This window comes from Hesperophylax consimilis, chromosome 26 (genome assembly GCF_061612785.1).
Source record: "Hesperophylax consimilis isolate HC1 chromosome 26, BYU_Hcon_1.0, whole genome shotgun sequence".
NCBI lineage: Eukaryota > Metazoa > Arthropoda > Insecta > Trichoptera > Limnephilidae > Hesperophylax > Hesperophylax consimilis.
Genome location: NC_142861.1, coordinates 4,451,938 through 4,596,116, shown reverse-complemented (window position 1 = coordinate 4,596,116; position 144,179 = coordinate 4,451,938). Strand labels below are relative to the sequence as shown.

The 144,179-nt window shown below is 34.9% G+C and overlaps 2 protein-coding genes and 1 non-coding gene across 7 annotated transcripts; 1 reads left to right on the top strand and 2 right to left on the bottom strand.

Annotated features, from left to right (window-relative positions):
• Positions 1–25,421: 25,421 nt before the first annotated feature.
• gzl (godzilla E3 ubiquitin protein ligase) lies at positions 25,422–90,980 on the bottom strand. 5 transcript variants are annotated; one of them, XM_089647061.1, is made up of 11 exons: positions 90,860–90,980; positions 87,759–88,118; positions 84,074–84,243; positions 82,501–82,592; positions 51,983–52,085; positions 50,037–50,145; positions 46,750–46,924; positions 44,426–44,616; positions 41,405–41,526; positions 37,728–37,820; positions 25,422–30,065 (listed from the first exon to the last, which is right to left on the bottom strand). In XM_089647061.1, exons 2-11 carry the CDS (start codon positions 87,864–87,866, stop codon positions 29,795–29,797), a joined length of 1,434 nt encoding a protein of 477 aa, XP_089503187.1. In that variant the 5' UTR covers positions 87,867–88,118; positions 90,860–90,980; the 3' UTR covers positions 25,422–29,794. The 5 variants fall into 5 exon arrangements, with proteins under 5 accessions (XP_089503187.1, XP_089503184.1, XP_089503185.1 ...); XM_089647058.1 differs by lacking the exons at positions 82,501–82,592; positions 84,074–84,243; positions 87,759–88,118; positions 90,860–90,980 and adding exons at positions 54,301–54,392; positions 55,910–56,082; positions 68,019–68,380; positions 72,694–72,782; XM_089647059.1 differs by lacking the exons at positions 82,501–82,592; positions 84,074–84,243; positions 87,759–88,118; positions 90,860–90,980 and adding exons at positions 54,301–54,392; positions 55,910–56,082; positions 68,019–68,380; positions 72,690–72,769.
• Positions 90,981–96,870: 5,890 nt separating this feature from the next.
• Positions 96,871–140,354, bottom strand: LOC149411013 (uncharacterized). Its single transcript, XM_089647616.1, has 8 exons — positions 140,024–140,354; positions 105,595–105,696; positions 105,089–105,433; positions 101,423–101,674; positions 100,469–100,573; positions 99,344–99,454; positions 99,118–99,201; positions 96,871–98,084 (listed from the first exon to the last, which is right to left on the bottom strand). Exons 2-8 carry the CDS (start codon positions 105,694–105,696, stop codon positions 97,851–97,853), a joined length of 1,233 nt encoding a protein of 410 aa, XP_089503742.1. The 5' UTR covers positions 140,024–140,354; the 3' UTR covers positions 96,871–97,850.
• Positions 104,555–104,626, top strand: TRNAT-CGU (transfer RNA threonine (anticodon CGU)). The gene has a single exon. It is a non-coding gene; the product is annotated as a tRNA-Thr (tRNA).
• Positions 140,355–144,179: the final 3,825 nt, after the last annotated feature.

The window sequence follows — 144,179 nt, the reverse complement described above, 5'->3', positions numbered from 1 at the left end:
CGACTTACACATCGATTCGGAGAAAACCTACAAAAGGGATTTTCTTCGTGATTTTTTCCACCCAGGCTAAAATGGCACCAAAATGTTAAAAACACTAAATGTAAAACTTTACCATTTAACATCGCCATGGTTGTGCGTCTGTCGGCTATAATATGGTAAAAGTAGTAACTCATTACTTCATAAACAGTCGTAACAATTATTATTATCAGAGTAAATTTTTAGATTTAAATGTGAGAATTTATAATTGAAAATAGTTGATTTATGGTACAGTCAGCTGAAATTATTGCGAATCATTAAATTGAGTTAACAAAAGCTGAAAGCTAACTTTTCTCTTATTCCATGCCTAATTTACACGCTTTTTTACACTAGTTCCACATAAGAGCCCCTGAGGAAAATAATTTCCATCAGGGCCTATTTCATCTTTGTGGATGCTGTGTGGAGGGTCTTTTCAGGGAAAGATGGGAGAAGTAGTTCAGGGAATGAAGAGGGTATGAGGGGTGGGTAGGAATCTAGGGGTCGTATGAATACATCCCTTACACTGCGGTGCAAGGCAATGGGTCTAGATGGTTCTGCTGGAGAGGCCAAATGGTCTCCCTAAGAGATGCATCGGTCGCCAAGACCTAGGAACACTTCAACCCGGGCACCCCTACTAAGTCACCAAACGAAGCTAACCGCTTGGGGCAACCTGAGGCAGAGGTGTTGGTTATCCAATAAATGGTTGCCGGGGCGGCGGTACCCATATCCGCCTCTCAAATTGAAACGAATTTAACCGTGTTTAGTGACTAAATCTGAATACCAGGTACTTCTCAATATCTCCTCCCCCACTTCCCACTCTCTTCAGCCTCATAACATACCTCAATTGGGGATGTCATGGTCTCAACTCCTTAAAATATTATTATATAGACACTCTTATTGTTGCAGTCGGCCAAAGAAACATTGATGTATTGTATCTAGATGAGCCATGAAACGAAAAAATAGGTTCCGCACGTAGGTACACGTCTACGCTTCCATCGCTCTAACGCCGAACGACCGAAAATTACAAAATCCTGTAAGTATTCCAATAGTGGAACACGTTTTGACGAGATATTAATATGCAACGGCGCCTCTAATTATACAGGCTCTGTGCTAAGAAAGAACTAACGAAGAACGAACTATTTTTAAAATCCTAATAACCTTTCTATTTCTCTTCTTTTCCTGACTCCCTTCTGCCTCAAAACATACTCGGGGTAATCATACAAAACGGACCATCAACACTGCTCGCATTGACCACTAAGGCCTCTGACCTTTTTCAACGTACCTCTCTTAGGAATACAGATTCCACAGAAAATCTTTTATTCGTATTCCAGATTAAATAAAAGCAGATGAAATACTATTTCAGTATTACAAATCAACATATATATGCAATTACAAATTTTTTACAAGTTTTTAAAATCGCTTACGGATGGTTTTTTATCGTGTAAACTATAATTATTACTATACACAAAACCAAAAAAAACATATTTAATTAGACAACGGTATTTAAACCTTGACAAAAAAATACTATAATGACAGAAAATCAGCTTTGAAATTTGATGAATTGTTCAAATTCTGTGAAACCCATCTTTAACGTTATTTCATAGAATTTTTCGGGATTGTTTATGGTATTTTTTAAATGCAAATTGAAAACGCGGTATTCTCTATTTCTAACACTGTTTAAATCATAACACTCACCGTAATACAAAATGAGATAGCGTTATAACCTTACCGAAAATGTTAACATTTAAAAATACTAAGATAAATAGATCATTAGATCGTTTGAACATTAGATTATTAGATCATAAGATCATTAGATTAAATCCTGTATCTAAATTTCGCTAATAAACAATTAGTTAATGTTAATTAAGTTTTAAGTGACCTACCAGGTAAGTATTGTACTGTATATTATCTCCATATATAGTTAGTAATAACATAGATCATTGTAGAAATGTATTATAATTTGTACAGTGCCCTAGAGGTGATTTTGCACAAAAACGGCGCTTTACAAATCATCCTAATATTATTATTATTATTATTTGTAGATCGTTAGATCGTTATACCGTTAGATCATTATATCATTAGATCATTAAATCATTAGATCATCAATCATTAGATCATTAGATCATTTCCAAATGTTCAAAAATTTACTGCTAGTAAGCCTATCAATCCACCATTCTAACTAACGAACATCTGCCATTTTCCCGCTAGGGGTAGACAGAGAGGATGCATCGCCACACTACTATTTTGTCTCGGTATACAAACTGTGTTTGGTTCACATTCATGCATCGTCTAATGCAGTGTTCCGCAAAGTGTGCTCCGCGGCACACTGGTGTGCCGTGGCCATTTGTAAGTGTGCCGCGAGTCCCGCGTCACTTCTCACAAAGTGCTCTGTAAATCGGTCTTTACTTTTCTGTGCGGCGCGGCGGCCGGAGGTGGCGTGGGTGGGACTCGATCGCTGCGAAGTGGCCGTGTGCTACGCTACATTATCACGTGTGCTACACTACATAAGTGGTGTGCTATTGCTAAATTATCACGTGATTGCGCACGAGCTATCGGGGTGCATGCGCGTGACAACATTACATTAAAAAAGATTTCAACATAAAATTTAAAAAAGAAGAATGGGTAGCAAAACTTGCATATCTGGCGGACATATTCGCTCAATTAAATGAGCTGAACAAAAAAATGCAAGGAAGAAATTGTAACATTTTAACGTCTTCGGACAAGATTGAAAGCTTTCGCGCTAAGTTGGTGCTATAGATCAGCCACGCTACCAATGGTAGTAACGAAATGTTTCCAAATGTCATGGCTGCCGATTCAGAAAAAAAAGTGCAGGCTTTGATAGTGAAACACTTGGAGCTGTTAGCAGAAAAAATGAACTCATATTTTCCTAAGTGTGACCTGCAACCTATGGACTGGGTAAGAAATCCATTTTCGGAAAGCATTTCCCTTGGACATTTACCAATAAACGAGCAGGAAGAATTCATGGAGCTTAAAACTGATCGGACACTAAAATTAAAATTTTCTGAAACAGAGTTAGCACATTTTTGGCTCCACGTAAAAAATGAGTATCCACTGCTGTCAAAGCGAGCTATTGCAATTCTATTACCATTTGCCACGACCTATTTATGCGAATTGGGGTTTTCAACTCTCACAACGATATAGTCAAAAAAAGAGAACGCCTGAGGACGATCGACGAAGAGATGCGAGTAGCGTTATCAACGATTGTTCCAAATTTTGATCGTCTGAGTTCAGTTAAACAGGCTCACATTTCGCATTAAACATCTTTTCATGTTATATTGATTTTAATAATAAATATTAATAAAATATTGTTTTTGGTAAATTTTGGTTCGGAGTGGCCACGCTTATTACGAATAATTTTTAGAAAAAAACTTTAGATATGCCGTAATTACTATAAAAGGAAACTTTTTGGCTTGGTGGCGTGTGATAAATATCAATCATAATTACACAAACCCAGCTAGACAAACCCTGCTTTGCCAAACAAAGCATTCAAAACCTGGGATGTTTTTTTAAAATTATGATGACATGCAGCTTTCGTAGTTTAACCTGAAAGTTCGCCGTTATTCGTAATAAGCCTAGCCAATCCTATCCAAAATTTACCTTGTTTTTTTTTCTTTGGTGTACCGTTGAAATTTCTTGATTAGTTAAGTGTACCGTGAACATAAAAAGTTTGCGGAACACTGGTCTAATGCATTCTCTTCTGTTGTTCTGGCTCTTCGATTCACTCGATCGTGCCATTATTCATATTTTCTTCTTGCACTCTTTTCTTCGTTCATCCATTCTACTTGGCCAAACCTCCTAAGCGTTTCTCTCATATTTGTTTATTTATTCTTGTTCTCTATAGAACGGTTATGCATCAATATATTACGGAGAAGATTACAAATTTGTAGTACACGTAAGTATAAAAGATCATGGAAGCAGTTTTACTATTTTGTGAAATTCGTCAAAAGATGTTTGCTTAACTACGTAAGTGACGTTAAAAATGTCGAAGGTCAATGCAGATCGAGAGTCACACTGTTGATGGTGGGTTCTGATGGGGAGAAGTCCTCGCTTTCGGAGTATTGAAAAGTGCATGGGATCTCCCACGGGTTTACTTGTTAGGGACATATAAGTTAACCTCTTTGAATGAAAGTGGAGGTAATTATTTATTAAAAGTATACAATACAGAATATAGTATATTATATAAAGCATCGTACTCCCAGGAGTTAATAAACTCATTGCGGGAGGAGTTAATAAGTTAATCTTAAACATAACGCTTACATCAGCCATTCATTCTTTCAGAATCTCCACGTGCACGGGTTTACGGGAGAGATCTTATTTCTACCGCATTCAGTCTACTTTCGTTTTCTACGTTTTTGGCTGTCAGGTAGGTTTTTGACCTGTCTCTGTTGGTGCTCAAACTTCAATGAATCAGACTGTACTGTCAATATTGTCTCTCATTCCATCCGTCATACTTAAAACTGTCCAACCATGATAATATTCCAGATTGTAATGGCTCCGATTTATTCGCATGGGAAATACATAACTTATATAATGAGTGGGCCATATATTATAAATTTTATTTTCGAAATGACCAGATCAATTTTAATGGTTTGCTTATGTTCCATGCTGTCTATTAGTAATTAGTTCATGCCTAGTAACATAAATAAATTTGCATTAAACCTTTTATATCCTATCAAGCCTTATCTAAAATTGCCTCCCCTCCATTCAACATCTCATCTCTCCTAAGTCTGAATTCGACTCCAATTTTCCATAAATTTTTTAAATTGACAATTTAAAAAAAAATAATATATAAATTAAAGACCTGGCAACAAGTGTAAATCTAAGACACAAAATTCACACATGGATAGTCAACAAAGGCATAACATCTACAATATTATAAATTATAACATGCTCCACGCCTGTATTTTTCTCTTTTGTTCTCATTCATTTTTTTGTATTTTTATTTCTTTCATATGTTTTTTTTTTTATTTATCTATATAATTATTCATCTTTTTTCATTTATGTTTTTTTATATATCCTTTTATTTACATATCTGATTCTATGTAAATTCTCACTAACTAAATTTAGATTAAACTCCCGCCACCTCGGAACAGGCTCAGGCTAGTGAGGTGGATTTTACAAAAAAAAAATGTATGTTATTTTATTGGTTAATAAATAATTTTAAAAATTTAAAAAATCACCTTCCCTTTCTCCTTAATTTGGAATGATGGCCTAAAACATTTAAAAAAAACTAGGTCTCATTAGCTCAATTGTTAATATCAAGTGACCCACCAGGTAAGTAAGCATGGTACAGTATATTATCTGCCTGCACAAAATTTATTTATTTATTTAAGTCTATTCTTGAATACACATTTTACAAATGATTACAGTGGTTTATATTGTAGTACAGAGAAAATAGTACAGAAAAAATGTATAAAAAATAAAGAACATAGGTTGATATAGGTAAAACTGTGTGTGGGTGATATTGTATGTTACGTGAACACCTCACTAGGAGAACCTGTGCTGAGGTGTTAACGTGTTTGTGATTAATTGTGACAGGTATTTATGTGTTGTAGTAGAAAGTTATTTATTTATTTTATTTTTTTCACAGACATATATTGAAACATGAAAACACACATTTATATATGCGTGTATATATTTTTGGATAATTCTTGAAGAACGTGTATAATATTTAATTTTACTTATCATATTTTGGTTATGTTTGGTTTGGAATTATAATCTTTTGAATAAAGTGAATATCTTGATTTTTTATCCAGGCTGCGATATGTTTTTGAGAAAGTTTGTAGATGTATTTGTAGTCATTAGTTGTTTCAAAGTAATGGTCATACTGTTAAAAAGTTTGGTTGCGTAGTATTGAAAGTGTCTTTGTCCGTGTGTGGTGTGTGTTATCGGAATGTTCAGTGTTTTATTTGTTGATGACCTGGTTTTTATTATGGCTTTTGGTTGATTTGTAATATGAAGATTATTATGAGATTAATATGAAGATTATTACTATAAAATATTAATAAATAAGAATAATAACGTATGTATATTTGTAGAAATGTATTTTATTATACAGCGCCTTTGAGGTGATTTTGCACAAAAACGGCGCTTTACAATTAGTGTTATACCGGTAAGACAAATGCCCAGTCTATCTAGACGAATATCGACCCTAACTGAAACAAATTAGGGAAAAGCTGAATTTTTGCAGGTTAATAGTACTTACACCAGGGGGTAAAATGTCCCCCCCCCCCCGCTGCTTCCTTCCCTGTGCCACCCAAAAATATTAAAATTGAAGGTTCTACTAAATTATTCTACTGATTATTGTATCCTCAATCGTCTCAAGATGAACACTTCTATGTCATGTAATTACCTTCACTAGAAATAAAAATAAATTTGACCATAATTATCATATAGCTGGCCAACTACTCAGAAAAGTTACACAAATTCGTGATCTAGGTGTTATACTTGACAGTAAACTTACATTTGAGGCTCATATTGATATGATTGTTTAGAAAGCCCTTAGAATGCTAGGATTCTTATTCCGTATTGGAAAAGAATTTAATAATATCATAAACACTTAAAATATTGTATTTTTCTTATGTTCGCGGTCATCTTGAATTCACTTCTCCCATATAGAATCCTCAATATAATATTTACATAAATCGCATAGAAGCCATCTAAAGAAAATTTGTCCATCATTTAAATTTCAAATTCAATTCAAACCTTATGGTATGGACGTAAACAGATCGATGGACCTTTATGGACTTAAGGCATTAAAAACTAGAAGAGACTCCGCAGATATAATATAGGTATCTCCATAAAATTATCAATGGCTTTATTGATTGTTCTCCCCTTCTGTCTGAAATTAATTTTAGAGTCCCGAGCGTTAGAACTAGAGAAAAATCACTTTTTCATCTCCATAATTGTTCTACTAATATCAGACAAAATGCGTTTATATTCAGAGCCTGTAGTATATTTAGTAAGAATTTTAATGATATGGACATATTCACATGTAATTTAAGAACCTTTAAAAGATATATAATAACGAACATTAAATAATTTTAAATATTCTACTGGAAGTTATCATGTTGTTGCTTTGAATCCTTTCCAGTTACTTACCTTCCAATTTATACTCATGTGTTCAATTTAGTTGTAGGTATACATTTATTATATTGTTATTATTGCTATTGTGTAGTGCTTTTATTGATTGCTGCTGTGTTGAAATTTTACAATACATTATGTTTTGAATTTTAGCTGGTTATTAGTATAACAGTTAGCTTTAAATTTTTGAAATTTAGCTGGTTATTAGTATATCAGTTAACTTTAAATTTGTATTTATTTTTATTCTTACATCTTCTATTATTTTTTATTTATTATTTACAATATTGTATTCTTTGTAAATCTCTCAGGCCACGGGTACAGAACCCTTAGTTTTTTTAAATATTTTTTATTATTATTTTAATTTAAAGTGAATATCTGTTGTTGGATTTTATCTTTATTATTTAGCTTATTCTTGTATATCTAAATAATCTGTTGATTTTCCCAAAAAAAAATAAAATTCTATTCTTTATGTACTCATATTATATCCTGTACCCACTTTATATATATATACATATATATTAAATTAAAAAAATAAAAAAATAAAGCCATCTCCTAAACGGAAACATATCTCAGAAAATTATTTACAGCTATTAACTTCTTATAAAATTTGCTTAAAGTAATGCGAAATAACACTTTTTTCTATCCGTAATAGTTTAGCAAATAATAATGAGTTTTTTGTTGAAAAAATATATTTTACCTGAAAATGCTTCCAATAAAATATTTGCCAAATTTGATTAGCTTTCAAGTGATGTATAACATTGATTAATTTTGATCTCCTTACTCATCCAAAATAGTGGGTAGGCTCTACGGTTCTGAACTCGACGCAACACCGCAGGGGTGAGCGACCCATTGCAATTTGTAGATCGAAAAAAAAAAAAAAATTTTTATATTAACTCCACACAGGAGGCCCTGAAATAAAATAATTTCCCTCAGGGCCTATGTCATCTTTGGGTAAGCTGTGTGGAGGGTCTTTTGTGGAGAGGAAGGAGTGAACATGGGTCTTGAAGAGTCCCATGTTGTAGGAGGGAGGAAACACAGAGGCCGGCAGTTCGTTCCACAGCCGAGCTGTTGAACTTAAGAACGAATTGTAGAAGCGACCCGTTCTTATGTGACAAATTTCAACCGTGTACAAATGTTGGGCGCGCGTTTGGCGTGTATCCCGACTACTCACCGGTGCCGAAGGGATCAATGACGCTAGTTCCTCAGAGCATCTTCCATTGTAATACCGATAGAACAAGGACAGCATACCTACCTGACGCCTGTGCTCTAAAGATTGCAGTCCGTTTGTTAAGATTGGGGAATCTATCAAACGGACCGCCCGTTTTTGCACAGAGTCAAGGGTTTTTTTCAGGTATTTAGGGGCTCCGGACCAGAGATGGCTGCCAAATTCGACAGTAGGGCGCACTTGCGATTTGTACAGGGTCAGCAGTTGTGTACTATTAAAGTATCTGCGGGCCCTGTACAGTACGCCCAGCTTCTGAGAGGCCAACTTTACTCTGGCTTCGATGCAGCCCCCGTACCTGAGCTGGTCACTTATAGTTACACCAAGCATATCAATGGAAGACCTATTCGGAAGATTGCTTCCGTTGAAGGAGACTAAATTATCATTTGGATCCCTTTTAGACGTAATCAGACAGGATTGGGTCTTTGAAACATTAAATTCGACGAGAATATTTTTATCCCAGGAGGAAATACTCTCGATATAACCGTCCATTCTCTGCTTCAAAGCCCTCCGAGCCGTTGGAGTTTGTGTGCCCTTTAGGGGCTTGTCAAACGAAAAGCTATCATGAACTGTACTGTCATCCGCGTAACAATGAATTCGTGCACATGTCAAAAGGTCATTGATGTGCAACAAAAACAAAGTCGGAGACAGAACCGATCCCTGTGGGACGCCAGCATTTATGGAGTGCAAGGAAGAGGTGAAACCGTCAGCAACCGCCTGAATCGACCTATCCCTTAAAAAGTCAGCAATCCACGTACACAGGGATGCGGGAAGTCCGTAAGAAGGCAATTTGTTGACAAGTCCTCGGTGCCAGACCCGGTCAAAGGCCTTGGATATGTCTAGTGCGACCGTTTGGGTCTCACCGTGACGTTCCAGGCACCGCCCCCAAACATGCGTCACATACGCGAGAAGATCACCGCACGAGCGGTTCCGCCGGAATCCGTATTGACGGTCGTTGATAATTTTGTTCTTCTCGAGGTATGTGAGCAGTTTGTCGTTGTTCACACGTTCCATCACTTTGGACAGAACTGATGTGATCGCTATGGGGCGGTAGTTGGCCGGGTTGGAGCGGTCACCTTTCTTGGGAATAGGGTGAATGACCGTTTTTTTCCAACCAGAGGGCACAGTGCCACACTTCAGGGACATTTTGAAGAGCTTTGTCAAAACTGGAACTATTTCCGCAGCACACCTCTGCAATACCAGGGCAGGTATTCCATCAGGTCCACTAGCTTTGTTAACATCGAGCCCCCGTATGACGTGGAGTACATCCAGATGCCGGATCCTCAGCTTTTTCATATAGAAGCCGCAGTGAGGAACCGACGGCGGAACAGCACCTCCGTCGTCGAGGGTCGAGTTTTCCGCAAACATTTTCCCTAATAGGTTAGCCTTTTCGGTGGCGGTGTTTGCTAGTGAGCCGTCAGGTCTGGTAAGAGGTGGCAAACTGGGTTTGCAAAAATTCCGACCTATTGAGCCCGCAAGCGACCAGAATGCTCTGCTGCCATGCGGGCAGGCAGCCAGCTTTTTGCTGATCTGCAGGTCGTGTTCGAATTTTGACCTATTAATGATTCTCTTGCATTCCTTTGCCGATTTGTTGTATGCTGATCTGCTTTCGGGCGTTCGAGATGTGTTGTAGGCTCGGTAAGCCGCGTTTTTTCGTCGAACTGCTTCGGAGCATTGTCGACTGAACCACGGCTTTGAGCCCACACCAGTTTATTTAGTAGTCGATTGTATGAAGCCATCTATCGCCGATTTGATGACTTCACCAATCTCCTGGGCACATCTTGAAGGGTCCGAAGTCCGAAAACAAACAGCTGACCACGGAAAAGCGTTGAAATGGGCCCGCATACCGAACCAATCTGCTGACCTATAGTGCCACACTTTTCTCCTCAGCCTCTCATTGGTTGGTCTGAGGTTAACGGGGATTGATGTCGTCACTAGGCAGTGGTCGGATGATCCCTGAGGCGGTGTGACGTCAATATTTTAACCGTGTGGCACAGTAGTTAAGAATAGGTCTAACAGATTGGAGCGGTGAGTCTAGACATCAGGAACCCTTGTAGGCTCCTGAACCAGTTGCTCTAATCCGTAGCAAATGGCAAAGGATTCCGCCTGTCGGCCAGCCGAGTCCGTTGGGCCTGAGAACTTCAACCATGGTTCGTTATGAACATTGAAGTCACTCAGAACAATAAACTCGGCCGAAGGGTAGCGGGGCAAGAGATCATCAATAGTATCGCTCAAATGTTTGAAGAGTTCGGAAGTGTCTGATTCGCTATGGTTCGGTGAGCGGTATAAACATGCGTAGAATCTTGCCGTACTGGCAAGATTGACGCGCACCCACATTACGTCGAATCTGGAGTTTTCCCGACTCAATAGTCGTACACAGTTGACGTCAGCTCGACTATAGAGGCAGACTCCTCCCTTGAGTCGGAACTTGCTTGCAAGGGTAAAGCCCGGGCAGTCCAGATAGGAGGAGTCTGGCGGCTCGGCTATCTGAGTTTCGGATCGGAAAAGAAGGTTGGGACGTTGGGACAAAAGATGGTGATGAACAGAGTTTAAATTTGTGTGCAGGCCGCGAATGTTGGCAAAATTTACCAACAGTTTTGGCCCGCACCGGGGACGCCTGCTACTCGCCGCTGTATTGATGTTAAATTTATTTTGTATGTTCATGATTTTAAGTTTGTTTGTTTTTTTTTTTTTGTACGTGTATGAGGTGAAAGGAAGGTCTGGAAAGGAAAGGTATGAGGGGTGGGTAGGAATCTGGGGTTCAGGCTGTCCAGGAGTGATGAGCGTTTGGTTCCAGCCCACCCACTGCGGTGCTAGGCGATAGGCTGGGAGAGTCCGGCTGGAGAGGGCATCTAATACGCCCCAAACGCTGCTGCTGGGTCCCCTCCGGTCACGAACCGGCACAACAGCAGTGGCGGGGTTTTTTCACTCGCTGATGGGGCAGCCCACCCTTAGTCGTGAGCCTGAGGGTCGGGCCCCTGTGCTATCGAGCGGCCCGGACAGCGGTAACCGGTTGTAAAGGGTCTCCCTCAACCAGCATCTCCCAACCGGCCCGCCACGCAGAAGGTTGGCCGACGCACCCGCCACCAAGACCCGGGCAAACCTTAACCCATGAACCCGGTCACCCCTGCTAAGTCACCAAACGTAGCGAACCACTTGGGGTGACCTGTGGCAGAGGTGTTGGTCATCCAATAAATGGTTCCCAGGGCGGCGGTGCCGATTCCCGCCTACCAAATAATAATAGTAATATAAATAGTCAGTATGTTTTCCTGTGACTAACGGTTTTTTGTGCGTAATGAGATATTTGAGTGTTTTGCACATTTAACCACCTTCAACAGATAACATCATTGGAAAACTATAATAAGATTGCATAACTATGAAAATTAATGTCTGAGGAAGACTTTTATGTAAAAAAAACTCAAAAAAATGTTGTTACAGTCGATAATCAATGCTAGTATTGAAAGACATGAAAATATGTTAAAATAACCAGTTCGGATAGCGTAATTCGCCAATATTATTATTATATACATATACAGGGTGTATCGGCACGTACCCGACAAACTTTAACCAGCTATTCCTTAGCACATTTGGAGTAAAAAATGTTATGGGCACTTTGCTGTCCGGTAACATTTTTTTTAAATAAAAAAATCATATTTCACCACATGCCAACAATGCTTTATCCTTTGTCAAAGTTTGAAAACCCATCTGGCAATATTTTGTTCGAGTTTCGTTGAATAATGTACGTACGTACCTACATTGGCGCGCTTTTTCAATCACAATGAAATGGCATGGCACCATTCGTCTCATTTTTAACTATTATTATTTAGTGTGTAAGAAAGAGCGAGGACGCTTTTTGACACACTTGCTAATAACAGCTGTTGAACACGAGAAACAATGACAGTGACGGAGTGTCGATTTTTTTGAAAAAATGTTACCATACAGCAAAGTACCCAAAACATTTTTACTCCAAATGTGCTGAGGAATAGCAGGTTAAAGTTTGTCGGGTACGTGCCGATACACCCGGTTTATTATTTCTACCTCGTCAACCAGCCATTTAGAGTTAGACAGTTAGAAAATAAATTAAATTTTATTGAAGACTGTTATTTGCTACAAAACAATGTTTTTTTTTGCATTGATTGACAAATTCTATTAAGTAATAAAAACTGTTTTTAAAAATAGGTGCTGTGCACACATCGGTCACCAAAAAACCCCTTTCGCTGGGCACGTCGTTTACGCGCCGCGCCGTGCCGCGTATGGATTAAGGCGACGCCATACGTAGTAATGCAAAATCATGTGTTTTTGGCTTCAAAATTTGGTCGCCTAGAAATGTTTCAGATGCTTTAATTAAATACTGCAGGTAGAATACATCTTGACCTTTGAAATAATCGAGTAATTTTTAGATAATTCTTTTTATAAGCCCAGAAAAAAATTATGTAAAGACCTGTGAAAACTGCTTTAAAGTTCAAAATCTCCCACTTACGAACCCATTTTCGGTTATGATTTTATTCTATAATGTGGAAAATTAAGTTATTTATAAAATGATCGAAAAAAAATTAAATATTTATGCCTGAACATCCACAAAATAAAATGAAATGCAATTTTTGGCCATGTTTTTTTCTTGCATAAATCAAAAGAGGCGGATGGTGTTAAGCGGGAATTTAAACCTTATCGCCATCTACGTAAGGGTTGTTATTGATAGCGGCTCAATTTAAAATACTACACGACGTAGTGGGATATATAATGGCTTTAGTAGAAGCCTATAATGTAAATGTTGTAGGGGGCAAGCAAGCGGGGGAGGAGTGGGGACTTTTGTAAAAATACTCTCTGGGGTAGGTACTATTTACCTGCAAAAATACGCTTTCCTCTATTTTTTCCCGTTCAATGCGTTCATTGACTGAACTAAAAGGATCTTGGTTCAATTTCCAGTTGCGACCGTTACCTTTTTATTCTTCTTTTTCGTATTTCAATGAGATTTACTTCTTCTTCGATGAACAATGAATTATATAATCAAACATTTTTCCAGCTAAGCATAAAAAAAATTAGGATTATGATCTGAATTTTTGAAAAGTTGATTACTTCTATCAAGGCCTAATGACTCCTAATTTATGGTAAAATAAATCCATAGTGTAATAAAATAAACTAATGTTTGCTAGTGATCATTATGATTGTAATATTTATGTACCAATTAGTTTAAAAAAAAATGAAATATTTACATATTAGCTGTAAAATATTGGCAACCTTTTGCTGAAAATGACGTCATTTTCAAGGAGACATTTATATGAGGAATCTACATACTATTAATTCCTGTAATCATCCTTGTTTTAACAGCAATCCGCTGTCCGAAATCCTCCGAAAAACATTTTTTTTACAGTTTATCTCTGGAAGTAAGAATACTTAGTATAACCCACTTATTCCATCTTGTAATTTAGTAAAAAAATATGAATTATTATTTTCTTGATAAATTAATGTTTTTAAGACAAGATTTTATTTATGCATAGCACAAAGGATAACAATTATTTTTATAAGCAATAATTGTTCGCCTGAAACACTCATCCACATTGAAAAAAAATCCTCTGATAAAAAATACATGACAAAAATACATGTCCCGTTGGCGTCATGTATTTTTTATCAGGAGATTTTTTCAATGTGGATGAGTGTTTCAGGCGAACAATTATTGCTTATAAAAATTAAAAAAAATATAATTGTCTAATTGGACAGAGTACAGATCCAAATGTATTAAATGTATTAAAATGTATAAATGTCCCAGTGGTCAAAGTATTATCAAAAACGTGCAAAACCTGCTGTCAAAATTTTGTATTTTTTAGTTTAACTGGAAAAGTTGTAATGGATAAATCCTGAAATGGAATAATTTCATATGGACAAATGTCCAAATAGACAAAATATAACCAAAAGCCAGCAAAAACTACTTTCAAAAATTTATATTTTTGAATAACTGGACAAAGTCTTAATGGATAAATACTGAAACGGACAAATCTCACATGGATAAACTTCGAAATGGACAAAATATTACCGTATAAAATTTATAAAAAACTGCCGTAAATTTAATCTTATTTGTCGAATAGGAAAAGTCCAAGTGGAGAAATATCGAAGTTTTTTTTCAATGTTTCTGGCTTTGATGTTCTGGCCATCGTTTCAAATTACGGAAAGAGGGAAGTAGAATTTATTAATTTTGTTTAAATGGGAAAATTTCAAAATTATATTGAAAATTTGAGTCAAATTCAGACTTAGATGAGATGTTAAATGGAGGGGAAACAATTTTAGATAAGGCTTGATAGAAGAGAGGATATTTGTTTAGAGAGGGACAGCCAAAAAATATATGATCTGAAGTTCCCACTTCTAGACCACAGAATGTACAATCTGAGGAGTCAAGCACGTGAATTTTAAAAAGTTGAGAAGGAACGGAACAATATCCAATCCTCGACTTTTTTGGGGAATTGTTGAAAGCACATTTTTGATGGGATAGTCCATTTAGGCATAGCAGGCTCCCTTGGATTGAAGCAATGTACCAATACTGTGACCAAACATTGCGGGATCGATCTTTGTGGATGAAAAAAATGTCAGATAGAGGAATGTGGTTGGATGCTCCTTGTTTTGCCAATTGATAAATATTCAAATGGATAAACATGTTTAAACTGTCAATAATATATGTTCAATATCATTATTTCATCTAAATGGCCCAACTCTTTTTTTTTAGTGATGGCTCCAAATCTTCAAACTTTTCTAACTGTGGTATAGTTATTAACGTTTACCACAATAATTAATGAAAGAATATTTTATTCAATTTCAAACCAAGTTTCAATTTTTCAGCCGAGTGCATTGCGATAATTGAATCTCTCCAATATATAATCAAAAATAATTTTGAAGATTCTCTTGTTCTCTCTGACTCTCTCAGTTCCCTCCAAAAACTTAAATCCAGTCCGCTTCTTTATCCTGATGATCACTGTGCATCCCTCGTGCAAAGCTTAGATCTGGAAAAACTGTAACTCTGATTTGGATTCCTGCACATGTTGACATCATGAGTAACGATATATAAGAAGCCTTCCATGCCTCAATACAAAGGACTATCCCATCAAAACTGTGCTTTCGAAAATTCGCCCATTTTTCCAAAAAAATAAATTTCGTTCCTTCTCACCCTTTTAAAATTCACGTGCTTGACCCCCTTTGGTTGTCCCTCTCTAAACATATATCGTCTCTTCTGTAAAGCCTTATCTAAAATTGCCTCCCCTCCATTCAACATCTCATCTCTTCTCTTTAATATAATTTTGAAATTTATCCATTTTAATAATATGATTATATAAATTCACCTTCTGTCTACCCATAATTTAAATTGATGGACTAGAACACCCTTGAAGGGTGAAAACCAGAAATTATATAATCCCTCAATTGAAATTTAAAAAAAAATAACATAAAATGTATGGGATGTAAGAAATTTTGGTTTTGATTTATTTAATAAAAGAAAATTTGAAAATTACTTTTCTGGATGCGATTTCTACTGTTCACAGAAATTCTAGTTTATTTACTATTTAAGACAAAAATAAACTGTGAGCAAGGTTGGCGACACTTTTCATTGCGAAATGATAACATTTTTGCCAAGGAATTATTGCCCCATTCAAATTGCCCCATTAGAGTTACAATTATACTAATAACTTTACTCATATGGATCGTGCTATTTTTTATGTTGATTTGCAAAAAGTTTCATTTCATTTCTGTATTGTTTTCATACGAGACCAAAATCACTCAATCCCACCACGTAGCGACAGAGATAACCATGTTTTTGTCAAAATGTTCAGTTTTAATGTTGTACGCTTCGTTCATAATATTACATGGAGTTATGTGCCTTGAGAAGATTGCAGAACAAAACCGAACCTATATTCACTTTAACCAATATTCTCCGAACAGATTCGTAAGAAAAAAAACTTGACAAAACAATGAACCAATTTCAAATTGGGAGGCGGGTATGGTTTCCGCCGCCCTTGGAACCATTTATTGGATAGCCAAAACCTTTGCCATAGGTCACCCCAATTAGTGCCCGGGTTCACGGGGCGAGGTTTATCCAGGTCTTGGCGGCAGATGCATCTGTCCACCAATTGCGTGGCATGCCAGATCGAGAGAGACTGGTTGAGGAAGACCTTTCGACCTCTCCAAGAGGAATCTCTCGGAACAACGCGTTACACGGCAGTGGGGGGGATGGATTCATACGTCTGTCACTCCTTGACTCACTGACTCCCAGATTCCATACCTTTTTTCTTCCCATCCCTTCTTTCCCAAATAGACCCTCCACACAGTATCCTCAATGAATGATGGGAATTATTTTCCTAAGGGCCTCCTGTGTGGAGTTAATGTAAAAAAGACACTAAATTAATAATGTATTAAATTATATAACTGAAAAAAAGTATCGTCAAGCTAGCGGCTTATTCATAATTTTCTTAACATTTCCAGGCTCCTTACTACACATCGAGCAAGAGTTTGGAGCAATGCCAGCCTACAGGAGTGGTGGATAAGGAACACTATTGCACGTCAAACATCTTCGTGAACAAAGTGAACAGGGAAGAGGAAGAATACAGAGGATACATGTACATTCCGCTGGAGTTTAAATTTCAAAGCGTAAGCATTACTTTTGAATGTATTTAAGAGGAACAGCTACGGCCCCTTTCATACAAAACTTAAATTTGGATTTTATGCCAAAATACCCAACCAAACTGAATAACTATTTATTAACTTAAAAGATCTAGCGAATATCTAGTACGAATACGTGCTACAATAATTATAAAATATAGTCCATTAAAAATTAAATTCGCCTAATCGTGATTTGGAGATAAATGAGCATGTTTAAAAGTTTAAAATAATTGAAAAAGATTCTATATACCATTATTACATACTATGTTAATATAATAGCAGTAAGTGGTCTAATAGTGCAAGTGAGTAAGAATACTTGTTATCTCAGTCACATCCATGAACTAGAATGTAGTATTCAACGTAAATACGAAAACGCCACCCGCTATCTTTTATTTCGTTCATACGCATATATTCTTTGTCTTCTATCTTTGTCATACATGAACAACATTTGAATTAAGAATTTACTGGGAATACAAAGTGTTTCTTACTTGCCACATTTTATCTTGAGTTTGTGAGACAGTAACGAGATCAGGGCTTATTAGTTTGCCCTTATTACAATTCTCTCTTTTTAAATGATAAATTATACATAATATTATTATGATGTTATCTATGAATGTTTTATATCTATAGATTTCTTTGGAGGCTTATTTTCTGCGGGGCAGCTCCATCATGCCGATATATCAAAGAGAAACTCGCAACGTGTGCCAAGACCTGGTGTACTCAACGTTTTTGAAAGAGTTTGTCAACCCGGACAAAAATTGCAATGTGAAAGCGGTAAATATGTTTTGCGCTTAATTTGAGTGTCTATTTCCAGTGAATAATATCATGAATTCAAAAATATATACAGTTTGTAAAAAAATAATAGAATAATAGAGGGCGAAAAAATAATAGAGGGCGCTGTGATCGTTTAACCCCTAAAGCCTCTAAAATTGTGCAGTGTACTGCTCTTAGGAGAACTGTCAGAAACCATTGAGGTATATAGATGGAGCTAACATTGGCGTTCTAAGTATGAGTCATAAACATTGGTTAATTGTCCTCTGTGAGATACCACGGGTTTCAGTCGGGTACAAGCGCTCACAGAGCACAGGTCTCCGAAGATAACTTCAAAATGCCGACATGCACCCTGCGACATTTTACAAGCTGTACTAGAAAATATAGGGAAAGTAATGCTATAACCTTTCATCAGTAAATAGGGTTTTACCATAATCAGTGTAAATTGGCTTTTTAATATTAAAAAACTCAAGGAGCGCTTGAAGTTGGTGCGTGGCCGCCGGTCACTGGCGACTCCGTTCGTTGAGTTCGTTCGCGGCGAGAAAGGATTCGGGCAACATCAACAGCCGCCACACCCCCTTTCTACTTCCCGCACGGGAACAAAATTTTACACTGAATTTGCAAGGAATATAGGAATATATATTTTTTTAACGTATTCAAAATTAAATACTTTTCTTAAAAGCAGATGAAAGACTATTTCAGTATTACAAATCAACACATAAGCAATTAAAAATTTTAAAATTTAATCACAAAAAAAAAATTTAAGTTGCTTACCGATGGTTTTTATCTTGTTAACTGTAATGACTACTTTACACAAAACTAAACAACATATTTAATTAGACAAAGGTATTGTAAAAGTTATTATCATCTCGCTTTTTTTTCGCTTAGTATAAAAATATTTATTTTTAAAATTTTCAAATGTATGTTGTTTCATTGAATTATTTAATTTTTTCGGGAGCTTATGTGGTAATTTTTTTAATGCAAACTGAAAGCGCAGTATTCTCTCTTTGTAAAACTGTTTAAATCATATTTCTTACCGTAATACAAAATGAGATAGCATAACTTTTATGAGACCGTGTCAGGCTGGATTATATATCTCCTTAAAAGACTACAGTTGTTTCTTGTCTGTGAAGAATATCTTCCAAGATGGCTGAAAGAAAAAAAATGTAACTTTTACTCAAGTGAATATTATCAAATACGCTGTATATGAATAACACCTCCATCTTCTGACATTTCCATATACTAGCACCTCCTAGTGCTAGGCTTGAGTTGTGCGCCTTGGTTTTTTTTCATACAATTTGAATGGATTATATGTGAAATTATATTCTTTATTTTACGTTAATAAATTATGGAAATCGAAAAAAATATAGGAAACCTATATACAACCTTACTGCTGTTTTTGCTCAAAATAATTAATATTACAGGGTATTTATTATTAATTCAATTAAATTCCTACAATTATAACCAATCTGTCTTATGTTTTTTGGCATCGTGAAAAATGACTTTGAGTGTTTTGTTGTTGGTAATTATTACATCCGTAAACTGCACTCACAGAACCTACTATTTGGGACATTTTTTATGTATATATATTTTTTGTATCAATATTGATCATAATATAAAGTAGGAAGTACAAAACCTCGCCATCAAGTACTAAATAAATTCAGTTTGCCGCCATTGGAAGGAACGTCAACGTCAATATGCTACACTACAGCCTCCACTTGTATTGTAATTGGACATATTATTAATATTACAGGGTATTTGATATTATTCACATCATTATCGAACGGTGTTCAGAAATTAGATGATTCTGTATCATATTCTAAGGAAATATAATATTCAAACTCGTCATTGAAGTGAAACTTCTTTACGCGCGTCATGCAATTTCGAGGACCGGAGTAAAACTATAGGAGCCTAGCTAATATTATATACCTAGTTTAGGTCACTCTCCAAACTCAGCTTCGCGGTCTAGAGGCAGAGCGCCCGACTGTCGTCGTGAAGAACCGAGGTTCGATCCCCGCTTTAACTAATTTTTTTTTTTCTTTTTGTGATTTTTTTAATACGAGGAAAAGTGATAAAATGCTCTCGTGCTGCGACTTTTTCAGGCATACATATAAGAAGATATCTACATGATTGTTGTCAAAAATGCACATTTATATTTTTTTATTAAGTAATTTATTTTTAGAATTTTTGCGATCGAACCTTCTAATTCTGTTTGAAACGATCGATTGAAGGAAGCGAATTTTGTATCGTAATATAATATCATATACAAACTCCGTTATAAAAATAAGCGCGAGACAAGTCAATTGAGGAGTACACGTTGTATACGCGGTTCTCGTCGCGCGAGATACCTCTCCTCGCGGTCTAGAGGCAGAGCGTTCGACACTCGTTATGCAGGACCCGGGTTCGAATCCCATATTTTTATAACTTTTAATTTTTTTTTATCACATGCTACTTATAAATGTCAATATTAGGAATCTAGTTAAACGTTCATTTGTTAACAACACACCTATAAATAAATTTATGCTTTTTAAAACTATAATGTACAGCATTCTGAATAATAATAATATGAAATGAAAAGAGAGAGAGAAGAATACTAAAAGTTTCACTTCCGTCGTGCGTAGGCTTGCCACACACTGTATTTTTTTATTTTACGACGTGTGAATATTTTTGCAGGGAAACTATACTATCAGAGCGATACACTTGAACGAGCTGACCCACCTGTTAACTGGGAAGTATTTCATACACGAGCAATTCATCATCACCCTCAAATGCGACAGTACGAAGGGAGCCATCTTCTGCCTCAAAATGATTCTGGAGACTAAACCTATAAGTCAAAAAAAAAAGACACAAATCAAAAATAGAAATATGTACTCCGTCCTATAAAAAAAAGTTCCATAACCAAACAGAACATTAATATTATATTTAATGATTAACTAATGTTTAAGGGACCATGTTTTTTTTTATGCATAGCACAAAGGATAACGTATTATTTTTAGGCTAGTATTCTTAGCTTGAAACACCTATTCAAATTGAAAAAAAAATATTATTTAGTATTTTTTCTCGGAAGATTTTTTCAATTTATGTATGTGTTTTTGGCTAATAATTATTGCTTAAAAATAATAAGAACCTTAATAATTTATAAAACAGTTAAGTGTATTCATTTCTCCAGAGCAGTGATGAGCAACCTTTTTAACCAGAGGGCCAATAAATCCATTTTCAATTTATTTGCCTGAAGTGGTTAACTTTGCAGTCAGTGGTGTCGCAAACCTTTTCATAAAACAATCATAGAAAGTAAAAACAAAGCATTACAGGTAAAATTTTTGTCCCCAAAAAAAAATATGTTTTCTCTTTTTGTATGTGAAACTTATAATTCTGTATCTCAGAAGTCAAAAGTCGGTTGTCACATTTTTTAAATTGTTTAGGAGAGAGGAAATAGTAAAAATGTTCCTTTGAACATTGTGGGAATGCCAGACCTTCAATGTTGACCTAACTTAGTTTCACATTGTCGTGGGAAAACTGTCTTTATACCTCTGTGTAGATACTGAAAAAATTAAAAAAGGTCTCATAAATAACTAATTTTCATAAAAAACTGGACAACCGACCTTTGACTCCTGAGGTACAGAATTTTGATATCAAAATACTAATGTTAAATTGTACCTATTAATTCCCACCTATGTATTGTAAGTTCCTCCCGTCCTACAATTAGTTTTGTAACTCATCAGAATAGCTCTAGCAAGAAATAAAAATAATTAAAAAATACAGTTTCGATCACAGCACCTGGAAATTTGAACAATTGTTATTAAATGATAAATAGTGTACCTATCCTAATAAAATGCAACCAATGCAAAATATCAAAATATAAAGTTTTCCGCTAAACCCTTTTACAAAACAAAAGCCGTTCAAGCAGAGGCGGCTCTAGGGATTCAGTCGTGGTAGGTCATTTGAAAAAAATGTGTGACTAATCTTTATTTGATATTGTGAAAAATGCCCATATATTATTAACTATATCAATTTGTTATAGAGTTTTAGAGTCGCGGACTCTAAATAAATATTATGTTAATATAATAAATTGGAAATAAATACACAATCCATGTACTTACGGCAAATTATTTTTAAGATATTAAGTTTTAATGTAGTTGTCCACAACATTAAAATAAATAAAATCAGTGTTTTATTCTATTTGACAATGATTTTTTACGTTTTTTGTTTTGTTTCATTCTAAATCGATAACAACATAAATAATTATTCTAATCCTTTCCCGAACTATGCAATTGAAAAACAACCATTGTTCCACACACTACAAGCGTGTAAAATGAAAAAACGACATTTGTTTATGTCACCATCTCTGTAAAACATATAATATTCACCGTGTTGTCTCCCCCACGGTCATGACCTAAGCGTCCCTAAACTTTCTTCGGAAGCTAATTTTTACTTCGACGAAAAATATAGTGCCATCTCGTTTATTCTATGGCGCGCGTAGGGACAGAAGATGCCAAATTGGACATTCTTTAAATTGACCCAGCGAATCGTGTGGACTTGTGAATGAAAGCTTCTATTAGAGACAACAGATGTCACTGCTAGTCACTCGCCGCCGCCGCTGTTTCGCGTTACATTTTAAATGTTTTGATGCACATAATTGATTATTATATTTATTATTGTTGTCTTATAATTTTGGGGGGTCAAACACCAATTGACCTAAGGGAAGAACCGCCACTGCGTTCAAGGTTAAAAGCGACGTTCGTCGTCATCTACGCATTCATAGATGGCGTTAATTTATTTATTTTATTAAAATAGGCTAATAATAAGTTATATTTTACAATATTAAGACAAATTATTAGTTTGCCCCTGTACATATGCAAAATTAATATGAATAAATAGTTTTTTCATTATAAAAACTATTAATTTATAATATTGCGCATGTACGGGCGCAAACAAATAATTTTTCTTAATTTTTTAAAGCATAACTTGCAAAAAGGGTGCTTTAAATATTTTTTGATATTTTTTTTAGCCAAGACCTCCGACGTTTGAAAAATCTCATGGGCCACAAGAACTGGGCTCGTGGGCCGCTTGTTTCTCATCGCCGCTTTAGACTCACCCATTCTTACTTTGGCAAAAAGAGCACATTCCACATATTTTATGGAGTGTTGCAAATCTATTTATATGTTGAAGTGTTTGTGTCAGGCGAGTAGCGTTGATTTGAATTTAATACAAATCTACAGTTTTACTCCGAGACTGAAGTTTTGCACACTTGATCATCAAAACAAGAGGAAGGTCTAAAAACTAAGCCCGGGCAACGCCGGGGACTTCAGGTAATTCCGAATAAAGTAATTTCTCAATTGATTGAAATTGGGATTGAAATTAAAATAACAGCATATAGTCATTTGAAACAAAGTAACAAAGTGCTTAATTGTAGTTTAACAGAATAATACTTTAAAAAATAATAAAAAAAAATCTGACATCAATAAAATTAATATTTGGTATAATCGAGAGACGGCGCAAAACGATCGAGGACAAACTCACTCTTCATACTTGTTAATTAATTTGGTATAATCGAGAGACGGCGCAAAACGATCGAGGACAAACTCACTCTACATACTTGTTAATTAATTTGGTATAATCGAGAGAGGGCGCAAAACGATCGAGGACAAACTCACTACATACTTTTTAATTAATTTGGTATAATCGAGAGAGGGAGCAAAATGATCGAGGACAAACTCACTCTACATACTTGTTAATTAATTTGGTATAATCGAGAGAGGGCGCAAAATGATCAAGGACAAACTCACTACATACTTGTTAATTAATTTGGTATAATCGAGAGACGGCGCAAAACGATCGAGGACAAACTCACTCTACATACTTGTTAATTAATTTGGTATATTATTTTTTTAACGATAAACTAATGTTTATGAGATAAGGTTTTATGCATAGCATAAAGGATAACAAATAATTATAAGCAATAATTAGTCGCCTGAAATATTAATACAAATTGAAAATATCTCCCGAGTAAAAATAAATGCCGCCAACGGGAATTGAACCCGTGCCTTCTGATGTCCGGTCAAGTGCTCTGAAACCACTGAGCTATGTCTTCTTATTTCCAACCCGCCAAATAATTCAATACGTACTAGTACCTCAATCAACAATTTTCAATGTTCAACAGATGGCGTTGTTTTTCAAAAAAGCATATTTGTCCAACTGATAGACCTATTTTTCGAAAAAATTATGTTTTTACCTATCACAGGTGACAATCTATAGGTATATAAAAACACATGCGTTTTTGAATGCAACATTGTGTCAAAATTTCAAAGCAATTGGTGAATAACTTTCGGAAATTTAAGATTTTGAACAAACAAATATTTACATTTTTATTTATACATATAGATGTAGCATTATTGACAGCTGTTTCCTTGAAATATTTTTTTTAATAATAAACAGATGCATATTGCACTGTTCAAACATATAGATTAATCAATAATTTCTCTGAATTCTGGATGAATAAAAACACAATTAAAAAGTTTTTTTTTTCATTGTGTCTTATAACTTTTATGTGAGTAGGTTTATGAATCGAAACTACAAAAATCAGGAAACATACATGGGGGTGATTTGGGTACCCCTAGTGTTGCTCCACCTCTGGACACTATTGCTTGATACTATTTTTTGGGACACCGTGTATTTATAGCTTTAGCTGCTTTATTTGAGAGTAACAAATTCAACTATGTACCAGTTTCTAGAAAGCATTTTTTTTGGAAACCTTTTGTTATTGTGCCTAAACTATTGCTTTCCAGCAGTGTATAACGAATATGACGAGACGTTACATAGCAGCGTGGATATAAAAAAATTGTAATTAAGAACTGATTTCTGGAAGGTTTATATAAAAAATAGTATTTTCTAAAAAAACTGTTTAAAAAACATTCTGGTTTATATACAAATATATATATACAGGGTGTATCGGCACGTACCCGACAAACTTTAACCAGCTATTCCTTAGCACATTTGGAGTAAAAAATGTTATGGGCACTTTGCTGTCCGGTAACATTTTTTTTAATAAAAAAATTATTATTCATGTTTTCACCACATGTCACCACTGTTTTATCCTTTGTCAAAGTTTGAAAACCCACCTGGCAATATTTTATTCGAGTTTCGTTGAATAATATACGTACGTACCTACATTAGCGCGCTTTTACGATCGTTAACGAAATGGCATGGCACCATTCGTCTCATTTTTAGCTATTATTATTTAGTGTGTATGAAAGAGCAAACACGCTTTTTGACACACTTGCTAATAACAGCTGTTGAACACGAGAAACAATGCCAATGACAGTGACGGAGTGTGGATTTTTTTATCATTTTTTGTTTTTAATTGAAAAAAAATGTTACAAGACAGCAAAGTGTCCATAACATTTTTTACTCCAAATCTGCTAAGGAAAAGCTGGTTAAAGTTTGTCGGGTACGTGCTGATACACCCTGTATACATATATCTAAATAACCACTGTGCGGGTATCAGAAAAATGTCATGTTAGAAAACAGTTTTAACGGAAATTGTAAATATACCAATCTCACCTTAACATCGTAGTTCTCTAATAATGGCAGTCTTCACCAGCAATTGAAAAAAAAATCGATCAGGAGGCAAAAAGATAAACACATAATTTTAAATTTATTTTATTTACATAGACTTATATAAATGGTTAAACAAGTTTAAAACAAACAAAAAAAAAACAACTAAATATTGATCCAGTCGATCCTTTCATTGCAGAATTTAAAAAGATTGATTCACATACTATAAGGTCTAGTTGTTCATCACCACTTCACCAAATTGCAATAAACTATTAAAAAAACGGTTACCAGGTTTCTCATCAAAATGACACACACCTACAAAAAGTGTTATAAAGTCATGAAAAGTGTGTTTAATTGTCATTTTGATGAAATATCATGGAACCTAAAAAAAACACCCATGCAGGGATATTTTATTATTTAACATTTGTAGAGAAGGCTTAAATAGGTTAACGCTGTATCGCAGAACTATCATAGACTACAAACTGGTTTCACCATGCCACCAGCATCCGTATGTCGCGTATACATTTGCGAACCAAAGTGCAAATTGAACGTGGGAAAGGAACAAAGCAACGAAGATTGTGGTTGCTTTGTGCTCCCATAATTCGTGATTCGGCTTGCGCTTCGGTTCGCAAATGTATACGTAACATTAGATTGGGATCGGACCCAATCTGAAGATGCCATAGCAGATTGAAATCAGTCCCATCCAAAATAAATAACTGGAACAAAGTTGTAAAGTTTTATCACAACGAAAACAAAAAACCGGATAAAAAAACATTTTTTTAAATGAATTAAAAAACTTTGTCTTTGTATTAATTTCATGTTTTTTTTGTGCATTTGGTAAAAATAAAATTGTAAAATGTCTTGCAAAATCAAAAATTTACAAATACACTTGACATTTTTTTGCTAAAAAATACACTGATTTAGATTTGATCTCAAATTTTCAGTCAACCTCATTTCGATAAAATTATATACAAACACAAAAATTTAAAAATATATGAACTAAGCTAATGATAATGTTATGTTAATTATATAATATTTATTCTATCCTCATATAAAGAATGTTTATATTGTTCCAATTAGAGCACCATGATTTGAATTTGCCGCCATTTTCAATTTCTCATATTATTTTCTTATAGTAACTGCACAAGAGTTCCAACTGCTCTCTACTAACTGGAGCCAGTTGGACTGGCATCCACAATCGGGGTATGCTGCGAGGAAGAAGGATTAGGGATAGGGTAGAGGAAAGTGAGGAAGTATCTGGCAATTCAGATCTGGTCACAAGAAACCTTTCGATTCTGAAAGGTGGTCTTACACCAAGGCGATACTGAGAGTATATACCATGTTTATCGGAGCAATACATTACTTAAATAGTTAAAAAAAAAAAAACAAATCATGGTGCTCTAAATTGGTTAACAGTTAAATATGCCACCTATCAATTAAGGTTCAATTTAATGACCCTAAACATAGGCATCCAAACTGATAGACCAGTCAATCAAGAAAAGGGAAACAAACCAAGTTTCAAGGAGCAGGGAGGTGGCATGATCGTCTCCCTTTCTGTAATTTGTCAATAAATGAATCTGAAAGTATGCAGGCAACTCGCATTGTTATATCTCTATTTAGCCCTCGAAAATAAGGTATACTTAGAATAACTAGTCCTTTATAAAATGGCACCCAAATTATTAGCTGCGTAAAAAACTTGACCACAAATCGGGTAAACAAAAGTTTGGGCTTGTTTCCAAAATCAAATATTTTGTTACACTATTTAGTCAAGACACTTTTACAAATGTGTTATAATTTATAATCACCTTTTTGCATCGCTGTGCAAACCCATTTGTAGATAGTTCAGCCCACAGTGGACTTTGCTGCGAACCGTTGCCTCGCAAACTTTATTTTTTACAGCGCACGGTTTTCTGGTTATTTCAATGTGCGCTCTTCGGCGTTCGCTCGTCGAAATGACACTCAGATTTTATGTTGGGGCAAGTCTATCAATTTAAATGTCTATGACTCTAAAGCAAAAAGCTATTTATTATATGTAGATAGTATGAAATAATTGACTTAGAAATCATCCACCAGTATATCACTATCATGATAATCATCGATATGAGAATCTTTGGTTCTTATTAGGTTCACTCCTACCACTGGCAATTATGTTCAGGAGGTATTTCACCACCTCTGAATAACTGTTGAGTTTATTCTCGTTAAGTAACTGTAATCAGAGGATTAACGTGGATGCAAAAACCGACATTTACCTGACGGACAGCGTTACCCAGCGGTGGTGAAACGGGTAATATACGCAACTCGACGAGTAGCGCTGATCGACAGTTTCCTCAAAGGTAGCGAAATAACGCCTTAATTTAGAATGGACGCTTAATTGTTAAACTTCACCGCCAACCCTTACACTTATTGTAATAATAATAGATTTTAAATGACCGTGGATAATACAAATTAGACTGCTGCTATCGAGATGGTCCACGATGCGTTTATACCTACTAATTATCAAAAATAAAATAAAAATTTGTTAAATCTGGAGATCCGGAAAGTGTATGCATATTGAGTAAGATTGAGAAAGGAAAACTTAGATCGTTAAGGCATGAAGAGTGGATAAAATGTGTGACATGGAAGTGATCAGTGGAAGAAGTCGGGAAAGCCCAAGGAAGGCTTGGTAAGATCAAATGAAAACAAATATTTATTTTTTGGAATAACTTAGTGAGTAAAACATCAAATTGTAATATTCAATTATTGAAGACAATATTAGCGATTCTTAAACGAAAATCTGAAACAGAAAAATCAGAAAAAGACACGGTCACATCTAGGACTCGAATATGACGGAAGGAGATAGGGTCCCATAAGCTCAGTGGTAGAGCAGTGCCCCGGTAAGGCAAGGGTTCTGGGTTCGAGTCATAGATGTGACCTTATCTTTTTCTGATTTTTCGGTTTCAGATTTTCGTTTAAGAATCGCTAATATTGTCTTCAATAATTTGAAAACAAATACTTGAGTCGGGCCATGTCAAGAGTCAGATTAACAGAAGAGTATGTTTTATGATACGACGTATGAATGTAAGTGAAGCAAGGAGTGTGTGGGAAGACAGATTTGTTTGGTGGTCTATCCTATCTGCCTAACCCATTTTACAACATTTGATTCGGGCTAGGTAAATGTGAAACTAATAATAACAGAACCTCTTTAACAATCTCCCGAGCGTGTGGTACAGAGCACCGAACCCTTGACTTTGTGATTTCAAGTCTCAGATTCAATTCCTGCACTAAAATAAACAACATTCTTCAGGCATTTTCTATCCAGGTGAAAGTTGATTGTCAATTTTTATAAAACTTGTGAAAATTCCCGCACAGCTGCCGTAAGTAATGTTTGACGTAGAAATGAATGATCACATCAATTATTACTAACAATACCACAGATAACAGAAACAAGGGAGATGAACCATTCTACTGCGAATCATCTACGCACAGCGGACCCCCGCCTATGTCTATATACGTTAACACCAACACATAACTTACATCGACTTTGTCACTTATGCAGTTTGGTCGCAGCTCAACGACAGTCAGCACAGTTCAATGTCATATCTCCCTTTGTTTTCATTAACTATGAACAATACAGTGGAATGGCTCGACGTACGTCAAACAGACTTGGTGTCAGAAGTAGCGATAGTCTGCTTTCATATACATCAGACTGATGGTGTTCATACCGCAAACCCCAATCTTGTCTTTTCTAATCAAGGGTCTAGTTTTACAATTCACAAAAATACTAGAGGAACCGTCTTCGAAGCACTGTTTGCATGTATTTAAATTGTTCATAAGTAATATCACTATAAATCAGCATTCGTAAAAAAGATAAGGAAAAACTAAATTAACCAATTCAACACTAACCTTTACAACGCATCACGCACACGTTTTGACACAGTGTACGTAATTTAATGAAACCTTGGATCACATAAATGCGACAGCTACACGAATAAGTTCAATGAATCCATTGTACATACTAATTTGATTCTACATTAATGTAAAACAAAATCGCAAGCTTATAAGTTCATCGTATGCCAATGCAACAGACAAAAGATATTCGCTTGAAACATTATAAATATGTAGAGGAGAAACAAGTGGGTCTGAAAGATGATGCGGTAACTCAGTGGTTATAGCAGAAGCCAGGATATCGGAAGCTCTCGAATTTAAATAGCAGCGAAGCCATAAACCTTAACGATGATTTTTAATAGTGTATCAATATTTAATATCATCAACTTGATATTTTATAATAACATTATGAACAAAAAACAAACAAACAAAAAAACAGCATTAAAAATGACAGTTCCCTTAATTAGTCTTCATTATCAAATCAAGCATTTGTCAAAACAGCAATCGTCAATTATTAATCAAAAAATTTCATACATGTTTAACTTTACGAATCTGTTTGACATAACATGCTTAACTTGATTAGTTTTATACGCAGTTTGACGTGTGAATCAATTATACTTTCGCTGATCAAACGACAAACTCCCCGCGTGCGTCTGGTTTGGTTATGTTTTGATTTGGTAAGGCAGCCACACCAATCATTCCCGGGCTAGCGGAAATCTCGGGAGGTGTGTTTCGGCTGGTGGAAGAGGTGGTGCGTTCGTCATGGGATAGTTTCAACGGCTTGATGCTGGAGGAGCTATTGATGCTGCCAGAAGCCGACCTGAAGGAAGAGCTTGGAGATATGTTGGATGTGTCCTCGTCAATGAGAGGCTGCTGGTCATTGCTGTCTGCGTCACCTCTGAAATTAGAAGAAATTGTCAATTTTTAACAAGTTAACTCAAACTTCGGAAGGACATTACATTTGACCTCGGACGTCCATACATTGTAAAACCATTTTCCATTAGAAAAAAACAAAAGATTTTGTATTATTAAAAATTTATACAAAACAAAAGATTATATAAAACGAAAAATTACAAAACAAAACAACTATAGCCATGGAGAGAGGTTGTAGATATAAATCAAATCATAATAGAAATATAAACAATAGAGACATAACATTATTCACAAACCATCAGAGAAATATTATCTTATGGACCTCTTGTATTTGGTAAGTTCGCAATTGAAAATATCCACCTTGGATAATACGCTATTGTAATTATTGCATAGTCTGTTCAGGCAAGAATTCTGCTTAGAGTTCGTTTTGCATTGATCCACCCTAAACAGGACAGAAGAGAGTGTTGAACGCGTAATTTTAATCTTTTTTTTTTTATAATGTGTTTTTTTTATAGATGTGTGGTTTATTCGCTGTTAGAAAGAGAAAAAATTATTCTTCTCACTTTATCTCAAACACGTATTCGATTGAATAGATAAAATGCTAAAAATTGTCAAAGTGAATGATTACAATTTGGCAGAATTTTTCTGTTGACAAGTTGACCACGTTGAAAGTTTAAAAATTATTTATATTTTTTATTGTACCTATGACATAATAAGTGAAGTGACAGTTTTCTTACTAATTCCCTGAAAAAAATAAATGTGTTTTCTAAATATTTCATTCTTTGAAAATTAGTGACGTTTTGAATAGAAATATTTCGGTAAGTTTTTTCGTTAACATTTTCATGTTTGATATTAAAATTTTAGTATCAATGTTTATTTCATATAAAATGGTTTTTGTTTTTATGTCAACTCCAGAAATAAGAAATGTTTAGCACATTTAAATACCTTAGAAGCATTCTGAAATTCTATGAGAAATTCAACCATCGTTGCCACAAGTAGGTAAACACATTTCAAAGCCTGGGGGTTTAACTCAAGGCCCTTCATACATCCACTTAAAACCCTTTGACTGCGGATAACGAGCATAAATTTAACTGTACAATTTTTTTAGACACAAATTATAAACTTAATATAACCGTCTTGGTCATAATAGATAATACTGAGGGATAAGAACAGGTTAGTAAGAAAATATTACTCGTAATCATACGCATGCGTACTGCGTATACCGGCCGTAATACCGCAGTATTAGTGGCTGACTGATTTTTAAACCGCCCGACCCTCAGGATTAGGGACGTATTACTATGGTATTAAGACGGAGATCGCGGACAATGTTAAAAATCTGGTTGATTTGACAAATATCAATCGGTCGCAAATGAAAATGTAAAAAAGCAGTAATATCCATTGGCAGCACTATCAGAGGAATATTTTAAATCGAAATATCGATTTACCAAAGCCAAATTGGACAAATTTCGAAGCAATTCAAAGCAGACCGGGTCAATGACATCGCAAATGTCATCTGAAGAAACATGAAGTTAGCAACTAAACGCAAAATGCAAAAATAACCCGTGTTTTTGAGTATTGGAACAAATGGTACCAATCTAAAAAAATCTTGCATGAATATTATTGTGAGTAGATATAAAATATCTACTCACAATAGGGTCAATCCGCACCAAATCATCCAGAAAATTTTGGATTTGTCACCCACCATCTCAGATTTTGATGAAACTTTAAATTTTTAATCCTTCCATATAGATAAGAAAATATACCAAATTTTACCTTCCTACCTCAACTCGTTTTTTTTTTATGGGCAGTTGAAGTTTGGGCAAAATAAGCGTTTTTACATATTCCGAGCACTCCGGAAGAGCTTGTACCTTCAATGAAAAAAAATTGTATCTTTGTCATTTATAGTGCAAATGCAATGAAAATTTTCAATATTATCAAGAAAACTATGCTGATTGCAGAAAAAAATAAATAAACCCTTTACATTTATCTACTTGACTTTAAAAAATTACCAAAAGTAATTTTTTAAGTAATTTTTGGGACGGAAAAGGTACTTTACAAAAAAGCAATATCTCGGGAAGGTACAGTGTTAATGAAGTAATTTTTTTTTTATTCATATCTACAAATAGCATAGAATCACATACAAAAATAAAATTCATGGCATTTTACTTGCTTCAATAAATAAAATCCATTTTAAACTTTTTTCAAACTTTTTGTAATTTTTTTTTTATTCTTATCTACAATAAACATAGTACAACCTAAAAAAATAAAACTCCTGGTATTTTGTGTGCTTCACAGTGTAGAAACGTTTTTAAAATGAGAAATCTTTATCATACAGAATTGTTCCAAGTTTTTTAAAATCTAGATACTGTATTTGCAAATAAAAAAAGTCAAACTTATTCGGTCCTTTACAACATGCTGGTAAGCTTGCAATGTAAGCTTAAGGCACCAACAAAATAATGTACCTTGTTCCTTACCCTGAATGCATACACCATAGCAATATTTTATAACAAGATCAACTTTTTAACTCTTTTCAATACAAAGTTAACTCTTTAAAAAACAAATACAATAAAAATAAAACAGGCAATGTAGGACTAGGTTACTTTTATTCTTGATCTGACCCATAAGATGGTTGAACTTTTGATCAGCATGATGAACGTCTTTTTCAAGAAAGTAGTAAGCTCTTCCTGAACCTTTTGTTGTGGGAGGGTCAACGATATTAAAAATATTTTGTAGTGGAACAAAACAAATATCTTCTTTTTGATGTGGCCAGTAAAAGGATGGAGCTGGGCCAAAAGGATGCATAAACTTGATTGATACATCACACTCGTCTTCATCTTTGGAAACCACAAGTCCAAAAAACCAATGGTTGTCATATACGCAAGCTACATAAGAGTTTGTACAAATTTGTACCATACTTAGTTGCTCAGAGCGATTTCGTTCCCCACTGAAGTTAAAAATCAAAGCATAATCTGAATCTGAACTTATCCTTTTTGTGCCAACTTCATTTTCAGACAGAGGAACAAAGCAGTGGAAACCTCGAGTGCCTGGTATTGTTTTAGCTTGTGAAAAACGCTGCTGTAATTGTTGCCTGCAAGTGAATAAGCTTTCTTTTCTCAGCAAGTAAAAATATATATTTTCTACTCTCGACTGACAAAACTTAAAAGTTTTGTCTACAGTTGTGATAGTGTTGCCAGGGCCAAGTTGCAAACTTTCTCTAGTTAGAAGACGTTTTACTGTTCCACCTATTCCATCACAGGGAGATTTCCCATGACTCGTAGCAAAAAACGACCAACATGCTTTCAAGTTGAAGTCTTTTTGATGGTGACACAGATTTAAAAAGTTTTTGCAGTTTTTATATTGCGCTGCGCAACCATCAGTAAAATAATGAACACTTTGAATTTGGGGAAATTTTTGATTTAAAAATTGAGCAACAATTTTTTGAGTTTCGTAAACGAAACTTACATCATGTTCCAAGTCATCTGAAATTACACACAAGCTTGACAAGTACTGTGAGATCTTTGCCAGGCTCTTCACAAGTGTAAATTACCACTGGGTGGAGTGAACAACTGTCTTGCGTCCAGTGGTAACCCTGGACTTCATTCTGGATAACATAGGAGAAGTTTTCACTGAAGTCTAATAACACAACAGCTTCATTTATCTGAAGCTGTGCTTTTAGGGACTCTTTGAGATATTTTGATTGAGACTTTGTTATAAAAGAATGAGGAAGAAGTTTTACAAGACTCTTCACAAGATGTTCTACATATTCATGAAAGGGAACTGTAACTGAAACCTGCTGTGTTCTATCAGTAGTTACCCATGCACTGTATGTAATTTCATCTTCTTGGTCCCATTCTTCAAATTTTTCTAACAAATGTTTCTTAAGATTTTCACTAGATGTTGAACACTTATCGCAATGTCGAAGCATACAGTCTCTATTGTTCTTTGAGCACACTAAGTAGTCCATTAAATCATTGTACGTTTCTTCACTGTCACAAGCATTAAGAAGCAACACTACATTTTGATGAATTGCACAAACGCAGACAGAATGAGAGCCTGGAGAACCTACTGGCACACACCATTTGGGACGCAACCAACAAAATTTCGAAATCCCAATTTTTGAAGCAGGGTATTCAAACTTGAAGGTAGCATAAAGTTCATTCAGGTTACAAAGCAATAGTCTTTTTTGTTCATAAACATTTTTGGTTATGCTAACTTTATCTTTTTTCCCTGGCATAACACGAGAAAATTCATCGTTTTGGTAGAAATTTTTAACCAAAGTAACTGTTCCTTGGTCTAATGGTTTTCCTTTTTTTGGATCAGGTAAAGCAATGATACCATTTTCATTTAGTAGCTCTCGTGCTTTACGAACTGAGTATTCACCAACACTGAATTCTTCAGCAACCTTTTTTCTACTCCACGAAGTTGGAGCGAGAGTTAGAAGCTGAATTCTCTCACGGCGTGTAACTTGTGTTTCCAATTTTTTTTTAACCAACTCAACAAGCCTGTCCATGTCATTAGCTTTTTCTTGAATACATCTTGGTATTTTTGCATCACATTTTACTGGGGAAAATTCTTTTTCTAAAACTTTACTTACTTTTTTCTTTAAGGTTGAACAAGCAGAATCTAACTTCAGTTTAGCGTAACTAGACTTACTGTGGGATGGTATTGCATGTAGTTTAAATGGAGATTCTCCAATGTCAGTTAAATAAGTGTTGATTTCTTGTAAAAAAATTTCTTTGTTTAAAACATTTTCAACTTCACTTATGTCTTCTTGAAAAGTGTTAAGCTCTTCAATTTCATTGTTAAGGTTTTGGCTCTTACTAATTTTTGCTCTGCATGCATTACAAATTTTTTGTCCAGGGATTGCTTTATTAGTTACTTTTAGAATGGTATTAATGTTCTCTGAAAATTCCAAGGATACTGTTCTTAAAGTTTTTGTAATTTTCCTTTTGTGGCTTTGGAACGGGTCAAAACAAGCTTTTTGAAATGTTTCATATTTATTTAAGTTAAATATTCTGTGGTGCTCACAAATGTTGAAAACCAAGTCTGTAGATACAAAACTTCTTTGTTGAATAAGCTTTTTTTCAAATTCACTTAACAAATCCACACTCGTTAATTTCTCTGACTTAGTATAACTTTTTTTGTGACATTCAGTACCATTATGTTGTCCCACACTACATTTAACTAAACTTGTTTCGATTAGAGACATTTTAACAACGTACACCATAAATGAACCACTCACTAGATCAATATCTTCGGGTTTTTAGTACTGAGCCCATGGGTCCTAATGTTTGCCATAGATAAAAGTCTGTAACTGAAAAATATACGTCACTACTACACATACTCACCATCGACTAGGATAGAAACTATAAAAAAGGCGTAACCATAGACAATATAATTCTCATTCGGAGCCAACCCATTGGCTAGCCTAAAATCGGCCAATGACAGCGGCCAATAAACATGCATGAAGTTCGTGACAGCGGCCTATAAACATGCATGAAGTTCGTATTGGTTTGTGGAAAATATACGTCACAAGTTACCCATAGAGATTACCGTGTCTTTTTTTCTGACCCACTTTTTTCTCGGAGTTATACCCCCCTGACGTACACCATAACATGACACAACTACTGTATTTATATAGATGATCACTGCTTTGAAGCTGACTCAGAACTAAGCATGTCAGAGGAAACAAAGCATGTAGTATCCTGCAAACTTAGTGATGAGGCAGATAGTAATTTTCATGTTCTGTCTTGTTCTTGTTGCAGATACATCATTTCCATGTAGTGACTTGTCTCTAGGACTGTTTGTTTGATATTAGTCCATTCATTCAACCTATATTACTAGCTATATACCTAAACTATAACTTGCCCAATTACAAACTAAAAATAGATATAAAAAAAATCACAAAAAGTTTGAAAAAAGTTTAAAATGGATTTTATTTATTTTTGTATCTAGATTTAAAAAAACCTAGAACAATTCTGTATGATAAAGATTTCTTATTTTAAAAACGTTTCTACACTGTGAAGCACACAAAATACCAGGAGTTTTATTTTTTTAGGTTGTACTATGTTTATTGTAGATAAGAATAAAAAAAAATTACAAAAAGTTTGAAAAAAGTTTAAAATGGATTTTATTTATTGAAGCAAGTAAAATGCCATGAACTTTATTTTTGTATGCGATTCTATGCTATTTGTAGATATGAATAAAAAAAAAAATTACTTCATTAACACTGTACCTTCCCGAGATATTGCTTTTTTGTAAAGTACCTTTTCCGTCCCAAAAATTACTTAAAAAATTACTTTTGGTAATTTTTTAAAGTCAAGTAGATTAATGTAAAGGGTTTATTTATTTTTTTCTGCAATCAGCATAGTTTTCTTGATAATATTGAAAATTTTCATTGCATTTGCACTATAAATGACAAAGATACAATTTTTTTTCATTGAAGGTACAAGCTCTTCCGGAGTGCTCGGAATATGTAAAAACGCTTATTTTGCATAAAATTCAACTGCCCATAAAAAAAAACGAGTTGAGGTAGGAAGGTAAAATTTGGTATATTTTCTTATCTATATGGAAGGATTAAAAATTTAAAGTTTCATCAAAATCTGAGATGGTGGGTGACATGGCCTGGATGATTTGGTGCGGATTGACCCAATAACCCAAGCGGTATACGGCCATACTCAAGTATAGCTATACCAGCGCTGCAGTGGCGTACTAGGGAATCTTTTTGAGTAAGACTGTAACTAACGACAGACACTTGGTATCCGATATCATTTTGCTGTTTAAAATCATTAATTCCCTTATTAACTGCCCTGCGTTATTGCAATTGATTTCATTTCATGTTCCTAATAGAACCAATTCCAATTAATTTATTAATTTATTAATTTATAATTAATATATAATATTTGTATATACACATACACAACTTAGGTATCCAATAAGCAAAAAAAAATTAATAAACCCACTTTTAAATATTTGCCCACTAAACTGGTCTTTACCGTCTAACAATATTGAAATTCCCAATTCTGAAAAACTCCACCCACTCTTACCCCTCCCCACTTCTTCCACTGTTCAATTGTAATCTATATATGAATTGAAAATCTAGGTAACAAATGCATTTAAAAAAAACCTGTTTTATGTGAGTACCACACAAGAGTCCCAACTGCTCCTAACCTTCTGGTGCTAATGAGACTATAACATCCCCAATTTGGGTATGTTGAGAGGCTGACTGTGGTGAGGAGGGGAAGGAGATGGGAAAGAGGAAGGCGGGTAAGTACCTGGCTATTCAGATCTGGTCACCAAATACGGCTAAAGCAATTTCAAGCAACATTTCAATACTGAACAGTGGTCTTACACTAGGGCGCTACTGAGAGTATCTTCCACTCCCGAACATGCCGCAAATATACTATAAATTGTTTTATATCAATAAATTGTGAAATAATATTTATTGTATGAGTGGAATCAAATAAGCGATGTTAACACGGCAGAGAAAAAAAAAAGTTGATTTTTTCAATAAATTCTGGTAAGCTTACAATTTATAATAAAATGAATGATTAAATAATAAATAACAATCAACAAGCATGCGTGGAAATGTGTTTATACAGGCCATCAGTTTTCGACCACCCCTGCATGATGGTCGTGCCGGTTAGTCACTCAAGCTGTTAAATGCGTATTTGTTTGGGTTGGTTACCTCTGCTCCTTGCCCCTCAGGTTGAGTACCCCTGCAAGGAAGGGTACGCCCCGGGACATGTCCGTGGTGGGCCAACTGCCTACCCGGGAAGGTCTGGAACAAAACGTTGCCATCACACTACATGCACATTCTCAAGATGCCACCATATTACGCCTTTTATAAGAAATCATCAATATGGAATACATTAGATTATCCCTCCCAAAAAACTATTTAAACCCTCTCAGGCCTCTGGCTTATTAACAGTTACATTTCTTAAAGACGCTGTTAGAAAGTTGGCAAATTTGTGTGTATTTCCACTTTGCAATAAAATCTAAATATATAAACTGTTTTAAAAGGTGATTATTTTTGTTTTATTTTTTTATGTGAATACCGCACAAGAGTCCTTACTACTCCCATCCACATGGAGCCAGTGAGACTAAAGCATCCCCAATTGGGGTATATTGTGAGGCTGGAGGTAGTTGGGAGGGGAAGGAGATGGGGAAGAGGAAGGTGAGAGAGTACCTGGCTATTCACATCTGGTCACCTTTCAATTCTGGATGGTGGTCTTTTTTTGGTAAAATTTTGAATGCAAACATAAAAAACTTTTAAAAATGGCTCATCTTAAGTTTTTTCGTCTAAACACAAAAATTAGTGATAATCACAGACATAGGAATTAATAGACGAGAAGATAATAGCGAGGGGTAAAATCAACTGTTGAAGAACGAAGGGAGTAAGGCTGACTGTGATTCGTCAATAAATCAATCTGACAGTAAATAGGCATCTCGCATTATAATATCACCATTTACTTCTTAAAAGTAAAATCTGCTTTAGAATGAATAGACATTTTTACATGGGAGCGCAAATTACTCGCCACGTTATGAACAAATTTGCGAAGTCCAAATTCGGCAAAAAAATTCGGTTGCATTTTCAGAGTCGAATATTTCGTTTAAGTATTTAGTTAAGACACATGTTCATAATTTACTTCCCAGCAACCAACCAGCTTTGTGTTTCGCGTCCAGACTTGTGTTTCACGTTTCTCGATGTGATAGTATATGTTTCTAAAACTGATCTATATTATACGATGTGAATATGCTTAAAATAAAGTAAAATAATGCTTATATATGGAATGTAATACGACAATTGGGTTTATTCTCTTTTTCACATCTATTTTTACAAGTTTTCATAGTACAAGTCAACATTTTGCCGTGTTATTTCGTAAAATGAACCGATGATGCCTCGACCATAGTTCGCACAAGAATGATGACGTCACGTTTTCAAATTTCACTTGAGGCCATATGCGAGCCCAGCCGGCTCAATGGAACCGGTATGGGGAGTGGGGATAATACGCTTTAAATCACTTAGGGCAGGTCTACTAATATTCATATGTCTATGGTGATAATGAAGAAAAAAAATCACATTTTAACTAGTCGAACGATGGCTACCCATATTTAGGTCTCATCGCACCAGGCCTTGAGCGATGACTGCCTAAATTTAGGTAGACGATTTTTTAAATTTACACAAACAGTTCAATTATAAAACCTACAAATAATATAAGGATAAACGATGAAATATAAGTGGATGTTTCCATGTTAATATTTGGAGGTATGATTTTTGAAAGAGAAAACAAAAGCCCAGAAATTTCCATCGCACAAGGAATTTATTAATTAATTTAATTAATTAATTTATTTATTTACTCGACTGGATAAACATTATTGTCACCTTACTTTTTTGTCGTCTCATACAAAAATAACTAATAAAAAATTCACAAAGTTTCATAAATTTTTCTCAAATTGCAGTCAGAACCTTTGGTTTCATAGAGGTGTACATTTGAACTCTTCTGTGGTTTACTTCTAGATTTGAATATAAAGTGTGGTGTTTTCTCTTTCTAATACCGTTTAGTTAAAATTCTCAACATGACAGTAATGGAGACAAAACAATTCTATGAGACCATATGAGCTGCTCCCATAAGCGAGCAAATTATTAATCTACGGGTAATAGCTGCTTGTTCGCAAAAGTGAACAAATTAGACCGAGATGTTAAAAAAAACCATGACTTTTGTGAAAGTTAGATTTTGAGTATGATTGATTTCATGTTTGACTGTTTCGAGTTTGATTGTTTCAAGTTCAATTGTTTCGAGTTTGATTGTTTCAAGTTCGATTTTTTCGAGTTCGATTGTTTCAAGTTCAATTATTTCGAGTTCGATTATTTCGAATTTGATTTAGTTGGAGACGAGAGTCCCACTTTTTAGAGACAACGGGGATATGGCAACAACAATTATTGAGGGACATTAATATTATTATTATATTGTAAGTGAAACGGGAACAATGGAGAAGGATGGAGGGATTATAGGATAGGTGGCTGAATGTAGATGGCCATTTTCTGCAATGTTTCAATTTTGAAAAATGGTTTTTCACCAGGTCGAGACACTGAAAGTTTAAAGACTATTGGATAATGTAATCACTTTTCTGTGCCATAGGGCCAATCCAATGTATTTTATATCAATGTGTTAGAAATATTATCCAAATAATGAATATGGTATACTTACAGTAAAACCCTCATATAAGGTTCACACATACAAAGTTTTCACCCTTAAGAAAATATGTTTGTTCACATTATATAAAGTTTTCACTTTTTAAAGTTTAAAGGTAAAATCCTCATACTACAAGGTTCCCACACAAGAAGTTTCCAGTGTAAAGGAGAATAGTTTCTTCCAGTCCCTTGAAAAACCTTATAAGAATGTTTCACTGTGATAATAATGAAATTTAGCACAGAGGGTGTTCAGTTCAGACATACTTTTAAAGAAGAAAGCTGACAATCCAAAATGCAAGGAACATGGTCTAGTTGTAAAATTGCAGATTCATGATCCGCCAGCGGGTGCGATTTCTGTTGGGAATTTAAGAATGTCCACTTATTGTTTCTAATTAATCATTATTTCCAAAATGAATAAAACAGATTAATATTCCACACTACAAGAATAAAATAAAGCAACAGACACCTTGGCAGGACTTGAGGAATGGGAGAAAGAAAAGGGTCTTTTGGCAACTTGTTCATAAATGAGGAGAAAGAAAAAAGGTCTTTTAACAACTTGTTCATGAATGAGGAGAAAGAAAAAAGGTCTTTTAACAACTTGTTCATGAATGAGGAGAAAGAAAAAAGGTCTTTTAACAACTTGTTCATGAATGAGGAGAAAGAAAAAAGGTCTTTTAACAACTTGTTCATGAATGAGGAGAAAGAAAAAAGGTCTTTTAACAACTTGTTCATGAATGAGGAGAAAGAAAAAAGGTCTTTTAACAACTTGTTCATGAATGAGGAGAAAGAAAAAAGGTCTTTTAACAACTTGTTCAATAATGAGGAGAAAGAAAAAAGGTCTTTTAACAACTTGTTCATGAATGAGGAGAAAGAAAAAAGGTCTTTTAACAACTTGTTCATGAATGAGAAGAAAGAAAAAAAGGTATTTTAACAACAGGTTCAGGAATGAGGAGGAGGAAAAAAGGTATTTTAACAATTTGTTCAGGAATGAGGAGAAGAAAAAAGGTCTGTTAACAACTTGTTCAGGAATGAGGAGAAAGAAAAAGGTCTTTTATTTCATGAAAAAAATCTTTATAGCATAGATTGTGAAACCCATAGCAGCTAGGTAGTAAAAAAGCCAAACAAAGCTATTAATCGCATAAATTAACATAGTCCAAATAATTGTTCACCTGGGGTTAGTTGGAGTGCTTTCTCCTGAGGAAAGATTGGGATCTCTCTCATTGCTGACAAACACATTAGTCGTTTGTGCCCTGACAAAAGGGTTCAACGTCTGGGGGCTGAAAGTTCCTCCCTGGAAAAGAAAACAATCTTAAAATTTTACATAATGTGTTAAAACTTTTGTCATTTGGTAAAGCACTGCGCTGGGTGGCAAACTTCCTCTGGGGGAATTCTTCTACCATTTACTTTTGCGTTATACATTCTCCGTATACTCCTTTCTTCCCAAAGCATCCTTAAGCTTCCGTTTCATAAAATTATAACAGCTCTGCTGCAGATTAGCTGCTCTACGACAACCATGCAAGACTTACAACTCCGTGATGAATCGTCAACCATTTACTGGAAGACTTGTTATCAGCAAACTTCGCAGACTAGAATCTTCTGATGTACGGTGAAAACACTACACGGGAGCGCCCATATAAATGCTGTGTCTTCCGTTTACCGATCTGTCAACTACGTAGGACTTGCGACCGCAGTTACTTACGATTTCTCTTATATAATCCATATCCATCAACAAGATCAGCTACATCTCAATAATTTGGATCATCAAAGAATACAGTGAATAAAGACTCGGCGGATATATGTAATAACTTTTATTACCGTCTACAAATGGCCACAGAATAAAGGAAAACACTAGAAATGGCTTCGTATAGATTTGAATGGAAACCTATATCGCCACTGACTTAGTACTTCTTGGTTCTAATCCATTTAGCATGAGCTCTGTCTCACTTACACTTACCTGAAATAGTATATCGCCATCCCTTTTGAATTTCATAAAGGTGATGAAACACAATTTTGCTTAAAAAGTTAATAAAAAAATGACCAGACTATTGGATCGCGAAACACAGAATTTCTTGTATTCTTTATACTATGATCCCTTCCTTGTTCTTATTTATCACGCTTAGATCAGCCTTGGATTTTTTCCAGAATACATTTGTAATATGGTCGTATATGGTTTTAGCACACTTACGCCACTGGGATCTTATCTCTACAGCATTCAGGCTACTATCATCCTTCCTCTACCAGTTCCATGCCTCACTTCAATACATCAGGGTTCGTGTCAGCACACCATTGTGGACTGCTGGCCTTACTTCTTTTGATATCCTTTTCGTATTCACTGATTTCATTTCATCGATTATGTACACCTGAGTCCTGTTACAATGCTCTACTAATAACAAGCAATCACTCATGCCCGAGTCGTGTTACAGTGGTCTACTGATTACAAGCAAGTCTTCATCACTCATACCCAAGTCGTGTTACAGTGGTCTACTGATTACAGTAGAACCTCGTTAATTCAAAATCCACGGGACATCAAAAATCAAATTTCGAATTCCCACGTAATTCGAAATTTTATGAAATAAATAAATATGCCAAAAATCGACTTTCTCGGCCGCCTCTTCAAATCCGGGTGGTATTTTAGTTGTAAATTCATATTAATACCAATTATTTCTTTATTTTCGCAGCCGATTACCGTAGCGGCGGGCCATTTAAATTCAGATATTCGCAATAAATTCGTAAAAATGCTATATATTTACGCGTAAATCGAGATTTCGCTGCCGATTTCGGTCGCGGCCTACCCTTTAAATTGAGATATTCGTAAAAATACAATACATTTCCGAGTAAATCGTGATTTCGCAGTAATTTTCCGTCGCGGCCGGCCCTTTATTTCAAATATCAGAATTTAAATTCGCAAAAATATGATATATTTCCGCGTGAACGAGAATTCGCGTCCATATTCCGTCGCGGCCAGCTCTTTAAATTCAGATATTCGAAATAAATTCGCAAAAATACAATATATTTCCGTGTAAATCGAAAATGTGCGGCCGATTTCCGTCGCTGCCGACCCTTTAAATTCAGATATTTGATGTAAATTCGTAAAAATATAAAATATTTCCGCGTAAATCGAATTTTATCGGCAGTTTTTCGTCGCGGCCGGCCTTTTAAGTTCAGATATTTATAAGTAAATTCGTAAAAATATGTCATATTTCGGCGTGAATCGAAATTTTTCGGCCGATTTCCGTCGGGTCGTATTTTTTAACTCGGATATTCGAAGTAAAGTTAGTAAAAATACGGTATATTTCCGCGTAAATTGAAATTTCGCGTCCGATTTCCGTCACGGCGGGCCCTTTAAAATTCAGATATTCTAAATAAATTCGTAAAAATACGATATATTTACGCGTAAATCGAGATTTCGCGGCCGATTTCCGTCGCAGCGGGCCATTTAAATTCAAATATTCGAAATAAATTCGTAAATATACAATACAATTACTCGTAAATCGAAATTTCGCAGCCGAGTTTCGTCGCGGCTGACCCTTTAAATTCAGATATTTGGTGTAAACTCGTAAAACTACGACATATATCCGCGTAAAACGTATTTTCTCGGCCCTTCGAACTCGGATATTCGAAATAAATTTGAAAAAGTTTTACATTCCAGTGTAAATCGATTCAGATTTACAAAATAATAATACTAATTAGGACGATGTATAAGCACGTAAAAATACATTTTTCGGCGTTTTACCGCCACGGCTGACATTTAGATTCAGATTTACGAAATATTATGATTTATTTTCGCAAAAATCAAATTTTTTCGAATTACACGATCAAATTTTCGTGCGCGGACAAAAATAAATTTCGAATTACGAATTAACGAATTTCGAATTAAAAAAATTTTTGTATGAAAAAATTTTTGTGTGGAAATTTTTTTGGCGAAAATTTCGAATTACGCGTTTTTTTCGAATTATCGGGGTTCGAATTAACGGGGTTCTACTGTACAAGCAAGACTTCATCCAGAGTCCTGTTACAGTGGCCTACTAATTACGGGCAAGACTTCACCACTCCTACCTGAGTCCAGTTGCCCTGGGCGAGTCTTTTTGAAGTGGAATGTTGCTATTTACAGCCTTTTCGTAATCCCTGAGGGTTACTGCCTCTCGTCTTACAGCGGCCTCCTAATTACAAGCAAAACTTATCACTCCTACCTGGGTCCTGTTGCCCTGGGTTCCGGACACTAGGGGCGCCCGGTCATCGTCAGTGTCGGTAGCGGAGCTGCTGTCGTTCCTCTGGCGGGGCGGTGCGCGCCTCTCGCCGCTGGCCAGCACCTTCCGCTTGCACACCGGACACACGCGTCGGTTCTTCGTGAGCCAGGGATCGATGCACTTACAGTGATAGGCTTAAATGGGAGAAGACGGATTAGTTTAACCTGATTTACACAGCAATCGGTTCCAAGAAAAAATTTGAATAGTGACAAACCTCACCATTTGATTTTGGGGAATAAAAAAGATTATACGGTTATATCGGCGACATCTAATTTCAAGATTGAGTAAGTGTATATATTTCTTTTTTATGTGACACCTCACAAGAGGGCCGCTGTCTATGCAGTGTTGTGAGGCAAGTTAAAGTAGAGGTTGTAGATATGGATTTGTTAACCTCTCAGAAAAAGACTTTTATTTACTTTGTGTTCCTTTGCGAACTGTCAAAACGTGAAATTTTTTTTGTTATTCACGAGTTTTGTTAAAAGCTTCATAACTCACGTTTTGGGATACGTAGCCTCATTCTAAAAAATGTTTTGGAAAGATTATGAAATTCACTATCGTATTGTTTTGTTATACGTAAATATTTGCGTTTCTAAATATACATTTTCTGAAAACGTCAAAAATATGTAAAAATCGCTGACCATTATTTCAAAGCTGTGAAAAATGTACTTTTTTCTGAGTATCATAAAGAAATAACACTTTATATATTGAAGAAATATAATTAAAAACTATTAGTCACCTCAAAATATTAACCGTCCAAACTAAAATATTTTTAATAAATTATTTAGAAACGCAATAAATTATGAACGAACAAGATGACAGATCCAATCGACTTAGATAATGCACCTCTACATTCCATAGATATTCTTGAATACAGACGCGTAGCGTTATTCATTATCGATACTCTGTTTTTGAAATCATGGCAATCCGTATACTAGTGATGGAAATAAATCGATTTTTGTAAAATCTCGCGCGTTTACGTGAAAAGACGTTCTAATGTCTTGACCGCTATTATCATATTTACGTCTTTTGACGTTCTAATGTTCTGAGTGGTTAATGCGAATCTTGAAGAGGGTCGGATTATATGAAGGAGGAAAAACAATTGCCGGTAGCTCGTTCCACAAGCGAGCCGACTTACGACAAAAACGAGTAAAATAAACGACCTGTTCTCATGAAACTAAAATCAACCGAGAACGGGTGTTCCACTTGTGTCCGTTGAGTTCAGCGTATGTGCACAGGGTTCAATGTTAGCACCCTTTAGCAGGCTCCATTGAAATGTCTGTATAACAGACTCAGCATACCTATATTGCGTCTGTGCATTAGGGTTTAGGAAAAAGTTTTATTTGGTGGCCAAAAATAAATGGATGAATGATTTATTTAGAAATATTGACTGAAACTTATATAGAATGTCGGTAAAAATTTGCTGTCTGTTCTTTATTGGTATGGCCATATCAATCAGACGTGTGGTTTAAAATTCACTTTAATCATGGAAGCTAGTACAGTAAAAGAAAATTGAAGGTGTATAGAATTTAAAAAAAACTTATAAGTAAAGTAAAAGTTATTTTCACAATTTGGTTTCCTGGAGATGGTGCATCCATTTCACGATTTGAATCTATTTCATGATTTGCTTATATTTCCCGATTTGCACACATTTCACGGTTTGCATCTATTTCAAGATTTGAATCTATTTCATGATTTGCTTATATTTCCCGATTTGCACACATTTCACGGTTTGCATCTATTTCACGATTTGAATCTATTTCATGATTTGCTTATATTTCCCGATTTGCACACATTTCACGGTTCGCATCTATTTCACGATTTGAATCTATTTCATGATTTGCTTATATTTCCCGATTTGCACACATTTCACGGTTTGCATCTATTTCACGATTTGAATCTATTTCATGATTTGCTTATATTTCCCGATTTGCACACATTTCACGGTTTGCATCCATTTCACGATTTGAATCCATTTCATGATTTGCTTATATTTCCTGATTTGAACATATTTCACAGTTTGCATCCATTTCACAATTTCCATATATTTCTCCCATTTGCACACATTTCACAGTTTGCATCCATTTCACGATTTGCACATATTTCCCGATTTGTATCTATTTCACACACAGTTTATATCTATTTCCCGATTTGCGTATACGTATTTCACAGTTTGCGTCCATTTCACGATTTGCATCTATTTTACGTTTTCTATTTATGTCAGATTTTAGGACAGACAACGTGTTCTGCCTTGGTTAAAGTATTATTACCATGGGAGCACGGCAACACCCTAAGCTTGTCTCCCTCCACGTAGTCGTCCAGGCAGATGGCGCAGATATCGTAGGGGTCACCCTTGGCAAACTTCACGGTAGGGATTTTCTTCAGAGCGGAGTTGGATAGCCGGTGTCTCCTGGCCCGCCGTCTGTCCCTCATGCACTTGACGACCTGAAAAGGAAATTGTCAATGGTGATGTTTAAACCCTTCATACACAGAGGTACTTACAAGCTACGTGACTGCGATGCAACTACAAGTCGCCTATTGATGTGCTGCTCTTTTGTAAAGAGTTATACTGAACATGAAAAAATATTCACATACAGCCATGGAGGTAATGCAACGTCAAAGGACTTATTATAAGTATAATAAATTATTACACAGCACCGTTTTACCAGGAGTACTTAGTACCAAGAGTACTTTACAACTTAATTTATTTAACCTATGATTAACCACTCGGAACATTAGAACGTCAAAAGACGTAAATATGATAATAGCGGTCAAGACATTAGTACGTCTTTTCACGTAAACGCGCGAGATTTTACAAAAATCGATTTATTTCCATCACTAGTATACGGAATGCCATGATTTAAAAAACAGAGTATCGATAATGAATAACGCTACGCGTCTGCATTCAAGAATATCTATGGAATGTAGAGGTGCGTTATCTGAGTCGATTGAAACTGTCATCTTGTTCGTTCATAATTTATTGCGTTTTTAAATAATTTATTAAAAATATTTTAATAAAATAAAATACTTTTTTGTTTTAAAACCACGATATTTATTAATTTAAGAACCGACCGGTTTCGCTTTACTTAAGCATCATCAGGGTACAAATTAATACTAAACAAGAAGTACATAATGTGTGTATATATATAACAAAATATAGAGGGAGACAACATGATACAAATATAAGCAACACAAAGACGGTCATAAAATACATTAACATAAGTAATTTATGTTAATGTTAATTAATGTAATATAATGTACACTTATGTTAATGTATTTTATGACCGTCTTTGTGTTGCTTATATTTGTATCATGTTGTCTCCCTCTATATTTTGTTATATATATACACACATTATGTACTTCTTGTTTAGTATTAATTTGTACCCTGATGATGCTTAAGTAAAGCGAAACCGGTCGGTTCTTAAATTAATAAATATCGTGGTTTTAAAACAAAAAAGTATTTTATTTTATTAAATATGTCAAACCACAAAGTGATTGCTTTCTACAATAATAAAAATATTTTAGTTTGGACGGTTAATATTTTGAGGTGACTAATAGTTTTTAATTATATTTCTTCAATATATAAAGTGTTATTTCTATATGATACTCAGAAAAAAGTACATTTTTCACAGCTTTGAAATAATGGTCAGCGATTTTTACATATTTTTGACGTTTTCAGAAAATGTATATTTAGACACGCAAATATTTACGTATAACAAAACAATACGATAGTGAATTTCATAATCTTTCCAAAACATTTTTTAGAATGAGGCTACGTTTCCCAAAACGTGAGTTATGAAGCTTTTAACAAAACTCGTGAATAACACAAAAATTTTCGCGTTTTGACAGTTCGCAAAGGAACACAAAGTTAATAAAAGTCCTTTTCTGAGAGGTTAATAACTAATAACATTACCTTACAACTAAGATTTGTTACTAGTGACTTACAACTAAGATTTATTACTAACTTACAACTAAGATTTGTTACTAGTGACTTACAACTATGATTTATAACTAGTGACTTTCAACTAAGACTTATCCACTCGAGCGATTTCTGGCATATTATAGAAAGTTTGCAAAAACATTTGAGCGATTGCTTGCCATAATGTGCCAAATTTATAGAACCTAAAAATATGAGATAAACGGGGAAATGTAGATGGATTCATTGGCTTTAAACCGAAGTAAGCAGTTTTATATGTTTCCATATTAATATTTTGAGGAATTATATTAACACAAATCATGGGGGAAAAAACAAGAGTCCTATTATAACAACTATATCTTCGAAAAGAATACATATATTTTAATGATTTTTTTTGCACTCATCACACCCCAACTATAAAATTATTGTCAGAAATTAAAGCCTACTTTTGTAATACGACTCCATAAACAGAAGTTAATGTAAGAGTTGGGCCATTTAGTGATGTTTTATTTGTAAAAAATGTATATATTTTTTTACAATTTTTTTTCATTTTTACAGATCATTACAGAAAAAAAAAAAAAAAAACACATCCACAGGTTTAAAATTCGGTTCGGACAATTCTACTGTCTTAAATATAGTTTAATTTTAATAAAATATTCTTCCATACAGAAGACAAAAATTTGATGATGGGGAAGACTTGGTTCACATTTTTAAATACATATACAGGGTTTTCCAATAAGAGGTGTTATTTTGATATTCAATCGTAAAAGATCAATGGTTTCGTTGATTGTGTGGCACGTAGCGCCGTCTCGTTGAAAGTAAACGTTGTCCAGATCAATACCATCCAATTCCGGCCTTAAAAAATCATTAATCATCTCTCGATAGCGCAATCCATTCACCGTTACTGTTGCTTCAGCCTCATTTTCGAAAAAGTAAGGTCCAATGACTCCGCCGGACCATAAACCGCACCAAACTCACACATTGAGGATAGAGAGGCTTTTCAACAATAACTCTTGGGTTTTCCGAAGCCCCAGATGCGACAATTTTGCTTGTTGACGAAGCCACCGAGGTGGAAATAGGCCTCATCACTCAAGATGATTTGCATTTGATTCACTCAAGTGAATTTTAATCATTTCAATGCGTTGTTGAAGCGTGTATCGTTCCATTTTTATTAATGGCGTAGTTTCTACTTGTCAAATGTCAAAAAATGACAGCTTCAAAAGTAACATCTACCGAAATAGCGGGCTATTCAAAATAACACCTCTTATTGGAAAACCCTGTATATATAGTTGGGACCCTTACAAAGAGATTGATGTAAAATGTTTACATAAAAAATAACCGGACAACAATGCCTTTTCGGCCATTATGGTAGGACTGGCTTAAAAGGTAAAAAAAATTCCCTTCCCACGGGAAGTGTGTTAATTAAATAATATGGTAAATATACTAACCTTAGTACATTTTTTAAGTGCGACAATTAGGAATATCTGAATGATGGCATAGGATGAGATGATTAGCAATTTTAAAATGTTAAATATTATAATAAACTTTTGGTTCAAAAGTTCTCAAGACAGTCTGTCAAAAGAGCGATAAAGAAAAGAAAGCATAGCATACCAGAATCTGAAAGAATATGGAGACAGTTACCATAAAGATGGTCATGATGACGAGACAGAGGCCAACCACTATTGCGAAGGGCAGCAGCAGGTGGGTGTTGATATTGAACGGCAGGTCTCCGTTGATAACAACGAAATACCTGCAAAATACAGTAATTAAAAAATAATACAAACAAATTCAGATGTCACAGTACTCTCTCAGCAATCAAATAACTACTATAATCCGTCTGTTGACGCAACTATATGATTCTCCCTTTAACAATTATATGGTACTGCATTCCTCCATCCAATAGGGAATTCTCTTCACACCAAAAAATCATTTATTATAAATTATTCATATGTAGAAACACTTCAGACACAAGAATACATAGTTTTTATAATTTTCAAAAATCATTTATTAAAGTTATAATGACTTTAAAAACAGGCGTGAACGAAATATTTCAATGCAGCTAAAAACGCCCGGTGATTGATCAAGCGTTCAAGGGCGAACGATGACGTCACTGTTGACCGGCCCGAGTAGATCCTGCAAACCGATGGCGGCAGCGGCGGCAAAGGTGTGACGTAGCACTTGTGACGTAGCGGTCAAGATGGCGCATGACCGTTTTCAGAGCCGAAATAGCACGCAATTTTTAAAACAACTACAAAAATTGAAAATGCTTTTAAAAAAAAAGAGGCACATAATAAAATAATTATCTTTATTGAAATAAATTATTTACAAAATGCACGAGAATTCCCTATTGCCTGTCCCTGTCTGACAGTGTGGAGTACATACCTACATCAGTGACACTGCAAGAATTTATCACACATTACCAGTCTGTTAAGAAAACCTTGGCAGTGAGCAGCATGTTAAGAGCTCCCTCAGTGCGTTTAATTCTATTACGGAAGCTTGTGCAGTGTCCCTCAAGGCCATAATATCGATTTGCAACAAGACGTATACCAAACACCAGGGATAAGTCAGAATCCCTTTCCAATTCTAACTGTTAACCACAGCTTCACAATAGCTCAAATATTGATTACAGTCCACATGAATAAAATCACAAACTGACAATATTTGCTACTCCACCACCATTATTTTTACTAATTAAAAGGCCAAAATAAAATTCTATAGTTCTGCCATGTTTTTTGTTTGAATAACTTTAAAATGGAGTCTTCTCGCAAGAGTAAACATGACCAGTGGTGGCTCGTGACTTGTGAGTGATATAGAGTGCTAAGATTGAAAATTTTGACATTATTAATGTATTCTAAAATGACTCATATTTTTTTCTAGAATTTTTATTTTTGTACAAAGATTTTCAGGAAATTTCAGTTTGATTTCCTGAAAATGGATACAAAATATCGAATTTTAAAAGAAAAAAAAACGTTTTCGGCTACAACATCAATGCAATTTTTTATATTAGCACTCCGGTATACACAAAAGTCATGTTTTACGAAAGATCGATAGCATCGTTTGTTTGATTTTTACGAAATACCTGTTTTCATTTTTAGCATATTATTTTAAATGTTTCCACTGTAATTCGTCACTTTCGCTAATTGGACACTTGTCCGGTTTTTGGCGTAGCAATGAGTTTTTGAAATAATGGCCTACAGAGCTCCGGGCCAAAAAGGCCCCTTTCTCTTACATCATGAGTTTAGAATTGGTTGTAGGAAGATAATTTTTAGTTTTTTTTGTGAAAATTTTTTTTTGCAATAAACATGGCTGCAATTAGGGGGGGTAATTTACGTAGGATTTGTTTGGGTTTTTTTATACTGGGTTTTGGCATTTGCATCGTATTGGGCGAGACAATTAATGGAAGGGTTCGTATGGGTTGGAATGCCCGAATAAAAAGATTACGCGAGACTTATGATGTGGTCATTAAGGAGTGGGTGGCGATGAGAGATTTGTTTGTGATAGATTTAAATAGGCAGAGGAATGACAACACGTATGAGTCATAGGTTTGTTACAAAGGGATGAAGTTAAGTCAGGAAAAAAGGACTCACCCATTCATGTACTGATAACTGCTCTCCATAATTAGACCGGTGTCTTCAGATACGAACACTGATGGAATGATGATGCCATCGGAATTCTTTGCCGACATGACCTCTGGAAAATGAACACATAATCAGTAATTTTCTGTCAAGTCTCAACTGCTCCCAACCGTCTCGAGCCAGTGAGACCATGGCATCCCCAATTGGGGTATGTTGTGAGGCTGAAGGTACTGGAGAGGGGAAGGTGAGGAGGAAGGTGGGGAAGTATCTGGCTATTCAGATCTGGTCACCAAACACGACTAAAGCCATTTCAAGCAACGTTTCAATTCTGAATGGTAGTGTTACACCAGGGCGATATTTGAGAGTATCTTTTACTCTGGAATGTGCCGCAAATTTATTATATATTATTTTAAATGAGTAATTTGTGAAATAAAAATAAGTAAAGTATGCCAAATGCAGAAATGTGCAGAAAGCTGCTTGCTCATTATTATTAATAACTAGCTGCACCCATCCACGTGTTACTGTGGCCCAGTCTGTCTGTGCAGACAGAGAAACAATATGTTGCTTTTACGTCCAACAGATGGCGCTATTTAAAAAAAAAAAGCATGTTTTTAACTGTCACTGGGTGGCATCTATACAATATGGGTACATAAAAGCACATGCGTATTCGAATTTGAAGAACATTTGTAGAATTAAGTTTTTGAACAAACAAACATTTACATTTATATTTATGTAAAAGAAGATAGATAGTGCCTTCTTACAGTTACATGCTTTTTCCTTTAAACCATCTTGATGTTGCTATTTAAAACCATTTTTTTATTAATACCCCAAACTAGGCAAATGCCCGTATTATGATGGTAACATAAATAAGAAAATATAAAAATAAATAAAATGAAATATAAAAACAATTATACAATGTTGTACATATATCGTTATACAAATGGTAACACAAAAACAAAAATAATAAATATATATACAATAATATGGATAAAGTCTGAATGAATTCACTTAATGGTCTTTCTTCAGTCAGACAATAATTTGTTTCAGGAAGCTTTCCGATTTCATTCTGCCACATTCTATGAGCCATACGGTAATTTGCTTTTGAAGAGGGCCTGTTTTAATCTTACTGCATTGCTGCTTGAACCCATTATACACCTTAGGAGTCAGGAATACATGGACACGTTGTCCAAACGATGTGTTCATTTTTGGTACTATCATCCTTTGTTCTGATCTTAGTATTGTTGTGTCACTGTGATCTACAAGACTATGAAGCTTGGGATTGTTCGTATAGTGCATAATGAGTGCATGTACAGGGTTTTCCAAAAAGAGGTGTTATTTTGAATAGCCCGCTATTTCGGTAGATGTTACTTTTGAAGCTGTCATTTTTTGACATTTGACAAGTAGAAACTACGCCATTAATAAAAATGGAACGATACACGCTTCAACAACACCTTGAAATTATTAAAATTCACTCGAGTGAATCAAATGCAAATCATCCTGAGTGAAGAGGCCCATTTCCACCTCGGTGGCTTCGTCAACAAGCCAAATTGTCGCATCTGGGACTCGGAAAAGCCAAGAGTTTTGGTTTAAAAGTCTCTCTATCCTCAACATGTGACTGTTTGGTACGGTTTATGGTCCGGCGGAGTCATTGGACCTTACTTTTTCTAAAATGAGGCTGGAGCAACAGTTACGATGAATGGATTGCGCTTTCGAGAGATGATTAATGATTTTTTATGGCCCGAATTGGATGGTATTCATCTGGACAACGTTTACTTTCAACAAGACGGCGCTACGTGCCACACAAGCAACGAAACCATTGATCTTTTACGGGAAAAGTTTCTTTGAATATCAAAATAACACCTCTTATTGGAAAACCCTGTATATAAATCTGTCTTACGTCTAATAATTTTGTTTCCTTAAATAAGAGTGCCGATGGATACATAAAAGGTTTTTTATCCATCACTCTTATTACAGCCTTTTGTGCCTTGGCTAACGGATCTAGTATAGTCTTGGCTGCACCGCCCCAGCTTAGTATTCCATACCTGATAATTGAATGGCACAAAGCATAGTACACAATTTAAATGGTTTTCTTATCAACAATGTTGCGTATATCTTTCAAGAAGAAAATTAGTTTGCGTATTCGTTTGGCCGTATTTTCAATGTGTACTCTCCAGGTCAAAGAATCATCTATTAAAATACCCAGATATTTGACTAATTCCACCTTTTCAAGGTCATTAAAACAATTGCAGCGCCCTCCATTTATGATAAGCTTTGGGTTGGCTTTTATGCAGGCGGAATGATGTTGTAAATAAAAGTAAAAGATTGCTTACCAAGTTCACTGGAGTTGACATTATGCACAATGACTCCATCGTACCCGGCAGCTTGCGCATTCCTCACCTTCATCTCAAAGTTGCAATTGTACCTGTAATCAGAATGCAGTTATCAATATTCACTGCACAAATTTAAATACAAAGCGGCGTTTGAACCTTGGATAAGAAAATAATGTGTGTGTATTTACTGATAACAGAAAAACCTTGAAAAAAAAAATGCAGGATTCTGAACAGTGGCAGACGGTGATCAAAACTCTCTAACTACTCCCCGCTACTTTTGTCTCGTAATAATCTCTATGACCCTTTTATTGAGATCTGACCACTGTACAAAATATATTATTATAGTAATGCTCAAAATTCATTAGATTTCTTACATTTTCCAAAAAAAACTTGCTTTATCCCCTGAAAAATCAAAACCCCCAGATCTGGGGACTTCTCCCTCGACATACTCGACATCGACATCGACATACTGCAAACTAATATCATAACGACATGTTGGATTTTGTGTCGAAGAAAGCTGTAATCAGAACATTAGTTGAACAAGAGTAGATGTTAAATTGAAGACAATATGACACATACGCTTTCCCATCAAACATGCTACTGAACAAATCGTTCCTTCCGATGTGGTGGTAAAAGTTTGGGCACCGTCCGCGATATGCTAATATTGGAAAAGAATTGTATGTACCCACGCTTTCGACTGTTCACAGAATATGCAAACAAAGTAGTAAAATTCTGGATCGCAATCGAAAATGCTACGAACATAGGCACAATCACTCTGCAAGTTATGCATGCTATTCTATGAGATCTTTGTGAGATGTTATAACCGAACTGAGTTTCATATTGTCATTGGCCATGTAGGAAATTTTGTAGGTTGTTCGGCGCTCTGCGGGAGCACTGGCCGCTACTGATATGCAGAATATAAAACACAGAGATTGTTAAAAATTTAGTGCGCAGATTAGAAATTATGCATTTGGTAAGTAAATGTGCATAATTTCGGTTTTGACAATGTTGGATATAGGCTTGTTTGACAAACAGAACAGTAACAAAACAGAACATTGAAGAAAAGTAAAGAAATAGAAAACAAACAATAAACCTGTCTTAACCTAACCTATTCTTTATGATGTTTTCTATATTCCAATGTCTGGCAAGAGGTTTATATGGTTGTTCAACAAGTCAGTCTATGCCAATGTATGGCAAGAGGTCTACGTAGATGTTCAACAAGTCAGTCTGTGCCAATATTTGACAAGAGGTATTGGTGGATATTAAACAAGTCGGTCTATGCCAATGTTCGGTAAGAGATCTAGGTTGATGTTCAACAAGTCAGTCTATGCCAATGTTCGACAAGAAGTCTAGGTGGTTATTCAACAAGTCAGTCTATGCCAATGTCCGGCAAGAGGTCTAGGTGGTTATATATACAAGTCAATATATGCCAATGTCTGGCAAGTAGTCTAGGTCAAACTCTGGTAAAAATAAAAGTTAGGTAAATCTGCAGTGGGAGGGTTAGGTCAGGTTAGGTTTGACAAAAAGTCAAGGTTAAGGAGTTAAATAAGTAATCTTATGTCAATATGTCTGGCAAAACTTGAAGGTTTAAAACTGAGAACTGTGTTACCTTGCGAGCAATACCACCCACTTGCCGGTGAAGTTGGGCGTGGAGGGTGTGGGGCGGGGGGATAACGCGGAGCACCCGTCTTTGGGGAAACCGGCAATCACAAAGGCGCGCAGACCCTCCGGGGCGATAACCCCTCCGAAGCGGGCGGGCATGTCCGTATATTCCTCCTCAATCTGCAAATAAATAATGAAACACAATCGTTAAGTCTAGTGCGGTAGATTCTACAACAATAATAATAATGTTTTCTAGTGTTTAAAGCTCTTAATAACCGTACAGTATGGACGGTTATATAAAGCTTAACAATAAAAAAAATTAACGATAAAAAGTCAAAAATAATAGAAACAATGGAGATATGGCAAGGAAACGTGCCGACAGTCACAGAGCTTTTTTTAAATTTTTATGTGAAACCGTACAAGAGTGCCAACTGCTCACAACCTTCTTGAGCCAGTGAGACTATGACATTTCCAACTGGGGTATATTGTGAGGATGAAAGTAATGGGGAGAAGAAGGAGATGGGGAAGAAGAAGGTGGGGAAGTACCTGGCTATTCAGATCTGGTTACCAAATACGGCTAAAGCCATTTCAAGCAACGTTTCAATTCTGAATTGTGATCTTGAAACTGAGAGTATCTTTCACTGTGGAATCTTTATAAGTTGTGAAATAAAACAAAAATAATCCAATAAAATATACTTGCGCAAGTCGGAATTTGAACCCGCGACCTCCAACAAAACTGGACTAAATAAAAATTATGACCAAATGAAAGTTATGCATTTGGTGTGCAGGTAAAAACAAAGAAGGGGCGCCGCCGTGCGTTGATGCGATTGCAGTAGTATCACGGGTGAACGATGTTGGCGACACTTTGAAGCGCAGTTTCATACTAATAACGATTCATTCTCCCTTGTTTCTATTATTTATGATAGAAAATCACAGAGGCAACTAGTAGCACTATTAACAGAGACACACGGAGTTGTTGGGAATGCAAAGCTTCCAAAGCAATTGGAAATGTGATAATAAGGGATGAAGAAGCATCCATTCATCTATAGTCTAATGATATTGAACAAAAAGATAATACTTAGAAAACTAAATGAAACATGAAAGAGAACCCAGGATCACGTGTCTTAAGGGAAAGGCGTCTTAACCATTGGGACCTATTTATTAAAAATCTTTTTTTTTTTTTTTTAATAAAGAAAGACAAACATTCCCGGGTCACGGATAACCCAACAATGTTTGAAAATCTCCTACTACCACCACAGAAAGCCGAAAATGTTGCTTGTGTTGTGATGGAGGACTTAGCCAGCCGAGGAATCGAACACGCGACGCTCGGGTGAGACCCAAGCGCTATGCCCACTCAACCACTGACCGGTCGTATTTGATCATATTTGTCAATCTCATATTTCAAATTCAGAAGTAACAATATAATCTTGCAACTAATTTTTACAATATTTTTGGCAGCTAATAATAATGATAATAATATTTGGATGATTTGCTTAGCGCCATTTTTGTGTAAAATCACCTCAAGAGCGCTAGCTTTTTAAATAATCACAAAGTTTCTAATGAAATTGGTTTGTAACCTAGATAGTGTCTCGGATAAACATATCCAATGTTTATTTATTTTTCTAATGTTTTCTCTACTTTCTATAAATACAATATGCATGTGTTATATATGTAAACCTTCCGGAAGAAATTCTCTAAATGATAGTGAAAACCCTACCAATATCCGTTGCGTAGTTTAGAAGAACTAAGCGCACAAGCAGTCAGACGCGGATAGCGACTTTATTTTATACTATTTAGAGATAATTTTAACCTTGCCATTTCATAATACATAGCAATATTGCAAGGAGAAAATAACTAATAATAAAAAGAACAATGAACAATAAAACTAGAAAAAAACCTAACTATTATTATTTAAACATTATTTTTATGCAAAGGTTGCAAACAATACAAAAAAGCAATGGGAATAATACTTAGCGCAATATAAAATATACACGGATAAGCGATAATGTTAAGATTTATTACAATGAACACATATTTATAAATTAAATAAGCAATGACAATGTTGAATAGAAAAATAACTATTATTATGAGACGCTTGGCTAAACTATGAACATGGGATGAGATATGCAAAGGGGTAAGATTGAATAGAAGATAGAATTTATTAGAGCGCAATCATAATATTACTGGATACTTCACAAAAGCGCGTTTCTCTGTAAAAGCAGGGGAGCTATGTCGCCACCCGGTTGGGCAGCGTTGTGAGACGGTTTAAGGTAGGGGCTGTAGAAAGGAATTTATTAATGCGGGTCTTGAAGAGGTCCTGATTATATGAAGGAGGAAAAACAGATACCGGTAGATAGTTGCACATACGAGGGCTGTCTTACACAAAAACTAGTCTAAGAAGCGGCACGTGTTCTGGTCGTATGCATCGATTTTGTACCGGGGATCAATGCTGCTAACTCATTTGAGCAAGCTCCATTCAAATGCCCACATTGCATCTGTGCATTAGAGATAGCAATCGGTCTATTAACAATGGAGAATCAAGTAGGTTTATTAAGTATTGTGGGGCTCCAGCCCAGAGGTGGCTCCCAAATTCAATTGTTGGGCGTACTTGAGATTTGTGTAGGGTTTGCAGCTAGTCACTATTGAAGAATCTGCTAGCCCTATACAAGACGCCCAGTTTCTTGGAAGCCACATTTACTTGAGCTTCTATAGAGCCTCGATACATGAGCCATCGTATTTCCATGTTGTCTTCCATCCATTCCTCTCTCTGTCCAGCCACTGAACATGTCCAAACCATCTAATTTTCTTAATCTAGTTTACTACTCTACATTATTTTTCCATCTTCTCGTTCATAATACAATCATACTGTTAGTTGCATATTTGACTAATCCCGCCACAGAGATTTGGTTCCCTCAGCCAGAGGTGCTATTCTCATCTCTATCGGCGAAGCGAAGAACTTATATTAATATTATTCTGAGGATTGGGATGGCGCAATAATCAAGTCTGATATAATAAAATAAAATGACTGTAATTGACAAAATGTATTATCTCGAATGAAGTGACGAAGAAGAGATTTTGGACAACCGTTCACTCGTTTGTTTGTTTTATAGTCCCTTCTTCTCGCTCGCTCATGCCGTCTCTTTCATACTAGATACACGGCCAAAGAATAAAGAAGAACACAAGAAATGGCATGTGTGTTTCATGATCCAAAAGTCTGACCATTCTCTGCTTAAATTTCACATGCATAACTGTGTTTCAACTTCATTATAAAATTCAAATAGAAAAGTGAAATACAATGGCAGGCAAGTTTAAGAGAGACAGAGCGCATGCTAAATGGGTGTAATATGTCGGTTATTTATTGTATTTTACGACCGGTAGAGCTAGTGTGCAGCAAGCAATAAGCAAGGCAGAATCCGAATGGTTCCGAGTAGTTCCCGAACCTAGCCGATCGTAGGTAGGTGACTCCATTAGGGAGCCTTAACAGTAAAGGACGTCAGTCCAGCAACATTACTTTTATAATTCTTACAGTAAATAAACATCCTTTTAATCTAGACGAACCGACTTTAAATCATTCAAGTCTCCTACCATTCACATACACCAGGGGTGCTCAAACGGTCGATCGCGATCGACCGGTCGATCGCGAGTGCTTTTTGAGTCGATCTCGAGAAAAATTTCCCATTTTTCATGCCTTCTTTTTTATTATTTATTTGTAGCTTATAGCGAACTGAGTTACATAACGGAGTGTCCTGGAACATTCCAGATAATATCAGATATACATCTCATAGCCACAGCATCTGAGACAAAATTCTGGTATTTTATATCTGAAGATAAATATCCGAATCTAAGGCAAATCGCCCTTCAGTTGACGGCAATGTTTGGGTCAACTTACTTGTGCGAGTCTGCATTTTCTGAAATGAAGATAATTATGTCAAAATATCGCAATCGACTAACTGACGAACATATGTCATCGTGCTTGCGATTAGCACTCGGTAATTACGTACCATCGTATGAAAATTATGCTGAGGACATGCAGTGCCACGCTTCAACATCCAAAGACATTATTTAGTTATATTTAGAAACTAGAACTCGTTTGTTTTTTTGTAAGAACCAATAAACTTGCAATTTTAGATAAATATAAGTTTTTTTATTGACTTTTTAGTGCAGACCTCCACCTACCTTGACTAAAAAAAATGCATATTGCGAACTAATTTCTGTCGTTCCTCCAAATTCTATGTGGATTCGTGGCCATGCAATTGTGCAACGTCCCTATATATACACTTATACCTGCGCCACGATACGCCCTACCTATATAGACGACAATCCTGCATCACACATACTTGCAGCCTCTCAGAGTCGATCGATTGGAATCTAATAATATTGAGGTAGATCGCCAGCAGTTCAAGTTTGAGCACCCCTGACATACACATTGAATCTAAATGCTAGTCATTTAATTAAAGGACATTACAATGGGCTGGAGCCAAAGCTGTCAGTGGCGACATTGGTTTCCATTCAAATCTATATGAAAATCATTTCTAGTGTTCTTTTTATTCTATAGCACGGCTATTAAACTAGGGTAGGAGTGATTTGCAGAAATTTGAATGTAACATTCTCATCAAGTAGATTGAATGCTGTTGAAATGAGATCCCTGGTGTATGTGTGGTAAAACCATGTATGATCGTGTGAAGAATGTGGAGATCCGCAAAGAGTGCAAGGTTGATGTAAGCGTAATGAGTAAGATCAAGAAAGGGACGCTTAGATGGTTCGGGCATGTTCAATGGCTGGACAGAGAGAGGAGTGGAATATACGATGCAAATGTGAATGGTAGCAGATGTCGGGGACGCCCGAGGAAGACATGGCACGACCAAGTGAATCAGAACAAGAGTCAAGAGTCAGAACAATAGAAGAGTATGTATGAATGTGAATGAGGCAAGAAGTGTGTGCCAAGACCGAGTTGTTTGGCGGTCCGTCCTCTCTGCCTACCCCTGTTAGTTAGTTAGTTGGTTACATTCTCATCAAATGGTCAATCAGCGCCATTTTGATTTTTTTTTATATTTGAAAGGTCCCCGTTTTGTTGATTCTGTTGTGGAGGGTCTTTTTAAGGAAGGGAAGGAAGGGAAGGAAGGGGAAAAGATGAGGGGTGGGTAGGAATCTGGTCAAGTCAGTGTGTATAAAGTGACCGACGTATGAATTCATCCCTCCAACAGCGATGGATCGAGAGAGTCTGGCTGGAGAGGTCAAAAGATCTCCCTTAACCAGTTTCTCTCGATCCGGCCCGTTACGCAGTAAGTGGCCAGATGCATCTGTCGCTATAACCTCTAGATCAAATCTCACCCCATGAACCCGGGCATCCCTACTAAATCACGGACCGTAGCGAACCACGTGGGGTGACCAATGGCAAAGGTGTTGGTTATCCAATAACTCGGGGCAGAGGTACCAATCGACATAATCAGAGATAAAATAATGTGGTAAAGCACAAACTGAGAGTAATGGAGAAAGCTCGAGGATGCCTTTATCCGGCAGTGAAAAGACAAACACTGACGATGATGATAGGTAACAATAATTTTACTAACATACGCTTGGACGTCCACCATTCTGAACACCTGTAAAAGGTTAACTACAACAACGGGAGACATTTTTGAAGCACTTTTAATTATGGTTTAATTTAACTTTTAAAGTTTTAAAAATAATAACAATTTCTTCATGCACCTGTTTTAATATTATTATATTGCAGTGGTCCTTACATTTAGATTTTGACGATTCTATAAAACAAAGTTTTTTAAGGAAACGCCACTTTCTAAATTTGTAATACAGTATTATTACAAACCCTTTCTGTTAATTATATTTTGGTAGTTAGAAAAATGTTTCCATTCAACACAAAAAATAAGGTTTATGTTCAATATAATTCTTCCATGTGTAATTCTTTGAAATACAAACTAGAAAAAAGTTTGTAATGGGTGCAGTTTGGAAACCAACAAAGTATTTCATAAGATTTATGTTTATACAGGGTGTGTATAAAGTGCACAAACTTCGGGAGGTGATTCTATACAGGGTGTCCGGAAACTCGTAGTACAAGCGGGAAACTGGTGAATCTACATCACATTTGGAGTCGATTTTGTAGTATATATTTTTTTTATTTGAGCTTTCGTTATCGAGTAAATCGAGTTTGAAGTTGATTTTTTTTTTTTTTTTTAATCAAATTCTTATAAATTATTACTGAAGATCAAAGTACCCAACTAATTAAAACTATTTGAAAGTAAAACAAATGAAGAAACTCGGATTTGAAGCATTATTTTGAAATCACCCTTCATTTAACCCAGTGTAATCATAAAATATTTCTGCTCTGCAGGGTTAAAACATCTGTTATTCAACCCTAAACACCAGAAAAAACTTTAACCCTAAAATAGCCGAAAAATATTTTTTTTTGGTTTTTTTTTTTTTTTTGAAAATGCTCAAATCAAAAAACTTTATGTTTTTTTGGGTTCCCCATGTGGTGTAGATTCTCCAGTTTCCCGCTTGTACTACGAGTTTCCGGACACCGTGTATATGATGGTAGAAGTAAAAAAAAAATATAACTAACTGTACCCCGCCACGCGTTGCTGTGACACAGTATGTCCGTGCATTTAGACAAATAATGATGGCGCTGATTTTCAAAAAAGTATGTTTTCCAACAGATGGAGCTGTTTTTCAAAAAAGCATGTTTTTACCTGTCACAGGTGATTTCTATATAATATAGATATATAAAAAACAGGCATATTCAAATACAAGGTTGTGTCAAAATTTCATAGCAATCGGTGAAGCACTTTTGGAGATTTAAGATTTTGAAAAAATAAAAATCAACTTTTTTATTTAACTTTAAGGCTTGTGCAATTGTATAAATTGGTAATATTATATTTTGGATGTATGGATAAATGTATTATTTCTCCTTTTCTCGTGTATGTATTTTAGGGAGGCACAGCCTCACCTGCCTCTTTGCACGAACCTCCACTGAAGGGTAAGAGAGACAGACAGCGTGCTAAATGTTCTAGAACCAAAAAGTACCAAGTGTGCCTATGATATTATGGTGGCACACAAGACGTTAAAAGAAACCACTAATAATTTAGAATTTACTTTAATTCACAAATTTGTATGATCAAATTCAATCAACCATGAAGTAAATGGTTCAATTTTAAATGCCTCGTAAATATTATTGCCCTTGACCTGAACTAGTCATTAATCTATTTTTTTAGAAACACCACAGCTGGTGAAATAGTTAAGTTATGTAGTTGTGCCCATTCTCTGTTACTATGTAATTATGATTTATTTATTAATTCGACACTCGACCTTCCACAATGTTTTGGCTGAATTATTTGCATCATCCAGCACCTGTAATAGGTGTTACAAATGACTGCCAATCTGCTTGCAACATTGTTACATAATTTTACTATGTGAATACCGCACAAGAGTCCCAACAGCTCCCAACCGTCTGCGCAGGGTCTTACAGCATTTGGTTTATGTCGATTACCAGAGATGTGCTTTATTTCAAATAAATCCATTTCAAATGGAAATGCAAAATGCAAAATGGGAATTTTCCATTTTGCATTTTAAATGCTTTTCTCAATGCATTTTACATTTTAAATGCTTTTTTGCAACATTCTTCCTACTATCTCCACTCATTTTTTTTCATAAGCCCCAAATATCAGTCGGTCCTCAACCTCGCTATGAGAGATAATTTATATTTGTCAAGTTGCTCCCTGGTAGGAGCCCTGGCAATTGAGTGATACCATTACAAAAAATACTGATTCAAATACTGAACATGGGGCCATGACACTATAATATTAAATGTTAGATAGCAGTTTCTATGTTTTTACGTTGGCAACATTAGTCCCGCGCAAATTTTTTGTGGTTTCATAATCTGTAGTCGTGGTGTTTTTGGATTTACCATCATGTAATATGTTTGTTCTACATTGATGTCCATTATTAAATCACAAAATTGTTTTCAAAAATTCTATATTTATTTTAATTGTTTGACCTGAGAAACCATTTTGCATTTTCAATGCACATTGAAAATTGGTATTTTGCATTTTGCATTTGGAATACTTTTCTAAAAACCATTTTGCATTTTCAAATGGAAAAGTTTTGACCCATTTCCATTTTGCATTTCAAATGGTTTTGGGTACCCATTTTGCACATCTCTGTCGATTACATACCGACCTTTGGGAGAACGGACTGACATGATTACAATATAACTACATTTTGAACAGTGCGCCACCTCATAAATCTGCTCGTCCATGTGAAAATCTATTCAAAGGATCGGAATCATTATTAATGACAGCTATTAATAATTGAGACAGCGCCAAGAAATGAGAACAGATTAGTTTAAAAACTGACTAAGCTAATAAATTGATTTAATAATATCAATTTAATATAATATTAGACATTTTATGTATTGTTTATACAAATTACAAAGTTTATATAATAATATACGGAAACAATTTAATAATAATTAAAGCCGTCGATTTCACTCGATGAGTAACATCTATTCACATGATTTCACTCAATGAGTAACATCTATTCACATGATTTCACTCAATGAGTAACATCTATTCACATGATTTCACTCAATGAGTAACATCTATCACATCATGTCACTCAATGAGTAACATCGATTCACATGATTTCACTCAATGAGTAAAATCTATTCACATGATTTCACTCAATGAGTAACATCTATTAACATGATTTCACTCAATGGGTAACATCTATTCACATGATTTCACTCAACGAGTAACATCTATTCACATGTTTTCACTCAATGAGTAACATCGATTTACATGATTTCACTCAATGAGTAACATCTATTCACATGATTTCACTCAACGAGTAACATCTATTCACATGATTTCACTCAATGAGTAACATCTATTCACATGATTTCACTCAATGAGTAACATCGATTCACATGATTTCACTCAATGAGTAACATCTATCCACATGATTTCACTCAATGAGTAACATCTATTCACATAATTTCACTCAAAGAGTAGCAAATATTCAAATAACATTCTAATCACAGAAAATAGCTCAGTGAGTAACTACTATTCAAAAAACATTTCTAAATCAAAACCACTGCAATATATAACAACTAATTTAATCACGTTAGAAATTTCTATCTCTTTAAGCACTAAATTACTGATACACAATAGTAAACCACAAAAAGAATTTATTCAAAAACTGATAAATTCATGTTCCATTAAAATCACAAACACTACTAGGAATGTTCACTAGATACTGAAATATACACAAACCAATAACTTAAGTTATTTATTTACTATAATTGATAGTAGTTAATAAACTAGAAACAATTATTGTTATTATTTTTTTTAATTGAAACAATCCATTAAGGACGGCACGAGCAACTGGGCCCTACTGCGCACGGCATTATCATTGATAAAACAACAATGAATTTTATCTTATCGTTATCGGTTATTAAATATGATAATATATGGCCACAAGTATGTCTTAGAAGCATGTATTGAAATGCGTACGACATTGACCCTTCTTGATTTAATTAACTGATTTAAAAATCAAATCTCACAATCACTAAGTGTTTGTTTGCAAACATGAAGGTGCATTTTTAGGTATTAAATTTATATCCCTTAATTAATTTAAAGATTAAAAGACAATTTTTTTTTTAATAGCCCAAGGTAATTTCTCAGTAACGTAAGTGATGATGATAATGACTTGAGACGAAGGTTAGACCAGGTTAGGATAAGATAAAAATATGTTTTATATACAGTGGGAAGCCAAATTATTAGTTACACTAGAGTTTTCCCAACCGTCTGGAGCCAGTGGACTATAGCATCCCAATTGGGGTATGTGAGAGGCTGAAGGTTGTGGAGAGGGTAAGGAGATAGGTAAGAGAAAGGCGGGGGAGTACCTGGCTATTCAGAACTGGTCATTAAACACGGCTAAAACCATTTCAAGCAACGTTTCAATTCCACTCTGAAACGTGTCGCACGTATCTTATATATTATTTTAAATGAATAAATTGTGAAATAACACTAATAAAATTTACTTGCGCATGCAGGGATTTGTACCCGCGACCTTTGGCTTGCTAGTTGAAAGCTTTACCCCTGGACTACGGAGGCCTGAGGTCGAGGGGTAAAGCGCCGTGATACGAGACATGATGCCTTGAAAACGGGAGTAAATGTACGAAGGACTCTTGTACGGTATTCACATAATATATTTTTTTAAACAAGATGAATAATGTATTATGTATTTGTACAGCGCCCTTGAGGTGATTTTGCACAAAAACGGCGCTATACAAATCATCCAAATATTATTATTATTATAATAAATATTTTAATGATTACTCACAATGCTTAAAATGAACACTGAGATGTTTCATAATTTATTAATTAAAGGATACATACAATGATAATCTTTAATTATTTTGTTATCTTTAATGACGGTTTGAACTAGAATATGTAAATTCATTCCTAGGAAATGCTATCTTTCGATAACAGTGATGATTATTATTTATTTATTTTAGTACAGGAGACGGTTGACGTAAGGTTCCCGTGAGCACTTAGGCCATAAGCCCCATTGTACTATCTCCCATTTTACCTCATCAGTAATCCAGTCCCTTTTATAAAGTTTACCAGGGTTGTCATTGGATATGTGGCTATGTCTTCTGTTTCTACAATGTGTCTTCCCAGGTATCTGAGCCTTGTTCCCAACAGGGCGGGACATTGGCACCTGAATGATTATTTTCAATAAAACCCTTCACTTACGGTGCTAAAGAATCCCTCTTACTCCAGTGCTGTCATTTTTAAGTTGGATAAGAATGAATAGTTTAAATCTATTACTTAATGTAAATCATTTTATTAATATTACATATGGACACATGGACGTAATTAGAATGTTATGTGTTGGTGCTGAAAAAGAGGAAAAAACATCAGCAACGCATGATACCTACATTACAGCCGGTAGTCCGCAGGCTACTACCGACAATTTGATCAAAGCTAAAACATGCCGAGAAATGACATTATATTCTCACTCATGATTCTCACCAATCTTCAATATAAAAGTAATTGTACAATGTGAATGCAGCTAAAACTCAGAAACGAGTTCCGGTACGATCAAGGGAGTTATATGGTGTGGTAGCCCTCTATCCCCGATCTATGAAGAAGGTTCTCATTTTTACCTGAAGGGCGTGCTTCAGAAGATAAAAGGGCTGGAATTTCACCCTCTAGAAATTTCTAGAACATTCAAGAGTATTCGTGAGCATTCCACAACATTCCAGAACATCCCGGAACATTTTTGAATGTTCGGAATAGTCTGGAACGTTCCATCTAGATTTGGGAAATTTTTAATTTTAGCGTTCTAATTTTTTATTAACAATAATGAAAATTCACTTTCGTTGTTACGGATTACAGCCATAAGACATGTTCTTAAGTTGGTATTCTTGATACTACACAAGTAGCTATAAGAGACTTTATTACCATTTAATCTATGCATATTAGGTAGGTACTATTTTGGCAGAACTCTGGAAATAAAATAAAGGTATTTAGGCATGTTTTTTAAATAAATTTATATATTTTTTTTAAGGTTAGGTTTAGTATATGTTAGGTTAAATTAATATAGGTAAGGTTAGGTTAGGATAGGTTGGGTGTTTTTTTGCCATATAAGCATTCAAAAATTATCTAAAAAAACTTGCCTAAATACCCTTATTTAATTTTATTTTATTTCCAGAGTTCTGCTAAAATAGTACCTACCTAATTCATGATTTTTATTAAATGGTAATAATGTCTCTTCTATCCCCATTTCTGTATTATCAGGAATACCAACATATGAAAATATTATTCACAGAAACATCCCATATACAATGAAGGCTAATTTTGATTTTACATGATTAAAAAATTAGAAAGTTAAAACTAAAAATTTCCCAAATGCGGATATTTGCATTTTATAGTAGTTAAGATGAATTAAAGGGTTTTTTTTTTAAATTGTGTTAAGCGCAGCCAGCTATCATGAATATTTACCAATAAACTAATACAACATTTATGGAGGAGGCCAAATGCTACCCCATGGTGATGATTATAAATATATAGAAATAATGTATTAAAAATACTTACAAATCTAGGAGGATCCTGTATGTACACCAATATATCCCCTTCGGCCATTGAACTGAACGAGAAAAATGTCACCGCCACCAACACAAGGGCGAAATTAGCCATTTTCATTAGCAGACCTTAAATTTGATTTATTTAAAATTTTTATGTTGGCAACACTGGCCCACTTTTAACCCACCATCAACAATGTTCCATATTTAAATTAATTTATTATTAGTTTCAATTATTGTTTCTTTAGAAAACTTGTCGATTTTATAAAACTGTTTAACAAATCACATTTTAAAAACACTTCAGCATTTGTTCATTTTACGTCACTTATTGAAAATGTAACTATACACATTTAATTATTAATTGGCACTTTTAAACTATAACAAAAAAATATTATAATTAGTTTTACATATGGTAAATAAATAATAGTTGCCAAGAGAGATGTATACCTATACCCAACAAGGGAATTTTGTGAGGCTAATGTATAGGTAAGATGTAATATTGGCTATTAAAATCTGATCTATACAGCAACGGTTGTCTTTCGCCACAGCGATACTGGGAGTATGTACCACTCTCAAATAAATTAAATTACTTACAAGGAGAAATTCTAAGACAACTTATTTACTGTGCCATCTAACTGTATAATGGTAGTTCAGAAATTAGTCAATTAAATCACTTTTGTAGATTTTGAAAATAAATAAGGAAGTTTGCACAAAGTAAACATTAATTTATGTTTGTTTAAGATTGTGTATATGGGAGCATTCATTCCTCAATTTGTTTAGCCTAGCCATGTTTCCCAACATTGGGGGTGCTATAGTCCTACTAGCACTGGACAGTTGGACTCTAATCTTAAAATTATTCAAAGTAAATCATTCAAAATAATACAATGCTCACAAAAAAAAAATTATGTTCACATTCATTGATTACCTCTTGTTATAACGGACTCGTAAAATTTTATATAACGCTGAGATCAAAGATATTAGAAGAACGAGATGTGCTATAAGCAGTTCATACTGTGTGGAATTGTTTTGCCGAGTGTCGCCGGTTTTGTTCACCAATACTACTGCAGACCTTCGCTTACGCTAAGGTATCCGCACTAATACATAGAACAGATTTCTGTGCGTACACGTCCCGATACCGTTCAAAGTACCCTAATTAGGTAGTACTCCGGCTATGGTCCGGCGGCCAACATAGCATATCTCGTTCTTCTAATATCTTTGGCTGAGATACATGTTTTAAGCAGTGTTAGAAAGAGGAAACACAATGCTATGTTTTTGCATCTAAAAGTTTACCATTCACTTCGAAATAATTGTAATATATTCCAAAAAGACACTAAATTTAATTTTTTATGTTTGTGAAAGATTTGTCAAAGTTTGTGATTTTTTTATTCATTATTTAATAAACGAAAAAAGTACAATAACCGTCACCGTCGTGGCTGCCACAAAAACGTCGTTCTAAGCTCTTTTTTTGAAAAAAAATGCCTTCCCGTGCTTTTGAGATGTGCACAAATCATTCTCGAGCAAAAACCAAATCTGATTCTGACTGTATAAAAGAATTCACAATGCTTTTTGCTGAAAATGTTAAATGTCAAATAAAATAAAGTGAGACAGCAAACGCAGAAACACATAAATGAATGAAGGACGACCTAGTGACAGTACATACGTCGTATTCTACTACTTTGCTCGCTCGTTTGTTTGTCGTGAAGTAGGGGAAAAACGGCCCCCTGACGGGCGAGCAGTCTATCCAGCGTCTATCAGTGGGCTAGCAACTGGTATTGCGAGAAAGCAAGAGAAACAAGGGGCGTTCATAATAATATAGCCGTTTCACCCGTACACATATTCTTTCATTGGCTATCTCTTTCTTTACAATTTTTTTTTTTCTTTGAAGTATTCTATTAATTTAGCTATGTATGATGTTATTTGTAGCCATTTCATTCATTCACGCAAATTCGTTGCGGCTATTCTTATTTCATTTCGTTATTCGATTTAAATCTAGAAATAGGAATGTGCAATTTTTTTTGTTCTATTAGTATAAACATGATACGTCTTTGTATTCATGTTAATGGTATAAAGTGGCTTTTCTACATTTTATAAGAAAAAACCAACCGGAAAGCGACAAAACAATGGAAAACAAATTCCTCTATTTTTTAAATCAGAATATTAATATTTTTAATTGCAATTGTTCATTTGTATGTCTAAAAATCTAACAATATTATTTAATCATTTAATGAATAATAATTTAGTAATTTAGTTATCATAAAAAATGTTAAGTAAAAACAAATTTTACTTTGCATTCTTTGATGTGGTTGTGTTTTTAGAATAATATGAAATTGACGATCATTGATTTTAACCATGTTCGTGTGTTCATTCATAATTTTACGATGTTCACAAAAGTAAATTTTTTGTTTGCACTTATTGATTTGATCTTGCTTGAATTCATTTATAATAACACAATTTTCACTAAAATTAATTATTATTTGCATGATTAGAAATGCACAAAATAATTAATGTATTTATCACATGAGCAAAATGACTCATCAATATTCATTACACGGTGACAAATACAATAGTAAAATAGTTACAAGGAATTGAAATGTTTGTTATTTGAAGGCGTTTATAATTGCAATAATTGAAAATAGATAACAGAGTCGAGTTTACAGGAAACAAACGAATTTGTTCTATGATTGAAATGCTTGCGTCACGTCAACAATAAAACATATGAGTTCATGTTGTACTTATCATGTATAAATTATTTTTGATAGTAAAATTAGTTAGAAAGTATGAAAACAAACAAAAATTGGGTGACGTTCATGACCAGGGTTGCCCTTCATCTATATATATATCGGGACTATCGCAGTTAACGAACCCTCTGCACAATGCAGCAATGTTGTTTGCGCTGAGGTTAGACCACTCACAGCACTGGCAGTAATCATAATATGTGTTTGTAGATAAGTCGAAAATCTCTAGTTTTAAGTCATAATTGTAAGTACTTATATAGCAGTATTGTGTTAGTACCCACTCAGTCATAAAAATATATGTAATTTTAAGTCACTAGTAGTTGTAAAACGCTAGCTATTAATCTTAGTTATTAGCCACCAGTAAGAAATCCAAGTTATAAGTTTATGTGATAGGGTAAAGGTTTAATGTATAAATTAAGTCGTTAAGCAGTTGTAATTTTCTCACGAAAATGGCACTATAGGAGAAATCCAAACATTATTATTATTTGGTTGGGTTTTATTGACTTAGTATGGCATTTTTTTGGTTTTTGGGTCCCCTACCCATCTTTACGAGCCCTTAGCCACTTGTGGCAACCCTACTCGTGATAGAGAGAAAAAAGCTAAATTATAAGTTATAGAATGGTAGCAGAAGTCGGGGACGCCCGAAGAAGACATGGCACGATCAAGTGAATAAGATACTCGAGTAGGGCCATGTCAAGAGTCAGTATTTATGAGACGATGTATGAATGTGAATGAGGCAAGGAGTGTGTGCCAAGACCGAGTTGTTTGGCGGTCCGTCCTCTCTGCCTACCCCTGCGGGGAAACGGTGTGACGAATAGTTAATTAGTTAAACAAGAAAACTACATATCTTGGTCACAGATTATATCACTTATAATCCGGGGGAACGTTGATGGAAGACGCCACACCAAATGACTTTGAAACCTATGTGACCGATACTAGTGCAGTTATGCCGAGTTGTATCGTGATGTAGGGTGAAGGTTGCTCTGATAGTAGCAAACCTCCGATAGGAAAATCCAACAGAAAAATGCTATCCCCTTCACCCTGGTGACCAATGTTTAAACTGAAACGGTTACTTGATGAGTAAGCACATACTTCCTGATGTTATTCCTTCACTTCCTCCGACTCTAATTTCAACCTGCCTCACAACATTGGGTGTAGAAAATCTAGTTATTGAATTGTGTATGAAATAGTATAAAAAATATGTTTTCAAAGCATAGTTCAGTTCCATGACAAAGAACAGTGAAAATCAGAACACTTTTGAAAATTCATAAAATAATGAGAAAAAACAAACCTAACGTAATTTGTTTGTTTTTTATCACTTTTCATGACTTTAAATCCCTTTCCAAGTGTTCCGATTTGTCCGGTTACCGATTATTCAAACCATTGTAAAATCATTCGCGCTCAACGACTCGCTGTCAAAATAATATTGAATACTCGAATTCACAAAACGATTGCAAATTTGCCTTGTTATGTCTAGGAAATTCCTAGTGGGAATATGCAGGACCCTGTAATCAATAGAAGCGCGTTCCGTTTATATAAATAATACAAAGATTAAAAAATAAAGAAACCAAATTGATTCTCAAAACACAATACACTGGTTGAAGGTTGGCACGAGCTCCTAAATGTATTACGTTATTAAATAATAGATGTATGTATCGATTTTAGAGAAATAAGACAAAGAATAACATCACGCACAGATTAATCTATAATTATGTCGGAGTTGTAATTATTATTAGTCATCCAGATTCAAGCACCATTATTATTTATTTTGACAAACGCAGTAGTAGTTTGTGAATTTGTCTCGACACGAGAATGACATTGTGGCCACTGAATAATTGAAGTAATCATAAAACAACACACAGAATATAAAAAAGAATGCGTGAATAATCAAGTGAAAATATTTTAGACTGCCGCCAAAGGGCTTCGCTAAACAAAGGAAGTAAACAAACATACAAAAACACCACAAATAATAACACAAACACACGGTCGGACATACTTTGCAAAACAAGTCAAACTTCACAAGCAATTCTACCAACTGAAAATGTCGGACTAAAGAGCTGCCAACGTAACAACGTCACGAAGCAAGAAAGTGTTGCCAGCGCAAGGAGAAAATTTAAGAACTTCGAATATTTCTCGTTGAATGTTTTTTTTTTACTTGGATCCTAGCAGGTTGGTAATAAAATATTTAGTTCCGTGGCACGTGATTTGAGATGTTCACGGCCAAAGGTATTATCGTGATTTTCGTGTTTATTTATTTAGTGAAAATACATTACAAAATAATAACAACAATATATTATTCTCAACTAATAATATATAGTTCTCAAAAAAATCTCAGGAAAGACAACATTTTTTTAAATTAATAAAATAAAAGAAACTTATTTAACATAAGAAAATTAAATTAAAACGGAGTTCAACAATGTACATACATTTTAATAAAGACTAGACTGGTCTTATGGTGATTTCTTTTTGGGTAGCGCAACTCAACATAATACCCCCAAGATAAATCACGATCACATTATTAAGGCGATGCACTACGTCGTGTAATATTTTGAATCGAGCCGCTATCAAGAACACACCTTATGTAGATGGCGATAAGGCTTAAATTCCCGCTTTACACCTTCCACCTTTTTTGATTTATGCAAGAAAAAAACATGGCCAAAACGTGCCTTTTATTTTATTTTGTGGATTTTCAGGCACAAATTTTTAAATGTTTTTCGATCATTTTATAAATAACTTAATACGCCACATTATACAATAAAATCATAATCGAAAATGGGTTTGTAAGTAGGAGATTTTGAACTTTAACCAGTTTTCATAGGCATTAAACATTTTTTTTTCTGGGCTTATAAAATGACTTATCTAAAAAATACTGGATTATTTCAAACTCGCAGTATTTAAATAAAGCATCTGAAACATTTTTAGGCGACCAAATTTTCAAACCAAAAACACGCGATTTTGCATTATTACGTAGTGCATCACCTTAAACTCTTTATTACCAATCTTAATCATTTATGTGTTTATTAAAAATAGCAATACAATTCCCTCAGCTCTTACGTATCTCCAGAATTTAGCTGAATTTAAACGAGCTTTAAAAACTTTTTTTTTTAATTCTACCATTCATAAATCTGAACTTCTTTTCAATATATATAATAAATAGATAAATGCTGTTATATTATTATTACTATTACTATATGAAGATACTTTCGTACTTAGTATTATTTGTTTGCGCGTCTTTGAAGTCTTGCGCGTCTTGAGTATACATATCATGGGCGTGAGATATCTATAGGCATCTCGCTTATTCGCCTTCATAAGGAGAGTGTTTCCCTAATCCGAACATCCGTAAAGTAAACCATCAGAGGGCTCATTTTTTTTTATTTACTTCAAAATTCCCTAGCTACCCCCTCCCCCCATGGATCCAAAAAAAATGTGGTAAGCAGGTACACGTTAGTGTGAAATACTAGGAAACAGTTAATTAGAATAAGTACGACTCACCTCTAGCTGGAAAGTACGAACCCCAGAAAGAAAGAAACTGTTGTTCAATTCCAAAACAATCATTTATCGAATTGGATTCTAATTAAAACATGTTCGCAGAAGATGGCGGTAATGAAGTATAATTATTTTCTTCTAATATCGTTGGTTTAAAAGTTATGGTTAAACGCGGTGTTCGTTATATGCGACGTGTTCATAGATGGCGTTAATTAAAAATACTCTCTTTGCAAGGTATTATTGTTTGTGTTTGCGCCCGTGCATACGCAATATGAATATGAATAAATAGTTTGGTTCGTTTAAAAACTCATTTTTTTCGAGAAAGGCGTACAAATACAATATTGTACTGATGATTCAATCCAATCATCCCAACCTAACCAAACCTATCCTAACCTAACCTAACCTATTCTAACCTCACCTAACCTATCGGAAGCTAACCTATATTGATCTAACCTTATCTTATATATTTATTTCTTTATTTATAAAACATGCTTAAATTAATATTAATTTTTGAAGTGAAACTTCTTTACGCGCGTTATGCAATTTCGAGGACCGGAGTAAAACCAACTCATGACCGTCATCAAAAACCGTGATCATTTCGCTATACGAGCCTAGCCAATATTATATACCTACTTTCGGTCGCTCTCCAAACTCAGCTTCGCGGTCTAGAGGCATAGCGCCCGATTGTCGTCGTGAAGATCCGAGGTTCGATCCCCGCCTTAACTAATTTTTATTTTTTCTTTTTGTGATTTTTGAAGTGAAAGTTCTTTACGCGCGTTATGCAATTTCGAGGACCGGAGTAAAACCAACTCATGACCGTAATCAAAAACCGTGATCATTTCGCTATAGGAGCCTAGCCAATATTATATACCTACTTTCGGTCGCTCTCCAAACTCAGCTTCGCGGTCTAGAGGCAAAGCGCCCGATTGTCGTCGTGAAGAACCGAGGTTCGATCCCCGCTTAACTATTTTTTTTTTTTTTTTGTGATTTTTTTAATAATATTTTTTTTTAAAGTGATAAAATGCTCTCGTGCTGCGACTTTTAGATATTTTGACTATATGATATTTTGGTCGAATACGTAATAACCGCGGTCTAGAGGCAGAGCGTTCGACACTCGTTATGCAGGACCCGGGTTCGAATTCCATATTTTTATAACTTTTAATTTTTTTTATCAACGATTTGTAATAATGGAGTAAAAAATTAGATAAATTTGTTAATTTAAATTTAATTTACTTTACGGTACCTATATGATATTTTGGTCGAAATCGAGCAAGCAAATCGCAAAGCAAGCTTGCAAATCGAGCCGGTAGAGTCGCTCGGTATTTTGATTAATTATTTTTTTTATCAACGATTTGTAATAATGTAGTAAAAAATTACATAAATTTGTTAATTTACCTTTACTTTAATTTACGGAACCTATATGATATTTTGGTCGAAATATAGCTTACAAATCGAGCCGGTAGAGTCGCTCGGAATTTTGATTAATTATTTTTATTTTCAATCATTAAAATTACTAATCAAGGCCGATAACGCCGCGTCGCGCGAAATATCTCTCCTCGCGGTCTAGAGGCAGAGCGTCGCATCACATGCTTCTTATAAATATGTCAATAGAGAGAAAAAAAGAGAGAATGAAATGAAAAGAGAGAGAGAAGAGTACTAAAAGTTTCACTTCCGTCGTGCGTAGGCTTGCCACACACTGTATTTTTTTTTTCAGAGTTCGGCCAAAATAGTACCTACCTAATTTGCATTGAGTGCAGTCAAAACCGGACCTCTGGGAACCCTACTGGTACATGATAAAAGTCTCATGTCGTAGATCGGCCGGCATGTGACGAGTCTCAAGACTTAGATCCACCAGAATGTGACGAGTCTCATGATGTAGATCCACCGGAATGTGACTAAAGTCTCATGACGTAGATCTATCGGAATGTGACAAGCCTCATGATGTAGATCCATCGGAAAATGACAAAACTCTTCGGATTAGAACAAACCTTAATACCAACGTGATTATTTTTCTTTCGTTAGACCAATTAATTATTTTTATTGACACATTACAATTTTTTATCAAATACTATCTGTACCCCGCCACGCGTTGCTGTGGCACAGTCTGTCTGTGCAGATAGAGAAACAATAGCGCGTTTTGTTTTTACGTCCAACAGATGGCGCTGTTTTTAAAAAGCATATATTACCTGTTATATGTAAAATCTATATAATATAGGTGATTTTCTTTATCTCCTCGTTTTTTGAAGTAGTCTAAAAAAGTTTTTTGTGCTTCGGGCACCTGTCATCTGTGGGGCTTTTTTGACCCCTGATGACATAATAGATGGACGTGTTGAAGCTCTCTCACTGTGCTGGGAGCGTTGCTGCTGGACGTTGCTGGCTCTGGTAACGGTGATGATTCCCTTTCTATAAAACATCCTTTGCCTTCCAATGATGCATTTGTATCTGCAACTGCACTTATATAGAAATTATGACCAGAGGCGGATTTGCCTTTAGGCCTATGTAGGCCCGGGCCTAGGGCGGCCAGATATTAGGGGCGGCCAATCGTGACAAAAAAGTCACAGATGATAACAAGAAATTACTTCCTAAGTACCTAAATATTCTACGTACGAAATACCGATATGCAAGAGCGTGTTCACACACAGCACACAGCGCACGACAATCGACAATTATACAGTAATTGAACTAGCGAATTTAGCAAGCGTATTTTTTTACATTAATTCCACACAGGAGGCTTTGAGGAAAATATTTTCCCTCACGACCTATGTCATCTTAGGTGATGCTGTGTGGAGGGTCTTTTTAAGGAAGGGTAGGATAGGAAGTTCTGAAAAGGAAAATGTATGAGGGGTGGGTAGGAATCTGAGGATTAGTGTGTCCAGGAGTGACATACGTATGAATACATCCCTCCAACTGCGGTGCAAGGCGATGGGTCAAGATAGTCCGGCTGGAAAGGTCAAAAGGCCTCCCTCACCCAGTCTCTCTCGATACGGCCCGCCACGCAGCAGGTAGGCAGACGTATCCGCCGCCAAGACCTGGACAAATCTCACCCCATGAACCATGAATGATAATGGCAGGAAAATTAAAAGGGTTTTGACCCTAGGAACTTACTGAAAAGTTTGGATACTCCTGGTCAATATGATGGGTACTGAGAAAGGGGCGGCTACATGGTCTGGGGCCTTAGGGCCTAGGGCGGCCAAGACTGCAAATCCGCCTCTGATTATGACTTCTGTGAATGCGATTCGTTCTGTGCAGAGTGTTCATTTTGCAGAAGATATTGCTAAGAATGTATTACCCGTTCTACGGGTTTAAATTTTTAAGCACGGGAGATCCCAGTGAGGATATCATTATATCTATTTGTTACACAAAAAAAAAGATAATAAAACACTTATTATTAAAAAAAATACAGTTTTCTTTTGATAAAACATTCCATACAAAAGACAAGAAATTGAAGATGGGGCAGACTTGGTTCACATTTTTAAATACATATAATTGGGACCCTTAAAGATAGATTGTTTTTTATTTTTATTAAATATACAAACATTTTACATAATACAAAAAATGTCATCACCAAATAGAAAGAAAAGAATATATATTTTTTAAATAAATAACAAAATACAACTATCATTAAAATAAGAAAGATAATTACATAACTTAAGAAATGAAGAAACATATAACTTGAATATTAAAATTGTTATGCAACAACAATAAACGTTTACTAATAAACACAAACACATAATATTACTTCCAGTACACAATAGTAGTATTTCGGAATATGATATAATATTTTTTTTAGGCCGACCACTATTGCGAAGAGCAGAAGCAGGTGGGTGTTGATGTTGAACGGCAGGTCTCACTTGATCACTACGAAATACCTGCAAAATACGCACATATTACAGTACTCGACAACTACTATAATTGAAGTACAAAAGGTAGAGTAAATGACAACTATATATGCATATTAAAGGATTCTTTTATCGACCACACTCGGCGTCACAAAAATCGCACCTTTTGCAAAATCTTATTAGACAATAAAGCAATCGTCTCTTTCGGGTGTGCAGCGTCATGAGCCCTGGTCCATGTCTTCAGATGAAGCCACCAGTGTCTTGAAACCGCTGGAAAACCCGTTGAACGGCAAAACATCTTACATTTATTTGCCGTGTAACATCACGCTGTCACATCCCTGTTTGCAGTAGTGCCACCACTTGAGCAGCTTTGTCAGCAGCGGGTTGTTTTCTAGTGCTAATTATTTACGTGTGTCCTCTTCGACGTTTGTATAGTAAATAACCTGCAATGATTTAAACTGCTCCTTTTGTAGCCCTGGAAGATGAAACAAGTTGTGGTACCTTTAAGGCGATGCACTTCGTCGTGTAATTTTTTAAATTGAGCCGCTATCAATAACAACCCTTACGTAGATGGCGATAAGGTTTAAATTCCCGCTTAACACCATCCGCCTGTTTTGATTTATGCAAGAAAAAAACATGGCCAATTGGCATAAATATTTAATTTTTTTCCGATCATTTTATAAATAACTTAATTTGCCACATTATACAATAAAATAATAACCGAAAATGGGTTCGTAAGTAGGAGATTTTGAACTTTAAAGCAGTTTTCAAAGGCCTATGCATTATTTTTTTCTGGGCTTATAAAAAGACTTATATAAAAAATACTCGATTATTTCAAAGGCCAAGATGTATTCTACTCGCAGTATTTAATTAAAGTATCTGAAACATTTCTAGGCGACCAAATTTTCAAACCAAAAACACATGATTTTGCATTACTACGTATGGCATCGCCTTAAAGAGTATACGCGTTACACTTTTTTAACGTCCTGTACTGGGAAAATTTGTATCTATAATTAAATGAAACTATTGTATGGTAAGAGGTTAAAATAGAATATTGTTTGGGTTAGAAGAATTGGCTCGGGGCAACTTAGGCTTGAAAATTATTTTCGAAGATGTGCGATTTTTGTGACGCCGAGTAGCTGTGTCATAAGTTTGTTTCAGTAAGAATGAAGTTAAGTCAGGAAAAAAGGACTTACCCATTCATGTACTGATAATTGGCCTCAATAATGAGACCGGTGTCTTCAGATACAAACACTGATGGAATGTTGATGCCATCGGTATTCTTGGTCGCCATGATCTCTGGAAAATGAACATGTAATCAGAAATATTCTGGAAAATTAATGTGTAACAAGATGTGCAATTTGGTTGTGATTAATTAAATTCAAGAGCGTAGCGGCCTCTGTGGTCGAGGGGTAAAGCTGTCAACTACGATTTCGGAGGTCCCGGGTTAAAATCCCGGGGTGCACAAGTAAATTTTATAATTAACCCCTCGGGCTAATTTGTTCGCTTTTGGAAACAACTCGTATGGTCTCAAAGAAATCGTTGTATCTCCCTTACTCTCATGGTGATAAGTATGATCTAAACGGTGTCAGAAAGAGAAAACACCACTATTTATATTCAAATCTAGAAGTTAACCACAGAAGAATAAAAATATGCATATTTTTAGGAAGAACAAAAATATTATTACTTTTGATGTGTGTTTTTACGCAAAGTACTGGTTTCAAGCTCCTGGCACATGTTCTGCGCCAAATAATGATTCACAGCTTTTACAGGACTTGGCGGCGTACGAAAAGATAAATCAATTACTTGCAAAAACAGATACGAAAAAAAAATTGGTATTTGTCCAATATTGTTGCTTTTGCATTCTTCGATGATGAAGTATCCTTGGAAACTAAACAGAGGACCAACCCTCGAAAGACTTAGAAGTTGTAAATTTAACATAAGTTTTTTTCAACACGTTTCGTGTGATTTTTTTGACGAAATATGTTAAGACCTGGAAGGATGACGATAACTAAAACAAAGCTAAGATTTTTGTACATTCTATTAAAGTTGTTAATGACATAGCAGAGAGAGTAGCGTTAATGAAAGAGTACAATCGTCTTCACACCAATCTTGGCGATTAAAGATTTTCACTCAAAGATGTCCACGTTGACGTCATCGTTTAATTATATGTTATACGTTTGTATACGTTGACGTCATTATTTAATTATTTGTTATACGTTTGTATACGTTGACGTCATCATTTAATTATTTGTTATACGTTTGTATACGTTGACGTCATCATTTAATTATTTGTTATACGTTTGTATACGTTGACGTCATTATTTAATTATTTGTTATACGTTTGTATACGTTGACGTCATCATTTAATTATTTGTTATACGTTTGTATACGTTGACGTCATCATTTAATTATTTGTTATACGTTTGTATACGTTGACGTCATCATATAATTATTTGTTATACGTTTGTATACGTTGACGTCTTAATCTATTATACAGGATGGACAGAATACGTGTTACCAGTTCTAAGTCATGATGAGGTGTGGTCACAATAAAAAATTTACTTCTACGAAATTAAACACGAAAAACAGTAACGTTGAACAATTATTTGTATTGGTGAAATGTAAAAGTGAGAAAATAATAATTAGTTCTGTATACATGTGCCCAATGCAACCCTTTTTTGACTTTTTAAAAAAATATTGGCACACAGAGCTCCGGGCCAAAAAGGCCCCTTTCTCTTTCATCATGATTTTAAAATAATGGTTGTTGAAAAAATAGTTAATTTGTTTGGCCCAGAGTATATTCTTGCATAAGTTAGTTTCAGCCATATAGTTGATTTATAAATTAGGAGATTATTTTAAGTTGATAGTTTTTTATTCTTTTTGCTTAGCATGGTCCCAATGAAACCCGGTACCGCTAGCTGTGTTCGGGAAGTTCGTGGCATTGCTCCCTCTCGCCCCGACCCGTTTGCGCTAATTGCAAGGCCCAATACAAATATATGGATCGGTGGGCTCTCGGTATACCGCACTCGATTTTTGTCGATACTTAACCGACCTGTGGGACGAGACTCTAAGATAGTTAGTGACGTCACAAGACACACACAGTACACAGTACACAATACACAGACTTTGTAACATTGCCATTTTAAGTTTTAAAATAAATCACGGATTCTTCTAAACTAGTTGAAAGTGCATGCAAGAGACTCATTGCAAATAGTGGAATTACTTGTTTTCATAATTAATGTTGTTATTTTCCTACAATTGTAACCTTCATAAAAAAAATACCACAGATCTTTCTAAACGAGTAGGAAATGTATGCATGAGAATCGCAAATAGTGGAATACCTTGTTTTTATTATTAATGTTATTATTATATGTTGTATTTTCCTGCTCGCCACATATTTTTTTGCGAAATCATAACTATAATTGATCATAAGGACGCAGAAACACTGTGGCAACACCAGTGCCGTACTTTAGGGAAAAATAGCTTAATTTTTAAACACAAAAAACGCATCCCTAATGAATACTTACTTTTAGTTCATGGAATGTATGCCATATGTAGCTCGTGCCAATGTGGTGTAGAGGCTGAGTATTATTGTAATGGGTGAAGGTTGTACACAATAATGATACTTGATCTTGTACTGATTTTTATTGGGGAGCTGCTTGTAACAAAAGAGGCACAGTGCACACAACTAACGTGCATCGCCTTTTATAAGATCTTGCAAAGCATTCCATCTCGCTTGCACTCATCCACATTCGTACAGACATCACAGATCACTTCCTGGTTTTAGCGTGTGAGGAGTCGAGTATATTGTTAACAATTTATTGACCTGTTATAAATGACGTGCAAAGTTTTCTCGGAGAAGTCTATATTGGGATATCCTTCAACTGCAAATCCTGTAAAAATCGCAAGTGTGCTCCACTGTTAAATTTGGCAACCACCTCTGGTTTAGAGCCCCGAAATACTCTTGACTGGGCAGAAACGAGCGATCACCTCATTTTTTTCTTGTTTCGTATAAAAATAATTAATAAAATATCACATAATTTTTTTTTCAATCTGCAGTCGGTACCTTTGGTTTCATAAAGGCATATTTTGATTATTCCGTGGTTAATTTCTGAATTTAAATATAAAGCGTGGTGTTTTCTCTTTCTAACACCGTTTAGATCATATTTTTTACAACATCAGGAAGGAAGTTACAACAATTTGTGTGAGACAATATAAGTTGATCCCAAAAGCGAACGAAATTATCCTAAAGGGTTAAATAATAATAGTGCATTTTTAGAGTTAGATTCTTTTTCCTTTGAACCATCTTTGTGTTGTCATTTAAAACCATTAAACAATCGCACTGCCCTTCATTTATACATTCATGACAAACTGTAGGTTGGATTTTATGCAGGCGGAATGATGTTATAAACAAAAGTGAAAGATTTCTTACCAAGTTCACTGGAGTTGACATTATGCACAATGACTCCATCATACCCGGCAGCTTGCGCATTCCTCACCTTCATCTCAAAGTTGCAATTGTACCTGCAATCAATATTCACTCTAAAAAATTAAATACAAAGCGGCCTTTGAACTGTGGATAAGAAAATAATGTATCTGTATTTACTGATAACAGAAAAACCTTGCAAAAAATGCAGGTTTCTGAATATAAAACACAGAGATTGTTACAAATATAGTGGTCAGATTAGAAAGTATGCTTTTTGTTAATAATAATGCATAATTTCGGTTAAGGGTTAAGCGATGTTGGATATAGGCAGAGATGTGCTTTATTTCAAATAAATTCATTTCAAATGGAAATGCAAAATGCAAAATGGGTATTTTCCATTTTGCATTTTAAATGCTTTTCTAAAAACCATTTTGCATTTTGCATTTAAAATGCTTTTCTCAATGCATTTTCCATTTTAAATGCTTTTTTGCAACATTCTTCCTACTTTCTCTACTCATCTTTTTATCATAAGCCCCAAATATCAGTCGGTCCTCAACCTCGATATGAGAGATAATTTCCATTTGTCAAGTTGCTCCCTGAGCCCTGGCAATTGAGTGATACCATTACAAAAAATACTGATTCAAATAGGTCGTGAACATAGGGCCATGACGCTGTAATATTAAATGTTAGATAGCAGTTTCTATGTTTTTACGTTGGCAACATTAGTCCCGCGCAAATTTTTTGTGGTTTCATAATCTGTAGTCGTGGTTTTTTTGGATTTACAATCATATAATATGTTTGTTCTACATTGATGTCCATTATTAAATGACAAAATTGTTTAAAAATTCGATAATTTTTTTAATTGTTTGACCTGAGAAACCATTTTGCATTTTCAATGCATTTTGAAAATAGGTATTTTGCATTTTGCATTTGAAATGCTTTTCCAAAACCCATTTTGCATTTTGCATTTTCAAATGGAAAAGTTTTGACCCATTTCCATTTTGCATTTCAAATGGTTTTGAGTACCCATTTTTCACATCTCTGGATATAGGGTTGTATGACAAACAGAAAAGTTAAAAAAAAACATTAAACCTGCCCTAACCTAACCTACTCTTTATCATGTTTTCTATATGCCAATGTTTGGCAAGAGGTTTAGGTGGATGTTCAACAAGTCAGTCTATGCCAATGTCAGTCAAGGGGTCTAAGTTGATGTTCAACAAGTCAGTCTATGCCAATATCAGTCAAGGGGTCTAAGTTGATGTTCAACAAGTCAGTCTATGCCAATGTCAGTCAAGGGGTCTAAGTTGATGTTCAACAAGTCAGTCTATGCCAATGTCAGTCAAGGGGTCTAAGTTGATGTTCAACAAGTCAGTCTATGCCAACGTTCGGCAAGAGGTCTAGGTGGTTGTTCAACAAATCAATCTATGCCAATGTCCGGCAAGAGGTCTAGGTGGTAAATCAACAAGTCAGTATATGCCAATGTCTGACAAGTAGTCTAGGTTTAGGCTAATGTTCAACAAGCAATCTAAGTCAGTATGTCTGGCAAATCTTGAAGGTCTAAAACTGATAACTTTGTTACCTGGCAAGCAATACCACCCACTTGCCGGTGAAGTTGGGCGTGGAGGGCGTGGGGCGGGGGGATAACGCGGAGCACCCGTCCTTGGGGGCACCAGCCACCACGAAGGCGCGCATACCCTCGGGGGCGATAACCCCTCCAAAGCGGGCGGGCAAGTCCTTATACTTCTCAATCTGCAAATACATAATGATACGCAATCAATAAGTGTAGTGCGGTAGAATCTACAACAATAATAATAATGTATAGTATTTAAAGCTTATATAGAGCTTAACAATAAAAAGGTTATAGATAATAGAAACAAGGAAGATATGGCATGGAAGCGTGAGGACTGTTAGATTTTTTTTTTGTGTGATCCCGCAAAAGAGTCCCAACTGCTCACAACCGTCTGGAGCCAGTGAAACTATGGTATGTTGTGAGGTTGAAGATTATTGAGAGGGGGAGGAGATGGGGAAGAGGAAGGTGGGGAAGTACCTGGCTATTCAGATCTGGTCACCATACACGGCCAAAGCCATTTCTATCAACGCTTCAATTCTGAATGGTGGTCTTTAACCAGGGCGATACTGAGAGTATATTGCACTCTGGAACGTGCCGCAAATATAATACGCCAGGATTTGAACAGGGGACTTTCAATTGAGTTGAGCAATATTTAACAATTAAAAGCTTTTATTGCATGTTTTTATTATTGCTAAATGAATTAATAAGTTTAATAGAAAAATGCCAAAAGTCAGATAACTAATATGAGAAGGAAAGAGATTCAATGCGACGTGATTCGTCACATTTGCCTGGAAAACGGGAGAAAATATACGAAGGAGTTACACTGGTTAGAAGGTGCGAAGGACGAAAATTATAAATAAACGCGGAGTTACTATTTCTGCTAGCACAACTAGAAATGGGGAAATTGTAACTAACGCCAAGGGAGGATCTACTAAATATTAAGAGATGTTTTAAACATTTTTTATTGTGCTTTTTCTTAGGTACGTTTTATTTAAAGTAACAAATAAAATTTAATAGTAAAAGAAACACCTAATTTACCTAAAAAGTGGAAATAAAATTATAAAATGCCTCTCTTTACAAAATATTCCACAGTTTCAAACTGATAATGACGCTTACTTCATCACCACTAGTAACCGCATCTGACCCCATGTCAATCATAAATATTGACCCCGACTCCCTTATCAATTTCTTCAAGTCTAAGTTGGAAATTATACGCACCGAAAGCAAAATGCAATGGACGCCGTTAAACTCAAATTGGACGCACTGTCTGGCGAGTGGAAGGACAAGTACACGAAAATCCTGGGAGGGGTGAGCGTTCTTAAGGAAGAAAATGCAAGTCTTCGAGAAGCGGTTGAATCTTGACGCACAAGACGAGATGGAGCAGCACAACAGAATGTGCAATATAGACAACACACAACTGACACAACGTTCCCAAAACGAAAGACGAAAATTTGTTCAATTTAATGGAAAAAATGGGTATCATCAACGTGCTACTTTCGAGTATCTGTGTGGTGTCGGTGCATCTTATCTGATCTTGTCGCTCGTGGTCAGTCGACACCCTCCAAACGTCCACGAAATTTAGTCGTCCAGCTGTCGACAAAGCGTCTCCGCCATGATGATATGTCAGCGGAAAGAACTCGTTACGATGGATCATTTAGGACTACTGCTCCCGGCACTAATTTCTATGTGAAAGAGCACCTGAAGTTAAAAAATAAAATATTTGTAAAATTTTATTAAAAGAATAGCAATACTGTGCACTTTCTCCCCTCATCCATTGGCCAATACAAAACAAACTTATTCGGTTTTTCCAGTTATTATTATTAAATATATATCCAAATGGACGCATTTCTCAATAAATAAAGTAACTATAAAATAACAAAAATTATTAAAATAAGTTTAATATATTTTTAATACAGATTTGTCCGTTTGCGATAGTTTCTTATACTCTTAGATTTTTTTAATTCAAGTAAAAATTGAATGTTATAAAGATATGTGTAAATTTTATAAAAGTATAGTAAATATATTATTAATATAAAAATAACTGCGTAATTCATTAAGGCGAAGCTTAACGCCAAATCACTAATTTGATTCATCTTTATAACGAATTAATACTTTATATGTATTCATAATGAATACCAAAAAATATGCTTTAGATAAATTGAAGGTTTTCCTATCGTTTCGCTGTAGTAGAATACAATTAAAATTATAAATTACTCAATAATGTAAACTAATAATTTTTTTTCAATAGAAATGTATGAACGCATAGAGGAAACAACTTTTAAAAAATACGTATTATAGCCAAGATTATCTGTGAGAGTTTAACTTGACTAACTTTTTTGCTTTCTTATAAAATTATTTACAAAATAAATAAAAACCGGTTTTGTGCTTAAAATCGAACGTTTCTAGACTCCGTTTGTCAAGCGATTTTAATGCCTATTATGTATAAGGTATACCAAGAATATACACATTTTTGGCGTGTAGCTTCCTCTTAAACAGTAATCTCGTCACAGTTTTAGAATTATGTTGTGCGTTATTGTGAAAAAATTAATATACGAAAGCTCGTTTTACACGATTTCAGAAATTTTGTTTTGAAGTGGATATTTCTGTAAAAGTTAATTCCTACGATTAAAAAACTCAAGGTAGTATCTAATAATTGACATTGGTACAGAGGCAGATAATATTTATCAAATCTTCACAAAAAATCGTATTCGTTGGAAAAAATATCAATCATCACCTAAAATATACTTATCGAAAGTTTGGAGGTAGCGTTTTTGTGGTACTCTTCAAGATATATAACGGTACAACATCCCATAATGTTATATATTGAAAGCCGAAGCATGCCATTCCATATCATGGTACTGGCAATCGGACACCGAAAGTTTGCAAGTAAAACTATCGTTTTACAATTAAAAAAAAAAGTATTTATTTGGAGTAAAAAACGTATAGTAAAATAATATAAAAACGTAAATATTTCAAATAATTAATCAATTATTAATATCAATGCAATAATAAATATGCGGGACTATGTAAAACGGGCTTGCACGACCTCAGTAGCAAAAAATTTCCGCCCAGATTGCAACACGGGTGACTTTTGGAGATTTAATATATTTTTGGTTATTTATTTCCCATTTTCGAAAAACAATATTATTTAACCAATAAAATGCTTTATACACGTAAAATAAATTATTCAAATATTTGCAATAAAACATTATTTCCAATAAATCACGTAATTATAGGTGCCGAAAGCTCAAGCGTAGGTCCATTAAGCTTTGCCGTCTGGGCGGCGAATGACAATTGTTTGAAAGGGACTTATGTAAATCCGAATGTTAGAGAGAGTACGCTAATATTCAAAACGATTCGAATGAACAGACGTAAGCGACTGCTGTGAAAATATTTAATTAAACACGGCTTATTTAAAATATAGCTAAAATCTCCTCACAATTTCTCGAAAAGCATTTAAAGAAATACTGTGAATTTTTTCATACCTGTAATGTGTTAAATAACAGAACAAACCTGTTTTAAAATAACTTTAAAACTTAAAGTGTTCAAGGGAAACTCGCTATAGTGCGGTCAAAATTCGGAATGCCGGGTCCTTAATATAGAGTAAATGGATGTTTCTCAGCTGCACAAAATCTAAAACACGCCCATTAGTAATGGGGGTAAAAATATAAAATAATGTAACAACAATACTTACAAATGTAGGAGGGCTCTGTATGGACACCAATATATTCCCTTCGGACATCGAAATGAATGGGAAAACTGTGACCACCACCAGCACAAGAGCGAAATTAGCCATTTTCATTAGCAGGCCTTTTAATTTTTTTTAATTTAATTTTTTAGGTTTGCAGCACTGGCCCAACTTTTAACCCAACATCAACAATGATCAATTTTTAAATTAATTTATTATTAGTTTTAATAACGGTTTCTTTAGAAAACTTGTAGATTTTATAAAACTGTTTCACAAATCAAATCTTAAAAACACTTCAGCATTTGTCTGTTTTACGTCACTTATTAAAAATGTTAATATACACATTTAATTATTAATTGGCACTAGCTAAAACAGAAAAAATCGTATTAGTTTTATACACAGTAAATAAATAACAGTTGCCGATTAAGGTAAATTCCAACCTATACCCAATTAAGGGAATATTGTAAGGATAATGTGAGTGGGGAAGGGAAGGAGATAGGTAAGAGTTAATATTAGCTATTCAAATCTGATCTCAACAGCAAAATTCATTACGATCAACGTTTTGATTCTAAATGGTGATCTTAAATACTACGAGGATCTACCACTCTCAAATATACAACATTAAGAACACATAAAAAGCAATCTAGGAGTATCTACTACTCTCAAATATACAATATTAAGAAAACATAAAAAGCAATCTAGGAGTATCTACCACTCTCAAATATACAACATTGTGAACACATACAATTTTAATTAAATTACTTACAAGGAAAAATTCTAAGACAACTATAGATCGTTCGCACAGTGAAAATGTAAAAAAAGCAGTTATACCCATTGGCAGCACTATAAGAGGAATATTTTAAATCGAAATATCGATTTACCAAAGCAAATACGGAACGCAAAATCAAATCCTCCAAATTTCGAAGAAATTCAAAGCAGACGGGGTCAATGACATCTCAAATGTCATCTGAAGAAATTTGAAGTTAGCAATTAAACGCGAAATGCAAAAATGACAGTGTTTTTGAGGATTGGAACAAACAAACACATTGGTGCCAATCTAAAAAAATCTTGCATGAATATTATATTAGGTATGAGTAAATATTTTAAACCGAGTAGTATACGGCCCTTTTCACCGTAGCTATACCAGCGCTGCTGTAGCGTATTACAAAATCTTTACAAGTAAAATTATTTTTGATGCAAAATTAAGAAAGAAAAAAAAATTGGATGACATTCATGACATCGTTGCCATCCGTCTCGATATACCGAAACTGTCGTCGTTATCGAATTCTCAGTCCCGACAAAACCTAATATGTCCCGATTTAAACCTGCATAACGCATCAATGTTGTTTACTAACTAACATTTTTCGCAGCTATGCTGAGATGAAACCACTCACAGCACTGGTAGTAATCATAACAATACATTATTAATTATTTTTTAGGAACATTTTCAGACTATTAACATGAAAAAAAAATCATTAGATAAGCGCTGCAAAAAACGTATATGTCAACAGTCCACTTAAAAATGTTCACATCATGCACAGTTTAAGTGTCATTATACACTATGTATTAACAACAAATATAAACAGCAAAACGTGAGCAAAGGCAAAAAAAAAAGAAAAAAGAGATATCAAAAACAAAACATACAGATAAATATATGATCCAAAAAACAAAAGCAACAAAAATAAAACAAATAGAGTAAATAAAATAACAACTGATGGTTAGTTAGAGTAAATAAAATAACAAACAAACATTCACAATCTATTGCTGATTTGCTTTTTAAAATAAGCGAGACTATTTGCAGTATTGTGTAGTGTATTGTATAGCAGTATTGTGTAAATACCCATCGGTCGTAAAAATATATATAATTTTCACTAGTAGTTGTAAGACGCTAGCTATTGATCTTAGTTTTAAAGAAATCAAAATAAATATAGTAAGAAATCGAAGTAATAAGTCTGTGTGATAGGGTATAGGTTAATTATGTAAATTAAGTCGTCAAGCAACTTTGAGATAATTTTCTCACGAAAATAGTGCTATGCAAATAATGCAAACATTATCATTATTATTTGACGGGTGTGACGGGCGACTCGTTTCGTGTTGCAATTTTTGGTTTTTCCCACTCACCCTTACGAGACCCTAGCCACCAATAAGCCTACTCATAATAGATAGAAAAAACTAAATTGTAAGTTATATAAACAAGAAAACTGCATATCTTGGCCACAGATTACACCACTGATATTCCGGGAAGGTTGATGGAAGACGCAACACCTAATGACTTTGAAACGTATATCACTAGTACTAGTGCAGTTGCGCTTTGTTGTTTCGAGCTGGAGCATGAAGGGTGAAGATTGTTCTGATGGTAGCAAATCTCTGGTAGGAGAAACAAACCAGAATAATGCTACCCCCTTCACCCTGGTGACCAATGTTTAAAACTGAAACAGCTTAAGTTACTTAATGAGTAAGCAGGCACTTCACTTTCTCTTACTCTAATTTCAACCCGCCTCACAACATTGGGGGTGGTAGATCTAGTTATTGAACTCAATTGTGAATGAAATAGTATAAAAATATGTTTTGAAACCGTGGTTCGGTCCAATGAATTTAAATCCCTTAACAAAAGTACTGATTTGTCCGGTTACCGATTATTCAAACCAATCTAAAATCAAAGACTCGCTATCAAAATAATTTAAAATACTGGAATTCACAAAACGATTGCAAATTTGGCTTGCATGTCTAGGAAAATCCTAGTGGGAATACGTAGGACACTAATCAATAGAATCGTGCTCCGTTTATATAAATAATACAAAAATTTAAAAATAAAGAAACCAAATCGCTTCTCAAAACACAATGCACTGATTGTGGCTTGGCACGGGCTCTTAAATGTATTATTACTTTATTAAATAATAAATGTATCGATTTTAGAGAAATGAGACAAAGGATAACATCACGCACAGATTAATCAATAATGATGTCGGAATTGTAATTACTATTAGTCATCTATATTCAAGCACCATTATTACGCAGTAATAGATTGCGAATTTGTCTCAACACGAGTACGACATTGTAGCGATTGTAGCCACTGGATAATTGAAGTAATCTTAAAAACAACATACTGAATATAAACAAGAATGCGTGAATAATGAAGCGAAAATATTTTAGACTATCGTCAAAAGGTTTAACTAAACAAAGGAAGTAACTAATCTTATAAAAACACCACAAAATAATAACACAAACACACGGTCGGACATACTTTGCAAAACTGATTGCTGTTCATAGTCACGGGCTGATGTACAGTGCTAAAAAATCATCACTGATATTCAACAAACACTGGTCCGACTGTCATTCCGCACACAGGGCCGGCTCTGAGCCTAATAGCGCCTGGCGCGAGTAAAAATTTTACGTCCCTTGTTAAAACCAATAGACGCCTAGGAAGGTGATCACTGTAATCAATAATAATCGGATGATTTTTATTTTTGTGTCGCGCCGCGCCCTCAAAGGCGATGTATTAGAACTGAAGTTGTCAGTGTTGTTGTCAGCGCCTTGGCGCCTTAGCAATTCTGCGGCCGGAGCGGACTGCTGCAATTGCGTAATATAATAATAATAATATATTTTATTACAGGATGTGGTGAGGTTCGTGCAATCCCACACGTCCCATATTGATATTCATATTTTGTACAATAGTTATGTAAAAATGCAAAAACTGATAAAGAAAAATAAATTAGCAATTAAGGACAACTATTTAGGGCGAGGTCTTGAGTGAGCTTGGGCCCAGCGCTCACTCAGGAGTAATGCTTGGTGCTGGCTGGATGTTGGCGGAGGTCATTAGCCGCATCTTGGCTCCAGTGACCCGGTGTCTCATCAAGCCGGAAATTCTATTCAGGCCTAATTCCGTGAACATCGATGCGCTGCTTTATTTTCTGTATACAAATATGATTCTACAGGCGTCATTATATTGGATTCGGGGTCGTTTCAAGTTCGGTAGTGACACCATATCTCACATGTATACAGGTCGGCACAGAATGCGTTGAACAGTATTTTGTTTTAACAGTATTGCTATATTTTATTTTATAGGTCTCAATTAATAATGTGTCCCAAGTATTTTACGATCGAACATATATTTATCTAGCCTTCTTGAGGTGCACGGGGAGCATCTTAATTGTGTCTGGATTTTTTCCGTTGTGGAAAGCAATCAATTCCGTCTTCTTCGGTTTGTACATCATAGTGTGCTGTTTTCCATATTCTTCACAAATATTTAGCAGTCATCTTAATCCCTTAATCGACGGAGATAGGCGGATCATGTCGTCCGCGTAGCTTATGTGGTTTATGCATATATTGTTAATACGAAAGCCCGCTCTGATTTCCAGGCGACTTGTCAACTTGTCCATGTATACATCAAACAGGATGGGGGACATACACCCTCTTTGCCTTACTCCTGACCGCAAGAATATCGGCTGGGAGTATGTACTTGCCCAACGTACAACATTTTCCTGCTGTGAGTGCCATCGGGATATTCTGTTTATATAAATATGTGTTATTATTGTTTTCGTCATTGCACCCAGTAGATGGTTGTGTTTAAGAATTGCGTTGAACAGTATGTTCAGTAGTTTGGGTATGTATCTACCTCCGTATCTTATCTGTTAAATATTTAGACCATCATGTCCCGGAGATTTACCAGCCTTAGGGCCTGTTATGGCCTTCATTTTATTACTTTCAGAGAGGTAAACGTTTTCTCCATAATATCAGGGATAGTCGGTACTTCATTTCCGGAAATATCTGCAAAGGTTTTTCTAAAAGTCTTGGAAATTTCTTCCGTGTTTGTGGACCCATCAATTTGGCTGGCAATTCGAGTTATTGGTTTAACCGGGTTGATTTTCTCCCAAAATTGGGCGAACTGTTTTGTATCGAGATATTTTACGATATCATCCATCTTTGTTTGTTCAGAAGAGCTTTGGCAATGTTTAAGAGTTATTTTGAACTATTTCCTTTTCCGTTTTCTTTCATCCGCAATGAGACCAAGTAATGGTTTTCCATTTTTAATCCACTCCATCAACGCCAATCTGGAATTTTCGTAGTTGTTCCTTGGCTTGCTAATTCCACCCGGCAATGCCACGATATGTTTTTGGTTTGCTTTGATCGTCCTCCCAACAAAATACATTATTGGCAGCCTTACTTAGGGCTTCCACGATGTAAGTGTAAATATTGTTAATGTTTTGTAAATGGTCGCATTTGTCACATATAGAATCCGAAATACAAATGGATTCGGAGTGTCTTTGTTAGATTATACTAAGTAATGCTTCTGCCACAGACGCATATTCATTGATTTTCTTATTGTTATTACTTCTCATTAAAAATAGTTGCAGGCAGATTTTCAGCAGCGATTACGCAATTGGTGATCGGACCAGTCGGTATCATAGTGTATTTTCAGAATATCTATTTTTTTCTTAAGATTATTAGTGCATATACAGTGATCGAGCCTGTTTCGATAGCTCTTGAAAACTTAGCGTCTTTGTCGGGTGAAGTTGAACGATATACGGGAACGGGATAGGTATTTGAGGATGCCACCAGAATTAAGGAAAAGTCCTACCTTGTACATGTATCTCCTTACAGCCTCCGTGGTAGCACCAAACTCACACCTAACAAGTATTTATCTTGTTATCTTGTTCCGTCACTCGATATCGACCACGAGAGAAATGCCCATGAAAGGTATGACCCGAGACGCGTATTGGTAGGTGTTAGAAATTGTACTGGCGCCGGTCAGACGAAATCCCTCTCTCCCGATGGCAAGGTGGGAACAATAGGATGTAGGTAATATAATAATTATAATTTATTAGCGTTATGCCTGAACAAGCCAGTAAGTGGTATTGTGTGCATCGATGATATACGTACGAATAAATGTCTCATTCGGTAGTATTTCAATATCGATACGATGTAACAATAACAATATAACAATGTTTTCAGAGTGTTCGTTATCTTGAATGATCGTATGTATTTTGGAAAGGAAGTTGGTGAAGACGGTAAGTTTGTTCTCATGACAAACCGGCATGTAGACAGTCAGTATGCTTATCGTCCCTCCGTTAGTGGTTATCTAAATACCAGCGATGCGGTCATCTCTATACGTTATTACTTGCCTGCAGCTTGTTCCTCCAAAATACTGCGACTCCTCTCTCGACTAGGGTCGGCCTCGTAGCGGTCCGTTTGATAAATCTACAGCAAAGGTACCCCATCCCTGAAAGCTCGGATGAATTTTGGATAGATTCAATGTTTCGTTTTGTAATTACCAAGTTTCTTGCAAAAGTATGCACATATCTATAATGAGGTTGACGTTTCTTTTAAAACTTTTGCAGTTTTTCGAAACTGTCTTAATTTTCGTTCTTTTCCATAACATTTTTTTTTCACTAAATTTACGGAAAACAGTACCAGTCGACCAAAATTCTTCGTTCCTGTAGGTTTTGAAATCCTTATTCGGCATATTCAACTTGAAAGATCCAAATTGCGTGGGATTTCGTTGCATTATTTTTTCTATTTGGATGTTACTTCCTTTTATTTTACTATTGATAAAATTTCGAATATTGCCCTCGGTTACGCTATTGTCGAACCTCGACACATAAAGCATTGTTTTTAATTCAGCTATTTTGAGGGAGTTCTCCATCGTTGTTCCAGTTTCCATAATATTTCTCGATTTTCGTAGTTTTCTTGTAATGGTTTTATAACTTTCTGTATTAAAATTAGTTGTATTTTTGCTAGATTGTATCCGTGCACCTTTAGCTGATTCATCCATACATGGGTGACGTACCTTTGGTGTCTAGTTTGACTTGTTGCTGTTGTGTGAGAGAGCTAGACGCTGCTAGTTTAGTCCATGATTGAGGGGAATGCATGACGGGTGAGGCGGCTAATGCGAAGGGGGGAGCGGGCGGGGCTATCACATTATTGCAGTGTGTATTGTCCGACTGTTATTGCAGTGTGCATTGGCGACCGTGAACTTGAGCGGTTCTTATCTCCCGCTACCATTATGGTGACCTTCAATATTTTCAAGGACGGCGATGTGTTTACGTCTTGATTTGGAACATGGCTATCATTGTTTATTTTCAGTTCATTCCTAAGGAGAGCCATTTCAGAACGCAACACTTCCAGATCCCTTCGTTTGTCATTTGTGACTGAATTGTGGTTACTTCACCCTTTAATGCCAGGAAATCTTTTAGGAGACATGTGACACCTACGTCATCAAAATTTACATTTTTTCCTATTTTACAAGCGGTAGTTTGTGTAGATTCTGGGCCACAAAGGTTGGTACAGCTTCATTCTCTGTTTCTTTCAGTTTTTTAATAATATCACATAAATTCTAACACTTCTTACCTTCGCCTTTCCTCATAATCCTGGGCTAAACTGCTTCACTGAATGTCTTTCGCAGCCTCCACTTCGTCTTCTGAGAAATGATTGGAGCATATTTGGACAGCGGTCAGTTCGTCTAAGACAGTGATGGGCAAAGTACGGCCCGCGGGCCAAGTCCGGCCCGCCAGGCTAGTCAATCCGGCCCGCGACATTGTTTTGAATAACCCTACCACAATTTACCAATTGAAAAAAATGTATTTTCTACGTAGATAGAATAGAATACTTAACGATTTCCTTCTCATTGTGTTTAAAGTACGGTATTATTGCATCTAATATTAGTTTGCACACAACCTCGCGCTTTGCAGATCGGTAGCATGGCGAATGCATGGCGATGTGAAGTGCAATGCGTGTGTTGCTCGGCTAAGTTCGGGACGAATCGGGCGTTACCATTTTCGTTTCCTCTGTTGTCAAGGTCAGTGTTCAATCGTTAAATGTTCATCAGTGTAGTTCGGACAGTCACGACGCAACGTCGCGTGGGTAGTCAGTGTCAAGTCACCTCTGCGGCTGTATGCCTGGCTTGTGTTTCTATGGTTGTGCTTTTTTGGTAGTGTTTTTGACATTTTTGATCGTTACAATGGCAAGTAAAAAACGTAAAGTTGATTCAGAATGTCATATTTTTAAAGATGAGTGGACTTGGAAATACTCGAATTGATTGAGTTGCAATGTAACACTGAATTGAAGCAACTGTTTCTCAACGTTTCCAAAATTGAGTTCTACAAGGCCTGTCAAAATCAAGTTTCCCAAACCTGAAATCTCACGCTCAGAAGATAATTGCGATGTTTGCATCTTCCTACATCTGTGAACAGGTGTTTTCTACTATGAAGCTTCGCAAAAACAGTGTTAGAAACCGATGGACTGACCACCATTTAGCTTCACTGCTGCGAATCAGCTCATCCCAGTTTTTACCAGATTATGATAAACTTTTAGAAGCTCAGCCACAGTTTCATCTGTCACATACGCCTTCATACTCTTCTAAAGAATAATCAATTTTTGTTACTTTTTTACCATTTTAGCATATAGTGTACTCAATATTATGCATGATGTAAAAATTTAAAAATAAAGTACTTATATCACTTATAAAAAAATATTTTACTAATTTTTTTTTCCGGCCCGCCTAGATAATTTTTTATTTTGTCTGGCCCTTTCCTTAAAAAGTTTGCCCATCTCTGGTCTAAGACATCGATTTTGTTTTAAAGAAACGTTATTAGTCCATTAATAATTAATGTATTACTTTTTTTCGTAATATTCATATTGTTTTGGTAAGCGGCGGCAGCGTATGCAATTCGATCCTGCGCACGAGCAGACTCGAACCAATTTTGAGATTGGCTTGGCCGAAACATAATCTCAAAATCTGCAGCGAAATAAGTCCCTGTACACAGTTTCCTATTTTTATCATTTAATATGCCATTTCTGTAATGTTTGTTAGTCATTCTTCTAGAATCTTCTGTAAGTTTTCGTTTGTCTGTATCGTTTTCTCTCATTAACTTTATTTAAAAAAAAATTTACTTCGATGTAACTGTACTTTAAAAAAAATATTAAAGACCCCGCTTGATAGGTGAATGCACTAAATAAATAATAATAAAAAACATTAAATATACCTAGGGTATTAAGGTACCTACGTACTTGTATTGTAGTTTTTTTTCAACTTAAAACAATTTTTGGTTGAAAAATTAGTTGCAAAACAAATGCTGAATTAGTATTTTAAATTACTTTTATTTGGATAAACATAGGTACAATAAATATTTTCATTTCATAGCGAAACCATTTTTCTAACTTACATTCATAACATATTCATTTCAATGTCATTCCAGAGGCAAAAAATACAATATCGTTTATTAGCCAATGCCTCTGGAACAAGCAATTAAATAAACCGTTGTACACCTCCAATTCTTAATTATATTATTTTAATTCCATTACATTCTTAAATCGAACTAGTTCCTAACATACAAAGTTGATAAAACTAACTTCCAATCTCAATAGTTAAATTTAAATGCATGAAAATTATTGAATATTAATTTATCTTCGCAACATTTTGTATTTTTTACTTAATTTTATTATTTTGTGATAAGTTTTGATGTCAATGTTGTGTGTGAACAGTTAGAAAATATTTAAAATATGTATGAATATTTGTTACTTAAAACAAATCCATTGATTATTTTAAATCGCCAATATTTGGCATCAAATCTTTTTTTACGAATTTCTTCTCTTCATATTCCTTCAGAAAAATTCAGAATTGTTATGTTCCGAAATAATGATAGAAATTCATATGCGTTTAAAGTTTTCTGATCGAAACATTTATGAATTCGAATCATTTGATTTAGTAAAAATATAAACGAATGATCACTAAAAGTTTATGAAACTCGTTTCGTGAGGCCCTTTTCACATTGGGAGTAAAAAAACTCCCGGCGTCTAGCCAACGACAACCGCTGCAACAACAATGACGAACATTGGCGATACTTTTTGAGACTGTCATGGCGTCTGTTTGATATAAAATGCCCAAATGGTCCATTTAAATTAGTTTGAACTACATGTTCATTCGAATCTAAACATTTGAATAATAGAAAATCGAAATGTGAACATGTAATGATGTTATATGATGCCTAAAAAGATTCATCTTTAGATATACTGGTAAATTTTACTGTAAAATTGTGACGTGATTTGTTTTCTGACTCTTATTATTATGAAACTAGATTAAATACTAATAGACTGAAGTGTTTATACGAATGCGTCAGTTCCCGCATCGTGGCTACCATAAAGGAAGTCATACATGGACGCCGCCAGTTCCTCATTGTCCATTTCCTTGGTATTTTTATCGGAATCATCTCCATCCAACTTCATCCCCCTTCCTGCTCTGGACAGGGTGCGGAAGTCAGTCTCTGTGTCCAGTTCTTCTTCCCCTCCGAACTTATCGCGGACATCCTTCATGATGCACGCTTCCAACTTCTTGTGCTGAGAACAAATACACAGTTTTTTATATTATATTGTTGAAAATAATTGTAAGATCGCCGATGCATTAGAGTATAAAATAACACATCAATGTCCATGGCTTTCCACGCAGTGCAGGGCTGCGGAGAGTGCAGGAGTCTTGTCCACCAGGGAAATTGGAATAGGAGTCATGATCATCAGTCTTAAATAATCTTAAATAATACAAGGAAGTAGGTGATTAAAGGGCATGAAAGAAGCTTAAATGACCAAGGGCATAGCTATAGCATTCACATGATGAGGGGTTCCACTCTAAGTTGGGGGGGGGGGTTCAGCAAGGGAAAAATGAGGGAGGGTTGGAAAATTTATTATAAACTTTTTTGGGACCTCTAGTTACCAGAACTTATGAATGTAATCTACAAGTACTATTTTATATTTTTCCTACGCAATACTATTTATTAATTTTCGGGAAATCGACAGTTTACATTTATTTCAGTTTGTACATAAGTATTATACAGCCAAAATAAAAACAATTATGGATTTCCTCCTTGTGACTTCCTACCTCTACTGATACAGCATAATAAGGAATAAATAATTTAAATTTGTAAGAAAGGAATATGAAATTAAAATTTTATACGAAACAAAAGATTATGTAAAACGAAAAATTTAGAAAACTAAACATTTATAAATACATTAATAGCCATGGAGAGAGGTTGTAGATATAAATCAAATCATAATAGAAACATAAAAGACATAACATTATTCACAAACCATCAGAGAAATATTCTTTTATGGATCTCTTGTATTTGGTAAGTCGTAACTGAAAATATCCACCTTGGATAATACGCTATTGTAATTATTGCGTAGTCTGTTCAGGCAATAATTCTGCTTAGAGTTACTGAGAGAGGCGACTGGATCAAAACGATAGATTTTTTCCTCGGCTTTAGTTAAAAGTGGGTAATGTATTTAAACAGTTGCAACTTTCTAGGGTCTTTCAAAGTAATCATTTTTTACTGCACTGACACTCGAGTTAAATGGGATAAATATATTATATCCCTACCTTATAACACCTGAAGAAGAACATAGGCTTCAGAAGTTCTCTGGAAAGGGGTGAAGAATTTTTCTTTGACTCTGGCACGCATTGCTGCAAGGAAACATAAAAAACAATGAGTATTTTATAAAACTACGCGATATCCACTACCTGCAAGATGTTATATTATGTATAAGCAATGATTTTTAAGATTTAATCTGTAAATACAATAAAAATATCGCAGTGAATGGCTTACCGAAAATTCTTGGCAGAATTGGAGGCCATCTTGGATGTCACTCTTCAGCTCATCGGATACTGGAAGGTTGGCAATTCTTTCGGCGATCTTTTCGTAATTGGGCTCCAAATTCTGAAAATTCATAAATACAACCAATCAGTACTTGTTTTCATATGGGATTGTTAACTCTATTATAAGCAATGTGTTTTTGTAGGATCTTATAGAACATGATACCATCGTAAGATTCTGTAGGCCACGAAAATTGTGGTGCGCTGGGCATGTAGAAAGAATTCCAGATGATGGGACGGCTACAAAATTATGACTGGGTTCAGACCGAGGAATAGCTGGATAGACTGTGTAGAAGAGGATTGTAGCAGGATGGGAAGGACGGAGTACTGGAGGCGAATGGCGATGAAGAATGTTTGTGGCGGAGGACAAATCCTACCCTGGGATGTAGCGCCGTGATTATGATGATTCCATAGACAAGCCCTCACATAAAATCATTAACGTATCATTTCGACGAGCTGGAAACAAACCACGTGACCATATTTTTGGCACCAGGAGAGTTCGAGAGTGCTTTGAATCGACCGCCGTTGACGCAGTTGACCACCGAAGAGCGCACATTGAAATAACCAGATCCTGCGCCGAAAAGTAAAGTTCGCTAAAGTAAGGCAACGGTTTGCAGCGCAGGTAATTGCGGAACTTGTCCGCGCAAGGTCTGAATGTTCGTTTTTAACCGAACAATCTACAAATCGGGTTTCATAGCGAGACGATAGAGACGGTGGAGTGAGTAAATTATAACACTTTTGTGAAAGTATCTAACTAAATAGTTTAACGAATTATTCGATTATGGAAATAAGCCCGAATTTTCGCTCACCCGATTTGGGAGCTTCTCACGCAGCCAGAAATTTGCGCGCTATTGTAAATAGGACTAGTGATTCGTAAGCAGATTTTATTTTCGAGGACTAAATAATAGTTATATTACATTGCACTGTGTACTGTCAGATTCATTAATTTATTGCAAGGTAGACGGTCACTCCCTCAACTTGGTTTGTTCCCCTTTCCCTGATGGGCTGGTCTATCATTTTGAATGTCTACGGATAGTTCTATCGAAGTTAGTGTTGAGGGGGGATTTCAAAATGTTACCTGGTCCAAGTATCCAAGTTCTTGCATAACGCAGGTAACATTCCTGACTTGTCCACTGGTCCTGGATGTCAATAGTTCCAGCTTCGTCCTGAAGTCCATCTCGCGCTGAAATCAAAATTACAACAATAGTTAATATGACTTAGTTTTATCATCCTGAAAAGGGAAAATACATAATTGTTTTCATTCATCAACCAAATTTCGGTCGATGACAATTTGAAGCACCGTACGGGAACTTAGTTTCTCGTTTTCACAAATCACAAGCAACCATGCAGATAATGCTATATTGCACGACTTATTTACACATATACTCGTACCTATGGTATAAATAGATTAGATTATGATTCCTTAGATTGTATGAGAACCCTCTATATTTCATAAGATAGAAGTCAATTGGAATATAATTAATCTATTTAGTCCCCTTTGTATAAAGTTCACCCTAACAGTTTAGACAGAGTTCAACACAAATTTCATAGGTACGTAAATTTTAAGATCAAAATTCTAATTGAATACATGAATTATTTATCAGTTTGATGAATCAAATGCATCAAATAACGCTGTCAGACAGGAGAATGAGTGTTATACAGAGTCATTTGAAAACATTTTATGCCTGTATTCCCACCCATTAAAACGCGTCCATAAATGGCCTTGCCCGATACGACGAAAACATACGTACCACATATAAAAAACCTAAACAAATCCTTCGTAAAGTTTAACCTCCCCATATTGCAGCCATGTCCCTATGCAAATAATTTTTCACAAACAACCAAATAAACAAATCTTTAATAAAACCATTATTTTAAAATCGTGATGAAAGAGAAAGGGGCCTTTTTGGCCCGTAGCTCTGTATGCCAATAATTCAAAAAGTCAAAAAGCCTTTTTACCAAAGAACAGGAAAGGTTGGACACTGGAACTGTTAGCACGTTTGAGAATGTATCCAAAATTTAATTAACTCACCGATGCCCTGTTTCCAAAGAACGGGTAAGGCTGCACGAATCCTCCTTGATACCCGCCCTGATAGGGTTGTCCCCAGGGCTGCAGGTAGGACTGCGCCTGTTGAAACATCTGCGGCTGGAACGGTGACTGCGACTGGAACTGCGCCTGCGACTGGAACGGTGACTGCTGCTGGAACGGTGACTGCTGTGTGTAGGGCACGCCTCCGAATTGAGGGCGGTAGGCGTAATTGGACACGGGGTAGTTTTGAATTGGCTGGAAACAAAAACTAACTTAATTTTCATTCGTTACTTTAGCTAGACCGCAAGCGAAAGACTGTGCGTAGACGCACGTCACTTGCCATGCGCAGAAAGGGCGTGATTTATTACTAATTCGCTAGCGTTCGTTGGTGGATTGATGGGGTCCCCAATAGGTTGTGCAATAGGATTCAACAGTAAACTATAAGCAGGGCCAGCCCTGTGCCAAACGGCGTCTGGCGCTAGTAAAAACCTCAAGGGGGCTGTGTTAGGTATTATCAGCGCCTTGGCTAGTTGATTCCTTGGCGACTTGGCAAGTCGCCAAGGATTCAATTGCGCCTGCACAGGGCCGGCCCTAGCTATAAGAAGTTTTCAGAAGTGCAAGATTTTTTTAATTTAATTTAATACTTATACGTATTTTTAATACAATCATTATTACCTACGTGTTCGCAGTGTATTATAAACTAAAAAAATCATAATATCCTATCCTCACCATAAAAAGAGACAAAAATCTTGTGTTTTTATGTAATAAAATTATGTCAAAATAAAAGAAAATAAGGGAAAAGGGAGATTTTTAATAGTAACAATATTTATATTTTTTTGATGATTTAATCGCACTTGAGGTTATTTTTCACTGAAACAGTGCAGTAAAAGTGACAGATCATAATATCTATGAAGTCAAAATAAATCTCTGTAAGATTGTGGATCTAATGCGATTACAAAATTAATTAATAATTGTGAAAGTCTAATTTTAACCAATTAACGCCAGCGGTACTGTATCTCGGATACCGTATGGATAACATCACTATCTCTGATACCGTATGGTATCGTATCGTACCGTATGGTATCCGAGATAGTGATGTTATATTTGTCGTCACCATCTTGAAACATTTGACGGGAGGTATCTTGGGATTTGGTCTCTTTAGTGTATCAGAGGTGTGTGAAGACACCTACGAGTCAATTTCTCTTATAAATTTTGTGTGCCCGAAAACGTGGACCTAAAATTTTTAGAATTATCGATTAACTCTAATGGTTACGATTATTTGAATAATGACTACGACTATTCATAATAAATAAAATATTTAAATTATGACGTTAACAAAATAAGGTATCAAAGTGGCGGGATACCATATGGTATCGGTTGGAGGTAAAGTTAGCAAAAATATTTGTTTTTTAAGATAACATTTTTATTTCCACTATCTGAAAACACAGATAGATGACATTATGAATGAAAACATCGATATAGCAAGGATTCTGCTGATAAAGTCGAACGAGTCTTCTAACAAGTTGGGTTGAAAACTCTGTTTTCACGATTGCTTTACAAGTCGTGGAATGCTTTCTACCGGAATCGTCTGACTGGTTTCTCTAAAGGATAAACGCTATTTCAGGTGTAGCGTCAATACGATATATTCCATATTTCAGAAGGTATGCAGGACTAGTGCAATGCGATATATTCCATATTTCGGAAGGTATGCAGAGATAGTGAAAATATGGGTGGAACTGATCTAACGGACAAAGGTGTCTCAAATTATCGAATTAGCATCCGTAGTAAGAAATGATACAGGGTAATTAATGTATGGATAGTGAATATTGCTCACGATTCGTGGTTTTTATACGGAAAAATCCCAATGAAGTATCAAATCTGGAATTTCGTAGAGAACTCGCTCAAATTTATCTTACGCGATTTGGTACCATTTCCTGTGTATTCCTTGTTATTCCAAGTAGTATCTCACTAAATCATTATAGGTTATAGTGTAAGTGCAAAAATTTCTAAGATTGTTATCATTTAAACGTGGACTAAGTGCCGTACTACAGTCTTATGAGGAACGACTCCAATGCTTTAACTTTACGACCCTGGATGAAAGAAGACAATTTGCTGACTTAATATGTCTATTATGTCTTTATCGGCGATTATAATATTGTAAAAAACTTGAAAATATATTGTTTTAAGATATGAGATTATTGCGCTTGTTACTTGTTAATAAATTTTTGCACCAATTGCACCCAAATCCACCGAGCGATACTGTATGGTAGCACCCATTATTTCAGTAAAAAAAATAACTTTCAAAAATCTTACAAAAATACCATAATAATACCTAGATTCAATAAAAAAAGTTATCTGGGCAGTAGTGAATTAAGTAAGAACTTATGAAAAATATTCCTAACTAATACAGAAAACTCTTGAACGGTGAGCACGGGCATTGTATAGATTTTTTTCATCTATATTTTTAGCAAGTAACGTAATTTCCATAGTAAGAAAAGATTTAAAAGGGAGACAAAACGCCATACTGTTTTTTTCTGTAGTAGGTAGATACTTTTTAAAGTACATATAAATGTATTATTATAAAAATTGATTTCCAAAAAAGATTTCTGAAATCTTCGAAACCGGTTAGTAAAATTAAACAAATTCATTGTGAGCCGTGGCGGTTTGAAATATTTACCATTTATAATTCAGAATAAGTGATATTTAAAAATTACATTTTACAATTCTTTCCAAATTTGTCAATAAGTCCGCGAGTTTATGCTTTCAGCATAAGAAGTAATAAATATTTGAGAACCACTGGAAACAAACAAACAGAGAGCCAAGATTCCCAAATTAAAACGCTTATTATTATCTGAGGAAACAAGAAACAATGGATATTATTTCATTATTATTTTACCAATTACGTTATATTTTATTATACCGCCCACTCTAATGTATTTTACTGATAAGGTATACTTTAGCAATACCTATACACATAGATGGTCATACAGCATAAAATTATACTTACGCGAATCGGATTAGTTATAAAGTCATATAAAACGGAATTATTTATTTTTCGAGTATACTTATAAAATTCCTGTTGCTCAATAAGGATAATATAGATACTGATGTGTAAAATTGACACAACTAACTCGAGCCTCTTTAGCTCAGTGGTAGAGCACTGGTCTCGTAAACCAGGGGTCGTGAGTTCAATCCTCACAGGAGGCACAGGTATTCTTTTTTATCCCGGCTTTCGTTCATATTTGAAATTGTAAAAAACATAGATTTTACATATAAAAAAATAAATTTGAAAAATAAAGCAATAATAAAAACAAATTTAAATAAAACTGTAAGCAATTTTGAGAATAATTAAATTTTGAAGCTCTTATTTGTCTAGCAATGTTTCTGGAGCCGGAATTATTTTTAATTCAGGCCATAATTAATTATATTAAAAAACGATATCTTAACACTGGTGCTTTAAAATGAGCATTTTTCGAAGACAATAAAATTGGCAAGATTTATTTTGTAATATTTTTTTAACTTTATTACTTTCTGATGAGAAAATTTTTCACAAAATGCATGCATCATAATGCACCTTTAGTTGGCTTTTTCACGTTTTTGGACTGGTTCAGATCTGTTGAGTCAGTGATTTTTTAAAATTACATTTTTTAATTTTGTTTTTTTGCATACCTGTGGTATCCTAACGGCCGAAAAAATCGCTTGCTGCAACTTTTGCGTATCCAATGTTGGAGTTTGAATTTGCTCCATATTATTTTCTTGCTGCGATCCCGCCACCTGTCCGAGAGAATTATCCCCACTCTGGTTCGGGTCTTGGCTGGGGTCGCCTAGCGGCAGATAGCCGGCACTATTGCTTAGCGCCTGGATCAGAGATGGCGGTAGTCGACCCGTAAACACCTGGTTGTTGTTATTGGTGGTTGGCTTGGGTTCGGAAGAGGCCGCACATCTAGCACAGGCCGCCTTCATTTCTTGCCTTATTTCTTTTACAACCTCTGCGCCGAAACAGCTCTCGTAAATCTAGAATAAAAAAGCAAAAGGTTCAATGATTAGTAAACAGCTGATCAGATGGAATGTTGTCATTTTCTGGGGTCTAGCACGATCAATTTGATAACTTCACAATATTGGAACGATAGATTTAACTTCTAGTTAAAGAAGACTAGTTTTAAAGATTTGCATACCTTCATCATGGCATATTTCTTGAGGAACCTGTCATCACTGCTTCCAAAGGCAGTCACAGCGACCACCAGCCCGAGGAGTAACGCAGCGCTTGTCAACCGCATCTGTTGAAGAAGAAAATGTATTGTTAACAACTGGACTCTTATTCGGACGGTATTCAAATTTTTTAAAGTTTCCTTGGAGGTTGTAGCTACATACTACACACTCTTTCTCAAAAATAAGCTGTAACAACAGAGCTCTCAGCGGCAGCATCGTGTTATTCCACTTGTAAAGGCGCCAAAATTGAAGCTAGTCAAGGCGCCATTGGTTTTGGGCCGCGGCTGTCTGAGGAGAGGTACGATAAAAATACAGAGTACAAAGGGTGCTTATAGGTTACATTCTATTTTTTCCAGCTAACCAAACAAATACACATTATATTACATAACCCAACAATTACATGTTAACAAATGTATGTAAAAAATAAAATAAAAACATAGGTATTTAATTCATGTAAGGTATTCATTTAAGGTGTAGTGACAATTGTTTAAAAGAAATGTTTTTAATGATGATTTAAATTTGAGTATGTCGGTTATTTGTTTGATGCTACGTGGAAGGTTGTTATATACTTATGGCCATGTAGTGTGGTCCTTTTTGAAATATAGTTTTGTTTGCTTTTGGGATTAATAAGTTTTCTGTGAACCTTGTAGCGTGTTTATGTGTTGAGTTTTTTTGTGGGAACTTTTCTGGAGATGATCGAACTAACAGGCATAACTCCATTATATATATTATGTCCGTCACTGTCAGAAGTTTGAGATTTTTTAAAATTGGTCTACATGAATCCCGGTGATCAGAGTTTGTAATTTTTCGTAGGCACTTCTTTTGGATGATAAAAACATCTTTGGCGTTTTTTTTTTTTTTTTTTATTATCAATATAAAGTTTCTTTTACAGGTTTTTTTTTCGATGTCTGTCTCACTAGGATAAACCTGTGTCGAGACAGACGTATTTGATACATTAAAAATGTTTACATATTTTTTGATACATTAAATATTTCACTACATTAAATGACATTGTGAAAAAGATAGAAAATAATAATAAATGATACATTTGTTAATCAGCATCTAGTTGGAGTACATACTTATGTAGGGATTTTTATAAAAAAATTTATCATGGATCTGTCTTGGCTGATGATCCAAGATTTGATGTCTGTTTTATATTTCAGAAAAAAATCGTTCAGTCTAATGGCTAGTGGGAGAGCATTATATAGCCTTGTTGCAAAATATCTAAAGTTTCTCTGGCCAAAAGTTGTTTTAGCGAAAGGGATTTGTAAGAAATTATGTCCTTTTGTCCTAGTATCACGAGCAGTTTGGATATTGTCAAAAGTAGTTTTGTGTTTGAAGAGGTATGTTAGTATGTTTTTGGCATAAAGTTGCCTAATGTCCATAAAACAGATTTTCCTAAAGATTTCATCCGAACTGCTTGTGATTGGTAGTTTGAGGATAATCTTTATTATAAGTTTCTGAGCTTTAGATATTGGATTAATGGCGGCAGCGTTTGCTCCTCCCCATGCTATGATACCATACTCTATTAAAGATTGACAAAGTGCATAGTAGATTGTTTTGAGCTGGCTTAGGTTGAGAAAGTTGCGAGTTTGTCTAAAAAAATAAATGAATTTTCTAAGTTTGTTTGCTGTAGAGGTTATATGTTCTTTCCACTTTAAATTGCTATCAAAAATAATACCTAAGTATTTAATTTTAGTTACCTGTTCTAAATAAGGGCAATCACATATTATCGGATTTGTCAGGTTGCAAGCACAAATTTTAATTTGATTTTCTGGGTTTCTTAAGGAAGGATTAATACTAAATTCAATGTATTTAGTTTTGGTCACATTCATTGTTAGTGTATTATTGTTTAACCATCTTTTAACCACAGTTATGCCCCTGTTAGCTTTTATGTATACATCATTCCAATTGCTTGATTTGAAGAGGAGAATCGTATCATCAGCGAAACTTACAATTTTGGCATCTATTTGAAGATTACATAATTCATTTATGTATATTAAGAACAGGGTAGGACCTAAAACACTTCCTTGAGGCACGCCGTAGCTAATTGGTAATTGATTGCTATTGCAGTTGTTGATTTTCACACTTTGCTTTCGGTTTGACAGGTAATCGCTAATAATAGTAAGTTCATCACCATTTATACCAATATTAGATAGTTTTTGTAAAAGTTTAGAGTGAGAGATAGTATCGAATGCTTTGCACAGGTCTAAGAATATTGATATGCATTTTGATCCCTTGTCTAAGTTTTCATTTAGAAAATCGGTAACTGTTGCCAGGGCTTCGGAGGTGCCTTTATTTTTCCTGAATCCAAACTGGTTGAGTGATAGTATGTTATTTTGTTCAAGGTATTCAATTAGTTGATTATTAATAGTTTTTTCAAAGACTTTAGATAGTGAATTTAGTAATGTAATTGGACGATAGTTCGTTATGTCCGCTCTAGAGCCTCCTTTATGTATTGGGATTATGATTCCGTGTTTTAGATTGTCGGGGAATCGGCCTTTTAGGATGCTTAGGTTAATAAGATTTGTTAAGGGAGTGGTTATTTCTGATACAAGTTTTTTTAAGGCAATATTTGATATATCGTCCAAGCCAGTTGAAGACGAGTTTTTTAATGAGTTTATGATCAATCTAGTATCTTCATTTGAAATTTGTTTTAGACTAAAATGCAAGTTGTTGGGCAAATTTGTATTACAGCTTAGTGAACTGGAGTTGGTATGGTTTACATCGATATTTTTTGCGAGTTGTTCACCTATTTTTGAGAAGTATTTATTTGCATGATTAACAATAATATCGGGATTACTAGAAAAACTAAATATTTTATCATTTACTTTTAGTTGTTTTAAGTCATTCGTAGGATTAGGTTGAGAGTGGGTGGCTTCTTTAAGTGTTTTCCAAAGTTTTTTAGGATCATTATTACAGTTTTCTATTTTCTGTTTGTAATATATCTCTTTAGCCTTTCTTATTATTTGGGTACAAATGTTTCTATATCTTTTATAAAAGTTTCGAAGTTGTATATCATAAGGATTGTTAATAACGTTTTTGTGGAGTTTGTTACGTTTACGGATAGATTTAATAATAGTGTGGTTAATCCATGGCTTAATTGGTAAAATATTATTTGGTATATGTTTTATAATTATGTTTGTATGTTCGTTAATGGTAGTCTGTAAGTAATTGATAAAGCACGTCCAGGCGTCTTCTGGATTTATAATGTTAAGTAATTCTGACCATGATTTACTCATCAGAGATTGACGAACACAATCATAATTGATTTGAATGATTTTTTTCTTATTTGTTGTGTTTTTATGTTTGTCTTTTCTGTTGCATGTTTGTATGGAAAGAATAGTGGTGTAGTGGTCGGTAAGTGTAGATTCATATACAATAGATATTACTGGGCAGTTGGATTTGACCATGATGTGGTCGATGCATGAAATGGAGTCTAATGTAGCACGTGTGGGAGTGTTTATGGTGCTTTGGAATCCATGGTAAGTGAGTACTTACCATGGATTTACCACTTTACATTACTGAGTTTCCCCAAAAAACTATTCCGTATTTTATCATTGAGTATACGTATCCATGGTATGGTATCGATACATACATTTCAATATGCTCCCAATCTTAACAATACTAATAAGAATCTATATTAGGTGCGAATTCAAATGGAAATTGCTGCAGTCATCTCCCTAATGGGTTTGCTGCTACAATCACGTGTTAGATTTACTGTCATCGTATACATATTAGCAATAAATACCAATTCATTATCAATGTCGCTCATCATCTCGCTGACTCATGTAGCCAGCTTTCCCAACATTGGTAGCCAACATGGCCAGTATTTATCTTTGATTTGTCAGCATAATTATTAAATTTAGGTCATAGGTCCATCTCCCATGGTTCACATTCATAATAATATGTCATATACCCCTAGTCCACATCGGGCCTATGTATTGGGCCAATGCTGTTGGCCTAAACCAAGGCTGCCCAACCCCAGGCCCGCGGGCCACAATGTGGCCCGCGAACGAATTATAAGTGGCCCACGTGAACCATTTTCAAAAAACCCGCCAATTTGAAAAAGTGTCGCGGGCCCGCGGTAAAACAAACAATGCAGCTTGCGCGCGGTCACCAGTGTTGCCAACGAAGGCGAAAAAATCCAACCTGTTGAACTTACTTTTTAAACAAAAATTAGTAATCACAACAACAACACACGGTGAGCACATCAAATATTCGCTCTATACAAATTAATAGAAAACCAGTGAATTTATATACTCAAAAGCAGCGAAAAGTATATTAAAACGTGGCTTCAATTGCCCAAAAGTGTAACTGGTCTTACATCTTTAAAAAGAGTGATTTTAAAGTGTCAAAAGTGAAAACAAAATAATAATTAAAAGTGACTCAGTGCAAATATCTGGAAGATTATTATTGCTACCTGCCTTGTCAAACTTACTGTCTCGCAGTGTATTGTAACTACATAAGTACTCATAGACATATTACATAGGTACTCGGAGTAAACCAACTTTTCAGGGGAGTGAAACCATTGCAGTTAAATAATTAAATAAAAATAATAACCTTTTTTCTACTTGCAATCCAATTTTTACCATAATGGATGTCGAATCATTTATAACAAATGTAGAAAATGCTGTGGCTGCATTTAATACCTGTTTAACGGATCCAGCAAATAAGTTCACGAAAGACCAAATAACAAAACTAACCCCAATTACAAGTCATTTCTTAATAGCTATTGGTAGATTGGCGCAAACGGTGTCTAATAAAACTGCTAGTCTAGAGGGTGAATTACGGGCTTATAAGGAAATCGGAATAAATATCCCAGCCCCACAAAACAACCTCGACATTTGCGAGGTAATTTCTGAAATTAATGAGCGTAGCGAAAGAGCTAAAAACATCATTCTTTGTAATATACCCGAAAGCACTGAAACGACTGCGGCCAACAAATTAATAGATGACAAAAACAAGGTAACGGTTTTAATCTCTGCTCTCGATGATACCGCAAACCGTGATATGCTACGTGTTTACCGCATTGGAAAACCAAGTGTTGAAAAACCAAGGTCCCTTAAAATAGAATTCAATAACTCCACAACATCCAGAACATTACTAAGTAAACGTCATCTTTTAAAAAACAACACAAGGATATACCCCGATGCTACAATTTTTCAACAAAAACATCTAAAAAATCTAAGAGAAGAACTGGAAAAACGAAAGACAAATGGCGAAAATGATATTACTATAAAATATGTAAACGGAAACCCTAAAATAGTGCAAACACCGCCAAAAAACGATGCAAACTCAAGATATACTACCAGAACGCGCGGGGACTACGCACCAAATTAAATGAACTACGTTCTACAATATCGCTACACCATTACGACGTATATGTGCTGACAGAAACTTGGCTCGACTCGGAAATAAAATCAACAGAACTCGGACTCAACAACTACAAAATTTTTCGCTGCGATAGAAACTCTAAATCCAGTTCCAAAACAAGGGGAGGCGGAGTACTAATTGCAATAAAGAAGAAATTGATGTCAAGAAAACTCAAAACAAAAAATAATACACTCGAACAACTATTTGTACAAATTGATGCCACTGTAGAAAAGATAATAATTGCAACTTTATACACACCGCCACTATCTGATGCCGGAAACTATCGAAGCCACAGCGAAGACGTTGAAAATCTACTCTACAAATATCCTAACTCTAAAATTATTATTCTCGGGGATTACAACCTCCCTAACCTAAAATGGAAAACAAGTGATAGTGGTTTCATTGTTAATGAAAGTCAAAATGATCGTGCCAGTGAGATTTTAGATATGACACATTTTTTAAATCTTTTACAACATAACTTTGTATACAACATAAATGATCGCTTACTAGATCTAGCAATATCAAATTATCCTAAATTGTTCATTGAGAAATGTAATGATCCTCTGTTACCTGTTGATAACCATCACCCCCCTCTTTATATTAAGTTAAATATATGTGGCGTCGAGCCGAAACCCGTTGAAAAAACTCTCAACTACAAAAAAGCAGATTTTGAATCTATAAATTCTCATCTTTCGCATGTTGACTGGTCTTTTTTGTCTGATGTTAATACTGACGATTCCTTAGAAAATCTATATTCAATATTCTCCACCACTATCAAATCATATGTACCACTATTTACCCCTAAAAAACATACATATCCAACTTACTTCTCATCAGAACTAATAGCCTCACTACAACAAAAAAAAATACTTCATAAAAAATTCAAAAAAACTCTGAAGAAAATCGACTATACAAATTTCAGTGAAAGTAGGAAAAAATGCAAAGATCTCTCTAAAATCTGTTATAAAACATATATAAATTCTATCGAGAACATAGCCTTAAACTCGAACAATCTCTGGAAATTTATTAAAAAAATAAACAACGACAGCACAGACTATCCTCCAGAAATGCACATGGACGACAAATACGCCAACAATACGCAAGACATTGTAAATCTTTTTTCTGACTTCTTTAAAAATGTTTATGATGATGAAACACTAGAAGAAAATATTCCTTCATACACATTAAAAAAAACCACACATTTAATAGACTGCTACATCACCGAAGAATCTTGCAAAAAAAAATTAAATTCCTTAGACATAAACAAGTCTGCAGGCCCGGACACCATCCCGCCAATTTTCCTAAAACAGTGCTCCTCCGTATTGTCTAAACCACTAACCATTTTATTTAACCACCTACTATCCTCTGGATATTTTCCCGTCTACTGGAAATCCAGCTATATTATTCCAATATTTAAAAAAGGTGACGAGACTGACATTTCAAACTATCGACCAATATGCATACAATCTGTATTACCTAAAATCTTTGAATCTTTAGTTTTGGAAGAAATATATCCTACACTAACAAAATTAATAAATGACAAACAACATGGCTTCATTAGAGGTAGATCAACTACAACAAATTTACTACTGTTTCAAAACTATATATTGGAGTCTTTTTCTAAAAATAAACAAGTTGACTGTATATATACTGATTTTTCGAAAGCCTTTGATAAAGTGTCTCACAAAGTACTGATCCAAAAACTTCATGCTATAGGAATCAGAGCAAATATGTTAAGCTGGTTAAGTAGCTACATATCTGGTAGAACTTTACTTGTTAAAATAAAATCTTTTTTATCTAAACCATTTTTGGCCACTAGTGGCGTACCGCAAGGTAGTCATCTTGGCCCAATTTTATTTATTGTTTTTATAAATGACATAGTCAACTGCTTTGAAAATGTCAATGTACTGCTATTCGCCGACGATGTTAAATTATATAAAGAAATAACCTCATTAAACGACTGTCAAGTTCTTCAATCTAATATAGACATGCTAAATAAGTGGTGTTCACAAAACAATTTATATTTAAATGTAGAAAAATGCAAAATTTTGACCTTTTCCAGAAAAAAAACATCACAATTTTTTGGCTATTCAATAAATAAAACAAATTTAGAAAGAGTAAAGGAAATGCGAGATCTTGGCATAATAATGGATGAGAAACTAGACTTTACGGCCCACATTCAACAAACTGTGAATAAGGGTATGAAAACATTAGGTTTTATATTAAGAACAATTAAAAACTTTAAATCTTTACAAATCATAAAACTATTGTACATATCCCTTGTTAGAAGCCTGATAGAACATAACTCCATAGTTTGGTCACCCTTCTACAATGTACATATTCATAATGTTGAAAGAATTCAAAGAAAATTTCTACGCTTCGTCAATTTTAAACTTAACATCCCTTTAGAACACATAAATTACCAGTCATTATTGAATCATTTAAATATTCCGACATTAGAAAACAGAAGAAAAATAAACGACCTAACCTTTTTATTAAAATTATTGAACTCTAAATTCGATTGTTGTGAACTCCTGCATTTAATAAATCTACACATACCTACACGAACAACTAGGCAAATATCAACATTTTACATACATACATCTCATTCCAACTATAGTTTTCACTCTCCAATACAACGTTTACACAGTCTTGGTAACAAATACTTAAATAATATAAATGTATTTGACAATAATTTGAACTTGGCCAACTTTAAACGGAGTATGTGCGAACTATTTTTACATACTTTGTAAACTATTGTTATCAACTAATTTTATACCTTCTTATTAACATTATCGTTGATTTGGAGGATTTTGGCAAATTTTATATTTTTTGTCGCACTTATTTGCACTCTATCATACCTAATTTTTTAAACTCTTATATTTTATGTAACCTATATTTTGCTAAATCTGACATTTTTATATGTAATCTATATGTATTTTTTTTATATAAAATGTATAACTAAAAAAATAAAGATGTACATTATTATATGTAAAAGCCCTATGGGCGTTTAAATGAAATAAAATAAAATAAAATAAAAATACACCGGTTTTTCATATAATATTTTTTGCGTCAATTTTGAATCTTATGGATGAATGAAATGGAATCTTGTAGCCACCCTCCCCCCCCCATGGAATTCGAAAAGTTGTGGGGAATCACATATGATGTTTTTGGGTGCGCGGAATTTTTTCTCAGCGAAGTTCCGTAACAACCCCCCCCCCCATGGATTTCAAATATTTTGTGGGGAGCACTCATTTTGATTTTTTTTTTTGGGGAATTATGTTTTATAGAAATTCTCTAACAACCCCCCCCCCCCATGGAAATAGGAACCGTCAGGTATTCAGTGGCCCGCCAGTGATTCAAAATCGTCAATTTCGCCCAACTGTTAAAAAGGTTGGGCAGCCTTGGCCTAAACCCACGGCACTACTTGGCCGGCCAACCCGATTATTGTCGATCTTCGTTCACACGTCAAAGAATCTTGGTGCCAACCCGCCAACAGTGATCACGTCGGCGCGTGAACTCGTTGTGAACGCTGTTAGAGGTTTAGCGCCAACGTTGACCCAATGCGTTATTGATAAAAACTGTGTTTTATAAAACGATATTTGGTAATAACGTAAGCCTCATAAACATCATCTATGAAAATTCCTCAATTCCCGTATATGTGCGCAGTAAAACGCATAATTCCATAATATCAAGAATCTTATCTAATTACGCGGATTTCACAAAGAACGTGGACTCTATTTGTATATCTCTATGTTTACATATTAATTCTTTCTTACAAATAAATAAATTACCCCTTAGAAGTTAAAATATTTGGTTGTATGTATTTTTGGATGAATAATGATGGTAAAATAAACATAAATATTGTAAATATTGCTTGAAATTAATACATTGTCAAAGGAGATAGGAAAAGGAATATAGGATAAGGATAGGAGATGCTCCCTATACTATCCATACTAAAACATTATTTTATGACCGTACGCATTTCTTTGGTTCGGTATTTCTGAAGGTTATTAATAAGAATGCAGATATTTTGAAAGTATGTATATGTGCACAATATTTTTTGTTGTGTCAGTAGAAACGAAGGCGGGTCGCCGCTGTGCGCGAGTACAATTTGCTGTAGTACACGGGGAAAATGAGCATGGCAATTGCAATGGCAATGGCAATGGCAATGGCAATGGCAATGGCAATGGCAATGGCAATGGCAATGGCAATGGCAATGGCAATGGCAATGGCAATGGCAATGGCAATGGCAATGGCAATGGCAATGGCAATGGCAATGGCAATGGCAATGGCAATGGCAATGGCAATGGCAATGGCAATGGCAATGGCAATGGCAATGGCAATGGTAATGGCAATGGCAATGGCAATGGCAATGGCAATGGCAATGGCAATGGCAATGGCAATGGCAATGGCAATGGCAATGGCAATGGCAATGGCAATGGCAATGGCAATGGCAATGGCAATGGCAATGGCAATAGCAATGGCAATGGCAATGGCAATGGCAATGGCAATGGCAATGGCAATGGCTTGGCAATGGCAATGGCAATGGCTTGGCAATGGCTTGGCAATGTCAATGGCTTGGCAATGTCAATGGCTTGGCAATGGCAATGGCAATGGCTTGGCAATGGCTTGGCAATGTCAATGGCTTGGCAATGGCAATGGCAATGGCAATGGCAATGGCAATGGCAATGGCAATGGCAATGGCAATGGCAATGGCAATGGCAATGGCAATGGCAATGGCAATGGCAATGGCAATGGCAATGGCAATGGCAATGGCAATGGCAATGGCAATGGCAATGGCAATGGCAATGGCAATGGCAATGGCAATAGCAATGGCAATGGCAATGGCAATGGCAATGGCAATGGCAATGGCAATGGCTTGGCAATGGCAATGGCAATGGCTTGGCAATGGCTTGGCAATGTCAATGGCTTGGCAATGTCAATGGCTTGGCAATGGCAATGGCAATGGCTTGGCAATGGCTTGGCAATGTCAATGGCTTGGCAATGGCAATGGCTATGGCAATGGCAATGGCTTGGCAATGGCTTGGCAATGGCAATGGCAATGGCAATTGCAATGACAATGGCAATGGCAAAAAAAAAGTTAATCAAGTGAAACTGTCACAGATAATCTTAACTATAGTGTTTGTATTTTTTTAAATTGTTTCCTTTATGCGTTCATACATTCATACTATTGAAAAGTATTACGTTCGTTATCGAAAAAAAATTTTTTTTGTAGTTTACATTTGTATTTCTTATTAAGTAATTTATTTTTAATTTTTTTTATTCTACTCAAGCGAATCGATAGGAAAACTTTCAATTTATCTAAAGCATATTTTTTGGTATTCATAATGTACACCAATTCGTTATAAGGATTAATCAAAATAGTGATTTGGCATTAAACTTCGCCTTAATAAATTAGCAATACTCATTTTTCTCCGTGTTTGGATGAACGATGTTGGTGACACTTTCATAATAATAGTTATAATGATTTGTGGTCCCTTGTTTTTATTGTTTATGGTTGGCCACTTCTTGTGAACCACCGGGTCAACAGCACCAGTGAGTCTGTAATGGCCAAAGGTCTCCCCAGATCATAGTAATAAAAGCTGCATATACTGGATATACTGGATGATCCCACGCTGATCGTCAGATGAGAATTTGATTAGAGTCATTAATAACGAACATACGTGAATCATTATACTATTATCTTCTAGTAAGAACTTTCCCTGTGGGTTCGAACTCACACAGTGCCGGCCCTGAGTCAAACGGAGCCTGACGATGGTAAAAACCCATTAAAAACCTCAATGGTGATTTTAGGTATTATCAGCGCCTTGGCAAGTCGGCGCCCGGAGCGGACTTCTCCAATTGGGATCACAGGGCAGACCCTCAACCTACATAACGAAATTTTAAGAAGAAGCTACAAGCCAAAAATTTGTATATTCTTGGTATACCTTATATTTTATATTGTAGGTAATAGGCATTAAAATCGCTTGACAAACGGAGTATAAACGTTAGATTTCAAGCACAAAACTGGTTTTTATTTATTTTGTAAATAATTTTATAAGAGAGCAAAAAAGTTAATCAAGTGAAACTGTCACAGATAATCTTGGCTATAATACTGTACTTTTAAAAAGTTGTTACCTTTATGCTTTCATACATTTCTATTTTTAAAAAATAATTTAGTAGTTTACATTTATATTTTTTATTGAGTAATTGATTTTTCTATTTGTATTCTACTCAAGCGAAACGATAGGAAAACCTTCAATTTATCTGAAGCATATTTTTTGGTATTTATAAAGTATACCAATTCGTTATAAAGATTAATCAAAATAGTGATTTACCATTAAGCTTCGCCTTAATGAAAATTATGTTTATTTTAGGGTTTATGCATAACATACTTATGTACATTATTACAAAAGCTCCATTGGGATGTTATTATTGTACATTACTGTAATATTATTGTTTATAATATGCTTTATGGGATATGTAGGATAGCACAAACCTTCCCACATTCCAGAATAAACACATTATTACCCAGGAAACCTTGTCTTACCGGGATAGCGTCTTAACCACTCGACCATTGGGATCTAATTATTAAACGTCATATTTAAAATTCAGAATTAACAATATCATCTTGCAACAAATTTTTCTCATATTTTTGGCAGATTTTTTCCTTTTTAAATATTGCAGACAAATCATTGAAGACAATATTAGCCACTCTCAAACGAAAATTTAGAGATAAAAAAAGCAGAAAAAAATACGGTCGCATGTTCATATTCTTAATGCATTTTTTATTGGCTGCTATCCTGATGTATGATCGCAAGTTTCTTCCTAAACTACATGCAATTTAGATTAGTGTCTTGGATAAATATTTCAATTTTTATTTTAGTGTGCGACATCTATTGACTTTTCTGCAAGAAATGGAATGATGGATGGATGGATGGAAAAATGGATAATTGAAGGATAAATATATATTTTTTTTATTTTTGGAATAAAACTTGAGTAAAACTAAAATTGTAATATTTGATCATTGAAGAATGTGGGGTCGAATTAGCCCAGTGGAGTAGAGCAGAGAACCGGCAAGGCGAGGGTCCTAGGTTCAAATCCTAGATGCGACCGTATTTTTTTGAGATTTTTCTATATCAAAATTTTCGATTGACAGTCGCCTATTATTATTATTATATGGATATGAGAATATGTATAGTATATAGCATATACCGTTGTGCGCGAATGTCACAGCAATAACTGTTTATTATTTACTGTCTTCTAAAATTCCGCATACAACGGCAGCTATAGGTATTAATTGATTTTATTTTAATAAACTTTCAAATTTATTGTTGAAACTGTTCTTTGAATATACCCGAAATACAGAAGATGCGATAAAGGTGTTATGTTTGAGAGACAGATTTTTTTTTACTATAATGTAGACAAATTCAACATCTGCTGATCGTAGATCAGTGTTTCTCAACCAGTGTTTCTTTTAGGTTATCCAGGCGGGTTAACGCACGCTGGAGAAACTCGCATACTCACTCACTTAGCCCCTTGTCCCACGGGTCGGTAAGCAGTCGTCATAAACCGAGAAAATTAAGTTGGCTATGGTAAGTAACGGTCTGCAGCCCAGTTCGTGTGGAACTTTTCTGCGTAGGGTCTTGCAGATTTCGGTTAATGTCACATTGCGTACCGATCCGTGGGACAGCAGGCTTATATTTAATTATGAACTAGCGATATGTCACACGACACTCAATGTTCCCGTGGCTCCCGATTTTCCATTTCATCTCCATTGCCATTTCCATTGCCATTGCTATTGCCATTTCCATTGCCATTGCCATTGCCATTGCCATTGCCATTGCCATTGCCATTGCCATTGCCATTGCCATTGCCATTGCCATTGCCATTGCCATTGCCATTGCCATTGCCATTGCCATTGCCATTGCCATTGCCATTGCCATTGCCATTGCCATTGCCATTGCCATTGCCATTGCCATTGCCATTGCCATTGCCATTGCCATTGCCATTGCCATTGCCATTGCCATTGCCATTGCCATTGCCATTGCCATTGCCATTGCCATTGCCATTGCCATTGCCATTGCCATTGCCATTGCCATTGCCATTGCCATTTCGATTGCCATTGCCATTGCCATTGCCATTGCCATTTCAATTGCCTTTGCCATTTCCATTTCCATTACCATTGCCATTTCCATTTCCATTTCCATTTCCATTTCCATTTCCATTTCCATTTTCATTTCCATTGCCATTACCATTTGCATTGCCATTGCCATTTCCATTGTCATTGCCATTTCCATTGCCATTGCCATTTTCATTGCCATTGCCATTTCCATTGCCATTGCCATTGCCATTTCCATTGCCATTGCCATTGCCATTTCCATTGCCATTGCCATGAGAAATGGAGAAAATTGTATGAGAGAAACACTGTTCTCATCGTGGGGCGCTTTGCGGCGGTGAACTTTCCTTTGCTAATATTCTAACAGCACAATATTTTTGACTCCAACCAAAAAAAATCTCCTGTGGAGCTTTACCCGTTATTACCTTCTGTGAGAAGCATCGAAATTTTTAAAGCGTGAAAAGGGGGCATGGCACAAATAATAAGGTTGAGAAACACTGCCATTTTGTATTCCAAAAGCAAGTATGTTATGTTGTGTCACTATGTAACGGTCACGATGATAATATTTATTGCATAACTGTGTGTATATTTTTCCAGTAGCTCTCAGCAACGGTAGGTACGCGAATTATCTACTTTAAAAGAATGTTCTATGGTTTCTCTAAATATAATTAATAATTCTAATTCTCCGATAATTGGTAGGTTTACATATCGTATACACTGAAGACATAAACCGATATACTTGTATTATAGACGTTTTCGTGCGCCCGAATTAAGGTATTTAAAAAAAATCTAATTAGATACGAACGCCTAAAGTGGCTTCGTATCAAGTGTAGGCTCACACTCTTTAAGCCAGCTTTACACCATCTTTTTATTCATACCGATCCCCATATCGGAACCAAACAAAAAAATCTTAATTTTACTCGATCATTATGTTCATACTTACGACTTTATACAGATAGTTGTAGTTAGAGGTGAAATAATATTTTTGGATGGTGCTTAATCGACAAAAATGGCAACAACTTAAATGTAACCATAAATCACAATCACGAAAGCATCTGTCATTGAAATTCGCGTGCTGTTTCACGTATTTGGTGGTTATCTAATCGATGTTCTGTTTAACCGTTCGTAACTAGCATGTATCGTGACGTAAAACAATAAGAGGATGTCAAATAATGTCCGCCGTCTTAAACTGCACGAAAATAGGTATCAAAATAGAACACGTCCTTGGGAATAAACAAAAAGGATGGTGTAAAACGTCCATTACTTTAGTTGACTGCCAATTATCGACAGGATTGTCATACATGAATTCGGAGTGAAAAACCGAATAAAATTCCGGCTTGCGTACTAAGCTATTGCAAGAACAACATTGGAATGTTTGTTTCACATGTAACCACCATAGCAAGGCAGCATACTCGCGACCAAACTCGTGAACCCTTCTCCGCACCACGAACCTCAAAACAACCAAATGAAATACACTTTAAATGATTGGGTACACTAGTTTACATGAGTTCCTAAGACTGTTTTAAAAAACCATCATACGACTAAATTTAAATGTAACCATAAACATGAAGCCATGAACTTCAAGTGTGCAAAATTTCATCAAGAAGTATAAACATTCTACTAAGTAGTGAGAAAAATGAATGGGATGGTTTATATCATGACAGTGGCATTCCTTTTGTTTTGAATGTCAAGTGTGCAAAATTTCATCAATCTCGGAAAAAAATGTCCAATTCTATAAAAATCAAATCCATACCGCCCACCACAGACACTCTTCGTTATATAAATAGCTAATATACTTATGCATTTATTTAACATTTATAAAAAAAAAAAATTTCTATAAAATATCTATTTTAATCATTTAGTAAAACATGTTATTGTTATTTTTTTATTTGAGACACAAACAGGACATTTAAAGTACATTCTTGTACAGTATAAAATAAATGTATACACAAATATAAATGTCCCTAGACTAATGCGTCTGCAGCAATCACATTTGCACATTCACTATCAAAACAATATCATTATTTTTTTATACAAAGCTTAAAAATTACAAGACATAATAATTTTGAAAATATGTTTAAATTAGGTATATAATAGAAATATCAAACCATCAAAAAACAAACAAACAATATTTGTTTATTTTTTTTTATGTACAGAAATCGTGGAGATATCTCATGAAACAAGTTATATTATTTACGAAAATATCTATGCAAGCATGTGTTTTAGCAATATCGTTGTATGATCGAGACATTCTAGGCAAAGGATTAAAATAACCAGTGTTATTGGTAAAAATATGTTAAGGTTTCTATTGAATTTGGGCCTGGCCATTAAATTGTTTTGATGGACTATGTTACTATCTACTTGATTATTCACAATTTTGTAAAGCATTAAGAGGTCATTTATGTTTCGTCTTTTAACTAGACTGTCTTTGAAATATGTAAGTCTTTGTTCGTAACCGTCTAATAGATGGTAGACACCTGATCGATAAGACAAAATCTGTGTATATTTGATAATGAAATAATATGTTATATAATGTACGTATGACTGCCATGATACAGACACGAGCCAAGGTATATTGATCGATGGTACTCGAATAAATTATAATTTGAAAAAAAAATCAATTACTTTCAAAAAAAAAATTTAAATGCTTCTGTACGAGACTATAATATTTTATATAAATACCTCTAGCTATCAGCGTCATTATTTATAGAATTAACTGGCCACAAGCCACAAGTGTCCCGTTATATTTTAAGTACAACATATTACCTTCGACCACTTCACCTTGTTTACTTTAATACTCTCCAACATTCCTACGTGTAGACAAAATACACGTAATTATAAATTATACTTGTGGAAAAAGAAGAAAGGGGAGCCAGCCATAGACATTACAATAGATAGACTAGCCTATCAAGGAAAGGGGAACAAACCAAGTTACGCGTAATTGTTCAATGGCAACTCGTATTGTAATATCACCACTTGGTCCCTGAAAATATAATCTGCTTACAAATTGCTGGTCCATTTTACATTGCGTAAAAAACATCCCAGATCGGGTGAACAAAAGTTCGGACTAATTTTCAAAACTGATTTAATTACCTCACTTATTTTTATCGTCTACGCAATCCGATTTGATGGCGGTCCTACGCTGAAAATTCCCACAATGGACTGCGCTGCAAACCATTGCCTTAAGAGGAAGCTACAAGCCTAAAAAGGTGTATTTTCTTGGTATACCATATATTGTAGGTAATAGGCATTAAAATCACTTAACAAACGGAGTCTAGAAACCTTTGATTTCAAGCAAAAAACTGGTTTTTTTACTTATTTTGTAAATAATTTTATAAGAAAGCAAAAAAGTTAATCAAGTGAAACTGTCACAGATAATCTTAGCTATAATACGGTATTTTTTTAACGTTTTTACCTTTACGCGTCCATACATTTCTATTGAAAAAACATTTTTTTTAGAAGTTTACATTTATATTTTTTATTGAGTGATTTATTTTTTATTTGTATTCTACTCAAGCGAAACGATAGGAAAACCTTCGATTTATCTAAAGCATATTTTTGGTATTCACAATGTAAAACAATCCGTTATAAAGATTAATCAAAATAGTGAATTGGCATTAAGCTTCGCCTCAACGTCGTAGTTTATTCAAAGCATTCTCGAAAACTTCTGGTGCAAAAAAATACAGTCACGTGGTTTGCCTCCAGCTTGTCGAAATGATACCCAGATTTTATGTTAGGCAAGTTTATCAATTTTGATGTCTATGGAGGCATCCGAACATAAACCGACATAGAGCAATTATTATCGGGTATTATAAGAACCACATTATTTGGATTGCATTAACCACATAAGCCGTAAATCAGTAAATAAAAAAACTTGGATTGTTCCTATTGCAACCAATTATTATGAATAACCGTGTTTGGTTTTCTAAAATAAACAACATAAAACAAAATAGGCAATTGGTACAATTGCGATACTTGGGTTTCAGCTTATTTGGATTTACAGAGATTCATCATTTGAAGATAACTTTGGATCAACACTTGAAAGTGGACAATATTACAGAACTAGCGCGGACACGTGAAAAATCACAGGTTATTATAATTGTAGGATTAGTGAACCTGAAATTATTCATAAAAAAATATTCGGCTCGAGATCATTGGCATTAAAAAAGAAACATAGTCAATTTTAGAGGCGATAAAATATTCACCTTTCAAATGAACGCGGTTGGTAACTTTGAAAAGATGACAACATCTGTAAAAAATTTAACAAAAGAAATACAAATTTCAAATACAGAATTATTACTTAAATTAAACTAAAATTATTGAGGGATAGATTCATATGTTCCTGGACATTCCTGGACACCCCGACCCCCACATTCCTACCCACCCCTCTATACACTTTTCCCTCCCAGAACTTCCACTACATCCTTTCCTTAAAAATACCCTCCACACAGCATCCCCGAAAAAACATAGCATTTCAGCACTATTGTTATTGTATTCTACCAAAGTGCAAAAATATATCCGTTGCCGCATCTGATAAACATCATCACTATTATCAAAAGCACTAATGATCGGTAAATGATTAACACCAAAACTGGGTCAGTCCAATCATCTCTAACTATTGGGCACATTACTTTGGTTCAAAGCAAGCCTTGAATCATCAACGATAAATACATTTTTGCACTTAATCAATACTAGTCGCCAGATGCTATTGTTCAACGGAGATTCTGTGCCGATCCGTCTTTTCAAATGATTATTCATTATCGATTAGTTCCTTTAACGACTTCCCACTAACGGAAAAAAGTAGCATAGCATTTCACTGTCGGTAATTAAATCATTAGACAAGGAAGATGGGACTAATCTTCCTTGTTTATTGAATTCAGCCTTTTCTTTGTATTGTGTTATTGACCTCTAAACCTAACTCGATTTTGCAGGCTGTTGGAACAGTTTAATTATGGTCTTCGTATACCTTTTGGAATTTAAACTCCAACATTATATTATTTGACCCGAGGAAAGGCTGTTGTTTTTCAAATCAAAACCTCTTTCCACAAAACCACATCGTGTGACATTTGGAATCGGGCCGGTAACAATAACACTAAGCGATAAGGCTACAACTTCTCCGTCTGTTTTGATTTATACAAGAAAAATCATCGCCAAAAGTGTGTTTTATTTTATTTTGCAAAGTTCAGGCACAAATGTTAAAATCTTTTCTGATCATTTTCAAAACAACTTAATTTGACATATTATTCAATAAAACCATTACAGAAAATTGATTCGTAAGTAGGGAATTTTGAATTTTTAAGCAGTTTTTTTCTATTATTTTTTTCTGGGCTTATAAAAAGACTTGCTCGATTGTTTTTAATGCCAAATTGTGTTCTACTCGCAGTATTTAAAAGCGTTTATAATATTTTTAAGCCATCAAATTTTCAAACCAAAAACACACGAATTTGCATTGCTTCGTAGTGCTTCGCCTTAATTACGATATAGTACAATTATATACGAGAGAGAGAGTTTTATTTTAATTATAAAGTAAGGCGAGATTCCGAATTTTCATGATTTTATAGTCTAGTTAAGTCTATAGTTTTGAAATAACGGAAAATCATTGATATAATATAATCTCGCTTCAGCAAATTTTAAAACGTGAAGAATGAATTAATTTAGTATTAAAAAATAGTTTTGCTGGGTTGAAATTTGTGGAAAAATTGATGGCCACAAATCTACGATAGGATTTTTTTCTTTCTTTTCTTATTTTAGTTTCAACCCAAAAAACTCGTGTTGCGTTTGTTACAATATCCGGTACTCGGTGGCTACTCCAAAACTAAACGCCGAAAACCACATTAATTTAACCAATTGTTCTAAATACCATCCCTGAGAGAATTGACGCGCACAACAACCCGGTATCACACAAAGAAAAATTACTGATTAATTGAGAATCTCTTCAAATTATTCGTAATCCGGTTAAAAACGGGATTGCAGGCCCTTAACTAGTGAATCGAAAGGTTTCCTGAAAAACTTTTGGTAAAATATTAATGTATTGTCACGATGCATCGTGATGCATGCGATGTCGGAACACGACAAAAATTCAACATTTTCGTACAAGTGTATTATCAAAAGAAACGCAGGTGTATAAACGCTTGTTCCGATATTATTACAAATTTAATAAAAGTTTATCAGGAAATGGCCTGCAATTCCGATATCAACCGGATTACTAATAATTTGAAGAGATTTAAAAAAAAATCGAAATTTTTTTACCATTGGGTGCACTTTAGCTAGTATTAAATAAAAATCCATTCCGGAAGAACTGACTTGACGAATTTGAGTACAACGTGATCTTGGAAGAAAGAAAGGCCATTGAAATCAATAAATAGTTGAAATCGATGATTTGAGACAAGGCAGCAAGCGTGAAAATTATCGTCTTCAGAAATGGCACTGAAAAAATCAATTAAAGTATTCTAACAATCGAATTGGCGGATCTTTTTCTAGAATTACTTACACTCAAATCTAATTGAGCTTGTCCCTGTAAAAAAAATTGTAGCGCAAATGGACTTACAAATAATGTTGGTCAGAACTAATGAACTAACTGACAACGCGTGTTGTGGGCATTGATGTATTATATTTAGATGATACATAAAGCGAAATAATAGGTTCCGTTTTTCCGCCAACTCTCCCAATACTCAAACTAAAACTACCGATTCCGTTCTAGTGGAATCATCATCATCACGTTCTAGTGCAGAGGCTCCCAAACTTTTTTGCCCCGTAGACCACGTGCCAAATATTGCCTGCCCAACAACCGGGTGGCGGTATAGTTGCTTTAAGCAACGGGAATTTCTCTCTGTAGCTATCCCTACAGAACTGAAACTAAGTTCTTTGTCAGTGCTTATTCCGGTCAGTTCTTCTTGTCACATGATATTCGATTCTTCGACGTTGCATTTCCATAGTCAAAATATCCTGAAACTTAGTTTTGAAGTCTGTGTGAAGTGCATTCAAATGTTGAACGTCATTACCCTGGACGTTTTTCAAAAACAAGTTGGGGAACTTGGAAAATTCACGGCTTCCAATGTGCAATGTTTTGCTGGAATATATTAATTCTGACGAGAAAGGGAATGTAGGCTCTATTTATATACCCCAATTAACAACTTTACAAAATATAAAATTACAAATATGAAATAAGCAATTTCTCAGTCTATTATATTTGTGTTAGGTCTATTGTGTCATTTACGGAACTCCTAAATGTTGACTTGAGGTAAATGGGGGTCCGCTCGTATGTACCCCCATTTGAATCTCGTGGACCCCCAAATTTTTTTCTCGCTGACATAGACCCCCAGCATGCCGATATCGACCCCTGGGGGTCCATATAGACCACTTTGGGAACCTCTGTTCTAGTGGGACAAGTTTCGACGAGATATTAGTTAGCAGTAGCGCCAATTATTGTAGCTCTATGGTTGTGGGTTTGTTGTGAAAACGATTTTTCAATTCTTTCTTGAATTCTATTGGCCAGCCCAGAAGTCGATAGGTTTTATGTAAATTGGCGACACAAGTTTCCTTTCATATTTGTATTTTTTTTTGTTCGACAAGTCGATCGCCAAGAATTGCTTTTAATAAAATACTCCGACTAGAAATTTTTCGAAATCGACCGAAAATAAGCACTTCCTAGTGCTTCCTAGTAGCGCCATTTTTATGAAAAATAATCTCAAGGGCAATGTGTTAGGACTGTTAGGTGTTAGGTGTTAGGTGTTAGGTGTTAGGTGTTAGGTGTTAGGTGCTAGGTGTTAGGTGTTAGGTGTTAGGTGTTAGGTGTTAGGTGTTAGGTGTTAGGTGTTAGGTGTTAGGTGTTAGGTGTTAGGTGTTAGGTGTTAGGTGTTAGGTGTTAGGTGTTAGGTGTTAGGTGTTAGGTGTTAGGTGTTAGGTGTTAGGTGTTAGGTGTTAGGTGTTAGGTATTATCAGCGCCTTGGCAATTCGGTGCCCGGAGCAAAGGACTCGAAGCGTTACTCGCGAAGTTGCACGAGTGTGTGGGCACGCACTTCGAACTTCGGCTAACTTCGTCGAAGCGTCGAAGCGAGTAGTGTAGCTGACACTTTAAATCGAAGCACTACGAAGTAGTGTGTAGCGTAATCATGTTTTTTGGTTTAAAATTTGATGGCTTACAAATATTTGTATCTAAACGAAACACGAAACAGAACAAGACACAGAAAAAAATTAACAAGTAACGGTCGCAACTGGGAATCGAACTCTGGATCTCTGTCTCATCGGGAAAAAAGTTAACCGCCAAAAAATATTTGAGGTTAGTAAAAATTATTTGAGGATAATATTGTTCATTATGAGATCGACAAAAATGATGTGAAAAAAATCAGGTCACGATGGCCTAGTGGTTAGAGGCATTGTCCCAGTAAGACAGAGATCTTGGGTTCGTTTCCCAGTTGCGACCGTTATTTTGTATTGTCTGTGTCTTGTTCTTTTTTTCTCTTTCTGTTATCTTTTTCTTCAATGATTAAATATTACATTAATGGGTACAACTTTCAAAAGCTATTTCGTTCGATAAAATTAGTTTTATCATCTAATCAGGGGGTTCTAGCGCATTGAAATCGATAACTTTACAATGTCGGATCGATAGGCGGAATTACCGACTATTTTGCACCGATTTACCTAGCACGGTCGCACTATTGATACGCAGACCGATCTTGATAATGCAAATCGACATACGCAGGTAATACTGACGCATCTGTTTGTGAATTAACGTCAGACGGCTATGTAAAAGTTAAAAATACTAATAAATTGACAATGTAGAATTTAAATAATAATCTTTAATCTTATAACTGGCAGTCCACGTGTACTTTTTGAAATTAAAAAGGGGGTTAAGGTCGTACACAATAATGATACGTGATCTTGTACTGATATTTATTGGGGGGCTGCTATTAAGGCGATGCACTACGTCGTGTAATATTTTAAATTGAGCCGCTATCAATAAAAACCCTTACGTAGATGGCGATAAGGTTTAAATTTCCGCTTAACACCATCCGCCTGTTTTGATTTATGCAAGAAAAAAACATGGCCAAAAAGTGCCTTTTATTTTATTTTGTGGATGTTCAGGCATAAATATTTAATTTTTTTTCCATCATTTTATAAATAACTTAATTAGCTACATTATACAATAAAATCATAACCGAAAATGGGTTCGTAAGTAGGAGATTTTGAACTTTAAAGCAGTTTTCATAGGCCTTATACATTATTTTTTTCTGAGCTTATAAAAAGATTTTTCTAAAAAATACTCGATTATTTCAAAGGCCAAGATGTATTCTACTCTTAGTATTTAATTAAAGCATCTGAAACATTTCTAGGCGACCAATTTTTCAAAACAAAAACACATGATTTTGCATTACTACGTATGGCATCGCCTTAACAAAAGAGGGACAATCCTAGTATGCATCGCCTTTTATGGCATCTCGCCAGCATGCTATCTCGCTTTTCACTTACACACATTCATACAAACACCACATTCCTCAAAGTTGGAAAGGTATCGATTGATCGCGTCTCAATCGTCCACGGATAGTGTATACGATTTCTTTCAACTCCAAGAGCTTAGTTAGTTCCACTCCATTCATTAATAAGCCAGTTATTTTGCATAACGAATGACATTATCCAAAAAGTTGTGCATATTGACAGCTTATTTGGGCTAAAAGTAACGCATTTTGTCTACTGAATCTCAGAATCATATGCTGACCGTGTTCGCATATATCGCTATCTGACATAGGGCTTTATCGATCGTCCGTGCTAGACCTCAGATCTCGTTTATTTCTTAATAGAGTGTCTTCAAGCAGGAAGCCAGAAAATTCTTTAAATCGTCAGAGAAAACCCGGAGTACAGAATGTTGTAAGAGATGTCAGATGATGTGAGATAATCACATCAAAAGGCAGGGGTCAGTTCACAGTTCTGTACAGCGCAGTTCGTGAGATCGGGGAAATGCACGCATGTTACCTTAAGAATAATTATCATGAAATAAGGAATTATGAAAGGTTCACCTTGTGTCAAGGTACGCTTTTATGGTGGGATAAAATTCACAAAAGATAACGGAGTTAAAGTTATTACTACAAGACTGTATATACAATGTTAAATAAACGTTTCATTCAACTTTAATTCGACGAGAATATTTTCTTTGTTATATTTTTAATTTGTTACTACACCTGTGAAGAATCATAAGAAAGTGGAAAGTGGGTACTTATAATATATTTACCATTCAGAAAAAATGTATTCAATTTTCTTTATATTACAATTAAACAATAATTCTTGACAAGTTATAGAGAGGATTACAAATTTAACTGTCGAATGAACATTAAAAAATCACAAATCTGTCAAAAGTTTAAGCAAAAAAACACATATTTGAATAAAAATAATGATGGTACCTAGTTTATCACTTGAATGGATTATTCTTCAATTAACTGATATTAATTATAGTAATTTCTTTTAGGGATACTATGCCGTGTTGCGCCACCTTCTTCTTTAGCCAATCTTTTTGATAGCATTACAGTGTTCTTCATCAGGGCATATGTGTAAACGAATATTGTGGTGAAGTATGTGCTACATAGATGCGATATCGTATTGCCAGCTCCAATCCTATAAGATTTGTCATTACAGCATAATTTAAAATGTTCTGCGTTTTGTTTTGGTGTAGCCATCAATTACCAGATTTCTTAATATTAAAGCGATTCTAGTGTCTTTCAATTGCCTCCGTAATTAAGCGTGTTCTTTGTGTTTTGAGTCTTCCCAGAACTTCTTCCGGGGTTTTAATTATATGTTTGGCAATAATTGCCGATTTGTCAGGATGGCAGAGTTTACGTGCTCGAAAGTGCTGTGATATCCTTTTAGAGATCGTACGTTATGTCTGGCCTACTTAAATTTTGTCACACCCGGAACATCTAAGTTTATAAACCAAGTGTCAACAAGAAACGTAGTTTTTGCAGGCCTCACAGTAAAGCTTTCTTTCTCAGTATCTTTGCTATTATACCCTTCACAGTGTGAACATAACTCTTCACTCTTCACTTGGGGTAGATGTGGCTCTTCTGATTTGCTTTATTTGTTTTACAGGGTAACCGTTCCTGTATAATGCATCGGTTAGCTTTATAAATTCTGTTCCGATTTTTGGTCCTTCACAGATTCTGGTTGCTCGGATCACCAACGTATGGATAAGTCCTATTCTCTGCACTAGGTGGTGATGCAATTCAGCATGTAGATACCGATTCGTACGAGTTGGTTTTCTATACACTGTGTGCCTTAGGCTATAATGGACACTGTAATGCTGTCCAAAACGTTGGCTTAAGACGGAGGTATTGCAACACGGTATTTTTTTTAACCTAACACAGGAGACCCAGAGGAATTTCTGGGAAGGTAAAAGGTATGAGGGTTGGCAATCTACCAAATAGGAACACATGAAAATATCCCTCCCACTACAACGCAAGGTGATGGGTCGAGAGACCAGTTGCAGAGGTTAAAGGGTCTCCCCAAAATAGCCTCGGCATAATACCCCAAAAATAAATGACTATAATTCTTTTGGCCGTGAAAATTTCAAATCGTTAAAAGTTATTATACAGCATTATTTTGTTTATTTCTCATTAAATGACACTAAATTGCGCTATATAAATGCTATGTTATTAAAAATACCGGTAAAATATCGATTTATATAATCATGAGACGTGGTAGAGATCATTAAAAAAATAATACGTAGGTGCTGTTAATTCACCGTTCCTTGGGTCAGTAATGAAGTGTGGGTCGTTTTCCTCAAATTGGTCACACTCGTATCTACTCGTGTGTGGACCAGTATTTGAGTGCATAATTCCAAAACAGGTATAATTCACCGTTAGAGTCTGAGATTTACTCGTGTGTGGGGAACGTAGCGCCTTAATATTATTGTGATACCGTTCGGATACGATTTTGTATCGGTTTTTAAGATTTTTAATGCACCAATTATTTTATTGAACTTTATGTGTATGTAAAGAGATTAAGATATTATGCAATAATACCGTGATAAATTAAAATTAAAAGATGAATATTTTTTCCCCGTTATGTGCTTTTAATCAAACTACTGTCACTGATCAATAATAACAACAAATTAAAGATTTGACTGTAGTCAAAGCTCCAGACGGTTGGGATCAGTTGGGACTCTTGTATATATTTTATATTTTTAAAACCGTCTGACCCACAGTAGGCTGAAAAAAGCCTTACATAGACATAGAGACTTGAATTTTCAAGGGTCTTTTTTTCGCTAGAAATGGATTCTGTTTATTTCTTAGACTGTTTTGGCTTGCAGTATAAATAAAATATTGTAAACTAGACAAAGCATACTCATATGTAAAGCATTTAAGCATTAAAATTAATCATCAACATAAAAAAGTTTTTTTCAACTTTGAGGATTTTTAAAAAAAATCGCACGTTGTGCCACAATACGAAGTATGTAAAAAAAATACAAATAAATAGTAGTATATCTGTGTGTAAGGATATAATAGCCAACCTAATGATTCCAGAGATAGCCTCATTTTTAATGTCAGTGCCATACAAATTTTTCATAAAAAATGATAACTCCTTCATTTGTACACGCAATTGTTTCATACGAAATTTTATAGCATAGTAATGATCAGCAGAATCCATTTCTAGCCAAAAAAAATACCCTTGAAAATTCAAGTCTCTATGGCTATGATAAGTGATTTTCAGCCGCAAAAAGTATTACGATCGTAGTAAGACGAAGATCGCAGACTTTATTAACAATGTGTTTGACTTGAAATATGTCGATCGGTCGCGCAATGAAAAAGTAAAAAAGCAGTAATACCCATTTGCAGCAATAGCAGAGGAATATTTTAAATCAATAAATCGATTTACCAAAGCAAATACAGAATGCATAATCGAATTTGCCGGATTTTGAAGCAATACAGATCGGGTCAATGACATTTCAAATGTCATCTGAAGGAACGTGAAGTTAGAAACAAAGAGTTTTTGAGGTTTCTAACAAAGTACCTGTCTAAAAAAATCTTGCAATTGGGGAATCTTTATAACTAAGACTGTCAGTGGAAGTTTCTACACACCCTGTTGTAAGTTGCGCATCTTGTGGCCTAAGCTACACTACATAAGGTCGTTCACACCCATCTATTCAGTGAACAGTGAACCTGTACAATATCTACATACAGGTGAGGTAAAGACAGCGCGATGCGGTGGTACCAGTACCCGCCAGCCCCGGGGCAATTACTCGCGGCGGAGTCATTTAAATTATCCCAAGCCGCCGACTTAACGTAGGTTGCTTGTGCATTAAGGCAGTGGCGTGGCGGGAAATGGGCGGCCGGGGTTGTCGCAATGGGAGAAAACATTGAAGTAGGCCGTTCATGGTTTAAAAATTATGACTCTTTTGTAAAACTGTGAACCGAACTTATTTTGTGTCAGTATTATGAGCTAAACCTCTATTATCATCAAAATTTGTATGAAATTTTGTAATATCTTTATCTTCATTTTACTACCCGGTTTCACGAGAAATTTTGACACCCTACTCGGAAATCATCTTTCTTAAAAAACATGGTATCATTTTTATTTCTCATAAATGATTATTTCAAACCTCCATAACCCATAATTGTAATGACTCTGCATACTCTTCACATAAAAAACCTGCAAAAATTTCTTGATGCCAGAACTCAAAATTTATTATTATTTTATGTTATTGCTGGTTTGTAGACAATGGAATTCTTTAAAAAAAAATAGATTAACTCTGCACACGATAACCTGAGGGAATTTTTTTTTCTCATCCTTGGGGATACTGTGTGGAGGGTCTTTTTGAAGAAATGAAGGAGTAAACATCAAACTCGGAGACCCACGTTGTAGGTGGGAGGAAACGAGGGGTTCTTTTGTGACAAGTGATGTTAGCCTTCTACAAATGTTTTCGAAGGGATCAATGACGCTTGCTCCTCGGAGCAGCTTCCATTAAAATACCGGTAGAAAAACAATGATTTTCATGAGCTTTGTAAAATCCCTTATGGTTGGGCAAAAGTAATGTCATAATGTGAATGTGACTTCTTCTTACTTTTGCCCCACCTTGTAATAACAAAATAATTCAAATGCCTCGGTATTTAATAATATGTAATATCTACAAAGGTACCTGAATTAAGACGTATTATTACTTATTTTATTTTTTTAATTTATTAAGTGAAAAAAGAAAAAATTGGCTGTTGAAACTTGGAATAATCCGGGTAAAAAGTACTGGTTTTAAAAGCACATTATTTATGACAATTTATTATGTAATTATATACGAGGATCTCATATAAATATCAGTACAATTTGATTCAGTACCCTGGCTTGGATTGTTTTATTTTTCGACTAACCAAGCCAGATGTTTGAATAAATGACGAATTTTGCATAAAAATTATTGCAAACGTGAAATTTTCTAGAGTTCTCTACCCGTTACAATAATTTGAACACTAAAAGATTAAGTTCTGTGAAAGTTATATTTAAGTTATGTTATAATTTTAGTTGAGACTTGGCCAATAATAATATTGTAACAGAACTTGAATAGAAACTTTACAGAACTTGAAAATCAACTTTGAAATTTGATGAATTGTTCAAATTCCGTGGAACTACAGGGCGTATATGGTACGATGTGTGTATGTGAATTGGCTGAATATGTGTGAATGTCCATTCTCTGTCTATCCCTATGGTACACTGTTTTATGGGTAGTTATTTAGATGAATTCAAAATCGTTTTAGAAGCTGCAGGTAATCGTTAACAGGCTCGCCCGGGGGCAATCCAGGTGTGTCGCTAAGCCACTGCTTATAACTTAAGTTTACGCGATGCAGACATAGATAAGAAGATGGTTATAATCATAGCTTAGAGATCTGTAACTTTAAAAAGATTTTTTTAAAACCGCTTTCAATTTAAGATAATCCCAGCTTTGCACCTTACCGTGTTTCTGTAGATAAACTTTAAAAAGTTCTTCCCCAACTTTCTTCTTCACATCTTCTTCTCATTTCTACTTTTTTCAGCCTCACAACACAAAGTTGGCAGTTCAGACACTTTTTCATTTATTATGATCCGCCAGGACCAGGACGCGTGTGTCAGGACTCGTCATATAGCCAAGGCACAACAACATAATGATAATACCTAACACGTCCTCGAGGATTTTATTAGCGCCTTGGCAGTTATCTTTTTTAGCTAAAGGAGACTATTGTGTAAGCTTGCATGTTGAAGATAGCCCTGATGATAACCAACCTTTGATAGGAAGAAAAAAAACTAGGTAGATACTTAATTCTTAACTTCAAATAACGTTTATTTGAATATGCTACAACTGAATTTTAATTGCTTTAAAATGAATGGATGCGAAAAAAATTTCAGGTAATGCTTTACTTCCACGAGAATATTTAACGAAATATTGTTTTCTTACGAAAAAAACAACATTGCCTTACTTAGTTGTTCTAATATTGACAATTCAACAAACGGAACCTAAACAAACAAACCAACACAACAAACAGTTCGAGCCAGTTACTTCCTAAAAGGGTTAAATAATAACCCTTCAAGCCTCTGGCATAATATTGACTGTCATTTCTCTTAAAGATGGTGTCAGAAAGTTAGAATTTGTATGTATTTATTTTCAATTAAAAAACTAAAAAATGTTTTTTAAATGTGATAAAATACTCTCTCATATTTTATTATTAGAAATAAACATTAAAAATTTTACATATTAATTTTTTTAAACAAACATAAACTTTTTTTTAAATGGCTCACATTTACTTAATTATTGCATTATTAGGACTAAGCCTGTAACGAGGTTAACAATTTACATTTGAGTGAAGCAAACATAGAGTAATCGCAAGCATAAAGAAATACTACATACAATGACAAAATATTTCGAAAATAAAGAAGAAATATGTATTAGATGTGGTACCAGATGGGTAATTTGACAGTATATTGTATCAATATTTTAACCATAACTAATCATTATTCCCAAGAAAAAACAAGTAGATAATAAAGACAGATAGGGTGACATTCAGTTTTTAGCAAATGGGACTTATATAAAATCTTATTATTTAAGAAAGGACAAGGATGAAAAAATATTAAGAGAATCGTCTGTCAATAGAAACATCTCTCATTACATTATACATTATGTCTTTTCGAAGTCTAAACACTGAACTAAAATTACTGATAGCAAAAAACAATACAATTTTTTTTTGTGAATTTTATTGCAACATCACTGTTTTGTCGTTTTGAAAAATTCACAAAGTTTCTTAAATTTTTCTAAAATTGCAAATATTTGATTTCATATAGGTGTGCATTTGTAATTTTTCTGTGGTTACCATCAGTATTTGAATATAAATCTAAAGGTAAGGGAGACAAAACTATTTCTTTGAGACCATATGAGCTGTTGAAAAGCGAACAAAGTAGACGGATGAGTTAAAAAAATGTTTTAGGAGTTGATTTTATTTCTTCCTTATTTAAATCTATATTTGTAATCATATAAAATTATTTATGCAGGCGGCTAAAAGATAAACTGACGAACTATTATTATTATTCCATAGACTATATTGAATTCACGAAAGAAACTACATTACCGAAGCCCGACTGCATAGATAAATGTGCACAGCTGCAAATATAATGATCTTCTTTGTGGTTTTAAGATTTCGCATTTTTTCAGTTTTATTTTTGTTTTTTATCTACCTTTATTTTTTGACTATTCATCCATTTGTATCGTACCTAATTGTAACATTTTAGAAAATGGAATTCGTAAAAAGATGTTTTTTAAAAAGTCTTACGATATTTCATGAACCGAAAATTATATAGAATTTATATATTTCTATACTATTACAATTCTTAAAAATGTGACTGAATGACTACAGTAAAATATTAGTCATTCGGAATGTATTTTATTTATTGTTTAGGAACATTTACAGACTATTAACATGAAAAAAAATCATTAGATAAGCGCTGCAAAAAACGTATATGTCAATAGTCCACTTAAAAATGTTCACATCATGCACAGTTTAAGTGTCATTATACACTATGTATTAACAAAAAATATAAACAGCAAAACGTGATCAAATGCAAAAAAAAGAGATATCAAAAACAAAACATACAGATCAATATATGATCAAAAAACAAAAGCAACAAAAATAAAACAGAAAACAAATAGAGTAAATAAAAAAACAAACAAACATTCACAATCTATTGTTAATTTGATTTTTAAAATAAACGTGGTCACACAGGTTGTCTTTTCCTAATAAATATAATGGACGAGATGCAAGAGTCTTATAATGTTTAAGAACACGTATTCCGACGTCCTCATAACACATTATTTTATTATTTTCGTGCTTTACTGATAGTGTGTTATGAAATTTGTCAATTCATTCGTTATAGGCTCGCAGTCCCGTTTTTTTTACAGGAAAAGGAATAATTTGAAAGGTTTTTTATTTAAAATTAACAATATTTTATTCTGTGCTGTATTCAGGCAAATCTAAATAGTTAGCGCCTTACTAATAAATGTGTTTTAAATTTTACGAAACTGATATTAACCAGTAATGTAGAGTAGATGGTCATTTTTCAGTAAAGGGTGAGTTTTGCGCTTTCTGCGTATTTTAAACCTTTTTTTAAAGTTTATTTAAAAAATATTCATTACTCACAGGAGGCTATGAGAAAATAATTTCCCTTGCGGCCTAAGTCATCTTTGGGAGAGCTGTGTGTAGGCTCTTTTAAATAAAGGAAGGAGATGAAGTTCTGAGAGTGAAAAAAATGTATGAGGGGTGGGTAAGAATCTAGGAATCAGTGTTTACAGTGCAAGGAGAGCAAGTTGCAAGGCGATGGGTTGAAAGAATCCTGCTGGAGAGGCCCCGATCCAGCCTGCCAAGCAGCTGGTGGGCAAACGCATTTACCGCCAAGACCTGGATAAACCTCATCAAACGTAGCCAACCACTTGGGGTATCCTATGGTTATCCAATCAATGATTCCCGGGGTGGCGGTATCAGCACGGTAAACTGCCCCCGGCCAATTTAAGAAGAAGATAACATTAATAAAGCTAATTTCTTCTTCAACCATTAAAAGAAAAAAACTCATTAGACAGTTGTGGTCAAGTTCCTCAGCAGAATAATACTGTAGGTTAATTATTTTTGACCAGTATACTGGTAAAATACAATACATCTTTACCATGGGAGTGTCATGGTCCCATTGAATGTTTTTGACAGTCAGTTTTCTTTAACGAACAATTAAACAAGTACCCAAAGTGACATAAAAAGATAACCAAATGTCTGCGGACATCAAAAATGCTACAAATTTATGAATCAGCTCATTATTTTTCATTCTATGCTACGCTGTAGCCTATATCGACAAAGGTCATTGATTTCTTGTACTCGAAGTACCCGATATCCTATACATACCCGATAGCTAGTTGCAAAAATTTTTACAGGTTTATTTAAGGGAATATTCAAAATGTTTGTGCTCTGAAAAATAAACAAAAAAATTGCGATGTTTTATGAAATTACATTTGAAAGATTGCTCTACTCATTGATTTATTATATTTAGATGTGACATGAAGCGCCAAATTAGGTTTCACTTTTTTACCTCCAACTGACCTCCAACGCTCTAACTAAAACTACCGAATCCGGTCTACGCGCACCGCTTATCGCGTTCTAATAGTGAAACACGTTTGGCGAGATATTAGTTCGGAATACACGGAGAAAAATCAGTATTACTAATTTATTAAAAATCTCCTCAAATTATTGGTAGTCTGGTTAAAAACGGGATTGCAGGCCATTTCCTGATAAAATTTTAGTTAATTCCAAAATATGTCGGAATACTTGTTCTTGCATCTGGATTTGCCTTGATAATATACTATGACGAAATGCGGAAATATTAGGATTTTTATGAACACGTGTTCCGACATCGTGATAATATATTCGTATTTTACTAAAAGTTTATCTGGAGACCTATCAATTCAATAATTAAGGGCCTGCAATCCCGTTTTTAACCGGATTACGATAATTTTAAGAGATTCTCAATAAATTTTCATAATTTTTCTCCGTGTAATTATTTCATTACCTCTTCTTAAAAATGAATTTCTGCAAGGAGAATACTTACTAAATTAAATATTACTTATTAAAAATCTAGTCAAAATATTAATATCCCTGTTAAAATCGGGACTGCAGACCTTTAACGAATAAATTGACAGGTTTCCTAACAAACTGTTGGTAAAACACGAATATGTTATGAGGATGTCGGAACACGTGTTTTATAAAAAAATCTGATATTTTCACATTTCGTCTTTATCCACTCGAATGATTTATGGCATATTTTGCCAAGTTTGCAAAACGTTTTGAGCGTTCTCTTGCCATAATGTGCAAAACTTATAAAACTTAAAAATATAGGATAAACTGGGAAATCTAGACGAATTCATTGGCTTTAAGCCGCTTCAAGCATTTTCATGTTTCTATATTAATATTTTGAGGAATGGTATTAAATAAATATATAAAACAATTTATATACAAGATACCAATGGCTCGAGTGTTTATATTTTTTAGGATAAGCATAGCTTTGAGAACACGTGTTCAGATATATTCTGAATGTACTGATAGTTTGTTGGAAGTGGCGTGCTATCACGTTTTTAACAGGATTTAAAAAATCAACCATACTTATTTTTCTCCGTGTGGTAAGCGAATGTTTGTTATTCGGACATAAATAACGCATTGAAGATTGTTTAAATTTTGAACAAACGTTTTTCTGAAATTTTTTGGAAACCTTACCAATACCTAGTTCGATTATAAATGAATCAGTAGAGCTACGTTATAAATTATAGAGGGTACTTTACCATCCACTGGATAGCTTATCCACAGGATAGCTTATCCACAGGATAGCTTATCCACAGGATAGCTTATCCACAGGATAGCTTATCCACAGGATAGCTTATCCACAGGATAGCTTATCCACAGGATAGCTTATCCACAGGATAGCTTATCCACAGGATAGCTTATCCACAGGATAGCTTATCCACAGGATAGCTTATCCACAGGATAAGGGAAATTTTTGATTTGCGATTTATCTATCTAGTCGTATATAAATAAAAATGTCAATATTCGTTTGATAAAAATCTTAAATCTCCGATAGTTCTTCACCGATTGCTTTAAAATTTTGACACAAAGTTGCATTTGAATATGCGTGTGTTTTTATATATCTATATTATGCAGATGTCACATGTGAGAGGTAAAGAATATGCCGTAAGTACAGCGTAATCTGTTAGACAAACATTTTTTTTTATACAACGCATTCTGTTGGTCGTAAACGCAAAACGAGCTATTTTTATTCTATCTGCACAGACAAAATACTTCGGATAAGTTTTACCTATTACAATAATTTGTAATTTATTATAATATGTTATAATACTAACAAAATTCTTTTCTCGGATGTATCTGCAAAACTTACAATTTACCAAGAAATATTACCCTACTTATATAGCACCCTTAATTTATTCTAAAATCAAATTAACCTCACAATGTACTTGAACCAAAACAATTATTTTTTATTATTTTTCTTTTAATATATATTTCTTTTACTTATAAGTATCTAATTTATTCATAACCTGTAACCATAAAAAAACATATTGTTAATGGAACATAACTGGTTTATTTTATACTCAACACTTTAAATGAAAAATTAATTCACTTTTATAACTGTATGTTTCCTAAATAAACTCAAATAAAAAATATATCGTTATTCTACGGATAATCTATCAATAGGATGGAGAAATATTCCCTTAAAATCATTATATAGTTGCATTATTGTAGGTTCTAAAAACAACACAAGGAACAACGAGAGAAAACATTTCATACAATTTAATTTTATCAAAATACTTGAAACATTTTATTTTTTATACTGAAAACATAAAAAAAATATTCACTCACCTTTATTTTCAAATCACAGATGAACACAAGTACTTAAAAATCACACCAGTCGATAGAAACAAAGTCTGATTTTAACACTAATAAAACGATATTATAAAACGTAAAGTTTTACGATTGCTGAGTTGAATTATTACATAAATTGTCTGAAGTGCGACCGCGATCGTAACATTGACCCTAGAACGATGTAAAGATAAACAAGTCTTTACAAAATCAAATAGAAAATTCAGATAGTCGTAACACTTCAATGTTACGTTAACTAGATTGGTAAAAGGCTGTTTTTTATGCAGTTTTATTTTATATTGAAGTCAGTCAATTTGTACCGCGGTGGAAGCAAGTAACATTGACCCCGAGAGAGACCAACGCTGGAGTAAACGCGAAACCTCAACGGGCCGGGCTTTTATACCAAGCAACCTTGAACGGGAGATACGTCGGTACTAGTAGATACTACCTACAAGTCATTATTGTTAATGCGAAGAAGAGTTGGTTTAAGATGAACTAGGTGAAATACAAAGCGAGTGAATGTAAACATTTTGATTCTGTTATTTGATAAAAGAGGCTAATAAATAAACATGACGATAAAGCGAAATATATGTGGAGAATATTAGCGCGTTTCAAAATAACTTCGACTAACATTTTTGAATGTATTAATGGCGTTGTAGTTATCCAATATAAATAAATGAAACAATAATGTAGTGATTTATTTTTGGAGTATTATGCCGTACTGCGGCTACCTCTTTCTTCAGCCAACATTTCGGACAACATTACAGTGTCCATTGTCATGACCATCATGTGTAAAGATTATGTATCTGCTCTGATGATGGACACTGTATTGTTCTCCGAAATATTGACTAAAGGAGATTGCACGACACAGCATAGTAGCTCCAAAAATCAATCTTTTGTTTTTGAAAATCTCAAATCATATCGAAAAAATATCACTTTGTTTGAATAAGTATGCAATATCATATATATATATATATAGTTTTTTTTTTAAATTTTTTGATTCATTTTCATGTTCCTGCGATCAAGATTCCTTTGAATGTATTATTATAACAATCATACTATGGTTTCAGGATACGATTCTGTTATAAATAGATTTCACACCATTAGTAACTCTTATGCTATGTTAGCTGATATTTTTAATGTGTCTTTTTTGAAGTATAAAGCTGTACCTACTCATTAAAAATTTTAGCAGTATATATTTTAACGAGATCATTGAATAACAAATATTGTTTCTTGTTCATTTCTTTGGCTAACTTTGTACTAATGTTTATTCTTTTTTCTTTGTTTACTTACATAATTTTATACTTTTTCTTCTTTCTATATCGCAATATATCTGTCGATAACTGTCACGTTAGTAAATGGCACTTGTGCCGATGATTCTAAATACACAAATGTATTTTAACTAACAATTAGACAATATTCATTTTTGTAGTAGTAGGACCATCCCTGTATCTATTATATACTGCTTCCACTTGTCCACCCATTGGAGATGGTTTGTATCTGAAGATTGCACTGGGAAAGGAAATTCTAAACCTGTTTTTATTAATTAGGCCGATTTTTTTCAGAAAGTTGGTTGTAAAAATAATTAAAACTTATAACCGAACGTCAAACGTCAAAAAATATAAATCACTATTCAAAATCGAAAAATCGAAGGTGAATGAATATCTGTACATTAGCGAAATTATTTGGTGATTGTTTGTACAGAATATAATCGACAATCTGTTAGAGAGCGTTTAAGTTCCCTGTCTCCTAATCTTGGACGTTCAAAACCCGGCGTGCATTAATAATTTGTGTATATTATGAGTTATTTCAAATAATTTATTCCGTTTTTGCGCCCCATGGGGGTCTAGCATAGTGAAATCGACAACTTTGCGATATTGTTTTTGCGCCCCATGGGGGTTTAGCACAGTGAAATCGATCCCTTTAGAATATCGTTTTTGGAACCCCTGGGGGTCTAGCACAGTGAAATCGATAATTTTACAATATCGTTTTTGCGCCCCTTGGGGGTCTAGCACAGTGAAATCGATAACTTTACAATATAGTTTTTGCGCCCCATGAGGGTCTAGAACAGTGAAATCGATAACTTTACAATGTAGTTTTTGCCCCCCCATGGGGGTCTAGCACAGTGAAATCGATAACTTTACAATATAGTTTTTGCGCCCCATGAGGATCTAGAACAGTGAAATCGATAACTTTACAATGTAGTTTTTGCCCCCCATGGGGGTCTAGAACAGTGAAATCGATAACTTTACAATATCGGATCAATAGACGTAACTTCTGATGATTTTATACCGATTTTCCGAGCACAGTCGCGCTGTTATTGATAATCGCCAGACCGATATTGATAAATAATATACTCTTGCGACACTTCTTCTTCTTCGTAATAATGTTGTTTTTACAGGGAGTGGTTATTAGCCACTCGCCCAACCCCTTACTGGAGGCGAGGGTTTTTCTGTAGGGGTTTTCCTTCCCTTATCTGGGGTGTTCTGGTTTTATGGCGCCAGAGTTTCGCCATTCGCCCCCTCTCTGTCGGCTATGACCTCGATGGTGGGATGGTCGTCCCACACCGGTGATCACATTGCTTCACTCTTGCGACACTACGAATCGATATTCCAAAACGTCAAATGTCATACAGTTATGTAAAAATATGAATAAACTGAAAATTTTGGATTAAAACACTAACCTTAATATAAAGTTCCAATCCGCATTTACTTTTGACACTAAAATGTGAGTCAAATGGTTAATGAGGTTTTATTCACAACTTGTATTGCGAATAAATGTGGCCCGAATCAATGTAGCGTCATTGGCCCGAACGGATTCGACTCGCCGTGTATACAGCAATTCTATCAATTCTAAGAGCTTCGTTAGTTCAACTGCGTTCGTTAATAAGCCAGTAGCTTTGCAAACGATGTCTACATTGACAGTTAACCGAAACTTATCTGATACTATGGAAGCCACGCTAAAATTTGTCACCAATCGTTATCTGTACACACAAATATAGCTAACTGATTATAGATGACGAATTTGATAAGGCAAATTCAACCGCAAGTCTGTCCAATATACCACAGCTGCGCATCGCATATTTTTTTGCACGGCTGCTTCACTTATGTCGTTAATCTAGCTTTATTTTAGGGTATTGTCTCGTATTAAAAAGTTTAATGTCTTAGTACTAAAAATATTTTTTTTATTTAATAGCAATGTTAAATTTAAATTTGAATAAAAAAAGATTGTTTAACCAGTTAGCGGAAATGCGATTTGTTCTCAAGTCAAAGTTTTGCAATCCAAGTGTTCAAAGAGATCCGTGTAAATCTAGTTTTATTACATAAATACTCAATTTCAGTAAATTTGTTGCTTAATACCAAGAAGTGTTTTTTATACGCTTTTTTATATACTACTAAATTTACAATACATTAGCCCGTGGAACTATCTATTTTATTTTATTTATAAAACATTAAATATCATTGAAAATTAATACGTTCATCATTCTGATGAACGTATTACTAAAACCTCGTTTTATTCTAGAGGGATCTAATGGTGCTTACCGCAAATTTTGTAGTTGAAAAAATTATGTAATTTTCAATCCGTTTTACATAAAATATTTTAATGGTAATGTACTGTTTTTACCAACCTTATAATAACATAGAAACATTTGAGATTTTAGTAATAAGTTAGTCAGAAATAATTAATAAGTTAGTTTTTTGTCGTCTTAAATCAAAACCTCCTAGATCACAAGGCCGTGACACTCATTCAAAGCAGCCTCCTAACTTGTATGGGATTTGACAAAAGTTTTCGTTTTAGTTTGTGTTTTTCTAACATTAATTTGAAAAAATGTAGAGTTAACTTGGGGCACATTCCAGAATGGAAGATACTCTCAGTATCGCCCTGGAGTGAGGCCACAATTAAGAATTGAAACGTTGCTTGAAATGGCTTTAGTCGTATTTGGTGACGAGTTCTGAATAGCCAGGTATTCCGCACCTTCCACTTTCCCCATCTCCTTCCCCTCTCCATTACCTAGCCTCGCAACATGCCTCAAATGGGTATACCATTATCTCACTGGTTCCAGACGGTTGGAAGAAGTTGGGAAAAAAAACAGTAGTTATTCCATTATAAAATATTGAATATCTTTTATTGTTTTTAAATCATAAAAATAGTATTC

Excerpts from the sequence above, each read along its gene's own strand:
- LOC149411013 (XM_089647616.1), bottom strand. The coding sequence starts at position 105,696 with ATGCGGTTGACAAGCGCTGCGTTACTCCTCGGGCTGGTGGTCGCTGTG. Across the intron at positions 99,202-99,343 it reads AATTCTGCCAAGAATTTTCG|CAATGCGTGCCAGAGTCAAA; the intron begins GTAAGCCATTCA and ends GTTTCCTTGCAG. Across the intron at positions 98,085-99,117 it reads TCTTCTTCAGGTGTTATAAG|CACAAGAAGTTGGAAGCGTG; the intron begins GTAGGGATATAA and ends ATTTGTTCTCAG.
- gzl (XM_089647058.1), bottom strand. The coding sequence starts at position 68,126 with ATGAAAATGGCTAATTTCGCCCTTGTGTTGGTGGCGGTGACATTTTTC. Across the intron at positions 46,925-50,036 it reads TCATCATGACCATCTTTATG|GTCGTCAAGTGCATGAGGGA; the intron begins GTAACTGTCTCC and ends TTTCCTTTTCAG. Across the intron at positions 41,527-44,425 it reads CCCAGGGCAACAGGACCCAG|GGAGGAACTTTCAGCCCCCA; the intron begins GTAGGAGTGATA and ends TTTCTTTTCCAG.